We start from the raw sequence: 144,179 nt of genomic DNA on the forward strand, positions 1-144,179 counted from the left end.
AAAATGAAATAAAATACAGAGCAAAAGGAGGCTACAGACTTTTGGTTGTTGAGTAGAGCTGCTGCTCATGGTAAAACGGCAGTTTTTATGTCTGGCTGTGGCAGCTTTGACAGTCTGGAATCGCCTTCCAGAGGCAAGTGCTTCAAAGAGTATGTGGCCAGGATGAGAGGTGTCAGAGATGATCTTACCCACTCGCTTCCTGGCCCTTGCAGTGTACAGTTTGTCGATGGAGGGGAAGGTTGCAGCCAACAACCTTCTCAGCTGATCGAACGATGCGCTGCAGCCTCCGGATGTCATGCTTTGTGGGTGAGCCAAACCAGACCATGATGGAGAAGGTGAGGACAGACTCTATGATGGTATATAAAACTGAACCATCATTGCCTGTGGCAGATTGTGTTTTCTCAGATGCCGCAGGAAGTACATCCTCTGTTGGGCCGTTTTGACTGTGGAGTTGATGGGGCCTCCCATTTAAGGTCCCTGGAGATGATGGTTCCAAGGAACTGAAATTACTCCACAGATGTGACTGTGGTGTTGTTGATGGTGAGTGGGAGGAGTGGAGGAGGAGCTCTCCTAAAGTCTACAATCAATTCCACTGCATCCCCTCCCTACACACTAAAGGTAATTTATAGAGGCCAATTAACCTACAAATCCACATATTTTTGGACGTGAAGGAAACCGGAGCACCCAGAGGAAACCTACAGTCACAGGGAGATCTTACAAACTCAACACCAACAGCACCCGAGGTCAGGATTGAACCTCTGGTGATGCACGACAGCAGCTCTACCAGCTGTGGAGTTGGTGTCCTGTGACTATGCAGATTGTTTTCTCTCACATGCTCATCAACTCCTGTTTGATTAATTTGCTCCATTATAAGTACCTTGCAGTAGCTAATTGACCTTCCATCATGTCTTCAGGATGTGGGGGGAAATTGGTGCATCGGTCAAAAACCTGATTCCATCACAGGGAGAATATGCAAACTCCACACAGGCAGCATTGTAAATTGTGCAAACTCTCATTTCAATCGAAGACTGTATGATCATTTCCAATTGAGATTCTTAACCATGCTCATTCTAAAACTCAGGACATAATCAAATAGCTCAATTATAGTCTAAAGTTTAAGATTGGCATTAGGAGATGTTGTTCCATAAATGAGGAAGTTCAGCTATGAGGTTAGACTGGAGAAAGTGAAGTTGTTCTTAAAAAAGTTGAAGGAGATTTGGGTTGGTTGTACATGATCACATCACATATAGAGAGAGTGAGTAAAGGGAAACATTTCCATTGGTAGATGTTTCATAGATTTATTGACATGGACTCAAAGTAGCAAGAGCAAAATACAGGGATGGGGGTTGGTGAGAAAAAGCGTTATTGCAGTACAGTGGTTATCATTTGGAAGTCTGTCTGGAAGGCGGTGGTGTAAATCAGGGCTTTCAAATTGGATATGCATTGAAGAAAAATAATTTATGGGGTTATAGAGATTGACTTGCTCTGTAAAGAGTCAGTGGTCCGTGGTAAAATTATGTGCTGTAATAGGTCTGATTCTATGACCTTGTGATTCCTATTCTGGATCTACAGTATCTGGGCTCTAAGCAGATTTTTCAATGCAACAATGTAACTTCCAAGCTGGTGTTGGGATGTGTCACGTCAACAATTTTTAGAAAAGGAGCTTCACAACACAATGTGACAGTAGCCAGTTAGCAAAGCACATTCAGAACGCAGTCTGCAGCCAAGTCACAAAGGGCAGGACACCACTAAAAGCACGAGAGAATGCAAGGATTTTACCAATGAACACATTATTTCATACATTATATTTCCTTATGATATAGGAGGCCATTCAGCCTGTCAACTGCTCTGGCTTTCAAAGCAATCCTATCAGTCCTCATATATACGTTGGTTAGCTTACAACCCAGCAGCATGAACCTTGACCACTCTAATTTACTCAACCGCCAACTATGATATGGACAACTATAGATATAGACATTCTAGATCACACAGTAGAATAAAAAATATATATTTATAAAGCAATTTCACCTCAGGATGTTCCAAAGTGCTCAAGGCATTTTTGAAATATAATCACTGTTGCGGTGTATATGGAGAGACCAGTTTGAACAGCGACCAGGACAATATCCTTCCCTAAAATTGTGCCTTAAAAACTGATACGTTTACTCCTTTACATCATTGCCATTTGCCGGGTTTGCCAAATGCAAACAGACTGCTCTGTTTTCTTACATAACAATATCAAGGAAAAACATCAGCATGGAAAGATGCACTAAATAAGAAGGTACAAAACAAACAGGGGAAAGGGAGACAGGAAAATAAATGGATAAATCGTAAAAAATACACCAGGGCAGAGGGGACCATCAGGAGGAAAGAACAGAGAAAGAGATGTCCAGAAAGAACTCCCATCCCTGCAGTGACCACCTGTGCTGATAGGTCTCATCCACCAAACAGGCACTCACTCACGCGGAATGGAAGGACACCAACTTGAATTAAATTATCACTACCAGAGTTGGTCTTTAACCTACAGTGTGAACAGTAGGAGCACATAGATGTAATCACGAAGACAGCGCACCAGCGTCTCACCTTCCCAGAAGTTTACAGAGGTTTAGCATGTTATCAAATACCCTAACAAACTTCTACTGATTGTGCGCATAGAGGGCATTGCTGGGTTCAGCAGTGATCACATCGACTATCACAGAAGGTTAAACTCACATTTAATTCTATTTACAGTGGTAAGAAAGTCCAGGACTGACTGGCCCTCATCGTCGGAGCAATGTGCAATGATGCTGGTGATCTCAGGTTTGTCCCAGCAGCTTAGTCGTGGTCTTCGAAGGAGGAGGCATGGCAATCTCCGGCTTCTTCCTGCAGTTCACCCTTGCCTCAAGAGGAGGAGCTGATGGTACAGGTTTCTTCCTGGCAGCTCAGCTTTGGCTTGAAGAGGAGATGCTGGCAGTCTCTGGATTATCCTGGTACCAGTGTTTACCTTGGTGTGTGGGCTAAGTCCATCATCGTCTGTGGGCAGGAAGAGATTCTGGCAACGCAGGCTTGCCCCAGCCACAGTCTTAGCCTCAGATTGAGGCATTGGCTGTGTAGGGGTTCTTTCCCAGCAGTTCCATCTTTACCACAAGATGGGTGCTGGTGGTCTCAGGTCTGACCAAGTGGCTCAGTCGTCCTCGAAACTGCAACAGGGAAATACAACTAGGAGGGAGGCATCCCACTTTGTCTTCCAGTCTGTCCCTCTGGTTCAAATGCTTGGGTTTTATTGGGAAAAGGCTGATATGGCTCAAGTGGCGAACCAACAGTGGCTAATTGGACCCAACTATGACCAATAATGCTGGGGATTGGCCTCCTCTTGCTCAGTGAGCCAGTTAAAGGAATCTGAGCGACATCCAAGGGAGAGGGCCCTGTCACAAGATGTACAGTTGTAAGTATTCTATTTTGTTGCATCATGGCCTGATACAGCAATTCCAAAACACAGGAATACAAGAGGCTGCAGAGATGGGTGATCTCAGCCTGATCCATTCTGACCCTCCCCACCACTGAAAGCAGCTACCTGAGATGCTTTCTCAAGAAGACAGCATCTATCATCATGGATCCCCACCATCTGAGCTATGCCCTCTTCTTGCTGCCACCATCGGGCAGGAGGAACAGAAGCCTGAAGTCACACACCACCTGGTTCAGGACCAGCTACTTTCCGACAACTATTACAGTAGGTTCTTCAAACAACCCGCACAACCCTAATCCTACCTCAACAAAACACGACAGACCTTAAAAACCAATTTGTTTTTTTTCTTTCCAATTGTGTTTTGTACCAATGTCTTGTTTTATTCAGTTTTATTTTCTTTTTACTGTTTTGCAGAATATATGTATAATTTATGTTTTTGATTGTTGTCTGTGTCGATGTACCAGTGATGCCACAGCAAGTAAGGTTTTCATTGTACCTGTACATCATTGTGCATATGACAACAAACTCAACTTGACAAGACTTGAGCACCACTGTTCACAAGTAGTCAATGTTGCAGCCCTCTCATGTCTGGAAGGCCCCATGGGCTCCCCGAGATCAAGTTCGAGTCGGATCAATGTATCAGTGAGTCTGATGATGGTGCATGTTTTTTTTCTTCAAAGTTATAGCTCATTCGAGGTTCTCTGCATTTATGTTGCAAAGTGTAGGAGAGTGAGGAGATCATATTGACAGTGATTGATAGCATCAAGCTTGGATTTTTAAAGCCTTCAACAACAATATCCTAGTGCTGACAATAGTTAGGCATAATTTCCAAATAGCAGAACAGTATACAGTATGTATTATTGAATATGAGTGGTGCTCAAAGGAATGAAAATTAATTTGGATTTGGGATTAAATTTATTGTCATTGTCTTCAATTAAGAGAGAACAAAATGCTATTTTCCTTACAGTCATACAAATAAAAAAAACACAAAAACATAGAACAGAGTAGTCCACAACACAAACATCCCCACAGCGGCACCAAAGTTCCCCACTGTGAGGGAAGGAACCAAAGTCCAGTCAACCTCCTCGCTGATGTTCCCCAATGTTCACCCGTGGTCGGGGCCTCCCGAGCCCTCCGCAGTCGCCGCTATGGGCGGCCCGATGTTCAGGCCCTCTCGCCGGGAACGATGGAACCCCGACGTCGAATGGTAGAACATCCTCAGCTGCCTGGACCTCTGAATCGGCCACCTCCCACCGGAGTCCACGGCTCCCGAAGTCCACAGGCTGAGCTGGGCGGAGATTCACCGGTAGCGACCCCCGGCAAAAGGTCCCAGGACTCCGCGATGTTAGTCAGCGCTACCCGCGTTGGGAGCTCCACACCCACAGCTCCGCGATGTTGGAGCAGCGGCCCAACACTCCGGAGCTCCAAGTGTCCATCCCAGGTAAGGCCTCGCCTGCTCCGCGATGTATCGAGTGCAGCGCTGCTGAAGCTCTGGTCCGGTCCCGGCAGGAAAGGCCGCGCCAATCCATTTGGTAGGCCGCGAGGAGGGGGGCGAGAACGCGACTCGGATAATAGTCGAATCCTCGCCAGGAAGTGACTGAAGGACGGTTTCCCCCTTACCATACCCCCTTCTGCCCACGTAAAACACCAAAAAAAACCCTAAAGAACATACTTTAAACATCAGTTTAAGGCGGAGGCGAAGGCAGCCAGGAACAGTGCCACCGGATGTCATATCAGACCAAGAGAAGAAAATGTCCATTAGCTTCCTCCCTGTAAGGCAGCTTCAATGATGGGATAGAGAGTTTAGAGAGAATATTCTAGCCAAGGCTGTGCAGTTTCTTAATTTTATTTTGATCCATTGGTGTTGTATCCAGTGGCAGCATTCAAAATCTCATCCTGCTGAGTCACCACAATGCTGAATCAATGTGCTGAATCATGTGGCCTAATGTGACACTGCATGCCAATTGATACAGCGAGTGTGGCCTCCATGTGGGCTGACAGCAGCAGAGCTGGTTCCTGCACTCCTTGCTTTACCAGAGTAGAGGAGTCTTTTGAGTCAGAAAGGAACAATTATTCCTGTATATCTTTATTATTGACCGGTGAACAAGCTTGATGCTTGGTTCACCCAAAGACTTTCACGTTCGACCCACTGCATCCTTCTAGAGTCATTAAATCTCAGCTTTTTAACACAGTGGGAAGGTCCGTAGTGGCAGCAGAATAGTGTCCCTGATTAAAATGGGGAAATTTCTTTTGGATGTTACCATGAAGACACCACTGTTCCTCACTTTATGAAAGGGATATAATCCTGGGAAACATTTGGTTAAACAAAAACGCCAGACAAAATATATGAACATTTTGAAACGGTGCATTCCTATGAGCAGAGTGAATGCTATTTTTAGAGCACAACGTTGATTTGTATATCAAAGACTCAATGATCTTATTGCAAAAATGTACAAACAGAATGTCAACAATTAAGGAATTAGTGCATGAACTTGACTAAAGGCCAGAATCAGACACAAAATGAATGCCTTCAGGGCCAAAAACATTGGAAGCAAATGCATACAGTTAGGCTTATTAAAAAAAGGAGACACCATAAGCTTGGGCACATAATTTTCCAGTCTTGCTGTATGATGATTGCCATTTAGGGCAATGAAAAGTTAATGAGGTAAATACTCAGGAGAGAGAAATCAGACGGTAAATTGCATGGTCTAGGATGCAGCAGCTGATTGGGTTGTGTTACATTCTAGCAGCAGCTAATTGGGGTCAGGGGCACCAGAATCTCTGGGCTGTGGACATCTGATTTCCTCTCATAACACACACACAGCCGCAGGTGGCTCCTCACCGTGGGCTCTCCTCCATTCTGAAAGCGAATAAGCACCATCGAATAAGCACCAGCGAATAAGCACCATCCCCCTCAGGCTTAAATCACTGATCGGATTAATTAAATGTAATATAATTACAGCAGGACATAAGAATAGAGCAGAAGATATGGTGTTCATTACACACTGTTCCAAATCAATCTTCTTCTTTTCGTGTCTTTGAAGCTGGTTGACTATATGACAGTTTCCCATTCCTTTACACAGTCCTTTGCGTTTTTGTTGAACACTGCAAGATCCTTTGAGCTGCACTGGTTGGGTAGTAGGGGGCAGACAAGGCAGTGCTGCATTGTATGGTCCTCTTCTCCACATTCACAGGTGGTTTGGCCAGTTTCATAGCCCCATCTGGCCATGGCAGCTTTTGATCGCCCTGTTCCTGTTCTCAGGCGGTTGAGCGTCTTCCACTGGACCCATGGTGCTTCTGAGCCCGGAGGGAGGGCTTCAGAAGGAGGGATACCCATGTCAGTAGGAGGGGGGTCGTCCTCAAGCCTTTTTGTCCATAGTTGGAGTTTGGTTTCTTCCCGTGATGTTATTAGGGGCTGGACATGGCTGAGAAAGCTTCTCCTGGACTTCGGCCGTTGGGCCGGGGGTACATATCCATATCCATATCCATATCCAAATCAATGAAGCAGCAAGATACCTTCAGTTATTTTTGCTGCCTTTATTTTGAGTCTCTGCTGAGATACTGAATGGGCAATGACTTTTTGCCGCATCCCTATGAACACAGAGAACTGTAAGGAAAACCCACAGCTAGCCGACTCTTTCTTCAGTCTCCACAGACAGGTTTCATCACAATCAGGTAATATTTCCTCTTGGATGCCTGCTTGTTACACTTATGAATATTTCCTCATGTAAGCAATGGGTAACAAAACCATTCATTAAATACAGTGAACATTCTGAAGTGCTGCCCAGCACTGTTTGAGATTGAGACACACAAGGAGGTGATGGGAAACCAAACCAAGGCATAGACCCAGGCAGCATGAAAACAGGCCCTTCAGCCAGCTCTGTCCATGCTGATCATCAAGTACCCATTTATGCTAATTCTATTTACCAAGATTTGGTCCACAGCCTTCTATGTTTTGCCAATTTAAGTGCTGCTAAAATGTTGTGCAAATACCTGCATCCACTGTACAATCAGGCATTGGATTCGGTTATAACCACCTCTTGGGTGAAAAAAATGTCCCAAAATTCCCTCTAGGCCTCTCGCTCCAAATATGTCCAATGGTTTTAGATGTCTTGATGTTACAGGATACAGGCGTTCCCCAAGGCTCCGTACTCAGCCCCCTCCTCTTCATCATCTACATCCTCCCCCTTGGTCAGATACTCCGCCACTTCAACCTGGACTTCCACTGTTACGCCGATGACACCCAGATCTACCTCGGCACCAAATCCCCCCCACAACCCCCCCCCTCTCCCATATCAACTCCTGTTTGTCAGCTATAAAAACCTGGATGCAACATAACTTCCTCAAACTCAACAGCGATAAGACAGAATTCCTCCTCATAGGCTCCAAAGCCACACTCAGCAAAATCAATAACCCCACTCTCACCATCGACGGCACCACTGTCTCCCCATCTCCCAAGGCCCGCAACCTTGGCGTGATCTTTGATTCCACCCTCTCCCTTGAGCCTCACATCCGCCATGTCATTAAAACCTCCTTCTTTCATCTCCGCAACATCGCCAAACTCAGACCCTCTCTCACACCTCCCGCTGCTAAAAGACTCATCCATGCCTTCATCTCCTCCCGACTGGACTATTGCAACTCACTTCTCCTTGGCATCAGCTCCACCTACATTAACCGACCAACTGGTCCAGAACGCAGCCGCCCGACTCATCACCCACACCAAATCCTGGCATCACATCACTCCAGTCCTCAAACAACTTCACTGGCTTCCCATCTCCCACCGGATCACCTACAAAATCCTGATCCTCACCTACAAAGCCCTCCACCATCTGGCCCCCCCATATCTCACTGACCTCCTCTCCCCCTACCAACCCTCAGTCCCTCAGATCCACATCAGCCGGTCTCCTCTCCATCCACAAGTCCAACCTCCACAGTTTTGGGGACAGAGCCTTCTCCAGGGCAGCTCCCAGGCTCTGGAACTCCCTCCCCCAACTGATCCGCAATTCCGTGTCCCTCACCATCTTCCAGTCCCGCCTCAAGACCCATCTCTTCACCTCTGCCTATCCGTAGCCCCACGTCCCCCTCCCTTTTCATCTGTGCATTAATTGCCTCATATTGTGTTTTGAATTGTATTCTGTCTTTACTTTGTGTACTAGTCATGTCTCTACTATTTATTTCATTCCCCTTACATGTTTTTCCTCTACCTGCTAAATTTTTGTAAGGTGTCCTTGAGACTCTTGAAAGGCGCCCATAAATAAAATGTATTATTATTATTATTATTAAAGAAGAAAATGGAGATTGGCAGAGAGATCTAAAGGATTTAGCACAATGGTACACATATGTGGTGAGATGAAGAAAATAAGGAACAAGTAAAAGTTTAAAATCTCCAGATACAGCAGGGAAACAGGCCCTTTGGCCCACCTAGTCCATGCTGGTCTGCATACACTAACAACACTAGGGGCAATTTTACCAATGCCAATTAACCTACAAACCTGTACATCTTTGGAGTGTGGGTGGAAACCATTGCACCCGGAGAAAACATACGTGTTCACAGGGAGAACTACAAACTCTGTACAGACAGCACCCGTAGTCAGGATCGATCTCTGGAGTTGTAAGGTTTGCACGCCACTGTCAACTCCAATTAGAAGAGATTACAGAGATTCGGAGGAGCATAGCAAGGGCAGATTTGAATCTGAAGGCATTGGCATCAGAATGGCCTGTGCTGCTCAACTGACAACCTCCCCATCCTGTATCCAGAATGCACTGCACTGCATCCCACTTCACAGCAAATACATTAATATTCCAGATTCGCCTTAGGGCAAATCCATTAAGATTCCACAGAGTCTGACTTAGTCAACTTGAGTACACTTAATATCTGAAGATGTGCAATTATTGTGTAATGTGAAGATGTGCAATTATTTTAATTGAAATGTAACTAATTGTATTGCACCATATCCTCCTTGCCCCACCACCAATCCTCCAACTAGCTCATGGGATAATGATGTAACCTGCACGGAGCCCAAAATTGCTCAGGTCAGGACTCTAAGGGCATTGCATTGTTGAGCAGGGAGAATCAGGCAAATAAGGCAGCCTGCACACCAGTTGTTCATTCCTACTTGGAGGATTTGCATTTAAAATAAAGTTAGACTTTGGATAAGAACAAACTGCAGGAGGTACTCAACGGTTCATACATTTGTAGAAGGAAATGGACAGACAACATTTCACCTTTCTTTAGTCTGGTTATCGACATGAAACATCGTCTGTCCATTTCCCTCCATGAATGTTGCCTGACCCACTGAGTCCCTTGAGTAGTTTGTATTTTACTCAAGATTCCTGATCTGCAGTTTCTTGTGTATCAATTGTTAGGTTTAGGATTAGACCACAGTGGGATCTTGCAATACTCCTGCAACATGCAATCCTGCTCCTCCAACACTAACTCTGCATATTCTCAGAAATGGTGACATCCAATTGCCTCATCAACCTTAGGAGAGATTTGATACATTTATGAATTGATGATCAATCAGGACAGCAGGAGCACGTTTCATTTGGTGGAGGCACTAAGGGCTAAAGGTGACAGTTATAAAATAAAAGGAAAGAGAATTAAGAATGTGAGGAAAAATGCAGCATGTGGTTAAAATATGGAATGTTCTGCCTGCAGATGTGGCAGGGGGCAGGTTCCACTATGGCCTGAAAGAGTGAATTGGATAATTATATCATGATCATATCATAGGACATAAGGGCCCCATTCAATCATGGCCCTTATGTCCTATGATATGATCATTATATAATCGCGGGGCTAGAAACTGGAAGTATCCTGAGATAATTCTGCTACCACAACCATCTATTGCGAGGTGATGGCTTTCACTGATTGTCGCCGGAAGCTTGCATCCTTTTCAGGACGGCCAATGACAGCAAGGTCAACATTTGTAACAAGATGGACACGAAAAGAAGATGATAGGACATAGGAGCGGAATTAGGCCATTGAATCTGCTCCGCCATTCAATCAAGGCTGATCTATTTTTCCCTCTCAATTCCATTCTACTGCCTTCTCTCTATAATCTGTGACCCCCCTTACTAATCAAGAACCTATCAATGTCTGCATTAAAAATACCCAATGCGTAATAAAATACACCAAGGATAAATATCAAGGACAACCCCACAATATAATACAACACTATAAAAGCCAAAGCAAAGGTGTTTGACCTTTGTGATATGATGTGAGTGATATGATGGAAATAAAATTGCAAGGTTATGAACAAATGGCCAGGAGAGGAACAACTGAGTTGTTCTGGTAGAGAGCTGACATAGACATGATAGGTTTAGATTCTGGTCACTGTAAAAATAGGAGGCTGGCCATTTGAAATAGAGATGAGGCTATTTTATTTTCTCAGAGGACCGTGAGTCTTTGGAACTCTTTTCCTTAACAGTAATGAATGGAGAGTCTGAATACTTTTAAAACAAAGGTAGATAGATTCCTGAGGTAATCAGGGTGCATGAGTTTGTGTTGAGAAACAATCTGATCATCCATGGTCTTATTAAATGGCAGAGCAGTTTCCAAAGAGTGAGTGGCTGACTCCTGCTAATTTGCATTTGTGGAATTGTATCAAAGGGTTGCTCTTCAGCAAACTCTCACCTTGAGTGGTGGGGTGGGATGGTTCTGGTCACTGGGACAACCTGCTCAGATCAGGTCATCATATTCGACCTTTTCAAAATTGGGGATGGGACAAGATCAGCACTTTGTAATATATGGTGTTTGTTCTGCATACTTCCTGATGCAATCACACACAAACGCAATTGGGGCCCATGTACATGATGTCCCTGCAGACATGTTCTACCTTGGACCTGCAGACAAAGTGAAAGGTAGCTAAGATAAACTAGGGCTTCTTAAAGCAACATCAAGTATTTCACAATTTATCACTAATTTCCTTCCAATGCCCTGCACCGTTTAGTTGGGTGTGCTACTTCTAGATCAACAATATTCCTCTCAATGTCATCATTCCTTTCTTGTCATCATTCACATACAAATTTCATTAATTCACAGACAAATATGAGATCTCATGGGTAAAGGGAAGACACACAATGACAACAGTGTTGCTGCAGTGAGCATCAGCAGACAACATACAGCCTGTATTTAATTAAATAAACCAGCACAAACTAGGAACAAACTTGGTTAATTAGATTAGAACAGTCACATGGAGAATTACACGGCTGCAGGGACCATGTATGGCTGATAACTTTGTTCTCTACTCCAGTTTGACTTAGAGAATGCAAAGGTGAATTTCTATAAAGATACCAAGATGAAGGAAATGAAGACAAAAGAGCCTGCTGATGTTTAAGTCCAGAACAAAAACAGAACTCAACGAATCAAGCAGAATCTGTGCAGGCAATGTTTTGGGATACCAGTCATTATCCCATTCTCCTATGTATTGTTACACAAGGAACGTTTCCTGTTCCCTCTCATTCCCGATGCAGGGTCTTGAACAAGCCCTCGACTTACACATTTTTCCTCCACATATAGAATAGAATTAGAATAGAATTTATTTGCCACACAACCAGGGTCGGTGGAATTTGGGTTGTCAGCAGCGATACAATAATAAAGAACACACAACCATAATAAAAATGTAACACAAACATCCACCACAGCATTCATCACTGTGGTGGAAGGCACAAAATTTGGCCAGTCCTCCTCCATTTCCCCCCCGTGGACAGGACCAAAGTCCAGAGTCAGTCCAGGATCGGCTCTTCCTCACCGGAGACCGCGGCTTTAAGTTGGTGTAGGCCGCAGGCCGGCGGTCGAGATTTAAAGTCTCCGAACATACAACTTCACATACACTACCCTCAAATTTGCTTTTAAGGAGATCAAAAAGTGACTAACCGGAGGAACTCAATAGATCGGGCAGCTTTTGCAGATAAAAATTGAATGGATGTTTCAATTTAAAACCTTTCATCTAGATTTTTTTTTGCTACAGATTCCAGCATCTGCAGTATTTTGTGTTTCTCTGCTTTTAAGTATGTTCACTGTTGCAACAGTCTCTTTAAAGAACAACAATGGCTCACAAACAATACATTGATTACCTGTTTATTCTGTTAAAAGAAAGCTGTTGCCAATGAAAGAAGAACCTCAAACTGAGCCATGACAATGAAGCATTCACTTGTATTTTAAATTATGTTTACCTCAAGGCCGAGTTGCACTTGTTATGCTGGCTTCAGTTAAGTAGTTTTTTTGCCATTAATAGATCAGCTCTCAATTAGAACTAATGGAAAGACCATCCCAGCATCCTTAACACCAATGTTAAGAGTCTTCACTTGAAACTTTGGGAAGAAGAACTTGCATCTATAGAATCACAAAATAGTGCGGTAGGGAATGAGGTGATTCTGCCCCTCACTGTTGCCAGAAAAGATCTGGAATCATGCATTAAAACTCTATGAGAAGAATTTACGTATTTCCTCTCAAGAAGTGATGCAACAACATATCATCCACAGCAAGTTGCTTCAGAAAAAGGTGTGACTATTTAGTTTTAAGTAGTCACACATTATAAAATTGCTACAAAGTTCTACTGCAGCAAGTGTAAATCTTTACACTCTGCATCTTCACCAGCACCATCAATATCAATAGTTGGTGTAGATTGCCCTCATGAGGCAGAAGACCATTAGTGCAGTGTACAAACATTAAATTACAGTATACAGTACTATAGTGATGGTGAAAATGAAAACAATACCGTAGTGATAAGTTATTGAGAATCAAAATTTTTAATTTAAATGTACAGTGTGATTTTAAATATACAATACATAGTATTAGCATCATGCTGTACTGTACGCTCAATGCTGAACTAATAAATAGATTATAGTTCATTGGTGAATATTCCAGAATGCTATATAACATTTCCTTTGTTCCATAAGTCTGATGGTATGAAAGCATATGTAAAACTTGAATAACCAGCATTTTTTACTAACCAGCCATTCCCATTCCCCATGGATGCCGGTTCGTAAAATCTTGACCATATCTAAAATCAGTGCCTTCTGATCAGGAATTCCTTATTTACTTTAGCTGCATTTCTCATTATTTTGCTCCATTAAATCTCTCCTCGTCTGCCCTAACAAGAACAACCCTAGCTTCACCAATATCTCACAAACATATCAACAATATGTTCCTCAGCCCTAGGTTTCCTTCCTGTTACAATCTAATTAACCCACTCCTGGGTTATATTATTTTATTCAATTAAGGTTGGACAGTATATTCTCTGCTGGCACTCACTGAAGCATCAGCACTGTAAATGTCTTATTTTCTTTGCTGCTTGGCTATAAAATATGGTAACCAGAAATTAACATAATAATGCCTTTACCAGCAATTCATAAACGTTAGGCTTTCCTTCTTTTGCACTCTCTCAAATATGATTTTTGCAATAAAAAACAGGAACAGAATAAAGTCAGTGAAATTAAAACAGAATCTTAAATAAAAACACAAATGCTGAAAACTCTCAGCTGGTCAGTCAGCATCTGTGGAGAGAGAAACAGTTCTGATGAACTTCAAACTTTAACAGAATCTCTTTCCACAGATGTTGCGTGACCTGCTGAAGGCATCCAGCATTTGCTCATTTTATTTCAGATTTCCAACATTGGCAGTTTTTAAAATAAATTTACTTTAATGAGAAATTTTGTAGTGCTTTGTTAAAATGGATTTGTGTCACATTGCATAACTGCTGCAAATTTCTTGCCATAAATTAGTCCAATATATATATATATAGATCCACATGCAAAAACAGGAAAGTTATCAATTATGTCTCCTTTCACATTTTTATTCATGTTACCATGATAAAATCATGTGCAGATAATGTCACCTCCACCACTAATATTGCATGAAGGACTAGTGCAATCCCATTGTCAATGGCTATGAGAAATAACACAATAAATGTTATTAATAACAAGTAAATGTTGAGAGAGTGCAAAAGAAGGAAAGCCTAACGTTTATTAATTGCTGGTAAAGGCTTTTGATCTTGATTTTACTCAAGGTTCATGCTCAAAAATGACTACCAGCAGAAATTGCCCCAGAGTAGTAAAGGCTGACTCCTCTACAGTTTCAGTTCAAACAGATATAATTTGCTCACATACATGCAGATCACAGGATCATAGTTCATAGAAATTAACAGCATAAAAAAACCACAATCAAGTCATTGGAATCCATGACCTTGTAGGTTACAGTTCATCAATTGCTCATTTAGATAGTTTAGTTTACTTGATTATTGCCATGGATAGCAAGATACAGTGAAATACTTTTGTTATGATTGCAATATTTAATGTGACAACAATTTCTGCCACCACCATGCCCGTAGGTACGAGAGTTCCAAAATGCAATTACTCCTTGGGTGAAAATACTTTTCTTCAACACCCCTCCATTCCTTCTACCAATGCCTCCCACCTCTCCCTCCCCTCCTACTGATCTCTCTGTCAAGAAAGATTGGTCCTACTTAACAGAACTGGAGAAACTAGATGCAAGAAAGATATTGCAAATGGCAATAAAGTCCAGAACCAGTGATCACAGTTTAAGGAGGCAGAAATCTCATATAAGTGTTGCATGAGGTGAAATATCTTCACCAAATGAAGTGCAAACCCACGATATTCTGTACAAAGGACAATATGAGGCCAAATTATTCAAAATATTTAAGATGTTAGGCATAGTACTAAAATCTAAAGTCATTGTCTTATGCAAATGAAGTGGGACAGGTACTGAATTTGGATGATCAAGGCTGGACATATGGAGAGCACAGCAGTTTAAAAATGACTACTCCTGCTCCTAACTTCTATGTCTCTATGTTTTCGCAATGTGAACTGCTGAGCGAGTATTTGTATCATTTGAACATTTCTTAATACCACCTCATAAATCTGTCTGAATCATTGATAAATACTAAAAAAAAGCATATGATGTACGAGCGCTGTAAACATCCTTCAGTTGAAACACTTACCAGCTATTAACCTTTCTGAAAACACTTACCAGCTATTCACCTTTCTTTCTGGCTAATGAGCCATTTCTGGATCCTGACTTCAGTAATTGGTAAGATTTTAGTCCATTATAAAGAATGAGGTTTCTTAGAAGCACACGATAAAATAGGCCGAAGTCAGCATGTTTTAGTGAAAGGCAGATCATGCCTGACGAACCTGTTGGAATTCTTTGAGGCAGCAAATAGCAGGATAGACAAAGGAGAGTCAGTGGATGTGGTTAACCTGGATTTTCAGAAGGCCTTTGATAAGGTGCCGCATGTGAGGCTGCGAAAGAAGATGAGAAGCCATCATATCAGAGGGAAGATATTAGCATGGATAGCAAGAGTGACAATAAAGGTTTTTTTTTCCTTGTTGGCTGCCAGTGACCAGCTGTGTTCCGCAGGGGTCAGTGCTGGGGCCACTACTCCTCACGATGGATATTGATAATTTGGATGCAGGAATTGAAGGGTTTGTGGCCAAGTTTTGCAATACCAACTGGGGCTCCCTGGGTTTATAAGGTGTAGGGCTGATGATGTGCAGCTGAGTTGATCCAATTCCAGCTAATTGGACACAGCTGTTTCTCCTTGAATGTGGCCTCAGTTCAGTCGAGCTCTGTCCAGGGTGCCAGTGTTTTCCAGCAGCCGGGTCCTGATCGTTGGCTTCTTCTGACCTGTCTGCTGATGACAGAGATTGGTGTGGCTCTTAGGGATGACGTGTCATCGCAGATCACAGCCTCCAAAATGATCTCTGTTCATCCTTCCAAGTTCCCACCTTCATTCCCTAAAACAATCCATGTTTGACCACCCTCTTCTTATACGTAACTAATGCCCACTAATCCATGCAGCATTATGATAAACCTTTTTTGCACCCTCTCTGAAGCCTCCACTTGCTTTCTGTTATGGGGCAACCAAAACTGTATGCAATACTCTAAATGTGACCTAACCAAAGTCCTATTATTATTGCATCATTATTTCTTGACTCTTATACTAAATGTGCTGATCCATGAAGGCAAGAATACCATATGTCTTCCTACCACTTGATCTACTAGTGTTGACACTTTCAACATTCCTTGGTACATTATTGCTGTTAAATGTCTTTCCATTAACTGTATTCTTTCCCAATGCATTTCTCAAACTTGTCTATATAAACCATTCGATTAGATTCCAGCCAACACAGGGCTGGGAATTTTCTCAGAACTGCCACAGCTCCTTTCCATATCATTCCCTGAAATTAAGGTCATGAGATTCCAGCAAAGTTTAAGGAGAATAATTTTCCAGGAAATTTCCATCCCATTCCTCACTTCTAGGCACGCATTATCTAAACTATACATCCTCTTCATAATTCTCAATTAGATTCTGGTCCAAAGGAAAGCACTAGATATTCAGTCATCTCTGAATAAACCACTGTAGCCCCTTTATTAGATTCCACCTTGAAACTCACTCCACAATTTTTAACTAGCTAAGCCCCTTCCATTAACTTCTAGCTATGACCAATGTTTGTTATTCGGTGGAATAAATGACCAAGAGTGCTTTATTACATTATTGTTATACCAGGAGTGCAATAAAGATCTGGATAATGGACAGAATATGTTGAATGGCAGTGGTAAATCTATTTTATTGAGGAAATGAGTCACCCCATCTGCGAACACCAAAAGAAAATGTAATGTCTACTGTAAGAGATTGAAATGGCAAAATCCAGTGCCATCTGCCAACCTTCCTTGACATTTTCATTCAGAGTTAAATCCTTTAACTCTTACCTGAGGGTAAACAATTTCTGATGTAATTCTCCTCCACCATTGAGATGAGATGTCATACTGGATGCTATAACAGTCATAGGGCAAGGCAGCATTGAAACTGTCTCTTCAGCCCATGGAGACCATGCCAACCATCAACCACCCATTTTATGTTAATTCAACATATATCCCATTTTAATTTCCCCCATATTCTCTTCAACACACCAGATCGTATCATTCACCTATATACAGGGTCAATTTAAAACATCCAATTAACCTCATAACCCACCCATCTTTGGGATGTGAGAAAAAGATTCATTACTAATGCTCCAATTTACCGAGTGCAGAGAAGGAGGCAATAACATCCCGCAGAATTCTGACTCCTCACTTATCTTTACCACGTTGATGTGCAAATCAGAAAAAAACAGAGTTTCATTTATAGAAAGTATTTCTTGTCTCCAAAGTCCTCTGAAGCATTTATAGTCAAAAATGTATTCTTGCAGGGCACACAGCAGATACATTGAAAACAGCCTAATTCCTCAAGCTGAGTCGGTGGCATGGTGGCGCAGCATTGGTGTTGCTGCCTTACAGCGCCAGAGGTCCGGGTTCGACCCTGACTACGGGTGCTGTCTGGACAGAGTTTGCACGATTTCCACGCGACCAGCGTGTGCTTTCTCCGAGATCTTCAGTTTACTCTCACACTCAAAAGACATTTTGGTTTGTAGGTTAATTGGGTTGGTATAAATGTTAATTGTCCCTAGTGTGTGTAGAATAGTGTTAATGTGTGGGATCGCTGGTTGGTGTGGACTAGGTTACCCAAAGGGCCTGTTTCCTCAATGTATCTCCAAATTAAAACTAAACTAATTGGAGCTAGGAAATTGAGAAACCTCCTTTGACGAGAACAGTGAAGAAGGGACTCACACCATATCTGAACAGCAGGAAGAAAACATCAATCTCGCTGCAAAAATCCCACGCAGGAATAGGTTCTTGGAATGTATTCTGTCAAAGGCGAACCTGTGCCTTGAGCTGTGTGAACAAATGAGCAGGCATGGTGGCTGAGATGCACCGTGGATCGCAATATTAGATGCTTTCATTACAACATTTAATTCCAGAGAAATGCCTGTTTTGTGTAAGCTTCCAAGTTTTTAAAGACGCATGTGTCCAGAAATTTATCCCCCATTAGCCTCAAAGCTTTGGACTCTGGCTCAGAAATTCCACTGACTTCAGAGTTCAATACTGTATGGTGTAATTAATGCTGTTTGCCAAGGATGAATTATCAGTCAATATTTGTTGTGAACGTTTGCCTCCATGTCCTTGACACTGTTCCAGTGGATGTCACCACTGTTCTGGCTTAAGCAATTTATCAATCTATTTTGTATTCTCTTTGTCCCTGCTGCTTAATCCACTGCAGTAACAGGGCTGGGGTGCATACAATAAAATTATTTGCTTGCACACCCAAACAGTCACCCATAAAGGGCACTTACAAAATTACAAATTCCCCCCCCGGCGCACCAGTTCCTCCTTTGTTCTTCCCCCCCTCCCTCACGGCGGACCCCACACGCAAGGTCCTCCTTTGTTCCTTCCCTCAGAAGCGACATTTTCACTCCCATCATCGCCCGCCGCTACGACCGCTCCACTACCGGGTACTGACCAAAGAGCGGAGCTCCGCTCTATGATCTTTGGTGCCGACCGAGGCCCCAGTCGTGGGTTCCGTCGGCCGGCGAAGCTCCACCTCCGGAAGACGTATGCACATACACATGTATAGTCACAGGTAGACAAAAAGCTGGAGAAACTCAGCGGGTGACGTTTCGGGTCGAGACCCTTCTTCCGATGTATTCACATGTTACTTGTCCCATGCTTTGATTTCTTCTTGTGAAAATAACTTTATTCCTACTGCTTGATGTATTGGATTCTGATCCAGGGCTCATCAAAGAAGATTTCACCACCTTTGATCACCTGCTCTCACGGGACATTCAGCCATATTTAGTTTAATAATTCTCCTGGGCTGTTTTGACATGTTGTAGAAACGTGTGGCTGATAATCATTGATTTTACATTGGACTGCCTCTGTTCTGTTAATGATTGATATAATTCGCTTGGACACATGAGCAATGAATCCATGAGAGCCTGGAAGCATTTTTTTCCAAAATGGAAGTGGGCTCGCAGCTGTCAGTGGTGAGAAGCACGAAATCAGCACAATAGGCCGAAGTCAGCATGTTTTAGTGAAAGGCAGATCATGCCTGACGAACCTGTTGGAATTCTTTGAGGCAGCAAATAGCAGGATAGACAAAGGAGAGTCAGTGGATGTGGTTAACCTGGATTTTCAGAAGGCCTTTGATAAGGTGCCGCATGTGAGGCTGCGAAAGAAGATGAGAAGCCATCATATCAGAGGGAAGATATTAGCATGGATAGCAAGAGTGACAATAAAGGTTTTTTTTTCCTTGTTGGCTGCCAGTGACCAGCTGTGTTCCGCAGGGGTCAGTGCTGGGGCCACTACTCCTCACGATGGATATTGATAATTTGGATGCAGGAATTGAAGGGTTTGTGGCCAAGTTTTGCAATACCAACTGGGGCTCCCTGGGTTTATAAGGTGTAGGGCTGATGATGTGCAGCTGAGTTGATCCAATTCCAGCTAATTGGACACAGCTGTTTCTCCTTGAATGTGGCCTCAGTTCAGTCGAGCTCTGTCCAGGGTGCCAGTGTTTTCCAGCAGCCGGGTCCTGATCGTTGGCTTCTTCTGACCTGTCTGCTGATGACAGAGATTGGTGTGGCTCTTAGGGATGACGTGTCATCGCAGATCACAGCCTCCAAAATGATCTCTGTTCATCCTTCCAAGTTCCCACCTTCATTCCCTAAAACAATCCATGTTTGACCACCCTCTTCTTATACGTAACTAATGCCCACTAATCCATGCAGCATTATGATAAACCTTTTTTGCACCCTCTCTGAAGCCTCCACTTGCTTTCTGTTATGGGGCAACCAAAACTGTATGCAATACTCTAAATGTGACCTAACCAAAGTCCTATTATTATTGCATCATTATTTCTTGACTCTTATACTAAATGTGCTGATCCATGAAGGCAAGAATACCATATGTCTTCCTACCACTTGATCTACTAGTGTTGACACTTTCAACATTCCTTGGTACATTATTGCTGTTAAATGTCTTTCCATTAACTGTATTCTTTCCCAATGCATTTCTCAAACTTGTCTATATAAACCATTCGATTAGATTCCAGCCAACACAGGGCTGGGAATTTTCTCAGAACTGCCACAGCTCCTTTCCATATCATTCCCTGAAATTAAGGTCATGAGATTCCAGCAAAGTTTAAGGAGAATAATTTTCCAGGAAATTTCCATCCCATTCCTCACTTCTAGGCACGCATTATCTAAACTATACATCCTCTTCATAATTCTCAATTAGATTCTGGTCCAAAGGAAAGCACTAGATATTCAGTCATCTCTGAATAAACCACTGTAGCCCCTTTATTAGATTCCACCTTGAAACTCACTCCACAATTTTTAACTAGCTAAGCCCCTTCCATTAACTTCTAGCTATGACCAATGTTTGTTATTCGGTGGAATAAATGACCAAGAGTGCTTTATTACATTATTGTTATACCAGGAGTGCAATAAAGATCTGGATAATGGACAGAATATGTTGAATGGCAGTGGTAAATCTATTTTATTGAGGAAATGAGTCACCCCATCTGCGAACACCAAAAGAAAATGTAATGTCTACTGTAAGAGATTGAAATGGCAAAATCCAGTGCCATCTGCCAACCTTCCTTGACATTTTCATTCAGAGTTAAATCCTTTAACTCTTACCTGAGGGTAAACAATTTCTGATGTAATTCTCCTCCACCATTGAGATGAGATGTCATACTGGATGCTATAACAGTCATAGGGCAAGGCAGCATTGAAACTGTCTCTTCAGCCCATGGAGACCATGCCAACCATCAACCACCCATTTTATGTTAATTCAACATATATCCCATTTTAATTTCCCCCATATTCTCTTCAACACACCAGATCGTATCATTCACCTATATACAGGGTCAATTTAAAACATCCAATTAACCTCATAACCCACCCATCTTTGGGATGTGAGAAAAAGATTCATTACTAATGCTCCAATTTACCGAGTGCAGAGAAGGAGGCAATAACATCCCGCAGAATTCTGACTCCTCACTTATCTTTACCACGTTGATGTGCAAATCAGAAAAAAACAGAGTTTCATTTATAGAAAGTATTTCTTGTCTCCAAAGTCCTCTGAAGCATTTATAGTCAAAAATGTATTCTTGCAGGGCACACAGCAGATACATTGAAAACAGCCTAATTCCTCAAGCTGAGTCGGTGGCATGGTGGCGCAGCATTGGTGTTGCTGCCTTACAGCGCCAGAGGTCCGGGTTCGACCCTGACTACGGGTGCTGTCTGGACAGAGTTTGCACGATTTCCACGCGACCAGCGTGTGCTTTCTCCGAGATCTTCAGTTTACTCTCACACTCAAAAGACATTTTGGTTTGTAGGTTAATTGGGTTGGTATAAATGTTAATTGTCCCTAGTGTGTGTAGAATAGTGTTAATGTGTGGGATCGCTGGTTGGTGTGGACTAGGTTACCCAAAGGGCCTGTTTCCTCAATGTATCTCCAAATTAAAACTAAACTAATTGGAGCTAGGAAATTGAGAAACCTCCTTTGACGAGAACAGTGAAGAAGGGACTCACACCATATCTGAACAGCAGGAAGAAAACATCAATCTCGCTGCAAAAATCCCACGCAGGAATAGGTTCTTGGAATGTATTCTGTCAAAGGCGAACCTGTGCCTTGAGCTGTGTGAACAAATGAGCAGGCATGGTGGCTGAGATGCACCGTGGATCGCAATATTAGATGCTTTCATTACAACATTTAATTCCAGAGAAATGCCTGTTTTGTGTAAGCTTCCAAGTTTTTAAAGACGCATGTGTCCAGAAATTTATCCCCCATTAGCCTCAAAGCTTTGGACTCTGGCTCAGAAATTCCACTGACTTCAGAGTTCAATACTGTATGGTGTAATTAATGCTGTTTGCCAAGGATGAATTATCAGTCAATATTTGTTGTGAACGTTTGCCTCCATGTCCTTGACACTGTTCCAGTGGATGTCACCACTGTTCTGGCTTAAGCAATTTATCAATCTATTTTGTATTCTCTTTGTCCCTGCTGCTTAATCCACTGCAGTAACAGGGCTGGGGTGCATACAATAAAATTATTTGCTTGCACACCCAAACAGTCACCCATAAAGGGCACTTACAAAATTACAAATTCCCCCCCCGGCGCACCAGTTCCTCCTTTGTTCTTCCCCCCCTCCCTCACGGCGGACCCCACACGCAAGGTCCTCCTTTGTTCCTTCCCTCAGAAGCGACATTTTCACTCCCATCATCGCCCGCCGCTACGACCGCTCCACTACCGGGTACTGACCAAAGAGCGGAGCTCCGCTCTATGATCTTTGGTGCCGACCGAGGCCCCAGTCGTGGGTTCCGTCGGCCGGCGAAGCTCCACCTCCGGAAGACGTATGCACATACACATGTATAGTCACAGGTAGACAAAAAGCTGGAGAAACTCAGCGGGTGACGTTTCGGGTCGAGACCCTTCTTCCGATGTATTCACATGTTACTTGTCCCATGCTTTGATTTCTTCTTGTGAAAATAACTTTATTCCTACTGCTTGATGTATTGGATTCTGATCCAGGGCTCATCAAAGAAGATTTCACCACCTTTGATCACCTGCTCTCACGGGACATTCAGCCATATTTAGTTTAATAATTCTCCTGGGCTGTTTTGACATGTTGTAGAAACGTGTGGCTGATAATCATTGATTTTACATTGGACTGCCTCTGTTCTGTTAATGATTGATATAATTCGCTTGGACACATGAGCAATGAATCCATGAGAGCCTGGAAGCATTTTTTTCCAAAATGGAAGTGGGCTCGCAGCTGTCAGTGGTGAGAAGCACGAAAGTTGTACTGGATTCAGGCATCTGCCCAGCTGATATCATTATAAAAGGGGACAAGATTGTGGGTATTCACACTGAGTTAACCACAGCTCCTCATCTGTTCAATCAACAGGTGAGCATGACACACATTTTCTAGTTTGACACTAACTATGTGAAAATAATACCTTTTCATGAAAAACCTGAATGGTTCACTAATATCCTTCTGGTGGCTTCAAGGCTTAATGCTGTGGGTCACAATGATCTCTATTCCCACACCACTGCAGTAATTTAGCTGGGCTTCTGGGTGAAAAACCCCATTGGTCAGTTCATTATGAGGCTTGGGCGCTATGTCTTGTGCCATATTTACACAGCTCTGCACCACTTCCAGTAGGTCGGAGTGGCATGAAAGTTGGTGGGAGGGAGCAGGAAATTGATCTGTTAATTCATTCCACTAAGAAGTAAAGGTCTTTGGCGGAGTAATCAGAGCCAATGTCTTGGAAGGAACTGCAGATTCTGGTTGAAACTGAAGATAGACACAAAATGCCGGAGTAACTCAGCAGGACTGGCATCATCTCTGGAGAGAAGGAATGGGTGACATTTTGGGTTGAGACCTTTCTTCAGACTTATGTCGGGAGAGGAAGATACATAGATAAGGAAGTGTAAGGTGTGAAGGCAAGACCAAGGGAATGGAGATCAACGGAAATGTAGAATGGATCATTGTTAGCTGGGTGAGGTAACAACAAAAGTAGTCGGAGACAGTAAGACTGGTCAGAGAACTGGGAAGGGGGAGGGATGGCGAGAGAGGGTAAGCGAGGGTTACTTGAAGTTAGATAAGTCAATTTTCATACCGTTGGGATGTAAGCCGCCCAAGAGAAATATGAGGTGCTGTTCCTCCAATTTGCGCTGGATCACACTCTGACAATGGAGGAGGCCCAGGACAGAAAGGTCAGTGTGGGAATGGGAGAGGGAATTAAAGTGTCCGGGAGATCAGGTAAGTCAATTGCAGCCAACAACAGAAAGACAAAGCCCACAGGCCAAATTGGGCTGGGCTTGGAATGTTAGGGAAAATAATCACTTGCATGACCCGTCTGCCCTGATCGCACTTACCACCAGCTTCTCCTAGCACAATCCGAGTTGTCCTCTCCTATAATCCTGGGAGATAAGTTTATCTCATGCTGCCCATGATATTGTTGGGCTGGAAATTCTACATCTGTGCCAGGCTATCTTACAGGCAATATTTTAGCCATCAAGTAGCAATAATGATCATGTTTAATAAAACATATCCTGTTATAGACACAAAAAGCTGGAGCAACTCAGTGGGTCAGACAGCATCTCTGGTAAAAAGGAATAGTGATGTTTCTGGTCGAGACACTTCTTCAGACCTGTTATTTTGATTACCTGTTTGCACTGGTTAGGCTTGTTTCTACTCTTATTTCCCCCCATCTGGCCCATATCACTCTAAACCTTTCCTATCAATGTACCTCTCCAATCGTCATTTAAATGTATTTATTATAACTGCCTCAACTATCTTATCCGGCTTCAAACACCCACCATCATTAGGGTGAAAAAAAATGTCCCTCAGGTTCTATTAAATCCTTCACATCTCACCTTAAATCTATACCTTCTAGTTCCCTTATCTTGGGAGACTGCATTCACCCTATCTACTCTCCTTACGATCTTATACACCTCTAGAAAATCACTCCTCGACCTCCAAGAAATAAAGTCCTAGCCTGCCCAACCTCTTTCAATAGCTCTGGCCCTCAACCTGACAACATGCACGTAAATCTTCTCTGAACTCTTTCCAGTTTAATGGCATCTTTCCTATAACAGGATAACTAAAACTGATCATAATACTCAAGGAACTTAAGGAACACAAGGAACTTCGGACACTGGTTTACAAAAAAAAAGACACAAAGTTCTGGAATATCTCAGTAGGCCAGGCAGCATCTCTGGACAACGTGGATAGGTGATGTTTTGGGTCAAACCCTTCTCCAATACTCCAAATCTTGTATAGCTCTATTATAACGTCCCTATTTCCATACTTAATACCCTGACTGATGGAAGCCATAATGCCAAAAGCTTTCTTCATCTCCCTATATTCCTGTGACACCACTTTCAGGAAACAATGTACGTACTCTTGGGGCCCTCTGCTCTATTGTGAGGAGTTTTGGACCCCCATATGTGACAAAGGATGTGCTGTCATTGGAGAGGGTCCAGAGGAGGTTTATGAGAATGATCCATTGGGTTAACATATGACGAGTGTTTGAAGGCACTGGGCCTGTGCTCGCTGCAGGTTAGAAGGAATAGGGGAGACCTCATCGGAACATTCCAAATAGTGAGAGGCCTAGATAGAGTGAATGTGGAGAGGATGTTTCCACTAGTGGGATAATCTAGGACCAGAGGCCATTGCAGACACCACTGCAGGGCATCTGTTCCATTAGCCATTGATCAACTGGCATTGGGCCACTGAGACACCATGATGTTTCTTCAAATGAGGAGTTTGGAGTATGGTAGTTGGTTAGGCTTCCTTTATAATAATAATAATAATAAATTTTATATTTAATGGGCGCCTTTCATAGAAAATCTCAAGGACACCTTACATAGTAATCGGAATAAAAACATATAATCGGAGTAAAACAAGTAATTAAAGACATCACAATGACACAAATTAAAAACAGAATTCAATCCAAAAACAGAAAATCAAAAACACAGTGTGAAGAGAGAGCAGCGGCAACCAATTCGTGCCAGCGTCCACTCTCTCTTCACGGCAACCATCTTGGACACAGACCTACAAGACTACAGTTAGACAAAAAAAAATCATCCCCCCACAGTGGATAGCACTGTGGAGGAAGGCACAATATCCAGTCCCCACCCCATGTTCACCCCAAAGTCAGGCCTATTGAGGCCACCGCAATTGCCTCTACGGAGGCCCGATGTCCCTGGCCGTTCTCACCGGGTGGTCTTGCCCCGGCGTCGGGATAGTACTTTCTCATTCTGCAGCAGTACCTAGGTTTCTGGCTCCAATGGAAGTTCTGGTCTCCGTTAATAGGCTTCACGGATGGAGAGAATGCAAGCACTAAGACAAGCATAGATCCAGTTAGAAGCTGACTCCAACTCCTCCTCAACCCATATACTTTCAGCAGATTCTGTAGTGCACCAAGCACCTGGTTACTCTGATAATTTGAACAGAAAGGTCATCAACCTGAAATATTAATTCCATTGCTCTTTCCACAGATGCTGCCTGGTCTACTGAGTATTTCCACCATTTTATTTTTATTTCAGATTTATAGTCACAAGCGTAGCACCACTATGTGATCTCATCTTCCAGCAGAAAGCAGCAGAGGTCTATTTATTCCAGCTGTCATGAACGGTGCCCACAAACCTCATGCATGCTAACTTGCTACTTCCTCACTCTCTTTATCTGCTGCCACATCTTATACCCCTTTTGTCATCTCCAGCACATCCAGGTACGAAATGTAGGGCTAACAAGGATCTTGTTAGGGCAAACATTTATTTTACATGTAAAACATTTCAGTGAGTTCACCAGCTTTCCAAGTGTAATTTTCAATTCTTTTCTCACCTCTCAATCCACTTGTTTTAATATCTTTTCAATAACATTTATTTTAAATGGTAATTTTATAATAATAAGCATCCAAAACCATTCCACTGTAACTTAAATTTGAGCTAAATAAGAGACAGTTGTCATGGTAGATACAACACAGAAACAGACCCTTTGTCCCACTAATCTGTGCTGAGCATCATCTACCCTTTTAGTACAGTGGTTTAAGTGATATGAAAGTTGATAAAAGGGGTTTGAGAAATAAAAACGTAGGTCGGCCATTGGATCTTTTGAGCCTGGTCCATAATTTGTCAAAATCATTGCTGACCTACCAGCACCATTTTCCTGCACAGATCCTGCAGCCTTTTCTTCCCACAGCACACATAAGCAGGTGCTTTGCTCCACCATGTGGTGAAAGAGCTGGAACAGCAGGGGTTAAGGGAGAGAATCCCAAAGCCTAAAATACAAACAGGTGAAGTAACCAACAGGCATTTCCTGACAGAACAAAGTCTATGTATGTTGAGAGTTAGTTCATTTGCCCCCCTCGAGCCTCCAGTTTATGGGCCTGTTTGAACAAGCCTTGCAACATTTGTACCAGAGAAAAAACTGGTGTTTGAATGAGGTCATTAACAATATTGCCTATTGGAGTTTTTGGAAAAAAGGGAAAATTAGAAAAACAGTATTTTATATATCGCTTGTCCATTGTTGAAAGCCCTCTAGAAATTCCAGCAACTTGTGTTTCATAGGTAATCCCTTGACCAAGGGTATCAGCAGTATAAATCAGTGTAGGTGGCATTGCAGCCAAACATAGTGCTAACTTCATCTGACACAACCTAATATTCATTCCAGGAGTATCAATGAACAGTGACCAAGAGCCTAAATCTATTAAAAAGATCTGATATTACTAAATACTGAATTTATTGTCATGATTCACTTGTTTAAATCTTATTTAATAAGTGTGTCTGGTATCTTCCTCTTGCTCAACTGTATTGCCTCTGGCAGATATTGCTTCTGGAGGATATTGCTAATCTCATCTAAATTCACACTGCTCAGCACTATTACTTATAGCATAATCAACGGTTTGCTCAGCTTGTAGCAATAATAACTGTTTGAATGTTTGGATTAAATTCCTTCCCGTATAACAGCACATAAAGCAAAGTCAGTTGTGAGAAAAAGGTGTATTGCCATAAAGGTGTAGGGACCTGCGCTTGCTACCTCCAACGGGTTATAAAGGATCCAATTTAAAGAGGACCACGCTGTTTGTGCATATGCAATAGTGTGACTGTAGTTCTTAATAATTCAACAGCCATAATGAGCTTGAATATATTGAAGATGTATTATCAACAAAAAGATATCTCTTTTTTTTTACAATAGACAACTAAATGTAGAATACATGAGAAATAGAAAGGGATAGTGCTTTCATGAGGTTCTAGAAGGCCCTTACAGACACTGGAAGTATGACGTAACCAAGGTATCTCTGCTTGAAGTTGAAAGGCACTACTTACTGCAAATAGTAGTTTCGGTGCTTTGGCTTGATGTTGAAAGGCACTACTTACTGCAAATGGTGGTTTGTGTGCTTGGGCTTGAAGTTGAAAGGCACTACTTACTGCAAATGGTGGTTTGGGTGCTTTGGCTTGAAGTTGAAAGGCACTACTTACTGCAATTGGTGGTTTGGGTGCTTTGGCTTGAAGTTGAAAGGCACTACTTACTGCAATTGGTGGTTTGGGTGCTTTGGCTTGAAGTTGAAAGGCACTACTTACTGCAAATGGTAGTTTGGGTGCTTTGGCTTGAAGTTAAAAGGCACTACTGCAAATGCACTTACTTCCTGTTTGCACTGTATATTGATTTTAGATAAAACGCTACCACTTATGGCTGTGACTTTTTGGCCATCTTACTCAGTCCCCTTCCGCTCAGCAGGTGCAGAGAATTCTTCCCATCAATTAAAAATAATAGTGTTATTAGTGTTTAAAAAATGTTGAGAATCTCTCTCCTGTCAATCACGCCATGAAGGCCACACCTTTTCCGGTGGGAGGGGTTATAAAACCCGGAAGTGTGGGTGTGGCTCAGTCGCTGCATGATGGGGGAGGGAGAGGTCACGACTCTTTCTGAGCTGTGAATCAACTGAACACACTGAATGTCTACTGAACTGTGAGTTTGGTGTTTTGTGTGGTTTTATGGTGGTTTCACCCTGCATGAAATGGTATGAAGCTGCATTTGAATTTGGTGGCCTTGCACCCTGCTTGAAGTGGTTGGAAACTGCACTTGAATTCGGTGGCCTTGCACCCTGCTTGAAGTGGTAGGAAACTGCACTTGAATTTGGTGGCCTTGCATCCTGCTTGAAGTGGAAGGAAACTGCACTTGAATTTGGTGGCCTTGCACCCTGCTCAAAGTGGTAAGAAACTGCACTTGAATTTGGTGGCCTTGCACCCTGTTTGAAATGGTAGGAGAATGGAATTGAATTTGGTGGCCTTGCACCCTGCTTGAAATGGAATTTCAAGGATTAGCCATGAGTCAACTGCCAGCCCACCAGCCGTGAGTGGGCTGCCAGCAGATCAGGCTTGAGGGACTGAGCTGCCACCCTAAGAACCCATACCAGCGCTCCAGAAAGCCCCCCCCCACTGGCCACCAATATTGGAATTGGTGGAGAGGTGGAATATTGCATCCGGGGACCAGCCCTCCCGTGTGAACATGGGACCCAACGGGTCCCACTTAGTCTAGTATTTAAATAAAAACATAGGCCAAAGAGCCATTCAGATATTGCCACAAACCAAGTTCTCACACAGCCTTCAGACGTGTAAATGTGGGCAAATCCATCCCGCTGTCACAGTCTGCCCTCTCCTCATTCTCATCCACTTCACCTCCCAGTACTTTTCCACCGGTCCCTCCTTCTCCTCACCTACCTGCCTACCACTCCCCTCTCATCAGCCCAACTCTCCTCACCTGTTGCACTCAGTTGCCTCTGATCACCAATTAACCCGGTATATAGACTCTCCTCACCGTTCACACAGTGCCAGATTGTTCTCAGCATTCATGCAAGACTCTCCAGCGATTTCCCGACTTCCTGCCTGGCTTCGACTCTCCTTTCGTCTGTCCCTCGCTGGTTTGTTTGCATCGTGTGTTGGATCTCCTGGTTACCGGACCTTCCGCTACCCCGATTACGTCTCCTGCCTGCCCCTCTTCGGAACCCTCGCTCAATCCTGAGCCTCTGTGTGAGTACGGTGTACCCATTCCTGTGTTACTACTCTGTGTTACAGTATCGTAATAAAGTTCGTTACCAACTATACCTGCCTGATTCTGTGCTGCTATTGGGTCCAAGCTATACCCGTTACAGTACAATCTGGCCCACTATGGACTCAGCGCACACAACGTCTCCTTCAAACCGCTTCGAGGGGATTGAACACACGCTCCTGCAGCACGAAGCTATACTCACTGCCTCCAACTCCGAGGTTCGACAGGCTGTGTCAAACCAGGAGCAAGCATTGGTTGCACTAGCCACCCAGGTCCAACAGCTGACGACCACCCTCACCCAGGCTACACCCCATGCTTCGCCTCCGGCTCCGACAGCACCAGCTCCCGGTCCGCCCGGACCATCACCTGAGCCCCGGGTGGGAACCCCGGAGCACTATGCTGGAGACCCGGAGGGCTGCAACCCATTCATCACGAACTGTTCCATTCTCTTCACCCTACAGCCCTACACCTTCGCCCAGGAAGCGGCGAGAGTGGCGTTTACCATTAATCACCTGACTGGCAGAGCTCGGCTGTGGGGAACGGCTGAATGGGAGCGACGCACGCCAGCTTGCTCCTCTTTCCTGGCCTTCGCCGTGGAGCTTCGCAAGGTGTTTGGTGAGGTTTCGATGGGGCCGGACGCTGCGGGAGGTCTGCTGGGGTTGAGCCAGGGGAACCAGAGCGTCGCTGACTTCGCCATCGACTTTCACACCAGGGCCCGGCAGAGTGATTGGAACGCCCCGGCCCAGTGTAACGCTTTCTTGCTGGGCTTGAATGACTATATCAAGGATGAGTTGGTGTCCCACGACCTTCCTTCTTCTCTGGATGGGCTTATCGAGCTAACGACCCGTCTGGACCGACGCATCCTGGCGAGACGTCGGGAGAGGCGACAGGGACAGGCGGACCGCCAGCTATCCACCCAAGCTCGTTTTCCTCCGGAGACTGGACTACCCTCGTCGGGGCAACCGTCGAGGCAACCCGAACCCATGCAGGTGGGTCGCACCAGTCTCACCCCCGAGGAACGGGAACGTCGGCGTCGGGGGAACCTCTGTCTCTACTGTGGCCTGGCGGGTCATTACATCTCCAAGTGTCCAGTAAAGGGCCAGACTCACCAGTAGCGGGGGAATTACTGGTGAGTCGAACCTCTGAACTTTCCTCTGCCTGACGCCCTCTTTGTCATGCCCGTCTGCTGTTGTCTGATGGTTTTCACACCCTCGCCACCTTCATAGACTCTGGTTGTGACATTAATCTTATGGACAAGGAATTAGCCCGCCAGCTTGGCATCAGTTGTGTTCCCCTGCCTGAACCTGTTCCCGCCAACGCCCTCGACGGCCATCTCCTGGGGACTGTTTCTCACCAGACGGTCCCAGTGCGCATGCTCCTGTCTGGTAATCACCATGAGACCATCCAGTTCCACATCCTGCAGTCTCCCCGTCTTCCCCTCATCCTGGGTTACCCCTGGCTTCGGTGACACAACCCCAACATCGACTGGAGGACGGGGGTCATCTTGGGTTGGAGCCCTTCCTGCCACCAAGTGTGCCTGAAGCAAGCCTCAGCTCCTCAACCGGCCACCTGCTCCAGTTCTGCTCCAGATCTGACGGGGGTCCCAGCCGAGTACCATGACTTTGGGGAGGTTTTTAGCAAGTCTAGGGCCACCTCCCTTCCTCCTCATCGGCCCTATGACTGCGCCGTAGACCTCCTGCCTGGTTCCGCTCCTCCTAGGGGTCGCCTTTACTCCCTGTCCGCCCCTGAGAGAGGCGCCATGGAGAAATACATAAACGACTCCTTGGCTGCTGGTCTCATCCGTCCCTCCTCGTCTCCTGCTGGGGCTGGGTTCTTCTTCGTGGAGAAGGACAAATCTCTGCGTCCCTGCATAGATTACCGGGGGCTCAACGGCATCACGGTGAAGAATCGCTACCCTCTCCCACTCATCTCCTCTGCTTTCGAGCTCCTGGAGGGGGCCACCATCTTTTCAAAGTTGGATCTACGCAACGCCTACCACTTGGTCCGCATCAAAGAGGGAGATGAGTAGAAGACCGCCTTCGACACTCCCACGGGACATTATGAATACCTGGTGATGCCCTTTGGCCTCACCAACGCCCCGGCCGTCTTCCAGGCTTTGGTCAATGACGTCCTCAGAGACATGTTGAACAAGTAGGTGTTCGTCTATATTGATGACATCCTCATCTTTTCACGGACCAAGGAGGAACACGTACACCACGTCCAGGCAGTTCTACATCGGCTCCTGGAGAACTCGCTCTTCGTTAAAGCTGAGAAGTGCGAGTTTCACTCCCCGTCAGTCTCCTTCCTAGGATACATCGTTGGCCAAGGGAACATCAAGATGGACCCCGCCAAGGTCTCTGCTGTCACCACCTGGCCTGTTCCTGACTCCCACAAGCAGCTCCAAAGGTTCCTGGGGTTCGCCAATTTTTACCGACGGTTCATCCGTGACTACAGTACTATGGCCGCACCCCTCACGGCACTCGCCTCCTCCAAGGTTCCGTTCCGGTGGTCTGCCGCGGCCGACGAAGCTTTTCAGACACTCAAGACACGGTTTACATCGGCCCCCATCCTCCAAGTTCCGGACTCAGAGAGACAGTTCGTGGTGGAGGTGGACGCCTCCGACGTGGGGGTGGGAGCTGTTCTGTCCCAGCGGGCTGCCGGGGACCAGAAGCTCCATCCATGCGCCTTCTTCTCCCGACGCCTGACCCCTGCTGAGAGGAATTATGACATTGGCAACCGAGAACTGTTGGCGGTTAAGTTGGCGTTGGAGGAGTGGCGTCACTGGCTGGAGGGAACCGAGCAGCCTTTCTTGGTTTGGACTGACCACAAGAACCTTGAATACCTCCAGTCAGCCAAGAGGCTCAACTCTCGTCAGACCCGCTGGTCTCTCTTCTTCACCCGCTTCAACTTCTCCCTCTCCTACCGACCTGGGTCCCGCAACGTGAAGCCCGATGCCCTCTCTCGACAGTTCTTGGCGAAGGAGGAGCCTGCCTCTGGCCCCAACACCATCCTCCCGTCCCCGCACAGGGTTGCCTCCCTCACCTGGGAAGTGGAGGAGAGGGTCAAGGCGGCCTTGGAGAACCAGCCGGGACCCAGCGCATGCCCTCCTGATCGCCTGTTTGTGGTTTCTGCCCTGCGGTCCGACGTCCTTCAGTGGGCCCACAGCTCTCGACTCACCTGTCATCCCGGCATTCAGCGGACCAAGGAGATGGTGCTACGGAGGTTCTGGTGGGCATCGGTGGAGGCGGACACTCGAGAGTTTGTCAACGCCTGTCCCGTTTGCAACCAGCACAAGGTCTCACACCAAGCTCCTGCGGGTCATCTGCTTCCACTGCCTGTACCCCATCGACCATGGTCCCACATCTCCCTGGACTTTGTTACCGGCCTGCCCCCATCCAGTGGTCACACCACCATCCTGACCGTGGTCGATAGATTTAGCAAGATGGCTCACTTCCCGCCCCTGCCCGCGCTTCCGTCAGCCAAGGAGACTGCCGAGCTCATGTTACTCCACGTCTTCAGGCTCCATGGTCTCCCCGTCGATGTGGTCTCCGACCGGGGACCCCAGTTTGCCTCTGTGTTCTGGAGGGAGTTTTGCACGCTTGTGGGGGCCACCGTGCGTCTGACGTCCGGATTTCATCCCCAGTCCAACGGCCAAACTGAAAGGAAGAATCCGGAGATGGAGACGGCGCTGCGGTGTATGGTGTCCAAGCATCCCTCCTCCTGGTCCCAGCAGTTGTTGTGGGTGGAGTACGCCCACAACACCCTGACAAGCTCGGCCACTGGGCTCTCGCCTTTCCAGTGTGCCTACGGGTTCCAGCCTCCACTGTTCCCGGCGCTGGAGAAAGAGGTTTCCTGCCCGTCCGTCCAGGCCTTCATTCGTCGCTGCCGCAGGACGTGGACCCAAGCCAGGGCGGATCTTCTCCGCTCCGTGGACCGTTACGCCACGGCTGCCAACCGTCACCGCACCCAGGCCCCCACCTACCTCGCGGGCCAGAAGGTGTGGCTGTCGACCCGGGACCTTCCCTTGAGGGTGGAGTCCAAGAAGTTGGCACCCAAGTTCATCGGTCCCTGTGAGATCCAGAAGGTCATCAACCCAGCGGCTGTGAGGCTCAAGTTGCCTCGTTCCATGCAGGTCCATCCTACGTTCCACGTGTCCAGAGTTAAGCCAGTCTGGGAGAGCTCCCTGGTCCCCGCAGTCCCTCCTCCTCCACCTCCTCGTCTCATCGATGGAGGCCCCGCCTTTACGGTGCACCGCCTCCTGCGCTCCCGCCGTCGCGGGAGGGGTCTCCAATACCTGATCGATTGGGAGGGTTACAGTCCAGAGGAGAGGTCCTGGGTTCCTGCTCGACACATCCTGGACGCCTCCCTCATCAGGGAGTTTCACCGGCGTCATCCCGACCAGCCGTCCAAGTTCGCCACTCCTAGAGGGGTCGCCGCCCCTGAGACTCTGTCCCCTCTTCCGTCTGAGGCGCCCAGTGACGACGAGACGGAGCTTTCCTCTGATGCTATGGAGGAGGATGCGGACATGGATGTCTCGGACGAATATTAGCCCGCCTCCGGTCCCCCTCCTCCCACCCAACTCTGCGTGGGATTGGGTTTATTTTCTTTATTGTTTTTTTGTTTTGTTTTGGGACGTCAGGAGCCGTCCCTTGAGGAAGGGGTTCTGTCACAGTCTGCCCTCTCCTCATTCTCATCCACTTCACCTCCCAGTACTTTTCCACCGGTCCCTCCTTCTCCTCACCTGCCTGCCACTCCCCTCTCATCAGCCCAACTCTCCTCACCTGTTGCACTCAGTTGCCTCTGATCACCAATTAACCCGGTATATAGACTCTCCTCACCGTTCACACAGTGCCAGATTGTTCTCAGCATTCATGCAAGACGCTCCAGCGATTTCCCGACTTCCTGCCTGGCTTCGACTCTCCTTTCGTCTGTCCCTCGCTGGTTTGTTTGCATCGTGTGTTGGATCTCCTGGTTACCGGACCTTCCGCTACCCCGACTACGTCTCCTGCCTGCCCCTCTTCGGAACCCTCGCTCAATCCTGAGCCTCTGTGTGAGTACGGTGTACCCATTCCTGTGTTACTACTCTGTGTTACAGTATCGTAATAAAGTTCGTTACCAACTATACCTGCCTGATTCTGTGCTGCTATTGGGTCCAAGCTATACCCGTTACACCCGCCTGTCGTCCTTCTGATTGTTTGTATGTATGTACGGGCTGTACATAAGTTTGTAACCTGGAGAGGACCTGTACACCAATATCCCACTGAGTGCCAATATCCTGGAATTTTCACGAGCAACTCAAGGCTGTCATGATGAACTGCAACAGTTCACTACCACCAGCTTAAGAAGGAACCTCAATATTGCCATATCAATAAAGTAGTTCATTGCCAACATCTCAAAGAGGATAACCACTGCCATTGCAAGATGACACTTGAGCATCAACAAGAAGAAAGGTCACCGTCACCATCTCACGAATGTGGCTCTTCAGCACTGAAGAAGGCTCATCGCCATCTTCTCAAAGGAAATAGAATATGTATAATAAATCCCTGCCATATTCTCAGAATGAATAAAATAAATTAACATAGCCTTTTGGAACGTGATTAATGTTGCATGATATGTGGTCTATCCAGCTGCCCAGATTCCAGTAACAGTTTACAGTGCAGATTATATTTCAAAGAATTAGCTCCATTGAAATGCTTTGCTAAATTTTATTTTGCTAGGAAAGCAAAGAAATATTTCTGGCACAATTGCTTCACTTGAAGCGTGTGTGGGTATAGATCATATCATTGGATATATCGTATTCAATATAATCTATTCCCATAATGTAGTCTTTCTCTTGTTTCGGTTAGCAGCACCTTGAATGATGACGGTCCCATTACGACACTTCCAGATCTCTTACTACAGAATTCACAAGACTCATTGCTAACCGCCGCAACATCTGCAATTGCCCATAAAGTAACTGAAGATATGTGGAAAACAAATATATTTCTCTGTGGCATGTTTGTTTTAGTTGAGTAACAAAATAAAGGAAGACTTTAAGATTAAAACTCTACAGGTAATTATGGCAGGATCACACAACGAGTTTCACTGAATTTATTTAGCCTGGATTATAAATGAGCAGCATGCACATTTAACAGATAAATGCTTAACATTTTGATATGCCACTACCCTTAATTTTAAAGTGAAAGTTGTCTTTAAAATGTTATTGTCCCTTTACCTATTAATACCAGAAAGTGAAATACTAATGTTTCTGATATTTATTGTGTTTCATTGACTCTTATTGTACAGTGAAATAAGAGCGTTCCATCGCACTAAACACTTCCATGCAAATACAGCATTGGTTAGTCTTAGAATAAAGTTTATCTGCACAATGCCAAGTTTTAACATGTTTAAAACTTTCTTATCATTAATCTTGAAAATTCTGAGGGTTGCAACTTGAATATACTGGACCTTATGCCAAATGTTCAATCTGATGAACTGGCTTTGACCTCGTATAATGAATAACACTGACCCAATTCTATAACCTAATCTAGCATTTACGAATCATGGTCTCTATTCACTATGTCCCTTCTCGGAATGGAAGTTGCATATATTGCTGAATAGCACAATGTTTATTGCCGTAAAGGTGCAGACATAAATTCACAAAGCAGAGTTTTTTTCCATTATTGTCTTATGAAGCCCAAACTAATCTCAAACATTTCCAAAGCGGTCCACCATACTTTCAAAGAGTATTTTTGGATTTAAGAGACCAAACGGTTAATGACTAATTATACTGTTCCTGCGTGTTGTTTACCGGGTCTAATCTCTGTCAATTATTATCTTTCTGTAGATGCTAGATGTTGGTGACCTTATGGTGATGCCTGGTGTGGTGGACAGTCACGTACATGTCAACGAACCTGGACGCACTGACTGGGAAGGTTATTGGACAGCGACGAGGGCAGCAGCAGCCGGAGGAATAACAACACTTATTGACATGCCACTGTAAGGAACCAAACCTGAATACTGAATAACAATCTCCTCAGTGTATCAGTATATCAGGCTCATCCAACAGCCTCAATTTGTTACTGTTGAACTTGTGCTTAAACCTGCAAAGTGTATTTGCCTTCAGCTGAACTCACATCCAGTTACTGTGTTAAGACTGGAGACTTCAAATTTATAGAATGTTAGCCTACCCGACCCCACATTGTATTGAAGATAGACACAAAAAGCTGGAGTAACTCAGCGGGACAGAAAACATCTCGAGAAAGAAGGAATGGGTGACGTTTCGGGTCGAGAGCCTGTATTACTTGATTGCTTGAGTTCTCATAGTTATTATTAAACTGGATCCTACACATCCAAAACGGCATAATCCCAAATAAATAACCCGCGAATGGGCATCTTGGCCAGGCTCAGGAGCAAACCGTCAGGGGGATCCCCCTCCCCGATCGGCCCTCCTCACTAATCAAGATCCCTTTAAAACAGACAATGGCACTCGTTGTCCCCCTTGACAAGGCCTGCTTTTGGCAACCTCTCCTTCTGCTGCAGTTACTGTTGGCAACGTCCCATTGTGATGTCATTGTGGCACTCGGCAGCTTGAGAGCCAATTGTGATTGGTGCGCTGTGAGTGGCATTGTGACATCATCATTGTGACATCAAGCTGCTGGAAAAAGGCCCTCTGTGAGAAGCGGTTTTTGTTTTTTTTTAAACTTTAATCGCGAATAACTTTTGAAATAGAGCAAGAAATCTGAAGTGAACCTGATGAATTCGTGGAGGGGAAAAATGGGAGCAAGAGTGTGTAAAAATTTAAAGTGTTAGCACGTAGCGTTTTGAGGAAGAAACAATGAAGACAGACAGACGGGCACACACACAAGATCGGACTTTTATAGGTATAGAGATAATAACAAAAATGCGTTTAACTGGTCTGAAGCCAAACCTTTAAAATTAAATCACCATTTTTTTCAGAAAGCTCTTTTGGGGAGGAGCTCTATTCTCCCCAACTCATCTTCATTCCTGTGATTTCAAGGGCAGTTGAGTCTATGCTGACAGACATGTCTGTGCCCAGTACAGTCCACCCTCAGTGGTAATCAGTAAGTTGCCACAGTGCCAGCTCTGTGGCAATGGCGCCATCTATTGGACCCATAGAGATACAGTACAGAAAGGCCTTTCAGCCCACCAAATTCCAAAAGCCACCCATTTGCATTAACCTCACATGAATCATATTTTAGATTCCCACCTGGAGCATCTCACTGAACAACACGGTGGTAGCATCTTCATCAGCGCATTTACTTTGTTAGGCATTGAAAAGATTTGGCATGTCCACGAGGATTCTCTCAATGTTCTACAGATGTGTTATAGAAAATATTCAGACAGGATGCATCTTGGCCTGGTATGGCAACACACTGCCTGTATCTGCAGAGTGGTGAACACTGTCCAGTCCATCGCAGTCTCGCCACTTCCTTCTATCCAGTCCATCTTCACAGTGCATTTCATCAGAAAATTCCGGAAGTATCACTAGAGATACCTGTCACCCCGAACATTCTGTTTTCTCTCTTCTACCTTCTGTGGGGATGGAGTCATTGATTCTATTCGAGGGAGAGAATGACAGACATATAAACAAAGAAGTCAAGTCGCATGGTGTGAAAGCAGAAAAGTGATGTTGAGGCTAAGACTGGTTCAGCCATGCCCTTGCTCAATGGTGAAGTAGGCTCCTGGGCAACCTCTGGTCCCATTTCTTATGTTTTCGTCAGTTGGGCAATTCTCCAAAATTTGGCATAAGTTCTTGGAGTTAGTGAACATGATGTTTCAAGGTCATCAAGCCTCTTTGAATGTTTCTTTATATCTGAATCCAAAGTTTGGATCAAAGTAATCTTTTCATAATGTATTGCCTTATATATGTACATACAACTAATTGCCTTTTTGGACTTCTCAGGAAGCAGTGCTATATTCTGAATTCACAATAACCATGCTGGATAGGAATGGCAGTTCTCACTCCACAATGTATACTTGTGAACCAATTGGATTGTATGATAATCCAACAATTTTATGCTTACCACAACCGTTGATAGTTTTTTTATTCCAGAATATATCTTTTAAATTGAATTTAAATGCAAATGCTGGGCCTTGATATCTCACCTTGGATTCCTGGTGAAAGTCACTGATGTACTAGCCCAGTAATATAAAAACAGAATGTGTACACTGATTTGTAATTTCTAATGCAGTGGAATATGTTAATCTGTCCCAAATGAGCATCATGTCCTATCTTAGTGTTTTCATATTGTGGTAGGAACAGCAATCCGCCAACTACAACACTAGAAAACTTCCACACTAAACTCAACGCTGCCAGAGACAAGTGTTTTGTTGATACTGGATTCTGGGGAGGTGTCATCCCAGGCAATCAGGTAGACAGTTTAAAAATAATTCAACTTTTACTGTTTACTGGTCTGTCTACCTTGTCCCTCTAATTGTCTATGGGTCACTTAAATCAGGACATGGAAGGCAGGGTTGAATTTAGCAGCACCTCTGGACAGATTCTGTTTTGAGTTGTAATGTTTTAAATTGGACCATGAGGTGCATTGAAAAGTGCGGTAACAAAGTGCTTCTCAAGATGATGAACCTAATGGGGCCAAATCATCTATGGAGCACAAAAATTGTGTGAAGTTTCTGCCCACGTTGAAGATATTACGTGAGCTGTGGATCAAAACTGATAGTCTGACAAACTGTATTGCAGACCACTTTACCTTTAGAAACTCAAATGAGTTATTCTAGGATGAGAAGTCAGTAGCACAATGTAAAAAAATGAAGGGACGGGGATACTCAAAAGAATGCTGCACCTGATTAATTGCTTCAGAAAGCAGTACAGCTCATTATTAAACTGTCTTTTCTATTCCCAGTCTGCACTGCGCCCCATGATTGAGGCCGGAGTTCCAGGATTCAAGTGTTTCCTCATTCACAGTGGAGTGGATGAATTTCCTCATGTTACTGAAGCAGATCTGAGAATGTCACTTGCTGAACTACACGGTACAGGCCGAGTATTACTGGTAAATACACAATCTCTCAACCACTGTACCTCCATTTCTATTCATATCCAATAGTAGAGTAAATGCACCAGACAAACTCGCACTCCCTTTTCTGCTTGGGCCAAAAAAAAGGTCAATGTTCAAGGCTTCTGAATGTCACAAAAATATACGGTAGACAAAAGTGCTGGAGAAACTCAGCAGGTGCAGCAGCATCTATGGAGCGAAGGAAATGGGCAACGTTTCGGGCCGAAACCCTTCTTCAGACTGGGTCTATAGCACCTATACCAGAGTGAGAAACTTTTGGACTGAAGTTGCAAGTTTGTAACTCAGCTGACATTCGAGTGCAGTGAATATTCAGACGCTGCCTTAGTCACAAAAATATAGTTTGGACGAAGGCATAAATATAAAAAAGTTATCAGAAATACATAATTCTGATCTCAAGTACAGGGTTCTAAGATGAGGGCCTTTCAGACAGACAGACTGAAAGTGAACTATATACAGGGACCATATGTAAATAAAATCCAGTGTGAAGTACAGTGGACTATTGGATAGAGACCCTGTGAGAAATACATTTGTATGTACTTCTGACCAAGGAATACGCAGACCAGTCTCATAAAGGTCCTCCCCAGGTTACCAATGCCCGATTTAAGGATGCACATTCGAGATTGACGGGTGGATTTGCTGGCTGTTGTGGCACTACGGGCATTTACTTTCATGTGGAAACTAGGTTTGAAGCAATGTCATTGCATTTTGCAGAGAAATCTGAATGACTGGATTTGACTTCATGTTGCCCTTGGTTAACATCCATGTGTGAAGTTCCATAGATAAGAGTTGCCCAATGACGCAGACCCAATAGCGTGGCACAGAGCCAGTCCTGTGAATTCAATGCCCATGGAGTTCGGTTTACTCTCGGTGCTGCTGGCAAACACGGCAGCTGTGATTACCTGCTGGTGCTGTCACAGACTGTGCATTGAGTAATAATCTAAGCCTGGGTCTATAGCACCTATAGCAGAGTGAGAAGCTTGTGGGCTGAAGTTGCAAGTATGTAACTCAGTTGACGTTCGAGTGCAGTGAATATTCAGATGCTGCCTTTTGGATAAGATTAGAAAAGGTGGGTTTTGCCTGCGCAGCCAACATCCTTCCCTCAATTCAGATCATTGCTATTTCAGGCATCCTACTATGCATAAAATAAATTCCAGATTTCCCTCCATAATAAGATGTTGTAATTCCAGTAAATTAGTAGAAGGTACTTCAAATCGATGATCATGGCTTCACACTCATAATGGACACACCTTTTAACCACGTAATAACAATCGATTTATTATTGCAAACTAAGGTATAACTCCTAAATCAAATTGGCAGCAGACTTTCGCTAGTAAAGCTGCTGCTTCACAGCTCTTGCAACCCAGGTTTGTTCCTAATCTCTAGTGCTGGTTGCGTACAATTTACATGTCCGACCGGTAGCCAAGTGGGTACTCCCATATCCCAGTTTCCTCCCATATACAAAGATGTGCAGGTTGGTAAGTTAATTGTCCATTGTAAATTGTGCTCATTGTGCAGGTGAGTGGTAGAATTTGGGAGGAATAGTTTGGAATGTGCAGAGAATAACATGGGGTTAATGTAACTGAGTGTTTGATGGTTGATACAGACTCAATGATCCAATGAACCTGCTTCCATACTATATGACTCTATGCCTTCAGGAAGAGTATGCGAAAAGTCACATTCTTGTTAACCAATTCACCCAAGCTATAATAAAGATTTCACCAGTATTATGGCTGACTTAAGACTGTTTCATGTGACGATGTATCAGTAGCTTTCTGTTTCTAATCATACTGGAACAAATTTGACTCAACAATGGAGAAAATATACAAGGAAGCATTTCAAAGCATGAAATGGCTAATATGATTTTTTTCCCCATCAGTTCCACGCAGAAATTGAGCTGACACATGTGAACCCTCCATTAAACAGCAAGTATAAAAGACATCAACAAGATGATGCTGACAAAAATGAAATGATTAAGTGGAATGGTTGACTTGTTATTATCTTGCAATATTTCAGAAGGGATAACTCCAGTCAGTTACCTGTATGAACATTATCCTCAAGTACTAGCTCAACTCAGTGGAGAAGCCATTTTCACTCTGGAGTATATAATATAGGCTGATATTCCACTATGGTTCTGAGAGACACGTGTACACTCAGAAGTATGATCATTTTGATAACATGCTGAATGAGTTCCTTTCTATCTTCCCACTGTTTATAAAAAGGGAACAAAAGTTCTCTTCAGTGCAATGGTTAAACTGTCACTTCTGGTTCTGCTGGGACATTTTTAGAAGCCATCAAAGGATGACAAACTATTATAAAGGAAAATAAAGTGTCTGAGAGTAAACTTGCAAATAATAAAAGTACAAAGAACTTCCACAGCAATATAAAAAGGAAGAGAGAAGGTAAGCAAAATATTAGTTCCTTACATGGTGAATCTGGGGATTTAATAACAGGAAAGAGGAAATAGTGAAGATTCTAAATAATTATTTCAAAGTTTTCAATGAAGGCATCAGAAATTTCCCAAATGTAATAATCAAGGAGTTACAGGGAAAAATATGTAACAATCTCAACGCTACATAAAAAATACTAGTCAGATAGTAGGGCTTAAGAGTGATGTTTCCCTGGACTCATCGTAGAATCTGAAAGGAAGTGGCTACAGAATTAAATGTGTTGATCGAACTCTACAAAACTTCCTGGATTGTAATCTATAGAGTCTTTGAAGGCACCAAAATCCCCCCCACCCGTCACAAATTTGGAAGTCTAATGAAATATGAATTTTTATTGCTAGGAGTATAAAAGTAAAGACTTAACACCTGGAGTTTCACACACAATTTTGTTTTAAGAAAGGACATCCCTGTATTGGAGCAAGTGCAGGGAATGTTCACAAGGTTGATTCCTGGGATCAAGAGGTTCATATATGAAGTGAGGTTAAGGATGATGGGCCTTTAATATTTACTGTAGAACAAGAGATTATATTTAAATGGGTAAGACTCTGAATAGGATTAAAGGATGACTCCTCTTGTGCAGGTATCTCAAACAAGAAGACATTGTTTAAGATTAAGTGAGCCTTTTAAGAGGTAACGAGGATTTTACTTTATTTCCGAGAGTTGTGACTCTTAAGTTCTCTACCCCAGAGAGCTGTGGAAGTGGCATCACCAACTACATCCAAAACATTGACTGACAGACAGCAATGGAATCGGGGGGCAGGGTGCAGGGAGAGCTGAGAAAGTAGTACTGAGACCAAAATTGGATCAGTGCAGAAAAAGAACAAAGGTTAATTGGCCTACACCTGCTCCTGTTTATTATAACTGCTCTGCTCCAACGTCACTGCTTCTCTTCCTGCTCTCTTTTTTGTCTCTCCCTGCCATGTCACTCCCCTTGTCATCACCACATTCTTTATCAGCTGTCCTCTGGGATCTCGACCCAAAACATCATCCATTCCTTCTCTCCAGAGATGCTGCCTGTCCCGCTGAGTTTCACCAGCATTTTGTGTCTATCCTCTATACCAGCCTCTCTTTCTAAATATCTCTGATTTGCCATATCCCTAAATCTAAATTATATTTTTTGTGCCATATGTGACTCCATCCTGGTTCTCAGACCCCTGTGCATATGCAACCTTCCTCGCAACAAGACCTGATGAGATGGAAGTGGAAGCCATTCGATTGGTCATTAAACTTTGTCTGCAGTACAGGTAAGAAATTGATGTGTGGAAAGCCTAATCAACACTACAGCAAAAGACATCTTACTAAAGTATCCAGCAATACATGTAAAATATTAAACTCTGGGTTTGAAATGTTCCACAAAAACTCAGCATTTTCTGACTTATTTGTGGTGTTGATGTGAAATAATTTTCTCAACAGCAAATGAGGGATGGGACAGAAGCTATAAAGGTAACTAGAATTAAACCTGATGGAACAAGGGTGGTCGACAAATTAAAGTAGAATGGGGTAATTTACAGAAATGGAATTGGACATGGGTAGAGGTCACAAAGAGAATAATAGAGCTGGTGAGCTAAACCAACAATATTCTGAACAAAATATAAAAATTTCACCAGGAGGACCTGGAAATAACATTTCTTTTTCCCTCCCACATTGTGCATCTTGCCAGAGACTTATGTATTTTCCAGCTCTGGCGGTGAAATTTCCAACAATCAGATTGTCACCCGTCAGAACTCGCGTCAGTGATTGATCAAGCTTATAGCAGAATTACTCTTTGGCCCTTCCTGTTCCTACCAGGTTTAGGAATGTATACACAGGTGACTGTATTATGCTGATTCAATGATAGGATAAGCTAAAAGGTCATTAGGTTTTTGGTTATCGCACAACATGAAGACTATGTACCTGTTCCAATTTTCCCTTCCACAGGGCATCCCAGTCACCTCATTCCCTGAGCTGGCTGTCTGCTGACTGCTGTATGTCACTCCAGATGTCAACAGTGATTTGGATCCTGGATGATAAATGTGGTGCAGACCCGCACAATCACGTTTGGGATTGTCCATGAGAGCTCTAAAATTTCAGGTCCCAAACTTCAATGAGCAAAAGATGCCCTCAGCTAGAAATATGGTGATAGACTTGTAATCTCTTCCCTTATACTACTCTCAGCCAACGCCCCTCTTCCCGAGCACTCATTCTGTTCCTTCTCAGCTCACTCAGCACTTCACAACTCTTCTCCTCTTAGGCATTCCTGTCTCCAACCACCCTCGCATTCCCTCCCATGTCTTATCCCTCCCAAATTATCCCTTTTCCTCTAACAGATGCCCCACTTCCTGTTGTTTGCCCTCTCAAGGACTGCTCCCTGATCAATTGTCCTCGCATCACTTCCAGAAGTTGCAATGCCAAGCCCTAAGGCATTCACACAAGAGTCGGAACACCTTCATGACAATATACAAGAGGACAGACCGCACACTAAATATCTGGAGTACAAGGTCCTTCACAAACCAGGATAAATGTTGCATACCTTTCAGAGCTGATTTGGTTCATTAGTCTGTTGTTATTCAAAGGTCACACTTGCTTTGTGCTTTTTTCTGTCTCAGGGTTCGCTGCCATATTGTTCATCTTTCCACTGCAGAAGCTTTACCCCTGATAGACGAAGCTCGCAAAGCAGGAGCTTTGCTGACTGTCGAGACTACACCACATTATCTCTCACTGGCTGCTGAAGACATACCAAACGGTGCCACGCAGTACAAGTGCTGTCCTCCAATTCGGACAAAAAGCAATCAAGTACAAATTGAAATTTTTATTAAATCAGTCCAATTACAGGTCTCATTGCAGAATAATGACAGGGTGCATTTAAAATCACATTATCTAATGGGGGTTCTAATTGCTAAGCTCTCTCCCTTTAAAGTGGATACTGATAGCAGATTCTTCATTCAACTTGATCATTCCATTAAGGTTGAAATGCTATTAAAGCATCCTCACATATCTTCACTCACCTTTAATTAAGTAAAACTGCACATTTCCATTGGAGAGCTGGTCTTGTAAGGATAACCCCGAACTTACAGTTGTATGTCACCCTAATTCAATATTATACTACTGCTCTGACCTTTGCATCTCTGCCTGCTGGTATTGTTCCAACTCAGCATTTTATCTTCCAACTAGCCACACATTAGCCCTCAGTAAACACTGAATTCAGAGTTCTGCAAATAAAATCTTTCCGGTTTGATGTAGAGATCAAACTGAAATATTTAAATAGACACCATTTCTGGAAACATGCATCAGGTTTGGCAGCATCCATGGAAAGAGAGTGAGCCAATGCTTCAGATACAAATTCTAACAAAGGGTCTTAGACTTGGACTCTTTCCATGGATGCTCCCTGACCTGCTGTGTTTCTTATCTATTTTTTTAAATTTCAGATTTCTAGAACATTTTCAATTTGTAACCTGAAATATTTAGTCTTTCTGTCTGCCTGCTACCCACTGCTCAGTAACTTGTTAAATTTCTAACTTTCTCAGTCCTTAAATTGTAACTCCAGTATTTCTGCCCTCCACACATATTACCTGATCAGCTGCTTTCTCAGCATTATTTTATAAAGAAGATAAGTGAATGTATTGCTCCCTTTGTCTGCAATGCTAAAGTCTATACTGGTGCCAAGTAATGGTGGCATTGGTTAATCACCTCCTGTGCCCACAGGAAAAACTATGGTCTGCATTGAAAGCTGGAAAGATCGATATGGTGGTGTCTGATCATTCTCCATGCACTGCAGAGCTCAAACTGCTAAAATCTGGAAACTTCCTCATGGCATGGGGAGGGATTTCTTCTCTGCAATTTGGTGAGTCCAATTTGCAGCCACAAAATTTAATGGTGGCACAAAGCACTGTCGACAGATTGACATTTTAAATGTGTTAAGTTGTGACAGTTGAGATCAAAGATACTAGAGGAGCTCTGCTCTATAATCTTTGGTTGAGATCATACATCAATACATGGTGTTCCAAGATTGCCACATTTGCATGTATAGTGCGTAGGAAAGAACTGCAGATGCTGGTTTAAATCGAAGGTAGACACAAAATGCTGGAGTAAGTCAGCGGGTCAGATTCAGATTCAGATTAAACTTTAATTGTCATTGTCAGTGTACAGTACAGAGACAACGAAATGCAGTTAGCATCTCCCTGGAAGAGCGACATAGAATATGATTTCAATAAATAAATCTATTTACATGCATACAGTCAGTGTTTTTCCTGTGGGAGGAGTGTCCGGGGGGGGGGGGGGGGGGGGGGGGTGATTGGCAGTCACCGAGGTACATTGTTGAGTAGTGTGACAGCCGCAGGGAAGAAGCTGTTCCTGGACCTTCTGGTCCGGCAACGGAGAGACCTGTAGCGCCTCCCGGATGGTAGGAGGGTAAACAGTCCATGGTTGGGGTGAGAGCAGTCCTTGGCGATGCTGAGCGCCCTTCGCAGACAACACTTGCTTTGCACAGACTCAATGGAGGGGAGCGAGGAACCGGTGATGCTTTGGGCAATTTTCACCACCCTCTGCAGTGCTTTCCGGTCGGAGACAGAGCAGTTGCCATACCATACTGTGATACAGTTGGTAAGGATGCTCTCGATGGTGCAGCGGTAGAAGTTCACCAGAATCTGAGGAGACAGATGGACCTTCTTCAGTCTCCTCAGGAAGAAGAGACGCTGGTGAGCCTTCTTGACCAGAGTTGAGGTATTGTGGGTCCAGGCAGCATATCTGGAGAGAAGGAATGGGTGACGTTTCGGGTCGAGACCCTTCTTTAGACTGATGTGAGGGGAGGGGGCGGGGGTGGGACAAAGATAGAATGTAGCGGAGACAGTAAGACTAGTGGGAAAACTGGGAAGGGGATGGAGTGAGAAAGCAAGGGCTATCTGACATTAGATAAGTTAAATGTTCATACTGCTGGGGTGTAAACTACCCATGTATAATGTGATTTGGACTAAGATGTTATAACAAGTCTCTGTCTGTCAATGCAAGCAGATGCAGAGGATTCTGGGGTACAGGTAGTTTTTTCACTGCTTATCCTCAATCCAAAATAACAAAACAGGTTAACTGGAATTTTATTTTTTAGGTGCTTTCAAGTATCTCACCACCAGCAACAAATAATTTTCAAAAATAGTTAAATTGCTCTGAAGATGGCTCGGTAACAGGTCTAACAGAGATAACGCTACTTGCACGTATATCATTTACTAACTACAAAGAGACTATAATTGATAATACAATTTAATGTCAACAAATATACCTTGTCCAATCTATTACCCAGGTCATTGCTAAAACGTTTGTAGGACTGACCTGGAATCCGGCAAGGATGTGAAGTGCAATAGAACTTTCATTCTTTATATTTATTCAGGAGTTACTCGTTACTGCCCAAACCGCAAAAGTGGCCATCCATTAGGAAAACTACATCGGAGAATGTGCTGGGCTTTAAAAATCTTGCATTTCTTACTATCTAAGTATTTTAAAGCTGTGCAAGATTCCTCGCATTCACTCTTTAAACATAATTCCCTGTTAAAAGGACTTCCACTGTTCTGGACCTCTGCACGGCAGCACGGATTCACCGTACTGGACATAGTAAACCTGATGTGTAGAAACACAGCCAGATTATGTGGCATGGAGAACAGGAAGGGTTCACTTGTCGTTGGTAAGGATGCTGACATTGTAATATGGGATCCTGACAGGGAGTTTGAGGTAAGTTACAAACATTATCAGCTACATTAAGAGAATGGTACTATGTTTAAATGTAACCTCAGTAAATGGCTGTTATTGCTTGCAGGTGACAGAGACTTTAATTCACCACAAAAACAAAGTAAGTATTCTTAACAAATCTGCTTTGCTTCTGGGATCAGCTGGAGTACATAATGGCCTTAATTCATACTGTATACTGCACCCAGTTATATTTTATTACTTGATGCAATGAGAAAGAACAGAACTGATCATAAAACACATAGATCAACAACAATGACTGAGGGAGCTCATATGGCAGCGTAAAAAGATCAAGATGCTCCAGTAAAGATCAAGATGCTCCAGTAAAGATCACGATGCTCCAAAACTCCAGTCATCTAACACTCCCAGGGTTTTGATGGTACAGGTACCAGATTGGAAGATATTCCAGACTACTGAATATTACCCTTATTAATACACAAGCCTTTAGTTCAATCTTTAAAAAATGTTTTACATAGGCTTACAATAAAGGTTCCACTCTATCAACTGGGTTTAAAAGGAGTGCAGAAAGCTGGACCCAGTGAGTTAAAAGTAGCAAGGGAACAGAGTGACATGAGTTTAAAAGCAGTGTGGGAATTAGCCCTCACTGAAATTAAAATGTGTGGAAACTGGGCCCTGCTGTGTTCAATGCAGGTGTGGGAATGGGGCTCCAGTGAGCCAGAACTAAACAGATTTGCAAACCGCACAGTAGTGAGTTAATGATGGGCCTGTCCCACTTAGGCGACTTTTTAGGTGACTGCAGGAGACTAAGCAGTCGTCACATGTTCGCGGGTAGTTGCCGGGGAGTCGCCTTCATGGTCGTGAGGAGTTCCCACATTCTGGGAACCAGTCGCGGCCTCATTATGGTCGCCAAAAATTGCCATGAGGTCGAAGGTTCTCTTAGATTCTCGTAGGCAGTAGCAGGTGCTGACTGGTGAATTTCATTGGCTCTTTGGGGGAAAAAAAAAATGCAAGGAGTAGTTTTCAGAACCAAGGATAACCGAATGGTAAATGTCCGCTGAGCTTCTCAGCCATGTATCTCTGGCTTCTTAAAAGTTGTCTGGCTTCTTAAAAGTTGTCTCCACTCTTTCTCTCTTCCCCCCCCCTTTTAAAGGATTTTGATGTACACTGCGCTAGCTGTCTTAATTACAGCGCCAACCTTCCTGTTCATCGCGGTATGTGTCTATCACCTTTGCTTTGCACCGTGTGAATTTCAGACAGCGCTCCCCCCGCTTGCCCTGTGTGAGTGTGTGTATGTGCGTGTCTCTCTGTGTGTCTGTGTTCTCCACTCTGACAGTCGCCGTTCCAGTTGCCGGTTTTTCAGTCGACTGTCGACAACTTGTCGCCGGCAGACACCTGAAAAATCGCCTGTGGGACAGGCCCATGACTATCATAAAATCCATTACACAGTGGCCATAATCCAAATGTACAGCAGAATAGGCATGAAAGGCCAAATGTGCTGCTCTTGGTTACATTTCTTATGTTATTTCTACAATATCAGCAAGGATACATATCTGAGAAGTGAACAGAATGCTGCTCCATGCAAAGCACAAAACAGAGAGAATGAAATATACTCAAGCTGTACTTTGCCTTCAGAAGCTGTTCCCATTGGAGTAGTTTTTCCAGCTTGGGCACTCTCGGCCAATATAAATAAATAAACGCACGACTCTCATCCCTTGTATCCTGCTCCACAAAAGCACACAACTATAGGTACAAAGTAAAAACTTCTCCTTTCACCCCTGGCTTCTGCATTACGGAGAGTTTTAGATAAAATGGATAATGACAGAAGCAGGTTTATATGCTGCTCAGGTATTTAATAAATCACAGTCAATCCATCACAAATACATTTTCATTCTTTCAAGACTCCAAAAACCTATCAATCTTTCTCTTGAATATCCTTAGGACATAGGCTTGAATAATTCCAAAATATTCAAAACGTTTAAATGATGAATCTCCTAACTGGGCACCTCCTTTTCCCGAGGTTATAAATCCCAGTTCCAGATTCTCCAGGTTTAAAATAAACAGCCTCTTAATATCCATCCATTCAGGTCACTTGATTCTATGCATTTCAATTATCTCAGTCTTGTCTACATGTGTGGAATTGAAAGGAATGCTAAGTGATAGCACAATAATTCCTCCCCTTCTTAAAAACTTTTTTTTCCCAATAAATGGTAATGTGGATTCTATTTCCCTCAGATGACCCCCTATCTTGGACGCAAACTGCATGGAGACGTTTTTGCTACAATTGTCCGTGGGAAGATAGTCTACATGCAAGGAAAGTTTCCCAGCAAAGCTTTTGGAGAATTCATCCTGACCAATACTACTCAATGAAATGGATGAAAATTCAATGAAATTCCATTTGTTAGGTCACTTGCTCCAAAGACGCATCTAAAAATGTTTGTTGCTGATATTAATGGGCATGTTGACAGGATCCCCAAAAGATTTTACACCTTTACATTCAATGCAAATTACATGGAAAATAGTAAAAGTGTGGCATGTGAAGTCCTACTGGCCCTCTGCACCAGTCTTTAGTGACTTTACTTTAGTTATAGTGCAGAAACAGTTCCTTCAGCCCAGAGTCCACGCTGACCAAGGATTAGCCCAATACATTAGGATTATCCTACACACCAGGGGCAGTTTACATTTTTTTTTTAACTGAATCCTATTAATTATCAAACCTGTATGTCTTTGGAATGTGGGAGAAAACTGGAGTACCCGGAGAAAACCCACATGGTCACAGGGAGAACATACAAACGCCGTACAGACAGCACCTGTAGTCATGATCGAATTTGGGTCTCTGGCTCTGTAAGGCACAAACTCTATTACTGCACCACTGTCCGCCCTAGTCATAAAACTATCACATCCAATGCACCAAAATATGTTCACTGTTACCCCACATCACTTCACAAAAGAGAATACAGATGAAAAAAGACAGGACAGTGATTTTAAGATGAGGGCAGCCATCACCTTGAAAATTGATCTAGACAATTGAAATTAACCCAGCAGAACACTCTGGTCTTGATTACTGTACAGAATAAATTTCTTTCCAGCCAATAATCAGTCTGATTTTTGTGAATTAACACTCACCCGACAATCCACACATACACTATTTTCAAGCATCAAATATTAATTACAAATTGCAGTCAGAGTGTAATACAAAACCATAACTTGATTATTATTTTTGCTTTCTACGAACTGTCCCAGACTGAACAGTCATATGAACAATGAAATAGTCATACCAGTGTAGCAAATTGGCAACAAATTTTACAACATGCTAATCAAGTTTAACTGAAAAGGATGTCAAGCATGGTCTTCAACTAGGCGGCTGATTTATTAGAAGCATTGGCCATCGCGCTGGTGAAAATTTACCTCCCTTATGTAACCACATTTCCCCCCCCAGTGAAATTAATTAAATCAATTCTTATTACAATCATCTAGTGACGAGTGTACAAATGCTAGTGCTGCCATCCACAGAATGATGATGTCCAGATGCTGGAAATTTAATTTTTATTTGAGGGGATAGAAATTCTACCAATTTTCGATTTTATTCTTCCTCTGACATGTAGTTAGGAAGTAGTTTAGCTTTACAATTTATTTCATAAATAAGTTGATTTTAGAAGGTGATACTTCTCTGGCTATGATAGATTAATGGAGCAAATTCCAGCTCTTGCAATAGGAAAGTGTGCTCATAAGAGGACAGATCTAGAAATAAGCACACTACTGAAACACCATCAGAAACCCTCAAAGTGCTGCTCTTTCCTATGATACAGTTATTGGCCTTATATCACAACTTCTGTCTTAGAGGCTTTAGCCATGATCAAACTTTACTCAAAGTCAGTTCCAGATCCAATCAACAAGCAAGTGAGCCCCAACTTTCAAATATTACTTCCCTGAATTACTAAAAAGTAAAAGCATTTTATGTTTCAGACAATAACACCTGTCAATTGCTATCTTCAGCATTGTTAAAACAACATGCTTTCAACAGACCTGTTAATGGCTGGATTTCGAACCTGAAATGCAGCTGAAAGATGACAGATCACTTCACTATACATTAACTACTCTAAACACAGGTTTAACTGTAAACTTCCATTGCACATTGAAACATTTTAAAATCCGCAGTCTAAACTCAGAGAATACATATAACACGGAGGAAATTGTAAGGATACTGAACAGAACTAATGAAATATTTTGAGCATCATGCATTATGAATTCAGAAGATCATGTTGATTTTATAATAAGCTGGTGTTGGTTTTTGAAGCTGCTTCCACCCCACTTTTAAACCCCATTATCAAAGTGATGTCTCTTACAAGTAAAGAAACTATTAAATAGATCAGTGGCACAATCTGCAGTCATGTTTAGTTTAGTCCTGCATCTGGAAAAATTGGACCCCCGAATAATTAAAAAATCTTCCACTCAATAGATTGTTACCATTGTATGTGCTCCCTCATGTCCCTGTGTTTGGGCATATTCCCACGTTGTCTATAGGTAGGAAGAGGAAATTGTGGTGCTTGCCTCAGCTACTTAGTCAACCTCAGTAGAGGTGCTAGCAGTCTAAAGCCCCTGTCCCACTTAGGAGACCTAAACAGCAACCTGATGACCTTGCCCGCCACCCAAGGTTTCCATGAGGTCACCGGAGGTTTTGGTCACTCTCCTTAATGGTCGAAAGTGGTTTCCGCGTAGTCGAGGCTTCATCTAGGTTGCCGCTATTTTTTCATCGTGTTTAAAACCGGCCTTGACTAAAAATAGGTTGCCGTTTTAAAAATCAATAATTTTTTTGTCGCAGGTCTAGTCGAAGCCAGTTTTCTTCATAGTCGAGGAAGGTTTTCAACATATGCGTGGGAGGTGGTAGGAGGTTGCAGGTCACCGCGACCATGATTTTTTTTTTGGGTGGCAAGCAAGGTCACCAGAGGTTGCTGTTTAGGTCTCGTAAGTGGGACAGGGGCTTTAGGCTTCTTCCCAGCAGCTCAGTACTGACCACCACACGCTGGTGGTGTCAGGTTTGTCACTGCAGCTCGGTCGTCCTCAAACTGATAACAGGGTAACGCAGAGAGGTGCCCCGCTTCCTCTCTTCTTTCTTTCTCTCTTCTTTCTCTGTCTCTTTTTTCTCTCTTCTTTCTCCCTTTTTTCTTCTTTCTCTATTTTTTCTTCTTTCTCGCTTTTTTCTTCTTTCACCTTTCTCTCCCCTTTCTCTTCTTTCCCTCTCCTTTTGTTCTCTCTTGATTCTTTCCTCGCTCTCCCTTCTCCCCTCTGGATGGAATGCCTGGGTTTTATAAGGAGTAGGCTGAAGAGATTCAGATGGCCAATCCAATATCAGCTAATTGGATTGCAGTTCACTCTTGCCTCAAGTGGAGACGTTGGCGGTCTCAGACTTATCCTGGCGGCTCAGTCTTTGCGTCTGTCTAAGGCAGTCCCTTGTTTGTGAGCAGGTAAGAGGCACTGGCATCGCACCAAGTAGAGGCACTGGCTGTCTAGGGCTTTCTACTAGCAGCTCAGTCTTGGCCACACAGTGGCACTGGTGGTCTCGGGTTTGTCCCAATGGCTTAGTCTTTCTCGAACCTGCGACCGGGGTACATGGCCAGCAGGAAAACACCCCACTTTCTCTCCCTTCCTCCGTCTCTTCTTTCTTCCTTCTTCCTCTTTCTCTCCTGCTACTCCCTTCTCCCTTCTGGGTGGACTAGCCTGAGTAGGCTGTTGAGATTCGGGTGGCCAATCCATTTTCAGCTAATTGTACCAAGCTAATCCCAATGATGCTTAAGTTTGGCCTCACCTGGCCTGTCTGCTAGTGATAGGGATCAGAACGAGGGGGACACTGTCACAAATTGCACACCAGGTGGTGTTCAAGGCTGCTCCTATGATTTCAGAGAGAGATCCAATTAACTCCACAAATTCAAAACATTGTTGACATTTATTTGAAGTGATGGTAAAAGTCTAGTGCTGCTCAGAAAATAATCCTTCTGATTTAATGTCAAGGTGATTGCAATTCTGACTGCGTGAAAACTTAAATCAACCAATGAAACAAACTTGAGGGGAAGTTATCAGGACACATTTCAAGAGAAGGAAATGGAAACGGTGTATAAAAATATAAGAACAGTAAATTATGGCTCATCATCACAAGCAATCCAGACACTGAGATACCCTGTCTAATCAGCCACATGGAAGATGGATGCATGCAATAACTGACATGCAGACTTCACAGACAAATAGGGAAATAAAACCCAATAACATCCCCAAGTAATCATCAATACATATTTATGACGCAAAATAATTGTGTACAGTGATGTGCAATCATTTTGTCCTTTGGTTTCTGTTCACCTTCTTTGACAAGCAATGGATGTGGAAGAAAAATAAAAACCAAGCATCTTTAATAATCTCAGTCCCTCAGGGACTAGCAGAGCACATGGTCTCTCTCATACATGCACAACTCCTGAGTGCAGAGCATGTCTAACACACTTTACCCTACAAATGTCAGTAAAAGATGGTGCATCCTATTCAGTTACAAATTGCATTCGACATATACCTTCACTTGATCATTTCCGAGAGAAATATTTTGCAAGAAATGCTGCTGATAAGTCTCTGAAGGGAGTGTCTGAATCGGACTTCATCTTGGGAATCCGGCACAATGTGCGAAGGTTGGGAGCACGCAGCAGCAAATTCTGTCCAAGACCCACACAGCTGGATGTCAGCCAATAGAGAGCCATTGACTGTAACAGAGATAGGTAATGAGCACACATGTCCAAGTCAACACCCCACCTCCTTCCTTGTTTGCCACTCCCCCACCCGTACATGCATGCACATGGAGTAAGTAGTGTGTTAACCTCAAATCCTATCAATTCCCTTTGTTTTAAATAATTCAAGGAAGCAGAATTATTCCATTACACAAAATTCCCAATGAAAATAAAAAGCAAATGGTATTTAAGTGCTGCATTTACAGAACTACACCAGAAGAAGAGCTAACAGGCCAAAGCAGCCAATACTGATCTCACTGTAGGCCACAATAATTACTCTTTGGTCAAATAGGATGCAGCTTGGCTTCCCATCAGTGCCCACAATTGTTTCTGATGACCGATCATTTGGCATGATCATCTCCTTGTTCTAATATTTAGCTATCATTGTCCAAAGTTGTGCATTAAAAATTTAATACTTTATGGGTTAAATATAACTAGTGCCTGACGTAAACCACAAGGGAATGACAACTCTAAAACATGTACAAGGGAGAATTTTAATAGCATGGGAGGTGGAAATCTTCTACAGATTTTTGAGCACAACTCATCAGATTTTAAACCCAAATATTATTTCTCACAAAATATTTAGATGTTTCTTCTATCATTCATGACTGGAGAACTTGGAGAATGTATGTTCTGCAGCTGCAATATTACCAGTGATTTAAATTAGCTGGCCACAGAAGAAACCTGATGCTGCAGTAAAGCGTGTAGGGAAGGGATGCGGGATAGTTCTGGCTGTATTATAGGAAATGAAGAGTTGATAAAGCTCCTTTTGATTAAAGATACAAAGATGTGGTGTGAATGTTACTTATCACATCAAAGACGTCACCTATGCTGAGATCAGTTTAAACAGATTCAGCAGCAACTAGAGATAAGATGAGAAAAACTAGCTGACTTCCTTTATAATTAGAACCAAACAGCAGCATGCACTTACCGAGGGCACGGTTGCAGCAATTGGGACCATGAGCACCGAAAATCCACGGATCATGTATGTAACGCATTTCTGAAATTTTGACAATTCAGTTCTCCTGAGGGCAACGATCTGTATAAAAACATTATAGGATTTCGAATCAGAGTAGTCAGGTGTGCTATGGTCTTTGAACAATTGGACAAAAACAATTTTTCATCATAGTAAAATATCAGCATCATGCTCTTCAGTTTACAGAGGGCTGAATGCAATGCAACCATTTACTGAAGACTATTTTACGGCAGTAAATGACACAAATTGAAATAGTCATCTGCCAGAGTAAATGTTGATGTCATGCATTACTTATGGTGTAGGATATGTTACTTAAAGAACAGAGAACTATTACGTTCTTAAGTTCTGAGAAATTGGTTTGTCATGACCTGTTACTTAAGTGATTTATTCACACATAACTTACAAAATGATCAAATTCCTCAGAATATATCAAATAAACCAAACATTTTAAAGTAAAACAATTCAAGTATCTGAGCTGTAGATCATTCTTATATAATGGATATCTTTGAACAGCAGCTACTTTTCATGTTTTCATTTTTTAATTTGTTCAGAATTTCCTTCACTGCTAAATCAATGTTAATGGCATATTCTCCTGGATCTCAGATGGAAAGATGAGAAAAGGCACCAGATGCCAGAGAAGGAATTTTACAAAATCACATTTTCTTCTAGTTCAAGCAATTGACCTGATTAATGGCAATTGCCTCACAGATCATACATATTTGGTAATCAATCAACATGGAGTGGTTACTACTTTGAAAGCAGTTTGGCAGTGACAATCTCAAACATCTAGTTTGAAGACGGTAGACAAGGTCAGGTCAAGGCTTGAAGTTAAACACTTTGTGAGGAAGGGTGGGGAAGATGTCTGGTCAAAAAGATATCTTAGAAAATCTGAAAGATATGATTAGGTGTGGCACTGTGGTGCTGTAGACAGTGCAGCTGCCACACAGCCCCTGTAACCCAGATCCAAGTGTAACCTCAGATGCTACCTGTGTGTAGTTCGTATGTTCTCCCTGTCACAATGTGGATTTCCATTGGGTGCTCCGGTTTCTTCCCACATCCCAACAACATGCAGGTTGTTAAAGATTATTGTAAAATACCCCCAGTATAGATGGCTGGTAGAAGAATGGTGAAGGGGTGTTATGGGGACACAATGAACATGCGTGAGAGAATGTTAATAAGCAGGGAATTTTTCAAGTTTCGGTACTTTTCATGTTTTTCGGATACTTTTCAAGCTTCATTTGATATTTTTCTAACTCTCCTGATTTTTTGAAGCTTTTCTGATATTTTTCAAACTTTTCTGACATAATCTATTAGGTTTCTTTTCAGCAGCTATTGTGACTGTTGAGAGACTCAAGAAACTGCAGATGCTGGAGCTTTGAGCAAAGCAAACGTGCTGGAGGAACACAGCAGGACAGGCAGCAACTATAGAGAGAATGGACATATGATATTCCTAGTAGACCCTTTTTAAGACCGAGACTCTCAAGGTTATGAATTGCACTACATCAGCAAAGGAATTGCAGGCAGGGTAGAATTTATAGTAGGATTTGCAACAAATAGTCCATTTTAGAAACATAGAAAATCGGTGCAGGAGGAGGCCATTCGGCCTTTCGAGCCAGCACCGCCATTCATTGTGATCATGGCTGATCGTCCCCTATCAATAACCCTTGCCTGCCTTCTCCCCATATCCCTTGACACCACTAGCCCTTAGAGCTCTATCTAACTCTCTCTTAACTCCATCCAGTGACTTGGCCTCCACTGCCCTTTGTGGCATAGAATTCCATAAATTCACAACTCTCTGGGTGAAAAAGCTTTTTCTCACCTCAGTCTTAAATGACCTCCCCTTTATTCGATGACTGTGGCCCCAACATTGGGAACATTTTTCCTGCATCTAGCTTGTCCAGTCCTTTTATAATTTTATATGTTTCTATAAGATCCCCCTCATCCTTCTAAACTCCAGTGAATACAAGCCTAGTCTTTTCAATCTTTCCTCATATAACAGTCCCGCCATCCCAGGGATCAATCTCGTGAACCTACGCTGCACTGCCTCAACCACAAGGATATCCTTCCTCAAATTAGGAGACCAAAACTGTACACAATACTCCAGATGTGGTCTCACCAGAGCCCTATACAACTGCAGAAGAACCTCTTTACTCCTATACTGAAATCCTCTTGTTATGAAGGCCAACATTGCATTAGCAATGTACCTGTAAGCCAACTTTCAGTGACCGGTGTACAAGGACGCCCAGGTCTCGCTGCACCTCCCCCTTACCTAACATAACCCCATTGAGATAATAATCTGCCCCCTTGTTTTTGCCGCCAAAGTGGATAACCTCACATTTATCTATATTATACTGCATCTGCCCACTCACTCAACCTGACCAGGTCACCCTGCAACCTCCTAACATCCTCTTCACAGTTCACACTGCCACCCAGCTTTGTGTCATCCGCAAACTTGCTAGTGTTGCTCCTAATTCCCTCTTCCAAATCATTAATATATATGGTAAACAGTTGCAGCCCCAACACCGAGCCTTGCGGCATTCCACTTGCCACTGCCTGCCATTCTGAAAAGGACCCGTTCACTCCTACTCTTTGCTTCCGGTCTGCCAACCAATTTTCTATCCATGTCAACACCCTACCCCCAATACCATGTGCTCTAATTTTAGTCACCAGTCTCCCGTGCGGGACCTTATCAAAGGCTTTCTGAAAGTCTAGATACACTACATCCACTGGCACCCCTTCATCCATTTTACTTGTCACATCCTCATTTTAAAACAAAGTGGAATTGATCTGGGCACTTTGGAAAACAATCTATTCAGAGCCACTACATATGCCTTCAGGCACAGCTCCAATAGAACTACACAATCTTCTTATCGAGTCCACATGCAAGATTATAGGTTGTTCAGTCAGAACTGAACACACTTCTCGGCATCTGCACAATGGTGTCTGTCTTGCGCTTCTTGTGCGTGATGGTGGAAAGATTGGTGGAAACATGGCCGCGACGTGAACGCTCTTTCCTTGACCCCAACTACACAATATATCCCAATGAATCAATAATTAAAAGACAGTGACTTAGCACCAACTGAAGGTGCAAAGCACTCGCAGTATTTAAGGCTTCAAATGATATATGAGAGAACATCTCCATTCCAGCCAGGATAGGAGTAGAACAACAGGCATCCACTCTACACCCTTGGTAAATTCTAATACACTGATTTCTGGTTACTGTTCAGTCTATCAATAGCACTTTTTTATTTACTTTGCAAAGTCCTTCATAATTTTTATATTTGGATCACTTGTGCAGAACTCATGAGCTAAATGGTGTCAGGTATTTTACCTATTCAACAACATCTAATGATTTCCTTGTTGACAGTCAGGTGTGCAGGTATTTTAAATTATGAATTAAGCAACTGCTTACTGAAGAAGCTACAATTTTTGAAACACCATTTTTTTAACTAATTCCTAGAGATCTTGTTCACACACAATTTACAGTGTTTCATGTTTAAAATTACTGCATATCTCAGAGACAATGAAAGCATGCAGGAAATTACACATCAGATGTCATTAATAACACTTTTAAAATCTGGACCAAATGCAGAAACAAAATGAGATTAAATAAATCTGTATTGCTTACAGGAGGAATCATAAGCATATATTCATTCCTATTTATTCCATCAAGCAATATTCATGCCAAAGGTAACACAGGTTAGAATTCTATCCATGGGAATTATAAAGAAAGACAATGAGAATAATTTATTTGTTTGGAGCGCAAAACATGCTTAATGACTAAGTCACAGCTCCAGTGTTAAGAATAAGAAAAAAATTAAAAGGGAAGCCAAATATCTGTAATTATTTTATTTCCTGGTGAACACATTTTCCAAACAATAATCTTACCTCAACGATTAAAAGGTTAATGAGCCCCAATGAAATAGGCATTATCCAGGTAGAATCAGGCAAAGTCATGTCAGGAAACCAAAGTACACCACCCACCGATAGATTCTGAGCCACAGATACTAGAGCATAAAATAGAATAATATTAGCTATCTCATGTTCTCCATGCCTTATCAATCAATCGCAATTATAATGTTTCAATTGCAAGATGTCCATAAACTACTCCCAGAAATCATTGCTTGATATCATAAACATTGCTGATCAAACCAGGCAGTCTTTCACCCTTGAGACCCTCCCTGAGCTGCTCTATTTTTTCTTTCAGCAACCCATCATTAAATTACCAAACTACTGTATTATACATCAGCAATTTTACTTAATATAGCCACATGGCATCTTATTGAGCCCCTTCTGAAAGTACAAATGCACCTTCTGATCTTCCCTTATACATTCTATTATTTACAACCTCAAAAAAATGTCAGATGTTTCACTTAATTGAATTTATGTAGACTCTTCCACATTATTATGTCCCATAATATTAGATACTGTTATTTTTCCTTTATTGATGTAAGGCTAACTAGTCTGATTTCTCTCCCTTAAATAACAACATATTTGCTATCTTCTAACCTGGATCCTTCTTCGGTCTAATAGAGAAGGGGGAGAAACTTGAATAACAGAGGTTGGGGTGAGACATGGAATGTGATGCCGGTGGAAGAGATATGGGTGGAAGGGGACGGGGTGGAAGGGGAGTAAATTAAATGGAAATATGGGATTCGGGGACTGTACATGAGCAAACAGAGGTAGGGAAAGGAGCAAGGTGATTGGTGTAATTAAAACCAATCGGAGAAATATAAGCAAAAAAGAATGGGGAGTGGAAGGAGAAAGAGAATAGTACATAGAACATATAGCACAAAAACAGGCCCTCCAGCCCACAAAGCCTGTGTCAAACATGTTGCCAAGACCAACTCTTCTCTAACTGCACATAAACCATTCCCTGCCTATCCAAAGGTCCCTTACATGGTACTATCGTATCTACCTCAACAACCACCCCACAGCAGCGTATTCCAAGCATTCATCTCCTTGTGTAAAATACTTGCCCCGAACATCTCCTTTAAATTTTAGCCCTCTCACCATAAAGCTATGTCCTCTAGTATTTGATTTTTCTATTTTGTAAAAAAGGTTCTGACTGTGGTATGTGGGTATTATTTGAAATTGAAGAATTTAATGTTTACTAGACCAAGTGGGACCCGTTGGGTCTCATCCCCTCAACGGACACGGGGGGGCTGCGGCGTCACACACACACACTAACCACCCCCCCCCCCCCCCACACACAAACACTAACCACCCCCCTTGATATTATATTAATATTAATTCGCTCCTTTTACCCCATCCCCCGCACTATCCACTCACGCATAGCCCCCAACACGCGAGCCCGGCTAGAGAGGGAGAGAGGGCAGGGGCAGGGGCAGAGCAGGGGCAGAGAGAGAGGGCAGGGGCAGAGACATAGGGCAGAGACAGAGGGCAGAGAACGAGAAAAAAGCATGACATTTTCAGATAAGGCGATTCTGGATTCCATGGGAAAAAGGTCTACCGGAATATGTAAAAATGTTACCGTTACCGCGTCGTTTTTTCGCGAAGATGTGATTACACACAAATAAATACACATCCAAGACCAGAATTTTATAAGTATAGAGAAACCATTGGGTTGTAAACTTCCCAAGCGGAATTCATGGTGTTAGTGTTCCAGTTTGCATATCGCCGCACTTTGGTAATGGAGGCGACAAGGGAAAGAAAGGGTGGCATGGGAATGGGAAGAGTTAAAATGGTTTGTAACTGAGAGCTCTAGGAGGCCTTGGAGGACATAGCGTGTGTAGTACATCTAATGTGCTGAAGAAGCCAAGTACCTGCTGAAGAATCAGATGCTGCTAGACTCAGGTTCCGCAAAGCGATGGAGATGAAAACCCAGAGTGGCAGCTGGACCCAGATGAGAAGACTTGCTTTGAAAGGATGACAGTTGTCACGCACGTAGAGCTCCGAGATGATCCTTTTCATATTTTTCCTGAAATGGAAACTGAGTCCCGAGAGACAAAATGCCAAAATGTTACAAATAAACAACATCTGGTTAGAAACCACATTATTCCATACGGTTTTGAGCTTTCTGAAGCTACAATGGAGACAATTGTATCACATTCCCGACTGTGGTGAATGACAAATCATGTTGGCCATATGATTTCCTGGCATTCATTTCAACGATTTATAGTAAAGGTATGGCCCTCCCACCTTACCTTTAACAGTGGAGAAGGTCCTGAAATTATAAAAATTGTGCTGACATAAAATTCTGGTACGGCTGATGCTCAAACACCCCCATGGGTAATGAGTTTGTGTGTCGACATATCTGTTCTGAATCTACATCATTTAATGCAAGAGCAGTGTTGCACAACACTATGTACGGTACCTTCTGAATGAAAACTGGATCGGTTCCACAATAACCGCACAAGAATCATTCATGCAATAATTCATGGAAATGTTTCTCTCATAGCTAAATTACAGCAGGTCGTATTCTTTTGGTTTTATCCCTCGTATTGTTGGGAATTGACCTTAAATATAGCAATCCTGAAAACCTACACCCATTATCTTGAAAGGAATCAGCCAATGAGCCCCGGGTGACAAGGGAAAAAGCATTTCCACGCAATCAGTCATCATGACCAGGAAATCATTGCCTGAAAGGCTGTGAAAGCAGAGTTGGCTGTAACATTCAAAAGATAACTAAAAGCTATATGACAAAGGGAAACAATTTAGGATATGAGGGAAGAGCACAGCATGGGGCCAAATTGATTGTTCTTGTAGAAAGCCATCGTTGACCTGTGGACAAACAGTCTCCTTGCGTGCTAAAATGATAAAACATCAGTTGTACGGCAGGTAGGTAATAATCAGTCTTCTGATGTTATGATGTGATTTGTCTGCTGTCAATGAAAGGATTGAAGAGGCCAGTCCTTTCCAACCAAACACTACTGTGATAGCACCTTTGGCATATCCATCCTCCTATTCCCATGGACTACATTTTTAAAGTTAGGGGCATTTGACAAAATGCTGTCAGGCTGTTATACGACTAATCTGTGAAACAGCTCACACATTCATCACCAGAGTGTTATCAGCTGCAGATTGAGTGTAGACTGGGATGGACATGTCTGTGTCATGTCCGAATCTCTTCAAGAGACTGATGTCGGATGAACCATCTTGTTTTATTACCATATTGTTTTGTAGCAGTTGAGCACAACCAAGCGGGTGTAAGGAGTAAACTACATGATTATAGAAGATAGACACAAAAAGCTGGAGTAACTCAGCAGATCAGACAGCATCTTTAGGAAAAAAGAATAGTTGATGTTTCGGGTCGAGAACCTTCTTCAGACTCATAATGATATACACCAAAAGCTGGAGTAACTTAGCTGAACAGGCAGCATCTCTGGAGAGAAGGAATGGGTGACATTTCGGATGGACACATCATCATAGATCTGGAATCAAATATATGCCACTCACGATTTGCAGATTACCCTTTCTAAGTGGAATTAGTAAACTGTTGGTTCATTGCATTCATTGCCAACACTTGTTGAATAAAAAAGATTATTAGCTGAATTTAAATGCACAAACTGCAGAGCTGCGATCTGAAAATTTCCAGACCGGTAGCACTTGACTTTTTTTTCGGGATCTCAGCATAACTGGCATGACCAGCAGTTATCACCCATCTCAAGTTGAAACGGTGACAGCGAGCTGTCTTCCTGTTATGATATTCCCAAGGTGTTGTTGAGGAGGAAGCTCCTGGATTTGAGGTAAGATGCTGCAATGATAAAGGACCAGCGATTTTGTTCCAGTTCAAGATGGTGTGCAACGTGTGGGAGAACCTGCAGTTGATGATGTTGTCATGCACCTGCTGCCCTTTTTTTTCTTGATGGTAAAGGTTCACAGGTTTGAAAAGTGCTGAAGGAATAGCCTAGATGAGTAACAGCAGTGCCATTTGTAGATAGAGTCATAGTCACAAAGCACAGAAACAGGTCTTTTGGCCCAACTCATCCTTGCCAACCAAGATGCTCCTTCTGTGAAAGAAAGTTGACAGACAACATTGAGTCAGCACCATTCTCCAGACTGAATTGTTCACTGGAAAATATATTATGCTACAGTATGTTAGAAAAAAAGTGAAATAGAAGTGTGTTTGGATATGAATAGAAATAATATCCAATGCTCTAGAAAATCTAGTAGTCCAGCATTATTGTACCAGGGTACCAAGAATTCCAGATTATGTTTTACTGTACTTTCAATGCTTCTTCCAAGTAGAGTACTGATTCATCAACAGGAGGACATTCCATATCTTTATTTTTCCCTTTATACTGAATCCCTGCATTCCACCTGTGCCCTCCATCCCTGCATTCCCTACAGTGCCCTCCATAATGTTTGGGACAAAGACCCATCGTTTATTTATTTGCCTTATTACTCCCCAATTTGAGATTTGTAATAGAAAAAAAATCACATATAGTCAAAGTGCACATTGTCAGATTTTAATAAAGGCCATTTTTATACATTTTGGTTTCACCATGTAGAAATTACAGCAGTGTTTATACAGTCCCCCATTTCAGGGTACCGTAATGCTTGGGAACAGCTATGTCGTGTAAATGAAAGTAGTCATGTTTAGTATTTTGTTGCGTATCCTTTGCATGAAATGACTGCTTTGAAAAACTCATTTGTTGCTTTAGCAGTACGTTTGGGATCATTGTCTTGCTGTAGGATGAACCGCCGGCCAATGAGTTTTGAGGCATTTGTTTGTACTTGAGTAGATAGGATGTGTCTATACACTTCAGAATTCATTATGCTACTAATATCAGCATCAGATGCTACTAATATCATCAATAAAGATAAGTGAGCCAGCACCTTCAGCAGTCATACATGCCCAGGCCATAACACCCCCACCACCGTATTTCACAGATGAGGTGGTATGCTTTGGATCTTGGGCAGTTCCGTCTCTCCTCCATACTTTGCTCTTGCCATCACTCTGATATACGTTAATCTTCATCTCATCTGTCCACAAGGCCTTTTTCCAGAACCGTGGTTGCTCTTTTAAGTACTTAGCAAACTGTAACCTGACCATCCTATTTTTGCGGTTAACCAGTGGTTTGCATCTTGCAGTGTAGACTCTGCAGACAGTGGTCATTGACAATTCCACACCTGAAGAGTGTTTCTGATCTGTCGGACAGGTGAATTTTCTTTATTATAGAGAGAATTCTTCTGTCATCAGCTGCGGAGGTCTCCCTTGGCCTGCCAGTCCCTTTGCGATTGGTAAGCTTACCAGTGCGCTCTTTCTTCTTAATGGTGTTCCAAACAGTTGATTTTGGTAGGTTTCTTTGACTTTCATTCCCACAACTTTGGTCCTCATGTTGGTAAACAGCAATAAAAGTTTCCAAAGGTGATGGAAAGACTGGAGGAAAGACTAGATGCTGAGAGTTCTCTTATATCTGCATTAAGGAGGCAATTAAACACACCTGAGCAATTACAAACGTTTGTGAAGTCATGTGTCCCAAACATTATGGTGCCCTGCAATAGGGGGGACTATGTAGAAACACAACTGTAATTTCTACATGGTGAAACCAAAATGTGTAAAAATGGCCTTTAATAAAATCTTACAATGTGCACTTTAACCACGTGATTTTTCCATTACAAATCTCAAATTGTAGAGTACAGAGAGAGGCAGATAAATAAATTTTGGGTCTTTGTCCCAAACATTATGGAGGGCACTGTATGCACCCGTTTTTAAAACAACCCCAATCTGCTGTAGCAACATCAATTCTTACTTTCTTGGAGAAGAAAAGATACATACCGAGCCACATTTTCTGACCACCCAACTTGCTTTGCACGTATGGATACTTCATAACGTAATCGCTTGGCTAGCTCTGCAATTTCAGGCTGTAGATTTTCAATCTAATGAATATGAATAGATTGACATGGAAAAACAATGTTTAATTCCCTTTCAAAAACAGAAAATGCTGGAAATAATTCAGCAAATCAGGCAACATCTGTAGAAACAGAAAGTGAATCTTTGTGATTATTTCTCTTTCCATAGATGCTGCCTGAAGCTGAGTGTTTTTGCAACATTTTCTAGCATCTGTTTTTGTTTTAATTTTCAATTCCTGTTAATGATGTAATCCATTCTGTATCATTTCCTCCATGTCCACAGATATATTATTTCCCAATAAAGCTGTGGAACAACTTTAGTTCGTTTGTAATAATCATTTCTTTGTATTATATCAATAGGGATATGACAACCACTCTCCTTGCATTGAAGCTATTGGAATCTGGGATAGATTTCTGCTTTTAATCTCCATCATATAACATATTTTAGAAAGTGTGCCAAGACTGTGGGCAGCACAGTGGCACTGAGGTAGAGTTTTTGCCTTATAGCGCAAAAGATCCTGACTGTGGGTGCTTGTCTGTACATTCTCCCTGTGACCGCTTGGGTTCTCCCTAGGTGCTCTTGTTTCCTCCAAAATTCCAAAGAAGTGCAAGTTTGTAGGTTAATTGACTTCTGTAAATTGCCCCTTATGAGTGGGACAGAACTAGCGAATGGGTGATTGTTGGTCGGCACGGAGTCCGTGGACGAAGGCCTGTTTCCACACTGCATCGCTAAATTAAACTAAAAAAAATCATGACAGCCACACCTTCACCAACAGTTTCTCATCCATTTATGCCACATCAGTTCTGATTTCCTTAACAAACAAGGTTGGTTATCTCCATTTTATCTTCTTCTTTCTAATGCTATATATAAATCCAACATAGTTGAGTCAGCTACCACATAGATATCACTATCCCCTAGATATTTATACCCTGTGAACAGCCTGTACACCAATATTTAATACTGATTGTAGGTTAGAAGTGAAATGGAAAGAACTTTGTAAAAGATTTCCTGATTGTGGGACCAAGGTAGCTGGAGACCCAGCTCCTGGCAGTAGGAGGAAGGGAGCACAGTGGCACACAAGGGCAAAGTCAGAGGAACCGAGTCTGTAGGATTTCGGCCAGAACAGATTACCACGTTGGAAGGTGGACTGTAGGTGCCCCAGTACTCTGAGTTGATACAACCCAGGATAAAGGTTATTGACAAAAATATTTAACTGCCAGTTTAAAATAAGAGAGTGAAATCATTTAATTGAAAGTCTTCGGACTTTTAAAAAGGGAACCAGAGAACTGGGGCAAATATCGACTGACGGCTATTACAAACCCACTGACTCACACAACTATCTCGACTATACTGGTTCCTGCAAAGACTATCCCCTAATCCCAATTCCTCCGTCTACGCCACATCTGCGCCCAAGATGAGGTATTCTATACCAGGGCATCCAAGATGTTCTCATTCTTTAGGAAACGGGTTCCCCTCTCCTATCATAGATGAGGTGCTCACTCGCATCTCCTTGGTACCCCGCAGCTCCGCCCTTGCCCCCTCCTAGTCGCAACAGAGACAGAGTCCCCCTCGTCCTTAGCTTTCACCCCATACAATGCATAATCCTCCGAAATTTTCGCCACCTCCATCGGGATCCCAACATTAGTCGCATCTTCCCATCTCCGCTCCTTTCACCCTTCCGCAGAGACCGACCCCTCCGCAACTCCAGAGTTAACATCCCTTCCCACCCAAATCACCCCCTCCACAGGTACCTTTCCTTGCAACTGCAGAAGATCCAACACCTGTCCCTATACCTCCTCCCTTGACTCTGTCCAGGGACCCCAACAGTCTTTTCAGTTAGGCAGAGATTCACTTGTACCTCTTCCAACCTCATCTACTGTATCCGTTGTTCAAGATGTGGACTCTTATACATCGGCAAGACCAAACATAGACTGGACAATCGTTTCGCTGAACACCTTTGTGCAGTCCACCTGAATCTACCTGATCTCCCGGTTGCTAAACACTTTAATTCTCCTTCCCATTCCCACACAGACCTTTCTGTCCTAGGTCTTCTCCATTGTCAGAGTGAGGCTAAACGCAAATTGGAGGAACAGCATCTCATATTTTGCTTGGGCAGCTTACAGCCCAGTGGTATGAATATTGAATTCTCTAACTTCAGGTAGCCCCGACATTACCCCTCTCTCTATCCCTCCCCCACCAAAGTCACACTAGCTTCGCATTTCAAGATCAAGATCAAGAGAGTTTATTGTCATGTGTCCTTGATAGGACAATGAAATTCTTGCTTTGCTTCAGCACAACAGAACATAATAGGCATTGAATACAAAACACATGAATAAATAAACTGATAAAGTGCAAATAACAGATAATGGGTTATTAATGTTTCATCCAACAAACAGCTAACAATGGCCTGTTTCCTTTATCATTGTTGCTTTTTTGCATATCTTTCATTCATTGTTCTTTATCTATATCATTGTCTATATCTCTCGTTTCCCTTATCCCCAACCAGTCTGAAGAAGGCTCTCAATCTGAAACGTCACCCATTCCTTCTCTCCAGAGATGCTGCCTGTCTCGCTAAGTTACTCCAGCTTTTTGTGTCTATCTGTTGTTGGTGAGACTGCTCTTACAGAGTATTACATTGCGAAATTCTGATCGCCATATGAGAGGAACTATATAATTAAGCTGAAAAGGGTGCAGAAAAGGTTCACAAGGGAGTGGTAGGGATTGGTGGAAGCTTGTGATAAAGTTAAGATGTGTAGCATAAGTGTTTTCTCTGGAGCAAAGGAGGCTTATAGGTGACTTTACAGAAGTTTATAAAATCATGTGGAGTATAGATAAGGAATGTTCACAGTCGTTATCCCCTCTGAGTTGGGGAGTCAAAAATTAGACGGCATAGGTTTAAGGTGAGAATGAAAAGATTAAGGGAACCTGAGAGGCATGTTTTTTTTACACAGAGGGTAGTTGGTAAACAGAATGATGCCAATGAAAGCAGCAGAAGTGGATAAAATTAAAGCATTTTGGAAGTAATTTTGATAGGTACTGTACGTGGATAGGAAAGGTTTAGAGGGAAGTGGGCCAAAAGCAGGTAACTGGGACAAATTCAGTTGGGCACTTTGGTGGGTATTAATGAGTTGTGCCAAAGGGCCTGTTCAGGTGGTGTATAACTGTGTTAATATGTACGCTATAATATGTGGACAGTGGAAGTTTGGATGAGCCAACCTATATAAACAACCAAGCCCTGTATTCCACATGATATTTCAATGTTTGTTTATCAGAATGGATAATAATGTGCATGCAAACATCTGGCGACCATAATCATGATACAGGAACTTATGAAGAATGGTTAAGGGCCTGTCCCACTTTTACGACCTAATTCACGACCTCTGCCGAGTTTCAACTTGACTCATACTCGCAGTATGGTCGCCACGAGGTCGTAGGAGGTCATAGGTAGGTCGTGATGCTAGTCGTAGGTACTCGTGGCATCAAGTAGGTCGCAGAGTTTTTTCTAGCCTGATAAAAAATGTCCACGAGTAAAAAAAAAGGTCGGCATGGAAAAAAGTCGTAGGTAGCCGTAGGTGGTCGGAGGCAGTCGAAGGTAATAGCTCCGGGGTGAAAAAAAGATCAGTGGAAAAAAAAGGTCATTTAAACAGCAGAACGTCACCTCTGTAACTCCAAGGCATGTTCATTCATAGCTGGAGAGTTATTTGGAGACGAGACTTGTGTTTTAGAAATGGCACCAAAAAGGCAGCAGCGCTGGGGGAGGGCACAATCCTCAAAAAAGCCTGCCATGCAGATGTTGCCCACCCAAGAGGAGGAGTGGCAGGAGGTGATGCCACAGGAGGTGATAGTGCAGGAGGAGGTAGACCTGCATGAGAGACCCCTGGAGGAGGAGACCAGGGTGGTAGTATATGTCCCCACCACCACCCCATCCTTCACTGCCTCATTTGAAGGCAGCAAAGCAGCCCTTTCTCCTGTGTCTGACACAGCATCAGAGGCAGATGCCCCATTGGTGGTGAGGGAGGACTGGAGGAAGGTTATGCCCTATTCCTTCACCAGGCAGCAGGAGGGGGACCTGGAGGAATGGTTCCAGCAGAATGCCATCCTGTACGAAAAGGACAATGAGGGGTACAGGGACAGGGACAAGAATGGCATGCTTGCCATCCACTGCCCGACGTGTGTTCTTAAAGTTCCATCTCTTCTAGTCATCTGGTGTACTGGGACAGTCCATCACATCATCTCCATACACCATTGAGCTTCTTGTGCTTCCTCTTTACCCTTGCTCTTCCCCTTCTGCCTTTCTTAAAAGGCTGCTGAAGCAAAAGGGCTATTGCAAACAGCAGTAAAACGTACATGGTCGAAGCCAGTCTTCAACATAGTTGAAGGAGGTCGAAGGAGGTCTTCTTCATAGTCGTCGGAGGTCTTCTTCATAGTCGTAGAAGGTCGTAGACATAGTCATGGAAGGTCGTAGGAGGTCGTAGGTGACCGTGACCATGATTTTTTTTTTAGGTCGTTTAAGGTTATCAGAGGTCGTGAATTAGGTCGTGAAAGTGGGACAGGCCCTTTACTCTGGTGAATTACATCCTGATACCAATTGGTATCAAAAGGAAATAAAACTAGCTTTTTTTTTATTGGATGCTTGCCGATCTATACCAATGCCTACACTTATCTTAACCCGCTGGTTACTGATACGTTTCATAATGTGCATTCGTTGGTCCACATTTCCAGGTGGCCCACTTGTAAGTGCAATAACCACAAGTCAAATGTGACCAATATTCATTAAAAATATGAAAAACTAAAGGGCCTGTCCCACTTGGGAGACATTTGGGCGACTGCGGGGCGTCAGTGACTGAAGCCCGTAAAACCGTCAAGTTGCACGACATACACGCTGACGTATGCTGTCATGCGGGTTATGCCCGGTTAGGGTTGAGGCTGTAAAATATTCTTCCTTCAATGCATCGATTTTAAACATTAATATATTACATTTAATACCATAAAATCAATTGTGCAAATGAAAAGATGTCTGAGTCGTTCCGTTTTATTTATAGATGTATTGGTCCGCTTCCCGATCCGATCACCAGGGATGGATTCAGTGAGTGTAGACTGAGCTCCCCTCTTCCCTCCTTCTCCACTCCCCCCTACCCTTCTCACCCCCCCTTCTTCCCTTCCCCCCTCTTCCTCCCTTCTCCCTTCTCCCCGCTCCACTCTTCTCCCCCTTATCCACTACCCCCTCCCCTCACATCCCCTTCTCCCATTCTCCACCCCCCCCCCCCACTTTCCCTGACGCCCCCCCATTTGTGGACCCAGCCTGCGACCAGCGACTCACCACAAACTATCCCACACACGCTAGGGACAATTTATACAAACCTGTGCGCCTTTGGAATGCGGGGGAAACCCAAACCCTAACCCCAACCCTAGCCCTAACCGTAACCCTAGCCCTAACTGTAACCCTAACTCCAGGTTGATAGGCTTGGTATAAGTATAAATTGTCCCTGGCGTGTGTGAGATAGTGTGCAGGGGATCGCTGGTCGGTGCGGACTCGGTGGGCCGAAGGGCACTGTATCTCTGAACTAAATGTGACACAGGGGCCCCAGGGGTTGGACTCGAACCCCCAATATTCTGCCTGCTCCTCATGGGAACTAAACTGTTGGCCTCGAGTTGTCCCAGAGGCAGATCTCTCTTCCAATGGTCTTTCCAAACCTCCAGAGGCAGCGGGCTTTTCAACTGGGTACAGGCAACATTGTCAATGTACCAGTGCCACCCACCTGCTCCGGCCACTGAGTCTAAATACCCACCATCCATTTTGAAGCAAGGTGAGGGGGCGGAGGGGTGGTGGAGGGAGTTGTTCCCAAAGTCTACATTTATCACATAGTCAATGTTACTAAAACAGATGATGTGGCCTTTGTGCAGTACTATTAGTGGGATCTAGCTGTCACACTCTGGGTCCACAAATGGGGGGCGTCGGGGAAATTGGAGGGGGGGGAGAAAGGGAGAAGGGAGGGCGAGGGGGAGAAGGGGATGTGAGCGGAGGGAGAGATTTTATTGATACCCCAACCCTAACCCCTCTCCTTCCCTGTCCCACTTGGGCGCCATTTGCGCGTCATTTACGCGACAGCCTAAAAATAGGTTGGCGCGTTGGACGCGTGGTGACACATGCAGTGACGCACGGTAACGCTCAGTGCTTTCCTGTCGCCCCAGGATTTTGGAATGTTCAAAATCCTGGGGCGACATTTGGGTGTCTCATCGTGTCGTGGTGTCCTGTCACACGCTGACGTATGCTGTCCTGTGGGTGACTCCCGGTTGGGGTTGGGGACCACAGATGGGCTGTAAAATATTCTTCCTTCAATGCATGTATTTTAAACATTAATATATTAAAATTAATATGATAAAATCAATTGTGCAAATGAAAAGATGTCTGAGTCGTTCCGTTTTATTTATAGATGTAATGGTCCGCTTCCAGATCCGATTACCGTCTCTTTTCACAGGGATGGATTCAGTGAGGAAGAGGGGGGAAGGGGGGTGGGGTGGGGGAGGGGAGGGTAGAAGGGTAGGGGGAGTGGAGAAGGAGGGATGGGGGCGGGTGGGGGGGGGGGAAAAGAGGAAAGGGGAGTTCAGTCTACACTCACTGAATCAATCCCTGGTGATCAGATCTGGAAGCGGACCAATACATCTAGAAATAAAATGGAACGACTCAGACATCTTTTCATTTGCCCAATTGATTTTATTGTATTTAATATATTAATGTTTGAATCCATGCATTGAAGGAAGAATATTTTACAACCTCAACCCTAACCGGGCATCACCCGCATGACAACATACGTCAGCGTGTACGTCGTGCAACTTGACGGATTTGCGGGCATCAGTCACTGACACTCCAATCGCCCAATGTCGCCCAAGTGGGACAGGCCCTTAACCCTAACCGGGCGTCACCCACAGGACAGCATATGTCAGCGTGTGACAGGGCGCACGACACGATGAGACACCCAGGGAAGTACCGCGCGTTACCGTGTGTCACTGCATGCGTCATGACGCGCCAACCTATTTTTAAGCTGTCGCCTAAATGACGTCCAAGTGGGACAGGCCCTTAATTGATTATTATATCCAACTAATGCAGAATTAAGTTTTCACATACCTTGGCAATAATGTACGTTTGATAAACAGCAAGTGGGAGAGTCACAGTTGCTCGTAATGCCACGGTTGTGCAAATGATGCTTGCCCACCATGGCAGTCCTGTGGTTTGCTGCACATTAGTCAATAAGTTCTCCATCAAGTGAACAGGCATCGAGTCAGAAACATTCTCATACCAGCCAAAGCGAGGAGCTGAAACTGCTGCAGCAGACAAGCACGAAGCCAATGACAGCATCCTTGTGTGACAAATTGAGGGATGTCCATACATTCCAATTCCCTCACTCAGAGGAAAAGCGAGCTTGTGTCTATTGCTGTTTGACCATCTGTTTTTTTGATGTGCAACCAAACAGGATAGCTCTTGCACTCGTTGCCATGAGCATCGTTTCACCATACATATTCTACTGGACGACAATGCGAGCATCTTCACCAATTTTGATGCCTGACAGCACAGCATTTTGGGTAATCTAAGAAAACAAGAGGCAAGAGTGTTTTGTTATCATATGTCCCAGATAGGACAATGAAATACTTACTTGCTGCAACATGAGAATATGTAAACATAGTACACTGTAAACACAATAATGTATGAGAGAAAAAAAAGTTCAATGTGTATCTACAGTATACACATGCTCACAAGTACACACATATATATAGGATGTGTAGGAAAGAACTGCAGATGCTGGTTAAAATCAAAGATAGACACAAAATGGTGGAGTAACTCATCGGGACAGGCAGCATCTCTGGAGAGAAGGGATGAGTGGCGTTGCGGGTAGAAGGGTCTCGTGACACACACACACACACACACACACACACACACACACACACACACACACTAATAGTGCAATAATAACAATAATAGTCTATTGTAGTTCAGAGCTTATTTGAGGTTATAGTGTTTAATAGCCTGATGGCTGTAGGGAAGAAGCTGTTCCTGAACCTGGACGTTACAGTTTTCAGGCTCCTGTACCTTCTTCCCGATGACAGGAGTGAAATGAGTGTGGCCATGGTGGTGTGGGTCACTGATGATCCCTTCGATGGTGGGGAGATTAGAGCCAGTGATGGACTGGGCGGTTTTCACAACTTTTTGCAGTCTTTTTCGCCCCTGGGTGTTCAAGTTGCTGAACCAGCCCATAATGCAACCAGTCAATATGCTCTCTACTGTACACTTGTAGAAGTTCAAGAGATCCCTCTTTGACATACTGAATCTCCGTAATCTTATCAGGAAGTAGAGGTGTTGATGTGCTTTCTTTATAATTGCATCAGTGTGCTGGGTACAATAAAGATCTTCGGAAATATGCACGCCAGAAATTAGAAGTTTTTGACTCTCTTCACCATTGATATATAACAAGATTGTGGGTCCTCATCCTCCCTCTTCCAAAATCCGCAATCAGTTCATTGGTTTTAGAGCCAGGTTGTTTGCTGGCACCATTTGGTCAAACGGTCAATCTCACTTCTATACTCTGCAGGGCTCGAAATTAACGGTTGCTTGGTTGCCAATGGCCACCTAAAGTCCCGCCGGGCAACCTAAAAGCTGTGTCATTTTGCCCGGCTTGGCAAGCACCTAGGACACCCATCGTTCAACTCTGAGCAGGCCCCCTCTCTATCTCTCTCTCTGTCACTCTCCGTCTCCGCCCGCCATCCATGTCTGGGCTGCCGGGTCTCCGCTCTCCGGCCACTCTTCATCCGCCGGCACGGGCGGCCGCCTTGCACATGCGCACTGCCACCACATCCTCGGCTGCCCTGCACATGCGCACTGCCACGGCCAGCACATCCTCGGCTGCCCTGCACATGCGCACTGCCACGGCCTGCACATCCTCCCCCTGCACATGCGCACAACCACGGCCAGCATATCATCAGCGGCCCTGCGCATGCGCACTACCTCGGTAACTCGGTAACCCGTAGTTGGTCCTCTGCCTCCCCTGACCAACTCTGTGCAGTCCTCCCCTCTGGGGGTGCACTCTTCAGTTAGCTGCCTGTATGCAGGAAGAAGCAGCACCGCTAAATGGTCAGATTTCCCGAAGTGAGGGCGAGAGATTGAGCGATAGGCATCTCTGACGGTGGTATAGCAGTTGACTTTGGTTGACTTTGTTGAAGTCCCCGGCTATGGTGGTAACAGCTTTGGGGTACACTGGCAGGTGCTTATGGACCACGGCGTGTAGCCATGACCTTAAGTCCTTCACTTTATTTTCCAGTGATTGTACATTGACTAGTAGGGTGGTCGGGAGAGGGGGTCGTAGTCTCCTGCGCTTCAGTCTGATTTGTAGTCCTGCCCGCCAGCCACGTTTCCGGACACAATGGAGGCCTCTCCGCTGTTTCCAGGTATAGTACTTACTGTTCCTGCAATCCTCCGCCAGGTCGGGGATACCCTTGTGATCGGAAATTCCCTTACAATTGGCAGCTCTGGTGCTGTCGGTAGATGGCAATAGCGCTAAAAAAAATTAATGCATTAATAGCTTGTCAGTTACAGCGCTGGTTTCTGCTGTTTCTTTTATACAGATAAGCTGAGAACTAGAATATTTGATGATTTTCTGTGTGCTGCTGGCAACATGTCACCACAGACAGGCACCATCTTGGAAATTTATTTTAGAAATACCAAAACATAAGAGAATTATTAACTTTTGTTTCCTCCTCCACAGTGATGTACCCGAGATATTTCAATATATAAAATGTGTTACCTAAATGTGAGTCATTCAAATTTCCTGTCAAACTCTGCAAAAGAGCCAAGAAGAATTCTTCCCAATGTCCAAATTTGTATAGTAACTATGTAGTAAAAATTTGTAATTTAAAACTAATAATTGATTGTTACTCTAATAGAGGAACTATATTCCACAATTAAATCTTTTGAAAGAATGACATTAAACTCTTTCCTCTATAAATTATGGGAAAGATGTCAAATCCATAACGCAATATTAATCACACTGGAGTTGCTAACAACTCACATTAATGTAATACATTTAATAGAGTGAAACATCCCGAGTGCATCTGAGTAATGCTATATCAAGCACTCCGAAATCCAGCACCACAGAGCATAAACAAATACAAGTTATTATAAATAAAGAAGTTAATTGTCACTTACGTCTCGTATAGATTATACTGACAGCTGCTGAGGGTCCCCAGATGGATCTGATGGAAGAGACAAAGCATAAAGCTTCCTTTACATATTACAAGCAAACAAACAATAAACAATAGATTGGGATAACTTCTTCCTCAACTCCAAAATATTAATGACGGTGAAGTTCTAGGGAGGGTAGGAAAGTTGTATACAGGTTGGTCTAAATGGAGGAATTTAAGGATGAAATATTTTTGTTGCCCAATATCAAGCACGCAAAGTCTAGCATGCTTTATTTATTTATATATGTTTCCATTAAATACTGCATTTAGTCATCTCTGACAAAAGCCAGTGTTAGTCAAAGGTGGTGGTAATGGACCTTCAATGCTCCCACTGACAAATGGCTTGCAAACGAGAAACATGTATAAAATCCCAGTCATGACTTAGAAGTTTTTTGTTGAAGAAGTTGTTCCAACAAAACCAAAACTGAAATTCAGTGCTGAGAAGACACTGCTGACGCTCGAGGACAATGGAGAGGACACTGTCCTGTTTATAATTTATAGAAGTAATGCCGAAGGAGATGAAGCAAGTCATTTTTCTGCAATGGCTTGGAAAAGTTAATTAAGAAACTGAGAGAAATACAGTACCGATTAGAAAAATGTTTACCACTTTCAACTTTCTTTGATTCAGAAGGATTTATGGAACCTTTTGCACAAAAAGTCGATTTAGGTGGCTGCACCCTCTTGGATAGGAATAATTATTTAGGAACCTATTCGCTTTAGTTACATGACTGCAACACAGGACACAAGGCATATGTTTCACAAAAACACATGCATCAAGCTGATGCAAATTTTAAACTAATCTGCAGTGTTTCAAAGAGTGGTTAATCTCAGAGATTCCACTCCGAGTCATAAATACTGAGTTCAGATTAATTCAAATCCAAATTAGATTTACTTCAGATAACATTCTTTAGAAATTCTCGAGAATCTTGTATTATTTACAACACAGAAACAGGCCCGTGCAGATCAACAGAATCTAGACTGGTGCTGATGCTTCACAACAACCTAATTCCTCTATTTCCTCCACCTTTGAACATATCATTCTATTCCTTTTATCATCATGCCAAATCTCGCTGATTTCCCTCAACCATAGCAAATTCCACAGGAATGCTGCACATTAATTCCTATCAAATGAACAGGCATTTTGTAAAGTAAAAAACACGTACCAGCCAAGAATACAGTGTAAAATGTCACTATTCAGAAGTGTGGCTTTTTTGGGAACAGTAGGTGACTTGCACCTGTGAATTTAAGCCTTCTTCAGTATCTTCTCTGCTTATTGGTGAATAGATCAAGATCATTTGTTATGATTTGCATCCAGTCACAAAAGACATATCTGCTGGATCTTAGACAAAAATGCTGGAGAAACTCAGCGGGTGAGGCAGCATCTATGGAGCGAAGGAAATAAGCAACGTTTCGGGTCGAGACTCTTCTTCAGATCACTTTTCATCCGAGTGTCTATTTGCAGCTTCCACTGGAAGCTTGTGTTAATGCAGACCATTCAACAGCGGCAACAGTTGTAAATGCTTCTTCTAATACTTCTTCCTCAATAACAATCAGTACGGGAACACCTCACTTGTGTGCTCAGCCCCCTGCTCCATTCACTCTATAGTCATGACTGTATATTTATTATTTATTTATTATTTTATTAAAGCTTTATTTCAGACACAGGTCCATATAACACATCAAACAGTACAAAGAATTACAAAGATACATTAAAAAAATTGCATATTAGCCTAAAATATATATAAGCTATTGCACCAATGCCGTCTTAGCCTAGAAGTGAATCTATAGCAGCTTTTCAGAGGGCTGACTAGGGCTTCAATTATGTGGTTCTCTGATTTGTCCAGGCGACACATAAAACTAAACATCAGTTGTCTTAAGAGTGCCTCACAGGTTGGCACTCTAGTGGACACAAACAATTGACTGGCACTATGCCACCTAGGGACACGAAGTAGCAACCTCATTGCATCATTGTATGCAACCTTAAGCCTCTGCATACTCTTGTTCTTATAATTAGACCACAATTGAGCAGTATATAACGGTGTGATGTAGGTTCTGAACAGGGAACACTTCACAGAATCAGAGCACATATAAAACTTCCTTATAAGCATGTTGGCTTGAAGATAAATTTTACAGCGCTGTCGGTAGAGGTCTTTGTCATCCTTCCAGTCATCGGATATGACATGACCTAAGTATTTAATTTCCTCACACACAGCAAGAGGACTGTCTGACAAATAAAAGGTCGGAAAAGTTGATTCCCTGTCCTCAGCGCTTCTAATTACCATTATGCGGCTTTTCTTAGCGTTATACTTAATGTCATAATCAAGGCCATACTGAGAGCACACCTTCAGCATCTGCTGCAGCCCAGCACTATATGGACAGAGCAGGACCAGGTCATCTGCATACATCAGATGATTAACAATAGTGTTGCCCACAAGACAGCCAGTTTTAGCCTATTTAACTGATTTGACAATTCGTCCATATAAACATTAAATAAAATAGGAGACAAATTCCTCCTTGCCGCACTCCGTACTAACACAGAATGGAGCAGATACAACATTGTCCCATTTAACGTAAAACGTTTGAGCCAGACATAGTGCGAATTAGTTCATCCTCAAGTTCGCAGATGACACCACCGTCGTTGGACGAATTACAGATGATGATGAGACAGAGAAGAGAAGTGAGATCGATCGACTGACCAAATTATCCCAACACAATAACTTGGCTCTCAATGTTTGTAAGACCAGAGAACTGATTGTGGACTTTGGAAGAGTCCAAATATCGACGGGACGATGGTGGAGAGTCAAAAGCTTCAAATTCCCGGGTGGGCATATTTCCAGCGCTTCCCCCCCGCGCCAGCTGCATGCCCGTGGCCCCCACCACTTCAGGCCTGCGCCCCGCCTGCCGGCCATTCCGGCTGGACAGGCAGAGTCGAGCTGGAGCCAGCGCCTCCCCCACGCGCCGGCTGTAAGCCCAGGGCCACCCCCGGACAGGGACAGGACACCCGGGGGGGGGGGGGGGGGGGGGGGTAGATTGGGGGGGGGGGGGACGGGAATGGCCCAGCAGCAACTCAACAGCGCCCGCAGCAGCAGAAACCCCGGCCCGACCCCGACCACAGACAAAACACAGGCCTGCACACAATGCAGCACCACAGCTGTCGAGAATGTTTATAGCGAGTGACCTATGACCTGGGCATGCGCTGTCTGAATACCGAACTCGCTTATAAAAATTACAGATCCTGGAGATAAGACATAAAATCATTGCAAACATTAAGTGGCTCTGGCAGCATTTATGGAAACAGAAATAGAGTAAAGGTTACCAGGGTGGTACAAGGCTAAGTGAATTAGGAATTCTGGCAAGGGGAGAAAAGATCTGCAAGAATCTCAAACCTGAAACATTGACTACTTCCCTTTCAACAGATGCTTCCTGACCCGCTGAGTGTTCAGTTTTAAAGACTTTATATAAAAGGCTGTGGACAAGATATTCAGACAGATTTTCCCAAGCTTCCATCACTACACAGATAGTAAAATGGAGAAGTTGAGCATAAAGTACCTCCCTGATTAAAATTAATTGAGAAAAAGTTCCAGTGAGCTTTTGTTATGTATTCAGGAAACTAAGCACCCGGTTGCCCTGCAAGGTCACTCGGGCATTGGAGGCAACTCCTCGGGTATATGACCTGGAATAGTCCATACAGTGCTGGCCAGCGGGCTCATCCCATTCATTTTACACAGGAGTTGGGGGTGAGGGAGAGGAAGCATCGCCAGGCCCAGGAGCCTGACCCCTGAGGAACCACTGACGCCTGGCCTGACGCGGCCCCTCGCAGCCACGGTGACGACCTCTATTGATGGGGGGTAGTGGCCCTGTAATGTTTGGAGACCGTTACCGTTCATGCTCCTGCTCCCGCCCCCTGCCGTCTCGCTGTCTCCCGGCTCTCGCACACGGCCAGCCAGCCGCCCCGACGTGAGTGCGTTACCGCCCCGACCGCCCGACGTGTTTGCATCACCGCCCGACGTGGGTGCATCACCTCCCCCGACGTGGGTGCATCACCGCCCGACGTGTTTGCATCACCGCCCGACGTGGGTGCATCACCTCCCCGACGTGGGTGCATCACCTCCCCTGACGTGGGTGCATCACCTCCCCCGACGTGGGTGCATCACCTCCCCGACGTGTTTGTATCATCGCCCGACGTGTTTGTATCACCGCCCGACGTGGGTGCATCACCTCCCCGACGTGTTTGTATCCGCCCGACGTGGGTGCATCACCTCCCCGCCTCCTGTCAGGAGGAGGTGGGGAGAAAGAAAGAAGGATGGGCGGTGAGGAGAGAGTGGGACAGGTGGAGGAGGAGGCAGTGGGAGGTTGGAGAAGGAGGTGGTGCGGAGAGAGCATGGAGGAGGTGGTGGGCAGGGCGGGGAGGATGAAGGAGGAGGTAGTGGGGGGGAGAGAAAGGATGTGGGGCTAAAGGAGCTGAGGCGGGACAGAGGGTGTTCAGGTGGAGTTGAGGGTGAGAGGAAGTTGGAAGCAAAGACACTGGAGTATCTTTGGTTGGAAGTGAAAGAAGGGAGCGAGGGAGGATGAGGGTCAGGAGGGGAGTTTTTCGGGGTGAGGAGGAGAAACCCGTAAGGGGAGAAGGAGCAGGGAGGGAGAAAGATGTGGGAGCGAGGTGCAGATGAGGGAGTTATGGAGGAGGAGGACGGGACAGTGGGGATCAGGGGGTAGGGTAAAGTTTGAGGATGGTGAAGGATATAGATGTGGTGAGGAGGTGGAGGGAAGAAGGTGAAAGGAGTAGAGGGGTAGTGGGCAGAGAAGGGGTGGTTGGGATCAAAGATTATAGAGGAGCAAGATGGACCACTCCTCCGAAATCCAATGGGCTGACGTGTAGTACGTGACGGAACGTCACGGCCAAAGATACATAGATATACACACATATATATACACATATACACACACACATATATATACACATATACACACACACATATATATACACATATACACACACACATATATATACACATATACACACACACATATATATACACACATATACACACACACATATATATACACATATACACACACACTCACATATATATATATACACATACACACACACATATATATATACACATACACATATATACACACACATATATATATACACATACACACATATATATAATCACAATATGTGTATATACATATACATACTTATTTGTATGCACACATATATACACACACACACATATATATATATATATATATATATATATATTTATATATATATAAAATATATATGAAATCCTAATATTGTGAATAAAACATCCATGAACACAATGTCGAAATATTTTTCCATTCTATATTAGCGTAACACAATGTAGTGCATACATACCTACATATTTAAATTCAGTCGATAAGTTGGTCAAATAATATGGGGATCTTCTTGCTTTTTTTTGAGACATGGATATTTTAAATGTGAATGTCTCATAATGACACATTTGTGGGTCATCCGTATATTGCACCAACCCCCACAATTTCAAATAACTCTAAATTGAACTTTATAAACAAGGAAAACACTTTTTATTTCCATCATTTATGGTAATATTTACATAATTCACATCATTTTGTGCACGACATATACAGGGGGTTGCAGTGTTTTGAAAGTGATGTAAAATTCAACATATTTCAGACAATGATAGCCCCACCCCTTGCTTACCCCAAAGAACAAATTTTCTAATTTATATACAATAATAAATAAATCGTCATTTGCACAATTTTGTGTGGCTAACGGGAGGTTCTCATACTTCCTCTTGAGTAAACGGCGTTGGGAAAACAGACGTTTCGGCGTGTTCAGGATGTCAAATAGCGTTGGGAATTGCATTGCAATTTAGCCTCTCATTGGTCTGCCTGTTGGAAAACTAGTCAAGTTCAGTGTTCAGAACAAAGACGGCAGGTGGTTGACAAGTACATCAGACTTTAGTGGATGAGATCTTGTCGACGAGTATTCTGGTCCCGCTGAAATTACAGAAAATCTCATATTGGATTAACTAAGAAGGAAAAAATGTAGTTATAACTACATATCTGCAGATTGAATGGTATATCATTTAAGTGCAATTGTTCAGTTGTGGGGAGATACCTGTATATTGAAGATGCATTTTGCCACTAATATGTCAATTTACCTTCAATGTAGAAGAGCTTATTTAAAACTTCTAATGTAGGCCATTTAAAGAATTTTCTTTCTATCCTCTTTTGGACCTAAGACACTAGCAGGGCTGCCAACTCTCAGGCAGAGACAGACAGAGAGAGGGTAGGAAGAGAGAGAAAGGCAGATGGGGCAGAGACCGAGATAGAGAGAGACAGGGAGAGAGGAGAGAGAGAGAAGGGGCAGAGAGAGACAGGGAGAGAGAGACAGGGAGAGAGAGATAGAAGGGGCAGAGAGAGATGGGGAGAGAGAAGGGGGGAGAGAGAGGAGCGATGGCACGTTATAACGCACAGCCGCCCCATTCTGATCGCCGCCGAACCCCGCACCGCACCATTGCACCCTTCTTCACGGCGGCCCAGTGATGTCTCGGCTCTGACAATTCGAGGGATCTAATCGGTAACTACACTAAGAGCAGCCCCCAGGTCGCTGCGCTCCCCGACTCGAATCTGAGGTTAAAATCTCGTGATGGGTCTGATGTGTCTCTCTCCCCATCTCTCTCTCTGCCCTTTCTCTCTCTCTCTCTCTCCCTCTGGACCTTATTTTGGAGTCCCCTGCCGTACAGAAACAAAAACTAAATGTACAGAAGAACAAAAATTGCTGATTTATTATTATAGTAATTTTAGATCTATTAAAAACAATTTATAACTTTCTAATGTACCAACAACCCTAGTATCCGAATGAGTGTTGATAGGGGAACAAAAAATAACATTTTCAGGACAAAATAATGTAGACAGAAAACAATACTATTTCCTCACCTTTCTTTGATGTTGGGGAACCTGAAGAAAGACAGGTTGAGTTGTCAACATCGGCGATTAGAGCAATTTAGACTGAACTGTAGATGTGGACGCCATGACAGTATGCGGGCAGCCCTATAAAATGCCCTATAAAATGGCGTCGGCCATCACACACGTCATACTACGCGTTTTTCGCTGAGTGGCGCATCTTGCTCCTCTATAATCTTTGGTTGGGATGTGGTTAGGGCAGTGGAATTGTGGGTAGGAAAGGGGAGTTTGTGGAGGAAGGGTAGGTTTAGCTTTATTGTCACATTGTTCAGCTCATCTACAGTGCCCTCCATAATGTTTGGGCCAAAGACCCTCATTTATTTATTTGCCTCTGTACTCCACAATTTGAGATTTGTCAAAACTCATATGTCAGGCTGTTATTCATTGACTGCAGCTCGGCATTTAATACCATCATCCCCTCCAAGCTGGTTACCAAGCTCTCAGATCTGGGTCTTTGCGCATCCCTCTGTAATTGGATCCTCGACTTCCTTATCCACAGACCACAGTCTGTCCGTATTGGTGGAAATGTGTCATCCTCGATAACAATCAGCATGGGAGCACCTCAAGGCTGCGTGCTCAGCCTCCTGCTTTACTCACTCTATACTCAAGCCTCTGTAGCCGGACATAGTGTGAACTCCATCATCAAGTTCGCCGACGACACCACTGTTGTGGGACGAATCACTGATGGTGACGAGTCAGAGTATAGAAGTGAGATCAACGGATTGACCAAATGATGCCAGCACAATAACCTGGCTCTCAACACCAGCAAAACCAAGGAACTGATTGTGGACTTTGGAAGAGGTCGGATAGGGACCCACAATCCCATTTATATATTGGTGGAAAGGGTCAAGAACTTCAAATTCCTGGGCGTGCATATTTCCGAAGATCTCTCCTGGTCCCAGCACACTTATGCAATTATAAAGAAAGTTCATCAGCGCCTCTACTTCCTGAGAAGATTACGGAGAGTTGGCATGTCAAGGAGGACTCTACAGGTGCACAGTAGAGAGCATGCTGACTGGTTGCATTGTTGCTTGGTTCGACAACTTGAGCGCCAGGAGCGGAAAAGGCTGCAAAAAGTTATAAACACTGCCCAGGCCATCACCAGCTCTGACCTCCCCACCATCGAGGGGATCTATCGCAGTCACTGCCTCAAAAAGGCTGCCAACATCATCAAGGACCCACACCATCCTGGCCACACACTCATCTCTCCGTTGCCATCAGGTAGAAAGTACAGGAGCCTGAAATCTGGAACATCCAGGTTCAGGAACAGTTACTTCCCCACAGCCATCAGGCTATTAAACACATCAAACAAACTCTGAACTATAACAGCCTATTGCACTTTATCTGTTTATTTATGCGTATATATGTATGGTCTATCAATCAATCAATCAATCAGATTTATTCATCACATACACAATAAAGTGCAGTGAAATGAACTTGCCAGCAGCGGTACAATAAAAAAGAACACACAATAGACAATAAAAAGTTAACACAAACATCCACCACAACATTCTTCACAAAGTACATTAGTCCTCCATTGTTCCCCCGTGGTCAGGGCCATAAATCTCTGCAGTTGCCGCTGCGGGCGGCCAGATGCACAGGCCCTCTCGTCTGGAAGGTAAGTCCCGAATCAGTGCTTCCCTACCGGAGACCGCGGCTTCAGGATGTTGTAGGCCCAGGTTAGAGCTCTTCTCCAGGGATCCCGCTCCGGGTGGTAAATCCACGCCGCACCCGAGGCTAGAAGCTCCGCAGTCCATGGCTTCAAGATGTAGGCCGGCGGTCGGAGCACTTCTCCGGGGATTCCCAACGAGGGATCCCAGGCTCCAGACGCAGCGCCCGCGGCTAGAAGCTCCGCAGACCGCGGCTTCAAGATGTTGAAGGCCGGCGGTTGGAGCTCTTCTCTGGGGATGTTGAAGGGTCGGTGGATGGAGATGTTGAAGGGCTGACGCCGCGTCCGTGGCTAGATGCTCCGCAGACCGCAGCTTCAGGCTGAACAGTCCACTGGCCAGCGATCGGAGCACTGGCGACCCCGGCATGGGCCAAGTCAATCACCTGATCTGAACCCAATTGAGCATGCCTTTCATATGCTGAGGAGAAAACTGAAGGGGACTAGCCCCCAAAACAAGCATAAGCTAAAGATGGCTGCAATACAGGCCTGGCAGAGCATCACCAGAGAAGAGACCCAGCAACTGGTGATGTCCATGAATCGCAGACTTCAAGCAGTCATTGCATGCAAAGGATATGCAACAAAATATTAAATATGACTACTTTCGTTTAGATGATATTGTTGTGTCCCAAACATTATGGCGCCCGAAGTCGACGATCCAGTTGCAGCGATGAATGGTAACTCCAAGTCCCAGCGAGCTTGGTGATGAGCTTGGATGGTATAATGGTGTTAAAGGCAGAGCTGTAGTCAATGAATAGGCGTCTGACGCAGGTATCTCTCTTATCCCGGTGTTCCAGGGATGAGTAGACCCAGGACGATGGTATCATCCATGGACTTGTTGTGGTAGGCGAACTGCAGTGGATCAAGGCCTCTTGTTAGACTGGATTTAATGCGTTCCATAACTAGCCTATCAAAACATTTCTTGATGTTGAAATCTTCCAGTGATGGATACCAAGCAGGCTATGTAGTAAATCAGATACAGTGGATCAGTGAGGGAGCTGGGTGTCAACAGTGTACATGTAGAACCTGTTACACGCTATATGCATGGATGAGAAAAAAAGATGTCAAGAAAATACCATTCTTTGCTTGTGGATATATTGCAGATGAAAGAAAAGCAGCCACTGGTTGATTCTATCCATAGAACAGGATAGATGTAAATGGAATCTTTAAACAATTTTAATGAATTATATTTTAGTTAAGCTCTGTAATCGGCTCTCCAACATGTTTAGTACAATGAAGAATAAGTGATGGGTTACTTTGAAAGTATGTGGTAACTGCCTCATAGATTAGTGATCAAATAGCTACTGCAAACCTCATGTTATTTGTTGCAACCCTGTCCGTAACCTTGAACTGAAATGTGTTTACCAGTACATTCTGTGATAACAATCATTTCTAGGTCCAGAATTTACCAGTTATTTTTTCTCTTTTTCTTTCAGGCCATAAATCAAACATTACTAATATGAAATTATTGGGACACTTGCACAGAGACGAGTATTTCTAATCACAGAGTTAATATTTTAAAAAATGCAGATGCTGGGAATTGTCTGTGGGAAAAGAAACAGAGTTGATGTTTCAGATGGAAGATTTCATTCATTGCGTATTTTCAGTATTTTTTTGTTATTATTTCCAGTTACATTATGTGAACTGAGAAACATCTCAGTGGAGCTTTGGTTATGAAAGATTTTGCTACAACTCCATCATCATCAAGATGCCCTCCACTGTCTTCAACCGCTGCCCATCTCTCACCTCTCTAACGCTTTTGAGACAACAACCAGCCCAGCCCTTATTTCCCAACATTTGGTTCTCAAATCTCTTCAAACTAATTGCACCATGTCTACAGTACTAAGGCTTAAACCCACATGTAGGAAGGAACTGCAGATGCGGGTTTACAGCAAGATAGACGCAAAATGCTGGAGTAACTCAGCGAAAGAGGCTGTATAGGAATGGACGACATCTCAGGTCGAGACCCTTCTTCAGTCTGAAGACGGGACCTCGACCCGAAAATTGACCCTTTCCTACTATCCAGAGATGCTGCCTGTTCAGCTGAGTTACTCCAGCATTTTGTGTCCCTTTTAGAATTACACACAGACTACAGATGCTGTTCCTCCTTTCATACCTCAGTATGTGTTTTCTTTTGTCATTGTTATTGTGAGCATCAGATTTTAATTATTTGTTCACTAATCCTACCAGGCATATCAGGTGGCTGAATTCAGGGCGCAGGGGAGTATTAGCATCCATGTGGAAGTTGACCACATATGTACAGATTTTTTTTAAATGGGGTATTTTCATAAGGTTCAAATCTTTGGAGATAATAACTTTGATCAGAGAAGTGAAATCCCCACAAAGAACAATGGAGATCAAATAACCGTGTCTGAAATCAATGATAACGCTTGTAGAATTTCTGGGATTTTTTATCCCCAAAACACTTCAAAGTGCAGGCAAACAAATATTTTAGATGGATTGACATCCAAGGTAGCATTCCATTTGCCCTACTCGTCTCCTGTGCACCACAACCAATCAGCTCCAGCCTCCAGGCCACCGCCTCCATTTACTTGTTGATGATCATCATGAGACAAACAAACAGCTGGCCATTTCACTAGCGAAAGGCCCATGAATTATCTTCAAACCTATAAAAAGGACAAATGTATTTGTCAAATCAACCCATTTCTGACTTTCCAACAGTAAACTTCAGAATGGGATTATAGATAGCATTTTTATTTTAGAAACTGGTCACATTTATTAATTAACAACAAATTGTTTGAACAATTACCCATTGATTACCCATTACCCAAAGCTTTCTTTTCATTCTAGTTATTTATTGACAATGCTTATTGACAATGCTTCTAGTTGATAATTTTTTTTTGTTAATCTGTCCAGTTCCATTTCCACTTTAGATTTATTTTCAAGCTGGTGCGACCTGGGAGATTTGGAGATATATTGAAAGCTTCTGCATATGTTAGAGGGTTAAAGTGTATTTGTCACTGTTTGTGAGGTCATATATCTTTCGATTCGTTTGTGGAAAAAAAACTAACAGAAAAATAATCAAAGGCAGGGTTGCACTGTGATTGCTGCTGTGGAATGTTTTTAGCAAAGCCAGGGGTTGTGCTCCAGAGTGGTCTTCTGACTCGGTTGACAAACTGTGGTCTACTTGCTCAAGTTGAGCGGAGCTCTGGTTCCCTAGCACAACTGGGTTCCCAGTGCAGGTTGTTCAGCCACAGCATGTTGGCTTATGCTGAACTCACAGTGCCTCCTCCACAAGCTCTCTTCCAACCTTTTGTTGTACCCAAAAAACTCCTGCTGGGACCTGGACCTTCTAACATCTCTGCCCGGGTCCAGGAGGCAGGGGGCAAGCAAATAATAGGACACATGCACATTGAAATGTTTCAGGTAAGCTTCTATTTCTGTTTATTTTATACTTCTTTCTGAAAATTATTCATTATTTGAAATTGTGGGAAATTATTTTGTAGACACATTTTTTAATAAATAGATTAAATGTAGTTATTTGTGGGAAGCAATAGTTTGTAATACCACCACTAAGAGCAATATAAACTTGCACAGTGAATAACAAAATCTTTTTGAGATCAGGTTATATGAAAGATGTTGAAAGGAGGAAGATGAAATCTGATGTGTTGGTATTACAGTTGAGGAAAGGGGATTCCAGTGGCATGAGGGAGGAGCTGGCCAAAGTTGACTGGAAAGGAACCCAAGCGGGAATGAAGCTCTTTGCAGCAATGGCAATAATTTCTGGGAATAATTCTGAAGATGCAGGATCTTTTCATACCAAACATTCAACCTTCATAGTTTGCACTGAAGTAGCTAGTTAGTGCAATAGTTTGTTCTGAGGTATAGCTCAGGGCCAGTATTAATACAATAGTTTGTACTAAGGTGGCCCATGCCTTCAGTTTGTTGCAATGTATTTTACTGAGGTGATCCAAGGCCAATAATCTGTTACCGGATTTGTACTGAGGTGGTCCAGTGCTCGTAGTGTGGTATTAGTTTGGTCAGACGTGGTGCTGGGCTACTATTGGCACAATTGTTTGTGTTCAATGATCCAGTCTTGTAATAATTTGATGCTGTTGTTTGCACTGAAATAATCTGTTGCTTCTTTGTTGTTTCATACAGTATGGTTACTTGGTCTTGTAACCACCAGTTACTGTAAATAATGTTCAATAAATTGTGAAATAGACAATGCACCATAGACAAAGAGCTTTTAAGCTGGAGTATATTTGTGCGTGTTGCTAGCATAATCTTTCCACCATTTCTGCGGCAGTTAGAAAATTCAATGCTCAGTTAGTAGTCTGCGGACAACATTTACATATGTCTACAATCAGAAGTCTCCAAGTCACAGTCGAGGGGTTTACTGAAATAGATAAGAGGATCTACAGGACAAAGGACAATGTACAACTACCCTGTGTGAAGGTTTACAGGAAGATCTGGAAAATGTAACAATTTCCCAGCTCCTGGGCGCCATTGCATCGATAAAGTAATTTTCTGTTGCCTTTGACACACAAGCACAGCTTTGGCTGACTGAGAAAAAGAGTATTTAAGATTAAGCTCTCAAATCCAGCAATGGCTGTCTCGCCAAAAGTCTATCTCGTCCATTCCTTCTTGGATGTTTTATAGTTTGTGTTAAATGTATGTTTTAATGTTCTTTCGCTTGTTTTATATGGTGGGGGGGGGGGGGGTCGGGGGAAACTTTAAATCTCTTAGCTTGATGGAGATGCGATTTTTTTTTCCGTATCGTATCACCGTCTGCACTGCGGCCTAACATGGAGGAATTGGCGGCCTCTGCTGGAGACAGACTTCGGGAGCCCCAACCGCAGGACCACCCCGATCATGGGAACTTCGACGGTCCCGATCGCGGGAGCTTCGAACGCCCCGAAACTGTGTGTAGAAGCACTATCTGACAAACTAATCACCACCTAACAGACGAGAAAGGGTTTTTTAACTACCATGAATGGAACTTTCTGTTTCAATTGAGTTTTTAAAGGTCAGTGCACCAACATGGGATTGACTTTTTAGTTGTAGGTATGGATTAGTGACAGAATTTTGTTAATAAGTGAAAATTTTCAGAATTGGCATGTATTTGCCAAATGTTCCAAATTGGTTAGAAGAATATGGGGATTACCTATTACTTTGTGGGGGGAGGGGGGGAGGGGGAAGAAACAGCAGACTAATTGCGATAGAAGAGCAAAAGATGCAGCAATAAAAATCAGTAAGTGAGAGAGTGCTAGTTCTACAAAATTTAGAAGAATTGCAAAATGTATCAGATCTTTGCTTAGTGTTGAAGCACTGTGCACTGTTTGATCTTCATATTTTAAAAAGGATTTATAGGTACTACAGTGACTGAAAACAAGATTTATAAAGTTGGTAACAGAAATGCAAGGTAACACTTATTATGAACAGGAGAACATTTCAGGTCTCTTTTACCATGGAGAAAGGAGACTGAAAGAAGACCTGATAAAGAAATAAAATTACGCACAAAGTAACCAGGTTGGTCTAGAAATTCTGGAACACCAACATTTGTGCACGAGGTGGAATTACAATTAGAACACAAAGTATGTGCTATAACTACAGGATAAGCACTCAACTTAGCAAGACAAGCCCAAAGCATTGACACGCTAATCCTACTCGTAGTCTTTTCCGTTCCATGGTTTTTAGCCGGGTAATCTACCCGTGAGTCATCTTCCGCCCCTGCTCCAGCAGTATCTTTCTTTTATATGTCGTAGCTATTTAAGGGTGCAGTGAGACTGTGTACAAGTGTGTCGGAAAGAACTGCAGATGCTGGTTTAAATCGAAGGTTGACACAAAATGCTGGAGTAACTCAGCGGGATAAGCAGCATCTCTGGAGAGAAGGAATGGGTGATGTTTCAGGTCGAGAACCTTCTTCCAGGGTCTCAACCAGAAACGTCACCCATTCCTTCTTTCCAGAGATGCTGCCTGTCCCGTTGAGTTACTCCAGCATTTTGTGTCTATTTCAGTTTTAACCAGCATCTGCAGTTCCTTCCTACACTTTAAATTATGTGGTCTGTATTGGTGCTAAATGGTGTGTAATTCTATGTAAAAGAGGAACAGTAGGACATTGATTACAACATGAGCATAATCCATTTGGGACACCAGCTATTACTAAAACTCTCATCTCGACCACTTCTGGTTTGCTTTTTTTTTAAATTGGCGCAAAAACGTACCATATATTGCTAGGATTTTTACGCCACCTTACTCACCGTTCGCCTCTCCTCCAAGTGCACCAAGTTTTGTTCCGATTGGTGGAAGACTACAAACGTTATGAAGGTTTAAAAAGCGTGAGATCAGCAGATTGGTCTTCTCGCCTGTTAGTCACCATGAAGGTAATGCCCCTTCCTGCACCCACTGGAGAATAAAGCACCGGAAGCGGGGCTGACTCCACAAGCGTGATGATTGAGTTCACAAGAGTGGATTCGGGAATGCCGCTGTGCGGAGTCAGGAAAGCCGCTGTGCGGAGTCGGGAAAGCCGCTGTGCAGAGTCGGGAAAGCCTCTGTGCGGAGTCTGGTAAGCCTCTGTATGGAGTCGGGAGGTGCTGTGTAGTCGGGTAAGCCGCTGTGTGGTGTCGGGTAAGCCACTGTGTCGTTGGGAAAACCGCTGTGTGCAGTCGGAAGGTGCTGTGTGGTGCCGCGGCAGGTGGCCCTCCCACACCGCCCAGCCAACCCCCACCCCCACACCACCACACTCCCCACACACCCCCCCCCCCCACCACCACCCCCCCACCAACACCTCCCACACAACACCCCCCCACAACCACCCCTACCCCCATACAACACACCCTCCATACACCCTCCACCGCACCCACCACCCCGCAAACAAATACCAACACATACTCCCCCAACCACCCCTTCCCCTACTCCCCCCACAACCCCTACCAACCCCCCAACACCCCCAACCCCCTCCCCCCCACACTACCACCCCCCCACCCCTTCCCTCCCCCCCACACCACCCCTCCCCCTCCCCCCCACACCACCCCTGGGGGACCAGGCCTCCCATGTGACTGGGACCCAACGGGTCCCACTTAGTCTAGTAACCCTCTAAACTCCTGTGCTGCATTTACCTATCCAATCTAAACTTGAATATAGACACTTTTTTTGCCAACCACAAACCTTGCAACTGAGTTCTGGATAAATTAATTTTACATGGTCTAATTCCTGTAAATATAATTGTTTTTAAGTCCTCATTCCAGGAATGGCAGAACTTCCTTTTAAGGATATTTTCATATTTTACCTTGTCTGATTTTAAACATTTCAATTGTATTTAAAAAAAATATGCCAGCTACGTTTGTTTTCCAAAGTTGCACTGTCTCTGTGGTGTGAATCACCCTTTCCTTCTCTTGATGCAGATCATGGATGAGATCAAGGCTGGAATTCAATACGCCTTTCAAACAAAGAACAACCTGACTCTGGCAATCAGTGGCTCTGGACACGCAGCCATGGAAGCAGCCTTGGTTAATGTGGTGGAGCCGGGAGATGTGGTGCTAATCGCAATTCATGGCGTGTGGGGTGAAAGGGCAGCAGATATTGCTGAGAGAATTGGTACGATTTCTTTACTTTGTGATAACCACAACATAATGTTTGCATCCAACTTTAATAATTTCTATTTAAACCAAAAACATTCCAGCAACTTCAGGGTATTCTTACTTTTGAAGAACTAATATACATATATTTTTTCCTCCTTTCTGGGACTTCTTAAGATGGGTAATGTCTGATTCCAAAGGCTAATGACAGATGTCTTCCAGTTACAAAGCTGGTATATTATCAGGGTTTTGAATTTTGAAGGAAAAAACACAGTGGGTAAAATAAATAATAGGTTATGTTATGTAGATAAATTATGTGACAATGTTTCATTTGGAATCTACTTTCTATTGTGGGGGTAGGATGAGAGCTGCTATTTTATGTAAGTAAATGACAGTTTTAGCACTCATCTCAGAAGAATCCTCTGTGTGCAGTGAACGGAATTGAACACAAGAATCAGTATTAGGCCACCTGGTCCCTCAAGCCTACCACACCATTCAATATGATTTTGGCTGATCTACTCAGGTCCCAGCTTCTCTTCTGTGCCAGATGGATCAATGGAGGTGAAAACAGTAGAAATATTTTTGGAAATATATGAATAGAGAAATGGATGGCTTCCCTTGATGGTTAAATTAAGATGGATTGAAATGCTTTCCATTTCAAAGAAATATCTTGCAGTTAGAAATTTGGGTTAAGAGATTCCGGTTGGAGTTTAATCCAGACGTAAGGTGATGCATCTTGGGAGGTTAAATGTAGGAGGAAAGTATAACATGCCTGCACTGACCATGAAGACAATCTAATCCCATCTGCCTGTATTCTGTCTGTATCCCTTCATTTCTTGCCTGCATTAACATGGAAATGGGTCAGGAGGTGCAAGTCCATAGTTCCCTGAAAGTTGCAACCTGTGGATGTTCATATCATAGGAACAGAATTAAGCCATTAGGCCCATTGAGTCTACTCTGCCATTCAATCATGGTAATCTATTTTCCCCTCTCAAACCCATTCTCCTGCCTTCTCGCAGCAACCTTTTGCCTTCCTTACCATCGATTCAACTTGCAAATGACATTATTAGTAAACTTGCACCAACACTCCCAAGTCGCTTCGCACTTCTGATTTCAGAATCCTCTCCCTATTTAGAAATTAGTCTATGCCTTTATTCCTACTATTAAAGTGCAAGACTTTGCTATGCTGTAAAGAAGGTGAATGCCATGTTTGCCTTTATTGGTCGGGGCATTGAGTATAAAGTTTGCAAATCATGTTGCAGCTATACAAAACTTTGATTGTGCCACATTCGAGTGTAGTGCACTTTAGGAAGAATGTGAAGGCTTTAGAGGGTGCATAAGAGGTTTGGTGGATGTTGCTTATTATAAATAGAAATTGGGCAAACTTGGATTATTATCTCTGAAGCTCGCAGGCAGGGAGGCCCCATGTTTAAAGTAATACAATTATGAAAGCCATTGATAGGATTGATAGTAAGATACCTTTTTTCCCAGAGGAAAAAATAACTGAGGACAACGGTTTAAGGTGAGAGGGGAAAGTTTAAAGATTTGTGAGGAAAATGCACTTTTACACAGAGAGTGATAGGTGTCTGGAGGTCCCAGAGAAGGTGGTGTAAGCAGATTGAATAGCAATGTCTGAGGCATTTACATAGATACGTGCAGGTAGGGAGTAGAGGGATACAGACTATGTGCAGGCAGATGGGATTAGTTTAGATGGGCCTCGTGGTTAGTTCAGAAAGATTGAGCCAATGGACCTGTACCATTAAACTATAAAGACATCGGATCAGAGTTAGGCCGTTGGCACATCGAGTCTATTCAGCCATCCGATCATGGCTGATCTATTTTCCCTCCAGCCCATTCTTCTACCTTTTCTCCATAACCTTCGAATCAGATCTACTGGAGCTGTGAGACAGCGGCACAAGCATGCCTGCTATTGCGTAACATCTTATTCCATTCCCGTAGTATCTCGGCCCTCAGTTTGAAGTGATGAACAAACTTGCCAAGATTTATGAGTTCAACAACCAATACTGTTTCTTTTAAGGGCTCTTGTAGAAGTCATGTGGAACAGTTACTGACATTTAACAGTTAGCTGCACTTAGACTTACCAATTGAACTTCAGTATTAAAACAATACACGTTTGCTCATGCTTGAAAGCCCAGCTCCAAGCTAGTGTTGATTCTGTCATATAAGCTTGAGGGAAGGGAACGTAGTCAATATCTACAAGATTAAGGTCTTCTGCTAAACCACCCCACTCTACCATACTGCTCAAAGCGAGACCCAGGAAAATGTGGCCTATTTCCCATTTTTTAGGAGCCATCTCTCAGCTTTGGCAATTTCTTGCAATGTCTCAATGCAGCCTTTGGTTGACTTAGCAAAAAATATATTTGAAGTTACGAACCTCAAACCTAGCACACAGCTCCTCATCGTCCAGTTGGAAATGTAGCCCTTATCTTACATTTACCTCTCAGACTGGCAGTTTCTCCCATTCTGTGTACATCACAGTTTGACAGTGAGGAGTTCGATTTTATGTCAGTGGGTAATTGTCCTGGCCTGACTTATATATTTGTACAAAGATGTAACCTGACTTGGCTTAGCAGTTGGCTGCCTTTGAACCCAAGTCATCGTTTGTGAGGTCTTAAACTGCAAAAGCAACTGTCTCTTCAGCCTTATGCCCCTGTCCCACTTAGGAAACCTGAACAGAAACCTCTGGTGAACTTGCGCCCCACCCAACGTTTCCGTGAGATTCCCGGAGGTTTTGGTCACTCTCCCTAATGGTCGAAAGTGGTTTCCGCGTAGTCGAGGCTTCTTCTATGTTCCGGCGATTATTTCAACAAAATCAAAACCGGCCTCGACCTAGAAGATCTGCTGGAAAATAAAATGCCCGCTATTTTTATTAAACTTCTTAAAACTGTCTCCATTCCTTCTCCCCCTCCCCCCCCCCCCCCCCCCCCCCCTTCTCTCTGTAAAGGACTGACCGTGCTCTGTGGCAGCCGTTTCCCTCCTCTTCATCGCGCAGACAGCGCTCCTCCACTGTCCTTGGTCCCCACCTTCGCGATGTGTTTGTGTGTGTGTGTGTGTGCGGTCGGTAGCAAAGGTCCTGTAGGATCTTTGGTCAGTAGATGCAGCTTACGCTTCGGTCGAGGCTTTCCAGGTGAGTGACCTAAACCTCTGGCGACTCATGGAAACCTTGGGTGGGGCGCAAGGTCACCAGAGGTTTCCGTTCAGGTTTCCTAAGTGGGACAGGGGCTTAACCAAAATCTTCCTCTAAATTGCTTGTTTCTTATTTTCTTTCTCTCTTCTCCTTTAAGACAAGTTGAAAAACATGTTTCTTGGTCAATCTGCCTAATATCACTTTGTCCAAATTGGATTCACTGTGCTTTGTGAGGCACATCAGGACATTTTGCCAATATCAAAAGCCAATCGAGATGTATGTTATTGCACCCTTGATCTTGAGACCGTGCCAATAGCTGCACAAGGCGAAAGAGTTAATATTTAATATTAGGTAGAATTACCCTTTGGAATCTTAACATTTTTATACCTTTATAGATGTCAGAGTGTTATCTTGTGACTTTTATTTTGTATTAAAGGTGGAGATGTCAGGAGATTTATAAAACCTCCTGGTGAAGATTTCAACCTGCAGGAAATTGAGCAGGTTTGTGATTTTTTCTCCCATTAAATGTGCAGAAGTGCCAATGGGTATGGGTATGTTCACTTGTAGTGAATGATCAGTTTGCTTCGGATCCTGTACAAAGCAAGTTTGTACAGGATGTGGGAATTTGTCAACAATCATGCAGACACAATCATTCAGACTGTTGGTAAATTCTACTGCCTACTCATCGAGAGTGCAGCTTATGTTTTATTTTCTTATCGAAAATCCCAACCAGAGTGAGTTACTGACTGAAAAGCTAAAGCATTTGTGTAAACGTGCTATTGTGCCACCTACTGAAATATTTGGTACTTCACCCAGATTAAAAGATACTCCTCACATCATCATATTAGGTTTTGATATCTGGTCATCAACATATTTATTTCCTGTTTAGGTGCAGGCTAATGTAATTCAACACAAATTTCATCCAGAATAATTCTCAGATTTTATATATCAGGAGCCTCCTGCAGAATATTAATAGAAGTTGTGGCAAAGGGTATAGTTGTTAAGGGGAGAAACTGAGTTATTCTACTTCTCATTACTCCAGGCTTCATAAATGATAGTGAGTGATACTATCCCCATTTGTTGGGAAATTATAAAATTAAATTCTTGTGCCCGGTGGGAAAAGACTTGATGAGGAAGGTAATCGATCATTGGAAGTTATACTGAGAAGGAGTCTGTTGGCCGAGCAGCAAAGACTTTGCGTTCCAAATTGTAAGCAACCAGCATTACAAAAATGACATTGACCATCACCACGGTTCTAAAGGGGGTAATCACAATGGCAGTGTTTCTGACGTTATACTAATCTGTGTTGATTTGGGCCATATGTACACAGCTTACAAAAATTCTGTTTTACCTTGCAGGCTCTGGTACAGCACAAGCCCATTCTGTTTTTCATCACACATGGGGAGTCTTCCTCAGGCGTGGTTCAGCAATTGGATGGGATGGGACCACTCTGTCGCAAGTCAGTGCACACCAGCCATACAATGACTTTGATTTCACCATCAATTTTTTTCTCCTTGGTTTTTTTTTTTCAAATTAATCAAAACTAAAGGGCAACTGATACTGTTAAAGGCCGTTTAATTTATCCTCAAATCAAACCTTAGTTCACAATTAGACACAAAATTCTGGAGCAAGTCAGCGGGTCTGGCAGCCTCTCTGGAGAAAATAGATGATGTTCTGGGTTGGGAACTTTTTTAGATTGATTTTAGTAGGGAGGGTGGGGGAAAAAACTTGAAGCGAAAAGAGGCAGGACAAATCAGTTCCAGCAAAAGATGACCTCAGGCAAGGAGGTTCCTTCATAGGCAGCTACTTGGATAGAGACAGCTGTGAGCCCAAAAGGGGTACATAGTTGAGAATTATTAAGTTACATTAGCCAAGGTTCAGGAAAAAAGTAAGGGGAGGTGGGAGGGAAGGGGGGTGTTCATAAAAGTTACTTAAAATTGGAGAATTCAAAGTTCATACCAATTGCTGTAAGGTACCCAAGCGGAATATGGGGTCCTGTTCCTTCAGTTTGCGTGTGACCACACTCTGACCATGGTGGAAGGCCAGGCCAGAAAAGGTCAGTATGCGAAGGGGAGTTTTAATGATTAGCAACTGGGAGATCCAGTAGGCCTTGGTGGACCTAGCGCAAGTGTTCAACAAAGCGTTCACAAATTTACACTTGGTTAGGTGCCAACATCAGGAACACCGGATGCAGTTGATGAGGTTAGAGGAGGTGCACGTGAATCCATGTCTCACCTGAAAGGGCTGCTGGGAGACATGGTGGAGTAACTTACCGGGTCAGGTGATGTCTCTGGAGCAAATAGATAGTGACATAGAGAGATATAGAACACATTAATGTAAGATATGCAAATGGTAATGATGATCAAGGAAAGGTGGAGCCCACAATGGCAATGGCATTGTTGGCTGTGGGCTAGTTGATAATGAGTTATACAGTCAGTGAAATTCAACAGGACAACAGTTTAACTAGTACGACAACTAGGATGGGGATGGGGTTGGGGGCGCGGAGAGAGAAGGGATGCAAGGGTTACTTGAAGTTAGAGAAATCAATACTCACTGGATTGCAAGCTGCCCAAGCGAAATAGTCATCATGAACCCAGATACTAGGCTTGCAGAAAAAGCCGATCATAGAATGTGTATCTAGAATTACATGTAGATCATCCCAACAAATTACTTAAATGGCTATGGTGATAATTAAACTCATAAATATTGGAATGTTAGTCCTGCACCAAAACCCTGCTGAATTTTAAAGGGAAGTAACTCAACTCTTGCTACAGCGAGCAATTCACCATTCTCAGTATAAAATCAAAGTGCTACAATAGAAAAATATTGCTCTCACCCACTTCCCCAGACGTTCTGAGGTGGTGTCTGAATCACACTTTTTCCGTAACACACAACTTTATGATAAATGGCACAAATGAAAAACATTCACAACTTAATTGGATAGAGTTAGAACAGTAAAACCCCTGTCTCACGGTGCGAGTCCACCCACGCGTGACCCCGAGTTTAAAACAAATCAAACTCATGGTAATCACGTAGAATTAACGTAGCAGGAACGTCGGAGCTCGTAACTCTAACAGCAGGTACTCGGGAAACTTGTTAACTCGTGAAAATCGTTCAACATGATGAAAGATTTCCATGAGACAAATTTACTCTTGAAGTAAATATTTTAAACTTTTAAACTCGTTGTAAGAACGTAGATGCCCCATAGATGCCCCGTGAGTTTACCGTAGTGACTCGTGAGTCTACCGCGGGAACTCAGCAGGACAGGCAGCATCTCTGGAGAGAACGAATGGGTGACGGGATGAAATTTCCAAACTTCTGCTGCGTCTTTGTGTTACTCCAGCACTGTGTGTTCACTTTTTGTCAACCAGCATCTACCCTTTCTTGTGTATGACGTTATTTGTATCCGTGGCAGTTGATTGTCGCTCCCTTCAGTTTCCCAGGGGGTCGGGACCAGACTGGAGTTTAAAATGTTTATTTCAAGAGTAAATTTGACTCGTGGAAATCTTTCATCATGTTGAAAGATTTTCACGAGTTAACAAGTTTCCCGAGTACCTGCCGTTAGCGTTACGAGCTCCGACGTTCCGGCTACGTTAATTTTACGTGATTACCATGAGTTTCATTTGTTTTAAACTCGGGATCACTCATGGGTGGACTCGCACCGTGAGACAGGGGTTTAAGTGAATCAATAAGCAAATATTATGAAAATTGGTGGTGTACAGATGGCAAGGGTTCCCAAAGCTGCAGCATAATATGCATCAGCTTGAATGTGGAGTGGAGCAATAGCAAATGGAATGTAATTCAGATGAGTGTGAAGAGATGTATTTTCAGATGGCATCCAGGGTAGGGTGAGCTTAGCTAATGGTAGGCCCTTTGTGATTGATGACGAACAGAGGGATTTTAGAGTGCAAATGCATTGATCCTTGAAGGTCTAGCCCTGGTGAATGGGGTGGTGAAGTCGGTTTACGACATGCTTGCCCTCAATGGGTGTGGAATAGAATACAAGTGCTGCAACAGTTTTATAAAACATCGGTCAGGCAACACCAGGAGTCCTGTGTGCAGTTTGGTCACCACATTATAGCAGGGATGGAAACAGTGCAAGGAAATTCACCAGGATGATCTCTGGGTTGAACAATTACGATTATAGAGAAACTGGATAGATTGAGGTTGTTTTCCCTGAAGTGAAGGAGTTGAACGGTGACTGTATAGAGCTATCTAAACTATATAGGGGAGGAAAGCGGGGGGTGTGGCAAGGGGGGTGTGGGGTGGGGGGGAGGGGTGTGTGTGGGGGAGGGAGGGGTGTGTGGGGGAGAGGAGGGGGGCAGCAAGCCTTGTGGAGCTGGAGGTGGGGGGTAGGGGGGGAGGGGAAGGGAGGGGGGCAGTGAGCGTGGTGGAGCCGGTGGAGGGGGGAGGGCAGCGAGCGTTGTAGAGCCAGGTGGTGGGGAGGGAGGGAGGGTTGTGTGGGTGGGGGGGGAGGGGGGGGGGTTGTGGGGGCGGGGAGCTCGGAGAAAAGACGGGGTGGAGGGTGTATTACTGGGGAGGGGGGGCAGGAGCCAGCGAGGGGGACCAGAGGGGAAGGTGCTATAGCAGAGGAGTCACAGCAGGCGCTGGACGATGGACGTTCTCCTCCGCCGGGATCAGAGTCTCCGTTTTCCGTCTGGTAACATCCGTGACATCTCGGCTAGGTTGGGTTGGGTTGGGCCGGGCCGCTTCCTGTCCCTCCGAAGATTGTGTCTGGTTGGTGACCAGGCCATCCAGAGCCGGCCATCCAGTGCCTCCCTCAGCTCCAGTAGCGTCTCCATTTTCCTTTTGGCGACATCGATGACATTTCCGACTCCGCACCGGGCTGGGCTGGGGTGGGTTGGGCGGGACGGGTCGGGTCAGGGCCGCTTCCAGCCTCTCCGAAAATTGTGTCTGGTTGGAGACCTCCGCCGGCCATCCAGAGCCTCCCTCAGTTCCAGTAAAGACGCGATGGCGCAGGAAGGGGCGGACCGTCCCACGAAGTGACAGGAGAAAAGACCAATCCACTCGGAGCCGATTGGCAGGGGAGGAGATTGATCTGCGCATATGCAATTTTTAAACCTCGCTAACTTTTACATTAGACACCCGATCGATACAAAACATGGTGCACTCGCAATAGAGGAGAACGGTGAGAACGTAAACTTGTTATCTTCTGCGCACAAACCGGAAGATAACAAGATCAGAGCTTTAGTTATGTTTAGAAAGATAGATAGATAGATAGATAGATAGATGAGGAGGGTAGATAGAAAATATCTCTTTCCTGTTGGAGGTGTCTAAGGCAAGATAGCATTGGTAGAAGGTTATGAGAGGATCTGAGGGAAATTATTTTCACGTATAGCGTGGTTGGCATCTGGAATGTGCTGTCTGAGGTGGTGGTGGAAGCAGTTTATCTCACGGCATTTAAGTAATATCTAGACAAGAACATTAATCGTACATAAGGCTTACGGACCTAATACAGTCATATGGGATTAGTCGCGGCAGTGTAACAGGTAGCATGGACATGCTGGGTGGACGGATCTGTTTCTCGCTGTACATCTCTAGTTAGTGCTGCGATGTTTAAATACCTACTCTTTTTGCAATCTCTAGTGTTGTTTTATTTTGTTTCCAGGCATAAATGTTTGCTGCTGGTTGACTCTGTTGCCTCTCTAGGTGGAGCTCCTCTCTACATGGATAAACAGGGTATGTATGAGCATCAACATTGTTCACAAAAGTGAGTGATCCAATGTTTTTACCTTCCTTTATCATTTTATTTATAACATAAGGTAACAACAGTCAGGGCCGGCGTTAAGCCGATTTGACCGATTGCTCCCAATTGGGCCCCGCGCCTAATGGGGGCCCCGCACTAATGTTCAGTATTTCGTACGGAAATACGAATTCTCTTTGTTAAATAAAGATTTTTTTAAATTCGCCATCCGGCTTTTTTTTAAACGAACATGCATAACAACCGCTGCACGGCCATCATACACAAACGATTTGTTAACTAGTGCTGTTAGCACTTCTTAACGGTAAGTAGTTAACACCTTGTTATGCGATGTCATGAATCTGCATCTATCCACATTCCTCAGTAAATGTTATAGTGTTTTGAACAAGTATTAATGACGTCGTGTTCCTTTGAATAAAATTCACGCGGCGTCATTAATACTTGTTTAAAACACAATTACATTTACTGAGGAATGTAGATCGATGACACGTTGATAATTTCATTTAACTCACCATCATGAATGAGGGCCCCGGACCGCGAGAAGGGGCTTCTTCCTGGTGTGCAGGTTAGTCATTCACCTACCGACCCACGTTGTGTCTCTCTGTCTTTTGCTCACTCCCTCCCTCCCTCTTTCTCTCGCGCTCTCTCTCCCGCTCCCCGTCTCGTCTCTCTCTAGCTCTCCTACTCCCTCTCTATCACCCTGTCCCCTCAGCATTCCCGGAATCATTGATGTTTAGCGGTAGACAAAAATGCTGGAGAAACTCAGCTGGTGAGGCATTCGCCTGGCCCGCTGAGTTCCTCCAGCACTCTGTGTTTTTTGTTTGGCTCTGAAGTTGAAGGTGGCTCAGCGGGACGGGCAGCGGCTCTGGGGAGAGGGTTGTGTTTCTGGTCGAGACCCTTCTTCAGACAATCACAAGTACTCTCACCGACGCGAGTTCAGTTCGGTCTGAAGAAGGGTCTTCTCTCCAGAGTCGCTGCGCTGCCTGTCTGCTGAGTTATTCCAGCTTTATGTCTATCTTCAATTTCAGATAATTACAATTTCTCACGGGGGGCTTATAACGTCTCTAAACCCCTCTGGGACCCTCTGAACACCTCTAAACCCCCTCTAGCCCCCCTATTTCCCTCTATTCCCCTCTAAACAATTGTAAACACACCTGAACCCATCTGAAGCCCTCTAAACATCTCTAAATCGTTTAAACCCCCTAAGGCCGGCCATGCACGCACACACACAGACGCATACACACAAACACACACACTCAGTCACACAGACACAGAGACACAATCGCATACACTCATAAACACACACACACATTCAATCTTTCAAAGTGCCGCTCATTTTATTAGATGTGTGACACTTTCATATAGTTTTTCAAAATTTTAGTGTATCAAGCATTTAATGTTTTTTTTGGTTAAAGACGAGCATACTACACGAAATATAAACATACATAAATTTTTACTTTTCTAGAGTAGGGGCCCCGCCATCAATTTTCTAATTGGGCCCCGCAATTCCTAGCACCGGCCCTGACAACAGTGATGGCTGGAAATGATCAGCAGCTCAACCAGCATCTGTGGGGAGGGTGGCACAGTGGCACATCTAGTGGATCTATTGTCTCCCAACTCGTGTGCTCTGGATTCAATCCTGACCTTTGGTGCTGACCGTGGGGCGTTTTCATGTTCTCCCTGTCACTGTGAGGTTTCTTCCAGTGCTCCCGTTTCCTCCCATTTCGTAAAGAAATATAGGTCTGTAGGCAATAGACAATAGGTGCAAAAGTAGGCCATTCGGCCCTTCGAGCCAGCACTGCCATTCAATGTGATCATGGCTGATCATCCACAATCAGTACCCTGTTCCTGCCTTCTCACCATATCCCTTGACCTCCACTATCTTTAAGAGCTTTATCTAACTCTCTCTTGAAAGCATCTAGAGAATTGGCCTTCTGAGGCAGAGAATTCCACAGATTCACAATTCTCTGGGTGAAAAAGTTTTTCCTCATCTCCTATCTAAATGGCCTACTCTTGACTCTTAAACTGTGGTCCCTAGTTCGGGACTCCCCCAACATCGGGAACGTTTCCTGTCTCTAGCGTGTCCAATCTCTTAATCATATGTTTCAATAAGATACCCTCTCATCCTTCTAAATTCCAGGGTATACCTGCCCAGCCACTTCATTCTATCAACACATAACTCCTGGGAATTAACCTCATGAACCTACTCTGCACTCCCTCAATAGCAAGAATGGCCTTCCTCAAATTTGGAGACCAAAACTGCACACAATACTCCAGGTGTAGTCTCACTAGGGCGCTGTAGAACTGCAGAAGGACCTCTTCTCTCCTATACTCGTGTGGGGGTGCCGTTGAGTATGGCTGCCCTGCCTGCAGCTGTTTGTCCTTTCACTTTTTAAATTTTTTTAGTGTGTTTTGTTTTGGAGGTCTTCTAGTCTTTTTATGTGGGGGGGGGGGATTTTTTTTTCTCAGTCCCTACCTGGTCGGAGATGCGGCTTTCCTCCGAGCCGCATCTTCGGCCCTTCCTCGCGGCCTACCAACGGGACTGGAGCGGTGTTGCCTGCCGGGACCGGCCAGAACTTCAGCTCCGGCGGCGGCCCAGCGCTGAAGCACCATCGCAGAGCGGGCGATGCCTTACCGTTCTTCTGTGGTAAGCTCCGGAGTGCTGTGCCGCCGACTCCTACATCACGGAGCTGTGGTCACGGAGTGTCCAGCTGCGGGTGGCGCTGACTCTGAACACCGCAGAGCTTGGGATCTTTCGCCGAGATTGCCAGTGTTGGAGCTCCGACCAGCGCGGCCTGTGGACTTCGGGAGCCGCGGTCTCGGGTAGGAAACGGCCGTTCCAGACACTCCAAGCCGCTGAGAGTGTTCTTCCGATGCCGGAGCTCCATCATCCGGCGAGAGGGCCTGAAACATTGGGCCGCCGTTGCGGAGGCCTCAATAGGCCCGACCATAGGTGAACAAGAGAAAGAGGACTGGACTTTGTTGCCTTCCCTCACAATGGGAACCATTGTAGGGGGATGTTTTTATGTTCAACTAGACCAAGTGCAGACCCGTTGGGTCTGCTCCCCCAATGCAGCCGTTCCCTACCTGTAGCCCCCACGGGAGACGTGGTCCTCCAACTCAAGCCGTTCCCGAAGATAAGATTCCAGCACTCAGCAGTGCGGCTGTTTTTAAATGGCGTCTTTGAGGCGAGAGGTGGGCGCCAGCAGCCGTTATGGTCGCTGGCCAGCAGGAGGCGACAAAATGAGTGAGTGGGGGGGGGGGGGGGAGAATGTGTACATAAACACAACGAAATTTAATGAGGAGTGGATACTTGGAATGAAAAGTGAAATATCTGCCGAAATGGAAAAAATCTGGGCGTTTGTAGGTCTGGTGTTGGCGTAGCAATGAATCAAAAGCTGACACCCACAGGCTGGCAACCGCAAGACAAGCAGAAACACACACACACACACACAGTTTTAATATTATATAGATAGATGGTAAATTCTTTAATGTTGTGTTTTACTTTTATTGGTGTGCTGCAAATGGCAACTCAAATTTCACTACACCAAGCGACAATAAATGTCCTTTGCCCTTTGTACTCATCTCCTCTTGTTTTGATGGCCAACATGCCATTAGCTTTCTTCACTGCCTGCTGTACTTGCATGCCTACTTTTAGTGATTGATGAACAAGGACCCCTAGATCTTCTTGTACTTCCTGATTTTGCCACCAAAGTGGTTAACCTCACATTTATCCACATTAATCTGCATCTGCCATGCATCTGCCCACTCACCCAACCTGTTCAAGTCACTCTGCACCCTCATAGCATCTTCGTTACACTGCCACCCAGCTTTGTGTCGTCTGCAAATTTGCTAATGTTACTTTTAATCCCTTCATCTAAATCATTAATATATATTGTAAATAGAAACATAGAAAATAGGTGCAGGAGTAGGCCATTTGGCCCTTCGAGCCTGCACCGCCATTCAATATGATCATGGCTGATCATCCAACTCAGTATCCTGTACCTGCTTTCTCCCCATACCCCCTGATCCCTTTAGCCACAAGGGCCACATCTAAATCCCTCTTAAATATAGCCAATGAACTGGCCTCAACTACATTCTGTGGCAGAGAATTCCAGAGATTCACCACTCTCTGTGTAAAAAATGTTTTTCTACAAATAGCTGTTGTCCCAGCACCGAGCCTTGCGATAGGTTAATTGAGCGCTGTAAATTAGCTCTATTATGCAGGTGCGTGGTAGGTGGGAATTTGCAGAGAATAAAATGTGATAAGTGTAGTACTGGTATACTTGATGGTCTTGATGAATCATTAAAAAAACCATTGTTGTTTAAGAACTTCAAAAGTATTTAATTGCATTTAATTGTACATTCCATCGGCATACATACCCACCATGTTATTAATGCCAGTTATGTTAAAGTTTGGCCGCACTCTGGAATAATAAACGCTGTCAGACACTGATGCTCATAGTAAAGACACAACTTTATTACGCGAGTGGGAGAGTCACAGTAAGTATGGTCACATACTTGCCAGCTCCTCGCGGCCCCACCCAATTATATTGTGCGCAGGCAGTTTATTTAATAATAATAATAATAATAAACTTTATTACGGACTCAAGGTCCAGACAAGGGGCAACATTACATTAAAAAAGCATTGCATATCAAATATCATAAATACATATAAAATCTTGGTATATCACTTATAAAAACATTATAATTTATATATTTTTTAAACACAATACTTAAGTTAAAAATCCAGATTAAAAGATGATCAATGTCCTACAACGAGACAACGAGACAACGATACCAGTGTCTCCACAGCTGGGATTCGTAGCTGGGACTCATTTATACATGAGTAGTTACGGATCCAACTAATCACACAGTCAAGACATTCCTGCACCAGTTCTTATTGTGACTAGAACAGACATGTTTTCCTCTGCAGTTCTACTTGGTATCACGCCTCTCCCCTTTTTAGTCACAACACCCTTTGGAATGCTACAAAACCTTTTATTAATTAGCTAGCAATTCCAAGTAAGTAAAGCAGGCGCACCTGCACAACATGCAATCTGTCGCAACACATTTCGCCATCCACCCCCAGCTATGTACACATTAACACTAAAACCCCCATCCTCCTCTACAGTTAGGAACATGCATCACAATTACTGAAGAGAATGGAAAACGCCTGTGACATTTTCCACATCGTCCAAATTGTGCGGTCTTCCACTGATTTGTGTAACAGCCCAACTCAGCATTTTGTTGCCATTTCTCACTATCTTGAGTAGCCAGCCTCATATTCCAAATGATGTGACCATCTTTTTTTATTCAGGTATTGACATCCTTTACTCTGGATCCCAGAAAGTCCTCAACTGTCCCCCTGGAACTGCGCCAATCTCCTTTAATGACAAAGCATGGTTTGTAACTTTGTTTTCTCATCTGCTCTGCTGCTTAAGTAATCCCAGGTAACCACAAAAGGCCACTTCCTCCCACACATCTGCTGCTACCTGTGACAATTACTGAAAATCAAATTGCAGACAGGCCACTGATTTTACATCCCATCCCAATTATTGTTGGACACAAACTGCCACAAAGTGATACTGTTTGAAGAGCAGAGTAGTTGGTTATACTGATCTATGTGGAACCTTAGTGTTTACAAATTGGTTTCAGTTATTTTTACTTTACTTTAGGAAACCATTTCAAAAAGACTGGAGACATTTAGGGTTGTGACCATTTTAGAGTTGCTTTGCTTTCATTTCTCAAATACATGACCTCACAGAGTGTCATAGTTAATTACCCATCTCTGGGTGAAAATTCCTTGAGTCACTGTTTGAATCTATTTCAGTTATTTTTCACATCTTTCTAGCCGTAATTTTCCTCAGCCATTCAATGCTTCCCTTGAATCAGTAAAATTAAATGAAAACATCCAAATTGCTTTCTCCTTGTATCTATAATTCTTAATTAATTGCTAATCAGCCTCTCTCCTGCAGAAACACGTGTGTAAGACCATTCATGGCATCTCTTACATATGTGAGAATAACCAGTCATAGAGTATCAAACTATATTTCTTTACAGATATTTTGCATCATTTTCATAATGTGTCTTTGTGTTCTGTTTACAGCCAGAAAATATTTAATCGGAAGAAGAAACCTACTTCATTTTATTTCGACATGAGTTGGCTTTCAAACTTCTGGGGCTGTGATGGGAGTCCAAGAAAGTGAGACAAAGTTTCTGTTCTTACATTGCAGGAAATATTCGAGATTTGGGAATTAATTGAATGGGGTGGGGTGGAATCCCAGGCGTGAATACAAAGAATGAAATGGGATGGAGTGAGAAAGAGTGAGGTGGAGTGCATTGGCGGGTAAAAGGACGGAGGGATGGGGCATCTGGGAGACAGAGCATCTAAGAGGCAAATGGACGGAGCGTCCGAGATTGGAAGAGAGGGAAATGGTGTTTAAGAAGGAGAGAGATGCAGGTGGGAAACAGAATGAGTAATTGGGTGGAGAGAGAAAATTGACAAAAATGATAAAATTTGGAGAAAAGGCTTTGGTGAACCTTGGTGGTTAGGGAAAGTGATGATTGGAAATTTATTGGGTCCAGAGACAGTAACTTACATTGTGTTTAAGAAGGAACTGCAGATGCTGGAAAATCGAAGGTACACAAAAATGCTGGAGAAACTCAGCGGGTGCAGCAGCATCTACGGAGCCGCATCTATGCAGCTCCATAGTTGCTGCTGCACCCGCTGAGTTTCTCCAGCATTTTTGTGTACAGTAACTTACATGACATGCTGAACCTCATTAACTGGAAATGTGGTAATGTTGCATCTTATTTTTACAGATATCATCATACAAGCCCCATCACCGGTCTTTTTGCTTTGAGAGAGGCACTTGCAATTCTTGCAGAAACAGTGAGTTTTGGTGTTTTTACCAAATTTGGATTTTATTTTCCCCATCGTTTTCACCAGTGCCAGCAATCGCTAGGTAACTTCCTGCAGTGTAGCAAAGTAAGCTGATTAGGATCCTTAACCTGCCACCCATGCTCACCCATCCCACTCCAACATTGTGTAGAAGGTATTCATAATGTGAACCTATGGGCATGAGCATGCACAGGTGGAATCCTATCAAAAATCTCACATGTAAAGCACTGCTCATTCACTCCTTTCGCAGGACTATATCAGTTTGCACTAGATCTATATTCACCAAACTTCACTCCTTCCTTGGGTCGGATATGAAAAGAATATACCCATTGCACATTTCTCAATGGAGCAACCATTGCATTGAACCCTAAGCCTGCCTCTTTTCTCTGGCTCTTCCAATTATTCTCTTTCCAATCTGCTCCCTTGCATTGTACCTGTCTACAGTTTGATCTGAAAAGTACTGGGGATGGGAGATCACTGTTTTTCAGTCTTGACCTTCTGTGAAGCATTGTTGCCATTTCTCTGCAGGGCCTTGAGAAACACTGGAAACTTCACCAGGAGAATGCTGAGTACTTGCACAAAGGCCTGCAGGACCTTGGTTTGAAACTCTTCGTCAAAGACAAGGTGATCACTTTCTTTGGAGCCAAGTGAACAGTGAAAAACTTTGCATTTATCATCGTTGGAGAGGCTGTGTCCATAAGCATTAGTCTACTCAAGTTTACGATAGGATCAGCCAGTATTGTACAGATTAAACATGTATGATAACATTCATAGATGCTTCATTGTGAGTAGGTTATGATTCAAAGGAGATGGCCAGAGAAGCAACTGGTTTAGGCAAATAATGCAGTTGGGCCTGTGGAGATCAATCAGCACTCTTCAAAATGTTTAAACTTGAATTGGAGCTGCTGCATGGGATTAATTTTAAGAATCAAAATCTGAATTCATACCTACATATTCTTCACATGGAAGGGAAACAAGGTTCAGTTAGATTGATAAACTAATTGATAAATACTTCAACTATTGAAGTGTTATTTTGAAGACCTCTGTCCCCATTTTGCCCTGTGGGTAGACGATGAAGAGGAGCTTTGGAATTTCAACCTAAGTAATAGGGTGGTGAATTAAATTTGCTAAAAAAGCTGGCCAGGGTAAATAGCAGGATCAAAATAATGGTTGCTACCTTGATAAGTCCAGTGCCTTCCTGTTGACATCTCCATTGAACCCGAACATGTCAGATTCTGTGTTTAATATCATGCTCTGAGAGGAAAGATTGGCATCTCCCCCCCCCCCCCCCCCACCACCATTGAAAATGTTGAAATTGTGCATAAATGTTTACAATACCTTGGTTTAAAACTGTCAAATACTATTTCACTTTGAAATCAACCAGATTTACATTTAGATTTAGATTAATTAGAAATGCTTTGTTTTGCATGCTATCTAATCAAATCAGATAATACACAATAGACAATAGACAATAGGTGCAGGAATAGGCCATTCAGCCCTTTGAGCCAGCACTGCCATTCAATGTGATCATGGCTGATCATCCCCAATCAGTACCCCGTTCCTGCCTTCTCCCCATATCCCCTGACTCCGCTATTTTTAAGAGCCCTATCTAGCTCTCTCTATAATAGTATACTATAATAGTATACATAAATACAATGAAGCCAAATCAAGTACAATAAATAGAGCTCTGTCCCCATTTTGAAGATAGAATGCAGAATATAATTATCAGCATTGTAACATAACATTTCCAGAAACAAAGTCCAATATCACCAATGAGATAAAAGTGAGTCAAACGGTACCCTGGCTTATGGAAGGACTGTTCAGAAGCTTGATAACAGAAGGGAAGAAGCTGTTCCTTCGTTTCATCATGCGTGCTTTAAAGTTTCTGTACCTTCTGTCAGACAGGAAGACAAAAAAGGGCCAGGGTATTTGATTATGTTGGTTGCTTTCCTGAGGAACGTGGTGTAGATGGTGCGCCTTCTTGGCTGTTGCTTCAATGAGGTTGGTCCACGACAGATCATTGGTAATAGTTATGCCAAGGAATTTGAAGAGGGACACGATGAGAAAGGTCTTTGATGATGTTGGCTGCTTTCCCGAGGCAGCGTGAAGTGTAGATGATGTGCCTTCCTGGCTGTTGCTGCTTAGCTTTTTGCATTTGTCTATAACTGAAGACACTGGAGAACAGTGTCTATAAGCATTACTCTCTGCTCAAGTTTATGGTAGGATCAAGCAGACTTTCAGTGCAGGACACAAACATTTCACAAACTTCCCCCTGAAATCATGGAGTACGTACAGAAACATTGCCAAGCCTTGGTAATAATTATATGAGCCACACATTTACTTTTGCTATTTGACTCTGTAATCAAAGATCTTACAACTAAATTGGGAGTGAAAGAAATTTTAGAGAAGGCTTTGGAAAAAAAGATTAAAATATTTGTCATTTACTCTTCAGGCACTAAGGCTCACCACAGTCACAACAATTGCGGTGCCTGAAGGTTATGAATGGAAAGACATCACTGACTTTATAATGAAGAACTACCAGATCGAGATCACTGGTGGACTGGGACCCACGATTGGCATGGTACGTGAAAGCAGGTGTGGCTCAGAGGCACGTGCAGGGAAGGTGACCGGTTTCGTAGAATTAAGACGTGGACATTTTTGCTGTAATTTATTACTTTACCCTTATATTTTAGGAAAAAAACACTTCCAATCTAATAAGGTACTGCTTGTCTACATATGCAGCTGGCCGGTATCACTAGGCATAACATAGTTGCAGGGCATTAAGAGAGCAATCTGGTCTTCAATACGTGGCCCATGATGCACTGTCAAAGTTTATTCTATCTTAAAGTGGATGGATTTCATGAAAGATATGTGGTGGACCATTTATATTTGTTTACATTTACATGCATCCTGGCTAAATAAATGGCAATATTTGCAAATATGTTATCAATATAGAGATAATTTATGTAAGATTCCCCACATGGCATTTCCCTGTTCTTAGCTGAGTAATTGCAGTAATCGGCTATACACACAGCTGACAAGATCACTTCAGCAGCTCCATAAAGCCAGTTAGAAGTGCTAAGATAGGTTGCTTCTTTAGCTCAGATACTGCAGGAATAAGCAATTCCGTTAATCCTTGTGGAATCTGCATGTGATTCATTCTTGGATAAATGATTTCCTCCAAGCCGCATCACAGCAATGCAGCTGCTAATCATTAAATGTTTGTGGACTTTCTCCATCTGGTTCATGCAAATATTAGAACAGCCTTTATTGACGTAAAGATGAGGCGACTGGCACAATGATGTAGAATGGGTTTTAGTTTGTAGTTCTTTTTAGAGTCTTTCGAGACCATACACCATTACGTTATGGTCCACGTCAGAGATAGACAAAAAGATGAAACCTCTTGTTAAGGGTTTCCATAAGTTTCTTGACAGCAGATTATTCCAGCGCTACTTCCCTGTAACTGTAAATGCAGACTTAATACAGATGCATACGATTAATTATGGACCACTCTACTCCTGCTTATGAGAACAGCCAAAAAAGTTGCTCTTTATTCACTAGAGTGGCAAGGTGGCACTGCGGCAGAGTTGCTGCCTTACAGCACGAGACCCGAGTTTGATCCTGACTGTATGGAGTTAGTACGTTTTCCCGTGCATTGGTTTTCTGTGGGAACTCCTGTTTCCTTCCACACCTCAAAGACATACTCCAAATTGTAGGCCAATTGGCTTGGTAAAATTGTCTCTAGTGCATGTAGGACAGTGTCAGTGTATGGGGATCACTGGTCATCACGGACTCGATGGCTGAAGGGCCTGTTTCCGTGCTGTATCGCCAGTTTCCGCGTCATATCTCTAAACTAAACACTCAGAGTTCATTTATCAAGGTTCTTAAAGCAAATATTAAACTAGGATTTTTTAATGATATTTTAAAGTTACTCAAGGTTTGTCACTCAAATTCTCTCCAGAAGCAGGTTGAAGGGCCAGGATCTCTTTCATAATGGTGTGCTTTTTCCTAGTGCAGCCTCTGCATCATTGTTTGGAATAAATGAGTTTCTAAGCTATGCGCTAAAGAAATCTCTGTTCTTGATCTTTAGGTTTTGCGTATTGGATTAATGGGCATCAATAGTACAAAAGAGAATGCAGATCTTGTTCTCCGAGCTCTGAAAGATGCCCTTAAGAACTGCAAGAAATCCAAGTAATGGTCAGAACCATTGAACAGTTCCAGTACTATAACCAGTCGACAGAAGAGAAAACTAATCACTAATGTATAAGCAATGATAAAAAAAAACTTGTTCTAATTGTATCAAAACATCAACAACCTTCGAGCTTCAAAAGGTAACTGTTTGGTTCATAGTGCTAGGTGTTCAATGATATTAACGAAAAGATTCAATAAATCAAATCTTTTGAATTCAGAAAATAATCTTTTGGATGGCTGATATGTTCACTGATGTCGTTAATCCGGATTCACTGTTTAGTTTTCCAAAGATAAAAAAGTGAAGGACGCAATCGCACTTTTTTTCTTGCCTCACAGTAGACCTCTGATGGTTCTGGTGTCAGAGAAAAAAAAGGTTGTGAGGATGGACCAACCATATCAAAGATTGTCCCAAAGGGGCACAGACCTCACCAGAGACAGGTCACAATTGAAGCAGGTGAGGGAACATGGTCATGTTGATGGCTAGAGATATTGTGAAGGTAACAGACCTCACCCTATTAATTACACTGTTGAGAACTGTACCAATCCAATATACTTGTACTCAAACCCTATTACCCTCCGGTACCAATTCAATAATCCTGACATCCAACAGCTGTTGACTTCCTGGGTGAGGACTCGAACCCGATAGGTACGAACCTTGTGAGCCTGACCCTCATCCCCTGGCCTCGAACCCACCTAAGTGCAGACTCTAACCCTCCAGGGACTCAAACCCTTGACCTCAGTGCTCGCCAGACTACTAACCTTCGATCGATCTCGCATAAGTAAGAGAATGACTGATTTGTCGTCAGATTAGCGGAGCCGGGAAAACCAATGCGAAAAGTCACACCGTGGCGCCGATTTCATCTCCCGCGATCCGACACGACTCGATTCCTTCGACCGCAAACTTATGTTGGCAATCCGTTGAGATCCCGGACAAGCCCCCAATGTTAATTCCGGATCTAAACTTACCCCCCTAGTCTAGTTCAGTCAAACACCGAATACGAACACTGGAATTCCAACTCTATTTTATTGTATACAATACTGCAGGATCGATCCTCGTTACCACTTACTCGAGCCCAATACAGCCTCGCACTTGAAGAGACTTTAAATTGCATATGTAGAATGATCAAATACATGGACCAGTTCCAACATCCCTCTCTCCAGTAATATCAGCATTCATCAATACCATTGCAGCAAATAGCAGCCACAGTTATCAATTACATGTTCAACAGTTGGAATGTTTCCAAGATGTGTTCTAACATAAATACAAATGTGACCTTTAAACTTAAACTTTGTTTTGGTAACTCATAAAATTAACAAATAAGTTGAACTTAACTTTATCTAGTTTTAATTAAACATTAAAGAAAAAGCTTGTACCTATTGGATATAAAGATCATGGTTTATCATGTGCCCATATTTTGGAATAGCTCCATTTGCACAGGACCTAGAAAACAACTGACTGTATGTATTCTCTCATAATCCATTAAAAAACTCTGAGCAAGGGTGATTGTCACCATTTACTAGTCTCAACTCCACTTCCGAAAAGAGGCTTGGGGAAGAAGAGTTTTGTCTTTGGGAATAACAATTGCTGAATGTTGTTGAAAATCTCCAAACCCAATGCCATTCATCAAACAACCACACCAATTCATTAGTTGCTGAATCAATTTTACAATCATGAACTTCAGATTTTTTGAAAAGTCAAAACAGGTCCAATCGGCAAAAACATCATGCACGTGAGAATGAATGGGACACGAGGCTGATCACCTCTTTACATAATGCTTGCCAAGAAGTTTTGACTTATGGTCTAAGTTGACACAGAACCAGGTCAACATTTCAATTAATACCAAAAGGAAAATACTGTGGGGATTCTAGACATTTACAACAAGATACAAAGAATTTATTAGCCAAGTATGTAAGAACATACAAGGAATTTGATTTGCCATACAGTTATACCAAAAAAGCAGGAAGACACACAACTACATAAAAATTAACATAAACATCCACCACAGCGCACTATGATGGAAGGCAATAAAGTCTTATCGTCTTCCCACCTTTTCTCCAGCGGACAGGGCAGTCAAACGATCCGCAGTCGGGGCGATCGAAGCTCCCGCAGTCAGGGCGGTCGAAACTCCTGCAGTCGGAGCGATCGAAGCTCCCGCAGTCAGGGCGGTCGAAACTCCTGCAGTCGGGGCGATCGAAACTCCCATGTCAGGGCGGTCGAAGCTCCTGCGGTTGGAGCTCCCAAAGTCAGTCCCCAACCAAGGGATCACGAGTTCCACGATGTTAAGTCCACAGGCTCCTGCGGTTGGAGCTCCCGAAGTTGATCCCCAGCAAGAGGCCACCAGCTCTTCGATGTTACGCTGCAGTGCGAACGGAGATATGATACGGAAAAAGTTGCATCACCGTTGAGGAAAGAGATTAACATTTTTTTTCACATTTTCCCCCACCCCCCACATAATACAAAACTAAAGATACACCAAAACATACCTTTAACCACAAACTTAAAACAACAAAAGAAGAAACGGACTAGACAGTTAGCGAGGCTGCTATTGTGCGGTGCCACCCGGTGGAATGCATCGGTGGAATAAAAACACAATGTTAATTGTTTTGTGGCCAAATTTAAGGATGATACGAAAATAGGTGGAGGGGGAGATAATGTAGAGGTAGCGTGGAGGAAGCAGGGAGTTTGTAGAAGGACTTGGACAGGTTGGGAGTGTGGGGAAAAAATTGGCAGATGCAATAGTGTAGCAATGTGCATTCACGCACATTGGTAGTAGGAATAAAGGCCTGGAGCGAAGACTGCGGGACCTGGAGCTGGAGCGGCGGCCCGGAGCGGAGACTGCGGGACCCGGAGCTGGGGCGGCGGCCTGGAGCTGGGGCGGCTGCCCGGAGCTGGTGCTGTGGCGGGCCGTCTCGGAGCGGAGACGGCGTTCCGGCTTTCGGCGGCGGCGACATCACCATGGAGGTCCGCTGGACTGGAGGGCGGCATCTCCAGCCTGGATCGATCGCCTCAGCGCAGAGGGAGAACAAGGAGGGAAGAGACGGAGACTAAGACTTTGCCTCCATCACAGTGAGGATGTGCTTGGTGAACTCACTGTGGTGGATGTTTAATTTGTGTTTATTGTATGTTTTGTTTTTATTGGTTCTGTGTATGACTGCAGGCAACATAATTTCGTTCAGACCGAAAGGTCTGAATGACAATAAAGGAATCTAATCTAATCTAATCTAATCTAATCTAATCTAATGACCTCATTGAAAGTTACCAAATAATGAAAGGCCTGGAAAGAGTGGAAGTAGAGAGGATGTTCCACTAGTGGGAGAGTCTAGGACCAGTGGGCACAGCCTCAAAATAAAAGGGCATAACTTTAGATAGGAGATGAGGAGGAATTTTGTTAGCCGGAGGGTGGTGAAACTGTGTTCATAGCTATCAACAGCTATTGAGCCCGTCTTTGGGTGTTTTTAAAACAGAGATTGGCAGTTTCTTGAATAATAAATGTGTCAAAGGTTCAGCCATGATTGAATGGTGGAGTAGACTTAATGGTCCAAATGGCCTAATTCTACTCCTATTCCTTATGACAAACTATTTCCTGGTGTGAAATAATAATAATAATAATAATAATAATAACTTTATTTGCATAGCACTTTTCAAACAATTGAATGCAACCAAAAGTGCTTTCCACAACAATCGAGGTCTAAACAAAAATCCAATATAAAACAGTTAGGACATATGCAGTTAATAGTATAAAAAGCACAGATTGACATAAAAATATAAAATATAAAATTGAGGGTGTAAGAGGACAAAAACCAAAAGCACTGATGTCCAATACAGAGTCCACTTTACTATATGAGCACACAGGCTGCTGAAGGATATGCTGAGATAAATACATGAGAATAAAGGTAATTTTTACAATGTCATCAGAAGAAGTAAAGTCAGTTAAAAGCTTGATTGAAAAGAAAAGTATTTTTGCTGCCGTTTAAATATGTCACCAGAGTGGGCATCTCTCATAGCTCTGGGTAGGGTATTCCACAGCTTGGGGGCGTAATTGAAAAAGGCTGCTTCACCAATTTTCTTATTGCTGCGGCAATAAGAGGCTAACAGGCCAGCATCAGAAGACCTGAGCGCTCGAGTAGGGGCAGAGGGAAGGAGTGACTGTAAAATATGCTGCTCCTAGGCCATTAAGGGCTTTATAGACAAGGAGGACTTTATAGTCTATCCTGGATCTCACAGGGAGCCAATGAAGGGAGTATAATACTCGGGTGATATGTTCCCTTTTCATGGTATTTGTTAAAAGCTGGGCTGCGTCATTTTGAATGAGCTGTAACTTGTTGGTGGATTTTGAAGGCAGACCGGTTAATAAGGCATTACAGTAATCAAGTCTGCTTGATATGAAAGCCTGTATGTTTTTTACAGCCATGTTGGGTTAAGAAAGGCCATACTTTAGCAATATTTCAGAGGTGATAGAAAGCGCACTTTGTTACCTTATTTATGTCAGATTTAAAATTAAGATCATTGTCAATTTTTACCCCCAGGCTTGTGACCTTGTTTGACATAGGCAGTCAAATTTCCCAGTTTACCGAGTAAAGAGCCTGTGCCACTTGGGAGACCTCCACGGAGACCTCTGGCGACCTTAAGCGACTAAAAAAAAGTCAAGGTCGCGATGACCTACGACCTTCCTCGACTACATGTACGACCTCCTACGACTATGTTGAACACCTCCCTTGACTATGAAGAAGACCTCCTTCGACCTCCTTCGATCTCCTTCGACTATGTTGAAGATTGGCTTCGACCATGTACGTTTTACTCGAGGATGGTCTCTGGCAAATGAGCACGACCCCCTTCGGTCTCAGAGGACCACACCGAAAACCAACAACGACCAGTGACGAGTGTCTACAGCTCAAATGATCACCTGATAAAATTATGTCATGTCTGCATTTTTTTCTCACTAAAAAATGCCTCCCAGCATTTAAAAAAAATAATTCTGAACCATGCAAGTAAGGAAGGGACTAGTTTGGAGGATGTTAGTAAAAATACAACAACTGCTATTTGTAGTAGCCCTTTTGCTTCAGCAGCCTTTCAAGAAAGGCAGAAGGGGAAGAGGAAGGGTGAAGAGGAAGCACAAGAAGAGGTCTCAATGGGTGAATGGAGATGATGTGATGGACTGTCCCAGTACACCAGATGACTGGGAGAGAGTGGCGCTGGGCTTTGACAAAAGATGGAACTTTAAGCACACATGTTGGGCAGTGGATGGCAAGCATGCCATTCTTGTCCCTGTCCCCCTCATTTTCCTTTTCGTACAGGATGGCATTCTGCTGGACCATTTGTCAAGATCCCCCTCCTGCTGCCTGGTGAAGGTGTAGGGCATAACCTTCCTCCAGCCCTCCCTCACCACCAATGGGACATCTGCCTCTGATGCTGTGTCAGACACAGGAGAAAGGGCTGCTTTGCTGCCTGCAAAGGAGGCAGTGAAGGATGGGGTGGTGGTGGGAACATATACTACCACCCTGGTCTCCTCCTCCAGGATTCTCTCATGCAGGGCTACCTCCTCCTCTACTATCACCTCCTGTGGCCACTCCTCCTCCTGGGTGGGAAACACCTACATGGCAGGTTTTTTTGAGGGTTGTGCTCTCCCCCTGAGCTGTTGCCTTTTTGGTGCCATCTCTAAAACATGCCTCCTCTCCAGTCAGGTTTTCGTCCACAGCACAGCACTGAGACTGCTCTTGTTAAGGTCTTCAATGACATTTTTTGATTTGATTTTGATTCAATTTATTGTCATTGCACTTTTCAGTGCAACAAAATGGTTTAGCCTGCAGTCATAACATAGAATAAATAACAAACACTCAACACAGTTTAAGTCCCAAAGTCATTGTCTCTTCCCTCCTTGCTCTCCCTCTGCGCTGAGGCAATCCAAGCCTCCGATGTTGCGGCCCCGCCGGGTGATGGTAGGTAAGTCCCGCGGTTGAATCCGTGCTCCGCAAACGGGCCGGTTCAAACTCCGCGGCCCGGGGCGGTCGAAGCTGCTGAAGCTGCCGTCCTCCAGTCCAGCGGACGCAGATGTCGTTGCGGGAGCTCCGGAAAACAGAACTCGAGCTCCCGATGATGTCGTCCACTGGCCCGCAGCCGAGCCTCCGAGGCTCCAAAGTCGGGTCGCAAGTTGGGTCGCCCCGCAACCACAGCCCCGAAGTCGGCCAGCCTCGCGTTGGTAAGTCCTGTCTCTGACTCCGCAGCCTCAAGGTCGGTCGCAGTTGGAGGCCGCCAGCTCCGCGATAGGCCTCAGCGCAGACGGACACGGAGACGGGGGATACGGCAGGAAAGGTCGCACCCCCCCCGAAGGAAGAGTAAAAAAACATGTTACAGCCACCCCCCCCACACATACACAACTAAATAAACCGAAATAAACTGTAAAAACGGGACAAGAGAAAACAAAAAACAGAAAAGACAAACGGATTGCAGGTGAGCCGCAGCTGCAAGGCAGCGCCGCCACTTCACATCTACTTAAATACAGACAATGGCAAAATTTCAGTCTTAGTATTATTGGATCTCAGTGCTACATTTGACACGGTCGACCACACCATATTACTAGACTGATTGGAAAGCTGGGTTGGATTTTCTGGCACAGTACGAAACTGGTTTGAATCCTACTTAAAGAACAGGGACTACTTTGTGTCTATCGGTAATTACACATCAGAGTGGACAAATATGACATGTGGAGTTCCCCAGGGCTCCATTCTGGGACCTCTTCTGTTTAACATCTACAAGCTCCCACTGGCTCAGATTATGGAAAACAACAAGCTAAGTTACCATAATTATGCAGACAACACACAAATTTACATAACCATATCACCAGGACTATGGTCCAATCCGAATACTGAGTAAGTGCATCAAACAAATCAACGACTGGATGTGCCAAAACTTTCTTCAATTAAACGAAGACGAAACTGAGGTAGTTGTTTTTGGAGCCAAAGAGGAACGATTGAAAGTTAGTGTTCAGCTTCAATCGGCAATGTTAAAAACCATGGACAAAGCCAGAACTCTTGGTGTAATCCTGGACTCAGACCTGAATTCCAACCGCCACTTTAAGACAATTATTAAGTCAGCCTACTATCACCTTGAGAAAATATCAAGGGTTAAAGGACTTATGGTTCAGCAGGATTTGGAAAAACTTGTTCTTGCATTTATCTTCGGTAGACTTGACTACTGTAACGCTGTCTTCACAGGTCTCCCTAAAAAATCGATTAGACAGCTGCAGCTGATTCAGAACGCTGCTGCTCGAGTCCTCTCTGGGACCACGAAAGTGGATCACCTCACTCCAGTTTTGAGGTTGTCAAAGATTTGATTTCAAAATATTACTGTTGGTTTATAAAGCACTGAATGGTCTAGGGCCAAAATACATTTCTGATCTTCTGCTACAAACACAATACACTATACAATGTATTTGTCACTTGAACCTCATAGAGGCTCAAATGAAATGTTGTTTCTGCAGTCATACACACATGAAAAAAAAGACCCAAGACACAACACAATTTACACAGACATCCATCACAGCGCATCTCCTCCTCGCTGTGATGGAAGGCAAAAAAACTTATCTCTCCCCTGCACTCCCCATTCCCCTCCCGATGTCAGAGTCAAAGCCCCCGGCGGGCGATGGCAATTGTCCCGCGGCCATTAAAGCCACGCCGGGCGATGCAAGGCCACGCTCCGGGTCTTGTTGTTGGAGCCCCCGGCGGGCTCTAGCAAAGTCCCGCAGCCGTTGAAGCCGCGCCGGGCGGTGATGTAAGGACCCGCTCCAGGCACTCCTCGACCCCGCGACTCGGGCGGGAGAAGTCGCCGTTGCGGAAGCCCCGAAAAGCGGTCTCCCACCAGGGACCCGCGGGCTCCCGATATTACTGTCTGCCAGACCTGCGGTAAGCCTCCGAATCTCCGGGGGTCGGGTCACAGCAGCGCGCCACCACCGCTCCTCCCGCTCCGGACTCGGCCAGCTCCATGATGGTGAGTAGCTCCGCAGCTCCGTGACTGGAGCCCCAGGACGTTCCTGCTGGAGGCCGCTCCACGTTGCAGCCCCAACGACAACGGAGACCCGACAGGGAAAAGGTCGGGCTCTCCGTGCAGGGGAAAGATTTTAAAAGTTTCCCCCCCCCACCCCCCGCCCCCCCCACACACACACATACCCCATCAAAAAAATAATAAAAACTACATTAAAACGGGACAAAAAATAACAAAAAGACAAACGGACTGCAGAGGCCGCTGCGACGTGAGTCGCGCCGCCCACTATGTCGCCCACATAATGAACCATCCAGACCTCGAAGGTCATCTGGGACAGGTCTGCTTTCTGTCCCAAAGTCAGAACTAAACATGGGGAAGCAGCGTTTAGTTTTTATGCACCATATGTATGGAACAAACTTCCTGAAAAATGCAGGTCCACTCCAACTCTCAGTTCTTTTAAATCGGGGCTGAAGACCTTTCTATTTGACGCTGCTATTAATTACTTTTAATTTTAATTAAATAAAATAATTATTCATTTCTAACACTGCACTGTAATTTTTATTCTTGTATTTTATACACCTTATTCTATTTTAGCGTTTTTATTTTCAATGCTTTTTAATGACTTTTTAATTGCTTTTGATTACTTTTTTACACAGAGAGTGGTGAATCTGTGGAATTCTCTGCCTCAGAAGGTAGTTGAGGCCAGTGCATTGGCTATATTTAAGAGGGAGTTAGATGTGGCCCTTGTGGCTAAAGGAGAACAGGGGGTATGGAGAGAAGGCAGGGATGGGATACTGAGTTGGATGATCAGCCATGATCATATCGAATGGCGGTGCAGGCTCGAAGGGCCGAATGGCCTACTCCTCCTGCTGCACCTATTTTCTATGTTTCTATGTTTTTAATGCTTTGTGTAAAGTACTTTGAATTGCTTTGTTGTTGAAATATGCTATATAAATAAACTTGCTTGCTTGCCTAATGCTGCCATTTTTATTGCCATCAGTGGTTTCAGAGGTTGTGGTCTAAAATGGGCTTTCTGGGGCCAGACCATCTGCAGATTGTCCCCCAATCCACCTCAATCTCCACTGAAGAATAAGGGATAAGCCATTTAGAACAGATGAGGAAAAACTTGTTCACACAGAGGGTTGTGAATCTGTGGAATTCTCCGCCTCAGCAATGGAGGCCAATTCTCTGGATGCTTTCAAGAGGGAGTTAGATAGAGCTCTTAAAGATAGCAGAGTCAGAGGATATGGGGAGAAGGGAGGAATGTAGTACTGATTGTGGATGATCAGCCATGATCACAGTGAATGGCGGTGTTGCCTCGAAGGGCCAAATGGCCTTTTCCTGCAACTATTGTCTATTGTCTATTGAAAATTCAGCAGTTTTCCAGGAGCCATGCTGCAACCATTGTGGTTGAAAATTAAACGCATTGTCAATTGTCATATTTACTGTTCATTACTGATATCTAGTAAGTCATACAGAATCTCTGTATGCCTGTAATGTTTGTGCACAGTCTAGACCACTGGAAACATTGTTGTCCTCTCATCTCCATGCTAGCTCTATCTGCTACTCTCCTTTCAAGGAGATGGATCTGGTTCTCCTCAACGACAAGGCCTGGCATGGTGCTAATTCAGCAGTGTATATGAAATTAAGACCATCATCTAACACCATCATCTCAAGACTAGAAGTATTGAAGGTATAGGTACAAAGACCAGCACAGGCAAGGTATTTCTGCCTCTGTTCAGCGTGGTTACAGCATGTGTTAAGAATAACTGAGTGCCATGTATGTTATTGCTTAAACCCCTGTCTCACGGTGCGAGTCCACCCACGAATGATCCCAAGTTAAAAACAAATCAAACTCGTGGTAATCACGTAGAATTAACGTAGCGGGAACGTCGGAACTCGTGGATGTAACATAGCGACTCATAATGCTAACGGCAGGTACTCGGGAAACCTGTTAACTCGTGAAAATTTTTCAACATGTTGAAAGATTTCCACGAGTCAATTTTACTCTTGAAGGAAAAATGTGAAACTTTTAAACTCGTTGTAATACCGTAGTAGCACGTGAGTTTACCGTAGTGACTCGTGAGTAACTCGTGGGTTTGGCGCGATAAGTGAAATGTTGAAGATTTGTCAGATCTTAATGGAAAGTTTTCAGTGAAGGAGCAAAAAACACTCACCGGGGATCTGAGAAACAGTGGCTAAAATAATGAACCATGCAGTGTGGGGAAAGCTGCACTGCGAGAGTTAATTTACATAAAAACATAGAAAATAGGTGCTGGAGGAGGGAGGCCATTTGGCCCTCTTCGAGCCAGCACCGCCATTCATTGTGATCATGGCTGATCATCCACAATCAGTAACCTGTGCCTGCCTTCTCCACATATCCCTTGATTCCGTGACAATAAACTAAACTAAACTATACATCTTGTATCTGTTCACTGTGGACGGCCTGATTCTAATCATGTATAGTCTTTCTGCTGACTGAAGCACGGAACAAACAAAAACTTCTCACTGTACCTCGGTTTACGTGACAATAAAATAAACAAAATATTCATCACAGTGCTGATCTCCGGCAGCTGATGATGTAAAATCCAAAATACTGGCACTGTGGCCAGCGGTGGAGTTGCTACATTACAGCGCCAGAGACCCGGGTTCGATCTTGACTACTGTCTGTACGGGGTTTGTACGTTCTCCCCGTGACTGTGGTTTGTACATTTTCCCCAGGAGCTCCAGTTTCCTCCCACACTCCAAAGACGTACAGGTTTGTAGGTTAATTGGCTTGGTGTAATTGTAAATTGTCTCTAGCGTGTGTAGACCTGCTTCCGCCCTGTATCTCGATACTAAACTAAACTAAGCTAAACCTCAAGAGAAAAATGTACTTTGCTTTTGTAATGGGCAGAGTCTGTGACAGTGTTCACACTCTCTTGTGTCTCTGTTTTGCTTTGTTTCCTTGCCTGTGAACTGGCTAGAATTTGCAAAGGTTAGCAGTCAGGAAATACTGACTAAAAAGGAGGGAGGGGGTGGGGTGGAGATTCAGCTACCAGTCTATGATGTATGAGGGCAAGTTTCTTTGCAGGTGCAACCTTCTGCCCCGAGCTAAATGCTTCAGATACTTTTTTCAAAAATTCAGGTTCATAGAAAAAAATGTGAGCAACTTTGTTTAGTTTAAGGAGTGTCAAAATAAACTGCAGATTCCTGTTTACACTAAAGATACACACAAAATGTTGGAGTAACTCAGCAGGTTAGGCAGCATCTCTGGGCAAAAGGAACAGGTGATGGTTTTGGGTCTGATGAAGGTGTCTCGATCCGAAACAACACCTATTGCTTTTCACCAGAGATGCTGCCTGACCTGCTGAATTATGTCCCTGTCGCACGTTGGGAGTCCACCCTGATCCCTTTAGCCACAAGGGCCACATCTAACTCCCTCTTAAATATAGCCAATGAACTGGCCTCAACTACCTCTGTGGCAGAGAATCCCACAGATTCACCACTCTCTGTGTAAAAAATGATTTTCTCATCTCGGTCCTAAAAGTCTTCCCTCTTATCCTTAAACTGTGACCCCTTGTTCTGGAGTTCCCCAACATCGGGAACAATCTTCCTGCATCTAGCCTGTCCAACCCCTTAAGAATTTTGTAAGTTTCTATAAGATCCCCCCTCAGTCTTCTAAATTCTAGCGAGTACAAGCCGAGTCTATCCAGTCTTTCTTCATATGAAAGTCCTGCCATCCCAGGAATCAGTCTGGTGAACCTTATCTGTACTCCCTCTATGGCAAGAATGTCTTTTCTCAGGTTAGGAGACCAAAACTGTACGCAATACTCCAGGTGTGGTCTCACCAAGACCCTGTACAACTGCAGTAGAACCTCCCTGCTCCTATACTCAAATCCTTTTGCTATGAATGCTAACATACCATTCGCTTTCTTCACTGCCTGCTGCACCTGCATGCCTACTTTCAATGACTGGTGTACCATGACACCCAGGTCTCGTTGCATCTCCCCTTTTCCTAATCGGCCACCATTCAGGTAATCTCTGCAATCGGCTGCAAACAAAGCAAACACAATCTAGATAACTCAGGTCATAAAACACAAAAGCCAGATTGTTAAATTACTTCCGCTAATAATAAATGCAGGAATATGTCACTGTACAGAGTAAATATCAGGGTTATCAAATGATAAAACATGAGATAATTGAAGTTTATACATGTCCTGTTAAACAACTAAAGAATAGTGAATCTTTTTCAATAATCCAAAGCAAACAGTTTTGTCTTTTATGGGGAAGGAGGAGGAGGCAGGTGAGGAGAATCGGGGAATGGGGATGCAGGATACGTGTCGGGAGCAAGGGAGATGGCCAGAAGGAGCAGGGATAATTCTTGAGGAACAGGACAGGGTGTGGGGAAACAGAAGCCTCAGATCAGAACAGACATTGGGTGGGAGTTTAAATTACAACATTGAAAACTGTCTGAAATCTTAAATAAAACAAGAAAATGCTGAAGATAACCAGCTGGTCAAGCAGCAACTGTAGCAAGTGAAAGAGAGAGAATGTTTCATGTTGATATAGACAAATTAACTCTGAAATCGCCTGAGAAGACAGATTTCTTTGATTTTGATGGAAATTGAAACGTTTTCTTCCTTCCTATCTGCTGCCCAACCTGCTGTGCATTTCCAGCATTCTCTGTTTTTACCTGAAATACAGACAAGGATCTTCATCCTTGAACAGAGCATTGGAGCAAGATAAGATAACGGCAACAGCAAAACCTCAGGTACAGGAATGCAGGACGTTTCAATAAAATAAATGATAAACCAATCAGGCTGTCACAATGTATAAAGGTGGAAAACAAAAAAATAGTGAAAAATACTAGAAATAATCAGTGAGTTAGAAAACATCTATGGTGAGAAAAATTAATCAATACGGCCAATGAGAAGGATTTGAGTATAGGAGCAGGGAGGTTCTACTGCAGTTGTACAGGGTCTTGGTGAGACCACACCTGGAGTATTGCGTACAGTTTTGGTCTCCTAATCTGAGGAAAGACATTCTTGCCATAGAGGGAGTACAGAGAAGGTTCACCAGACTGATTCCTGGGATGTCAGGACTTTCATATGAAGAAAGACTGGATAGACTCGGTTTGTACTCGCTAGAATTTAGAAGATTGAGGGGGGATCTTATAGAAACTTACAAAATTCTTAAGGGGTTGGACAGGCTAGATGCAGGAAGATTGTTCCCGATGTTGGGGAAGTCCAGAACAAGGGGTCACAGTTTAAGGATAAGGGGGAAATCTTTTAGGGCCGAGATGAGGAAAACTTTTTTCACACAGAGAGTGGTGAATCTGTGGAATTCTCTGCTGCAGAAGGTGGTTGAGGCCAGTTCATTGGCTATATTTAAGAGGGAGTTAGATGTGGCCCTTGTGGCTAAAGGGATCAGGGGGTATGGAGAGAAGGCAAGTACAGGATACTGAGTTGGATGATCAGCCATGATCATATTGAATGGCGGTGCAGGCTCGAAGGGCCGAATGGCCTACTCCTGCACCTATTTTCTATGTTTCTATGTTTCTATATTTCATTAGAGCCACAAAAGCCCACCTCCTCTTTTGGCAACATCAGATATAATTTGTTCTCTCTTGCTCACAGTTCACCTGGAGACAACTTTGTTATTCACTAACCTTAATCACAGTATCATCATTCAGCTTTCCTGGTCTCCACCTTATTTATCTTCGCTACCCTGTCTTCTCCACCTTGTTTATCTTTGTAATCTTCTCTACCCTTATTTCTTTTCTCACAATTAAGAACTAATTTTGTGAACTGGGAACACTTAGATCACTGAAAGGTCACTGACTGTTTCTCGACACAGTCCAATTATATACTATACTTTCTGTTTCTCATATCATAATTCTAAAATGTATTCACAAAGCTCTTTCAAGGAGGAAACCTATTCATGACCCCTGACATCAGCTATTTAGTTGCCCATAACATTGTGGATGTATTAGCCTCATGGTGGCAAACTAACAACCCTTCTTCCAACGGTTTAAGAATAAGGCCCATCACCATTCTCAGTACAGGTATGGATAATAGAAACCAGGTTTCCAAATGAGAACAACATCGCAAACCCAAATGAAGAAAGTAATTACCATGAGAATTCCTGTTTCATTGTTAGCGAGCATAATAGAAATTAGGCAGGTGCTTGGCCCAATAGCAGCTTTGTTACATCATCAACTTGAATGCATCCAGTTACTTTGGAAACAGGCTAAAATGGAGCTTCTGCAAAGGAGAAATATAATAATTGACCCTGCAAGTATCAAGCAAACTTAACGTTTCATAATATTTATTGTATTAAATGTTGTACTATTTGTCCTTTATCTGTACACTGTGGACAGCTTGATTGTACTCATGAATAGTCTTTTCTTTGACTGTATAGCAGACAAAAACACTCACACACGCGCCAGGCTTCGGAGGCTCAATCCAGCGCTAAATGCAGCTCAACTGCCTGTCTCACCGGGTTAACTAACAGCCCTGTCTGGACTGACGGGACACCAGCGCTGCTTCCCGCGCTGGCCATATTTCCCGCAAGCCCAGGCAGGTTAACCTGGCGGGGATGTCACCCACCTCTCAAAACATGGGGGGGATGTGTCCCCTCTGGCCCCCCTGGGTTTTCCGCCTCTGTTGCTTTGGGACATGCTACAAAGTCAGCTATAACATAGCAGAAAGATATATATATATATATATATATATACATATAATATGCATATTCTTTACATCAGAAGGAAATTACTGATTACAGCTCACACCCTCTAGTCCTGGCAACCTACCTATCCTGGTCATCTCACACACACCGCTTCTCACACCTTACCCCCCGAGCTACCTATTACCTTTTTTTTTAAACCCACTCTCTCTCACTGAATCCCATGCTCCCCCACTACTGCTCACCCTTCCCTCCTTCAATGTTCCCTGTGCAACCAACCTTTATTCAATTCACTTTTTTACCTTCTTTTCATATCATAATTCCAAAATCTGCACCCTTTTGTTCTCTACTTATAGCCTCAGCTGCTATCTCCACCCATTCCTCTGGCGATAAACCTCTCCTTGTCTGTATCCATCTAGCTTGCTAGCTCTCGCCCCCCTCTCCCCTCATCTCTTTATGCTGACTAACCTCCACTTTTTCAGTCGAGATGAAGAGTCTCAACTTACTTGCTCATTTCCATCCAGAGATGCTGCCTGACCCAACGAATTCCTCACCTGCTATTCTATATTTTGCTATTGTAGCGGACGCGGAGTTGTCCGTTAAAGAACGAGGCAGACACGAAGTTTGTCCGAAATACTGGTTCTTTATTCTACACCAATTCTCCTCACTCACCAACACTGTGCATGTGTGATTAACCCTTAAATACTCCCCAGGGGCACCCGTGACCAAACCGTGACCCGTACCTCTCGTCACTGGCAAACGTGACCCCCCAGAGCTGAAGGTTTTGTACAGTGCGTGGCCCATCACCCAGTGCTGCCACACTATACTTATATTATTAAATATATCTATTTGGAAGAGATCTTCCTCTGAGAAACCCTTGCTCTAAAGAACTGTCAACACAACTCCAACAAAACCAAGCATACTGGGCCCAGCTTATTACACATAAAAAATACAAGCAGTGATTATGGCAGTCGTGTGGTTTTCAAAGTAAAAAATAGGAAAGCATTAAACAATCTGTGAGAGGGAGGAAAGGAATTGTCCAGATTTTGGGCCAAAACCCTGCATCAACCTCCCAGTAGTCAGTCAATTTAATTCACTTTCCCATCCCAACACTGACCTACTTGTCATAGAGTAATACAGTTTAGCACAATTGTCAGTTACTCAGGAAAATCAACACTTCATCCATCCAGTTTGGATCGAAATCCAGCTTAAAGATTTGCAATGATGGCCCATTCTTGGACAACATCCTTGCAATTTATTCTCTGATTGATTTGGCAAGGTGGACAAGATGAAAGTGGAGATTGTGTGGGAACTGGGGCAAGGGATGGCAGAGTGAGTTGATCGATTTTTGAATGGGATTTGAGGGGGTGAGTCACCTTCTGTATCGACAATGAATTGGGTAAAATAAAATTTCTTACCTCAGTTCCACCAGAGGTAAAAATTATATCTTCTGGGTGACCTCCAATCATCTGAGCTATGGTCTCCCTTGCCCAACCTATCTACTCTTTGGCATTCCTACCTAATCACAATTAGATTCAAAAGACAAATATTTGTAAGTATTTGTCTTTATTTACGCTACAAGTAGTACATATACTGATTCACAAATTCACATGAGACAAAATATTAACCAGTAACTTCAAAAACATTCTATTCGATTAATTTGTTTTCCAGTTAGAATGTCAACGAAAGATTAAGAAAGTAAATTGACCAGCAAAGAAAAAACACATACTTGAAGTGAAGTAACTCAGAAAAAGATTTAAAATGTTTAGTTTACAGATACAGGGGGAAACATGCCCTTCAGCCCAAGTTCATGACAACCAGCGATCACACCTACACACTAGGGACAATTTATAGCAGCCAATTAACTACAAAGCTGTATGTCTTTGGAATATGGGAAAAAACCGGAGTACCTGAAGAACACCCACGCGGCCAAAGAGAGAATGTACAAACTTCACATAGACAACACTCATAGTCAATATTGAACCAGGGCCTCTGATGCTGTAAAGCAGCAACTCTACCGCTGCACCACTGTGTCACTCAGGAAAATCAACACTTCATCCATCTGATTTGGATCGAAATCTAATGTAAAGGCTTGCAATTAAGTATAAACCAATTTCGACGAATCCACAATATTTAGCATCATGCAGTTTCAAAACATAAACTGTTTCCCTTGCCACAGACAATGACTAACATTCACATTATTTTATGATCTGAGTGCCTGTTACCAGACCATCTTCTGTGTGAGACCATACAGCTGTATACATACCACTCATCACATACCTAATGCATATGAACTGCTTGGATTTCCCCAGGCCCCCTGCATGGCATCAGTAATAGTCTGCATTACCTCACTCTCCATAGTTGTGGTTGCATTATAATCCATGTAAATGCTGCTTTGAATACAAAAATATTTTAATTATTCCGCATCTTCAACCCACGAGCCCTAATCATTCACCTTGTGGCAAAAATAAAATACTGATCATACCTAAGACTTATTATGATGCAAGGAAAATTACATTTAAAATGGCTGGTTGGCACCATGACATGATTGCTGCCTTTTACCTCTGTAGACTGGGTCCAAATCTATCCCAGACTGAAGTGTTAAAGCTCTCTTTCTTATAATATGAAAATGAGGATCATTTTAATGGGCTAGCAATTCATACAGTGCATTCAGAAAGTATTCAGACCCCTTCACTTTTTCCACGTTTTCTTACATAGAAACATAGACATAGAAAATAGGTGTAGGAGGAGGCCATTCAGCCCTTCGAGCCAGCACCACCATTTATTGTGATCATGGTTGATCGTCCCAAATCAATAAACCGTGCCTGCCTTCTCCCCATATCCCTTGATTCTGCTAGCCCTTAGAGCTCTATCTATCTATCTATCTAATATATAAAAGTCTGTGCCTGTCGCCTGCCGTCCGTCCGGCTGCCTTTCTGCCTTTTGATTCGTTCCCATCGTGTGATGTCACAATGCCCAATGCTCGCAGATGTCCAATCGCAATGCCCAATGCTCGCAGATGTCCAATCGGAATGGATCCATTTACATGGACGGCTGCCGGCTGCATTTCTTCCTTTGATTCACTGCAACTCCGAAACCAGACGCAGAATCGCCGACATCTTTTCCATTTCGGTAGAGATTTCACTTTTCTTTCTAAGTATCCGCTCCTCATTACATTTCGTCGTGTTTAAGTACACGTTTTTAATCAAATCCTTCACCCCCCCCCACCCCCCCAATATTTCAAAAATAAACTGGCTTCTCACCCATAGAAGCAGCACCAGCCCCAGCCCCTGGTGAATGTTCCAACGTGTGATGTCACAATGCCGAATGCTCACATATGTCCAATCGGAATGGATCCATTTACATATGCCTTTGCAGGAGCCCGAGCCAATGGTGAACGTTCCATCGTGTGATGTCACAATGCCCAATGCTCAAATACATTGTTGCCATAGAGGGAGTACAGAGAAGGTTCACCAGACTGATTCCTGGGATGTCAGGACTTTCATATGAATAAAGACTGGATAGACTCGGCTTGTACTCGCTAGATTTTAGAAGATTGGGGGGGGATCTTATAGAAACTCCTGATTACATTTCGTCGTGTTTATGTACACATTTTTAATCAAATCCTCCCCGCCCTCCCCCCCCCCACCAAATTTTAAAAAAAAACTGGCATCTCATCCATAGAATCAGCCCCAGACTCGGTTTGTACTCGCAAGATTTTAGAAGATTGAGGGGGTATCTTATAGAAACTTACAAAATTCTTAAGGGGTTGGACAGGCTAGATGCAGGAAGATTGTTCCAGATGTTGGGGAAGTCCAGAACAAGGGGTCACAGTTTAAGGATAAGGGGTAAATCTTTTACGACCGAGATGAGAAAAACATTTTTCACACAGAGAGTGGTGAATCTCTGGAATTCACTGGCACAGAAGGTAGTTGAGGCCTGTTCATTGGCTGTATTTAAGAGGGAGTTAGATGTGGCCCCTGTGGCTAAAGGGATCAGGGGGTATGGAGAGAAGGCAGGTACATGATGCTGAGTTGGATGATCAGCCATGATCATATTGAATGGTGGTGCAGGCTCGAAGGGACAAATAGCCTACTCCTGCACTTAATTTCTATGTTTCCCTCTCCTCACCCCTCTCCCTCTCCCACCCATCACTCTCTCCCCCACCCCCCTTCCCGCTCTACCCCACCCCCTTCCCTCTCTCCCCCCGCCCCCACCCCCTTCCCCTCTGTCCCTCTTCCACCACTCCCCCTACCCCTCCCTCTCCCACTTCTCTCCCCTTACCCCACCCCTCTCCCTCCTCCACCCTGTCTCCCACTCCCTTCCCCTCTCTCCCGCAACCCTTCCCCTACCCCTCTGTCCCTCTTCCACCACTCCCCCTGTCCCTCTTCCACCACTCCTGCTACCCCTCTCCCCCTCCCTCCCTACTCTTCCACTTCTCTCCCCCCCTCCCCCCCCCACACCCTTTCCCCTCTCTCCCCCCACCCCTCTCCCCCTCCCATCCCACTCTCCCTCTCCCTCCACACTCTTCCCCCTCTCCCTCCTCATTCCCTTACTGTGCACAGCCTCTGTCTTTAAGAAGGAACTACAGATGTTGGAAAATCGAAAGTAGACATAAAAAAAGCTGGATAAACTCAGCGGGTGCGGCAGCATCTATGGAGCGAATTGAATGGTCAACGTTTTTTGCCGAAACCCGGAAGAAGGGTTTCGGCCAAAAACGTTGCCCTTTTCCTTCGGTCCATAGATGCTGCTGCACCCGCTGAGTTTATCCAGCTTTTTTGTTGTTGTACCAGCCTCTCTCTCTCTCTGCCCTTTTCTCTTCTCTCGACTCATGCACGCCCGCTCCAACCCCTCCCCCCCCTTCACCTCTCTCCCCCATCCTCTCCTCCCCCTCTTCTCCCCCCATCCCCCTCTCCCTCTCCACCCTTCTCCTCCCCTTCCTCACAAAATATTTTTTGTGGGGGCGGGTCCTCAGTGTGTGTGACTGTTTGTGGAGGCAGCCACGCGCTCTCCATTCAAGAAGACGCTCATCTGTTTGTGGAGGCGCGTGCTTAGTATGTGACCAAAGATCTTATAGCGGAGCTCTCCGCTACAAGATCTTTGTGTGTGACGACACACGCTCCCCCCCCCCCCTTTGGTGCAGGAGGCGCGCGCAGCATCTGAACGCTCAGCGATTATTCGAATTCTTCACTAACCGTCATTTTGACTTTGCTTGTGAAGAGAAAAGTCCTGAATTGCATTTGCCTGATGCAGGAAGATTGTTCCCGATGTTGGGGAAGTCCAGGACAAGCGGGTCACAGTTTAAGGATAAAGGGGAAATCCTTTAGTACTGAGATGAGGAAAACATTTTTCACACAGATAGTGGTGAGTCTCTGGAAGTCTCTGCCGCAAAAGGTAGTTGAGGCCAGTTCATTGTTTATATTTAAGAGGGAGTTAGATGTGGCCCTTGAGACTAAAGGGATCAGGGGGTATGGAGAGAAGGCAGGTATAGGATACTGAGTTGGATGATCAGCCATGATCATATTGAATGGTGGTGCAGGCTCGAAGGGCCGAATGGCCTACTCCTGCACTTAATTTCCATGCTTCTATGTTTCCCTCCTGTCACCCCTCTCCCTCTCCCACCCATCCCTCTCTCCCCCACCCCCCTTCCCTCTCTACCATCACCCCCTTCCCCCTACCCCTCTGTCCCTCTTTCACCACTCCCCCTACCCCTCCCTCCCCACTCTTCCACTTCAATCCCCTTACCCGACGCCTCTCCCACCCCCACCCCTCTCTCTTCCCCTCCCTTCCCCTCTCTCCCCCACCCCTTCCCCTACCCCTCTGTCCCTCTTCCACCACTCCCCCGTCTCTCATCCACCACTCCCGCTACCCCTCTACCCCTCCCTCCCCACTCTACCACTTCTCTCCCCCTTCCCCTCCACTCTCCCTCCCCACTCTTTCCCCTCTCTCCCCCACCCCTCTCCCCCTCCCTCCCTCCTCCCCATCTTCCCCATCCCCCCTCCACCACATCTCTCTCCCCATCTCTCACCCCCTACCCCGCTCTCCTTTCCCTCCCAAATCTATCCCGTTTCCTCCTCCTCCTCTCCCCTCCCTCCCCTCTTCCCATCCCCCCCCCCCCCCAGCAAACGCCGGTAGGGAAACAGACCCAACGGGTCTGCACTTGGTCTAGTTAATATATAAAACTGTGTGCCTGTCGCCTGCCGTCCGTCCGGCTGCCTTTCTTCCTTTTGATTCGTTTCCATCGTGTGATGTCACAATGCCCAATGCTCGCAGATGTCCAATCACAATGCCCAATGCTCGCAGATGTCCAATCGGAATGGATCCATTTACATGTACGGCTGCCGGCTGCATTTCTTCCTTTGATTCACTGCAACTCCGAAACCAGACGCAGAATCGCCGACATCTTTTCCATTTCGGTAGAGATTTCAGGTTTCTTTCTAAGTATCCGCTCCTCATTACATTTCGTCGTTTTTAAGTACATGTTTTTAATCAAATCCTACCACCCCCCCCACCCAATATTTCAAAAATAAACTGCCTTCTCACCCATAGAAGCAGCACCAGCCCCAGCCCCTGGTGAACGTTCCATCGTGTGATGTCACAATGCCCAATGTTCACAGATGTCCAATCGGAATGGATTCATTTACATATGCCTTTGCAGGAGCCCCAGTTCCTGGTGAACGTTCCATTGTGTGATGTCACAATGCCCAATGTTCACATATGTCCAATCGGAACTTAAGAGGGAGTTAGATGTGGCCCTTGTGGCTAAAGGGATCAGGGGATATGGAGAGAAGGCAGGTACAGGATACTGAGTTGGATGATCAGCCATGATCATATTGAATGGTGGTGCAGGCTCAAAGGGCCGAATGGCCTACTCCTGCACTTAATTCTATGTTCTATGTTTCCCTCTCCTCACCCCTCTCCCTCTCCCACCCATCCCTCTCTCCCCCACCCCCCTTCCCTCTCTACCCCACCCCTTCCCTCTCTCCCCCCGCCCCCTTCCCCTACCCCTATGTCCCTCTTCCACCACTCCCTCTACCCCTCCATCCCCACTCTTCCACTTCTCTCCCCTTACCCCACCCCTCTCCCTCCGCCACCCCTCTCTCTTCCCCTCCCTTTCCCTCTCTCCCCCACCCCTTCCTCTTACCCCTCTGTTCCTCTTCCACCACTCCCCCGTCCCTCTTCCAGCACTCCCGCTACCCCTCTACCCCTCTACCCCTCCCTCCCTCCCCACTCTTCCACTTCTCTCCCCCTTCTCTCCTCCCCCTCCCTCTCCTCACCCCTCTCCCTCTCCCATCCCTCTCTCCCCCACCCCCTTCCTCTCTCCCCCCGCCCCCTTCCCCTATCCCTCTGTCCGTCTTCCATCACTCCCCCTACCCTGGGACAGTGCATATTAATGAACATTTGCATGTAAATATGCGAGATTGTAGCCAATCAGTAGCTAATTTTCGTCTCTAGTCCCAGGCAAAGGTAGGTTAAGAAGTGTCTTGCCCAAGGACACAACGACAGTACACACTCCAAGCAGGATTCGAACCGGCCACCTTCAGGTTGCTAGCCGAACACTTAGCCCATTATGCCATCTGTCATCTCTCCTCCTCCCTCCCCACTCTTCCACTTCTCTCCCCCCACCCCCTCCACTCTCCCTCCCCACTCTTTCCCCTCTCTCCCCCCACCCCTCTCCCCCTCCCTCCCTCTTCCCCTCCCTCCCCATCCCCCCCCTCCCCCACATCTCTCTCCCCATCCCCCTCTCTCACCCACTACCCCGCTCTACTTTTTCTCCCAAATCTGTCCCGTTTCCTCCTCCTCCTCTCCCCTCCCTCCCCTCTTCTCACCCCCCTCCCCCCACCTGTGTGTTTGGGGGGTGGTTAATGTGAGTGTGATGCCGCAGCCCCCCCCCCCCCCCCCCCCCCAATATTTCAAAAAATACTGGCTTCTAACCCATAGAATCAGCCCCAGCCCCAGCCCCAGCCCCTGGTGAACGATCCATTGTGTGATGTCACAATGCCCAATGCTCAAAGACATTGTTGCCATAGAGGGGGTACAGAGAAGGTTCACCAGACTGATTCCTGGGATGTCAGGACTTTCATATGAAGAAAGACTGGATAGACTCGGCTTGTACTCGCTAGATTTTAGAAGATTGAGGGGGTATCTTATAGAAACTTACAAAATTCTTAAGGGGTTGGACAGGCTAGATGCAGGAAGATTGTTCCAGATGTTGGGGAAGTCCAGAACAAGGGGCCACAGTTTAAGGATAAGGGGTAAATCTTTTAGGACCGAGATGAGAAAAACATTTATCACACAGACCCTACCCCTCTCCTCCCCACTCTCCCACTTCTCTCCCCCCTTCCCCACTCTTTCCCCTCTCTCCCCTCACCCCTCTCCCCCTCCCTCCCTCCTCCCCTCCCTCCCCATCCCCCCCTCCCCCACATCTCTCTCCCCATCCCCCTCTCTCACCCCCTACCCCGCTCTCCTTTCTCTCCCAAATCTGTCCCGTTTCCTCCTCCTCCTCTCCCCTCCCTCCCCTCTTCTCACCCCCCCTCCCCCCACCTGTGTGTTTGGGGGGTGGTTAATGTGAGTGTGATGCCGCAGCCCCCCCCCCCCCCCCCCCCCCCCAATATTTCAAAAAATACTGGCTTCTCACCCATAGAAGCAGCCCCAGCCCCTGGTGAACGTTCCATCGTGTGATGTCACAATGCCCAATGCTCAAAGACATTCTTGCCATAGTGGGAGTACAGAGAAGGCTCACCAGACTGATTCCTGCGATGTCAGGACTTTCATATGAATAAAGACTGGATAGACTCAGCTTGTACTCGCTAGATTTTAGAAGATTAAAGGGGTATCTTATAGACTTACAAAATTCTTAAGGGGTTGGACAGGCTAGATGCAGGAAGATTGTTCCAGATGTTGGGGAAGTCCAGAACAAGGGGTCACAGTTTAAGGATAAGGGGTAAATCTTTTAGGACCGAGATGAGAACAACATTTTTCACACAGAGAGTGGTGAATCTCTGGAATTCACTGGCACAGAAGGTAGTTGAGGCCAGTTCATTGGCTATATTTAAGAGGGAGTTAGATCTGGCCCTTGTGGCTAAAGGGATCAGGGGGTATGGAGAGAAGGCAGGTACAGGATACTGAGTTGGATGATCAGCCATGATCATATTGAATGGTGGTGCAGGCTCGAAGGGCCGAATGGCCTACTCCTGCACTTAATTTCTATGTTTCCCTCTCCTCACCCCTCTCCCTCTCCCACCCATCACTCTCTCCCCCACCCCCCTTCCCTCTCTACCCCACCCCCTTCCCTCTATACCCCACCCCCTTCCCTCTCTCCCCCCGCCCCCTTCTCCTACCCCTCTGTCCCTCTTCCACCACTCCCTCTACCCCTCCCTCCCCACTCTTCCACTTCTCTCCCCTTACTCCACCCCTCTCCCTCCCTCACCCCTCTCTCTTCCCCTCCCTGTCCCACCTCTTCCCCTACCCCTCTGTCCCTCTTCCACCACTCCCCCCTCCCTCTTCCACCACTCCCGCTACCCCCTCCCTCCCCACTCTTCCACTTCTCTCCCCCTTCTCTCCTCCCCCTCTCCCTCTCCTCACCCCTCTCCCATCCCTCTCTCCCCCACCCCTTCCTCTCTACCCACCCACCCCCTTCCCTCTCTCCCCCCGCCCCCTTCCCTCTGTCCCTCTTCCACCACTCCCCCCTACCCCTCCCTCTCCCACTTCTCTCCGCTTACCCCACCCCTCTCCCTCCTCCACCCTGTCTCCCCCTCCCTTCTGCCTCTCTCCCCCACCCCTTCCCCTACCCCTCTGTCCCTCTTCCACCACTCCCCCTGTCCCTCTTCCACCACTCCTGCTACCCCTCTCCCCCTCCCTCCCTCCCTCCCTCCCCTCTCTTCCACTTCTCGCTCCCCCACCCCTCTCCCCCTCCCATCCCACTCTCCCCCTCCCTCCACACTCTACCCCCTCTCCCTCCTCATTCCCTTACCATGCACCGTCTCTGTCTTTAAGAAGGAACCACAGATGCTGAAAAATCGAAGGTAGACATAAAAAAAGCTGGATAAACTCAGCGGGTGCGGCAGCATCTATGGAGCGAATTGAATGGTCAACGTTTTTGGCCGAAACCCGGAAGAAGGGTTTCGGCCAAAAACGTTGCCCTTTTCCTTCGGTCCATAGATGCTGCTGCACCCGCTGAGTTTATCCAGCTTTTTTGTTGTTATACCAGCCTCTCTCTCTCTGCCCTTCTCTCTTCTCTCGACTCATGCACTCCCGCTCCAACCCCCCCTTCACCTCTCTCCCCCATCCTCTCCTCCCCCTCTTCTTCTCCCCCCCCTCCTCCTCCCCCTCTCCCTCTCCACCCTCCTCCTCCCCTTCCTCACACAATATTTTTTGTGGGGGCGGGTCCACAGTGTGTGTGACTGTTTGTGGAGGCGGCCACGCGCTCTCCATTCAAGAAGACGCTCATCTGTTTGTGGAGGCGCGTGCTTAGTATGTGACCAAAGATCTTATGGCGGAGCTCTCCGCTACAAGATCTTTGTGTGTGACGACACACGCTCCCCCCCCCCCTCCCCCCCCCTTTGGTGCAGGAGGCGCGCGCAGCATCTGAACGCTCAGCGATTATTCGAATTCTTCACTAACCGTCATTCTGACTTTGCTTGTGAAGAGAAAAGTCCTGAATTGCATTTGTCTGATGCAGGAAGATTGTTCCCGATGTTGGGGAAGTCCAGGACAAGCGGGTCACAGTTTAAGGATAAAGGGGAAATCCTTTAGTACTGAGATGAGGAAAACATTTTTCACACAGATAGTGGTGAGTCTCTGGAATTCTCTGCCACAGAAGGTAGTTGAGGCCAGTTCATTAGCTATATTTAAGAGGGAGTTAGATGTGGCCCTTGTGACTAAAGGGATCAGGGGGTATGGAGAGAAGGCAGGTACAGGATACTGAGTTGGATGATCAGCCATGATCATATAGAATGGTGGTGCAGGCTCGAAGGGCCAAATGGCCTACTCCTGCACCTAATTTCTATGTTTCTATGTTTCCCTCTCCCCACCCCTCTCCCTCTCCCACCCATCCCTCTCTCCCCACCCCCCTTCTCTCTCTACCCCACCCCCTTCCCTCTATCCACCCCCCCCTTCCTCCTACCCCTCTGTCCCTCTTCCATCACTCCCCCTACCCCTCTCCTCCTCCCTCCCCACTCTTCCACCTCTCCCCTTCCCCCTCCACTCTCCCTCCCCACTCTTTCCCCTCTCTCCCCCCACCCCTCTCCCCTTCCCTCCCTCCTCCCCTCCCTCCCCCCCCCCCCACATCTCTCCCCCCATCCCCCTCTCTCACCCCCTTCCCCGCTCTCCTCTCTCCCAAATCTATCCCGTTTCCTCCTCCTCCTCTCCCCTCCCTCCCCTCTTCTCCTCTTCTCCCCCCCCCCCCCCCGCAAACGCCGTTGGGGAAACAGACCCAGCGGGTCTGCACTTGGTCTAGTCTCTTTTAAATCCATCCAGTGATTTGGCTTGCACTGCCCTCTGGGGCAGGGAGTTCCACAAATTCACAACTTCCTGGGTGAAAACGTTTATTCTCACCTCAGTCTTAAATGGTCTCCCCTTTATTCTAAGAATGTGGCCCCTGGTTCTGAACTCGCCCAACATTGGGAATATTTTCCCTGCATCTAGCTTGTCCAGTCCTTTTATAATTTTATATGTTTCTATAAGATTCCCCCTCATCCTTCCAAACTCCAGTGAATACAAGCCTAGTCTTTTCAATCTTTCCTCATATAAGAGTCCCGCCATCCCAGGGATCAATCTCGTGAACCTACGCTGCACTGCCTCAATCACAAGGATGCCCTTCCTCAAATTAGGAGACCAAAACTGTACACAATACTCCAGATGTGGTCTTACCGGAGCCCTATACAACTGCAGAAGACCTCCTTACTCCTATACTGAAATCCTCTTGTTATGAAGGCCAACATTCCACCATCTTTCTTCACTGCCTGTTGTACCTGCACGCCAACTTTCAGTGACTGGTGTAGAAGGACACCCAGGTCTAGCTGCACCTCCCCCTTACTTAACCTAACCCCATTGAGATAATAATCTGCCCCCTTGTTTTTCCCGCCAAAGTGGATAACCTCACATTTATCTATATTATACTGCTTCTGCCACGCATCTGCTCACTCACTCAACCTGTCCAGGTCACCCTGCAACCTTTCATAAATCCATGCTGACTTGGACTAACCCTTTTACTGCTCTCCAAATACCCCATTATGACCTCTTTAATAATTGACTCCTGAATCTTTCCCACCACCGAAGTCATGCTAATTGGTCTGTAATTCCCTGTTTTCTCTCTCGCTCCTTTCTGGAAAAGTGGGATAACATTAGCTATCCTCCAATCCACAAGACCTGATCCTGAATATTTTGAACATTGGAAAATGGTCACTAATGCGTCCACTATATCTAGAGCCACCTCCCTGAGGATCCTGGGATGCAGACATTCCGGCCCAGGGGATTTATCAACCTTCAGTCCCATTAGCTTACCCAATACTATTTCTCGCCTAATGAACATTTCTTTCAGTTCCTCTACCCCCTTAGATCCTCTGTCCTTCAGTACATCTGGGAGATTGTTTGTGTCTTCCTTAGTGAAGACACATACGAAGTACCTGTTCAACTCTTCTGCCATTTCCTTGTTACCCATAATATTTTCACCCGTGTCTGCCTTCAAGGGACCCACATTTGACTTTGCTACTCTTTTTCCCTTAACATATCTAAATAAGCTTTTACTGTCCTTTATATTCCTGGCCAGCTTCCCCTACTACTTCATCTTTTCAGCCCATATTGCCCGTTTTGTTTCGTTCTGTTGTCCTATGAAAGGTTCCCAATTCTCTGGCTTCCGGCTACTCTTTGCTGTGTTATACATCTTTTCTTTTAGTTTTATTCTATCCCTAACTTCTCCTGTCACCACGGTTGCCTCCTACTCCCCTTAGAATTTTTCTTCCTTTTTGGAATGAAATCTTCCGGATTATGCCCATAAATTCCTGCCATTGTTGTTCCACCGTCATTCCTGCTTGGATCCCTTTCCAGTCTACCTTGGCCAGCTCCTCTCTCATGCCTTCATAGTCCCCTAACCTTACAGCCTTATTTGAAAATGTTTTTATCATCAATCTACACACCATACCCCAGAATGAAGTAGCGAAAATAGCTGTTTAGAAATTTTTGCAAGGTAATTAAAAATAAATAACTGAAATATCACATTTACATATGTATTCAAACCCTTTGCTATGACACTCAAAATTGAGCTTAGGTTCATTCTGTTTCCATTGATTATCCTTGAGATGTTTCTACAGCTTGCAGGCCTGTACAAAGTTTTTCAAAAAGAAGTGTGGCATGACAGGATTACCCAAATTTTATGTGAAATAAGTACGCAGAGTGCATATAACAAGCGCGAAGCTCGAAGTTCCTTGCGGCCGGGGTCCAGGGCCCGCTTCAGGGCCCTGGAAGCTCAGGGGTTTTAGATGCTCTTTGGTGCATTCTGAGCCTTATTTTGGAGCATTTTTGCACCAAATTTATGACCAACAGTTCAGATATCATTTTGGTTGAGTCAAGAGAAATGAGTGGGTGGAATGGGATGATTGGGGTCATTGTTGTATACATTTTTTTTAATCAAGAATTGAAGTTGTCCTTGTTTTAATAATCAGGTTGTACTGTTGCAAAATGTTATGTAAAAAGTTATAAAGGAACATGCAAAAACTGCAGATAAAATACTGTAAGTTTTTGCAGTAAATAAAACCTTTTTTTAGAAAATGTTTGGTGTAATGATTTGATTGCCTGTTAATGTTTGACTGTGTTAGTGTGTGCAGTGCACCTTTCATGGTTCTCCTGACCTAACAACTTCACCACATCAATTTCAACATTGAATAGTGATGTGAATACAACATTTAGTTCGACTTCAAAATCCATCATGAAAATTGAAGTCAAACTAAATGGTGCATTTACATTACTAAGAATTACTAAGTCTGAAGAAGGGTCTCGACCCGAAACGTCGCCTATTTCCTTCGCTCAATAGATGCTGCCTCACCCACTGAGTTTCCCCAGCATTTCTGTCTACCTTTGATTTTCCAGCATCTGCAGTTCCTTCTTAAACATTTACATTACTATGATCGCTTTCAAACTACCCTATTTTAATGTCATACTACTATAACAACTTTTAGTTCCATGATGGCTCATAAACAAGATCACGTCACATTTTGAATTCTCAAACACAATGTGATTGTAAATAATTGCATAGCTGCCAAGTTTCACCGAGCATTTCCCTATTTTGATGGCTGAAAATCAGTATTTTGTTGGTGAAATCGGTATTTCTCACATAAATGCAACAGAACGTACTACACAGAAACTGAATTTTTAAAAATCAGTATTTTGCATGCGACCTCATGTATTCTCAAATATCAGTAAAAATCAGTACCACTGAATTGTGAAACCATTTTTGAAATGTGAATTTATAATTCTTGATTTTGATTCAATCGTATCCTTATAACTATAAAACTCTGATCTTGGATGTGTGTGTGTGTGTGTGTGTGTGTTTTATTTATTTGTTTGTGTGTGATCACATCTACTCGAAAAAACAACGCCTTAATGGGAAAATTTGTACATATTCCGGTAGCGATCTACCCCGAGTCAAAAATCGGCTTACCTGAAAAATTTGTGCTTTCTTTCTTGAGTTATTAATAGAAATCTTCACAAATCCGATCCAACTTTGAATTCAAAACACCTGTTTTTTCGCTGATGATGGATCACCTCCCACCCCTCCCTCCTTCCCTGTTGTTCAAAAGTCGCCCTGTTGACTGAAGACATTCGCCCGCTCGCGCCTCAGCTTGGCTCGGGCCCTGTACCCGAGAGTTTTGGTCGACGCACGCTCGCGCCTCGGCTTTTGTCTCTCCCCTCGCTCATGCTTTGGCTCGGGTTTCGTCTCTCCACCCTCTCTCTCTCTTTCTCTCTCTCCCCCTTTGTCTCTCTCCCCCCCTCTCTCTCTCTCTCTCTCTCTCTCTCCCCCCCTCTCTCTCTCCCCCCTCTCTCTCTCCCCCCCTCTCTCTCTCCCCCCCCTCTCTCTCTCTCCCCACCTCTCTCTCCCCCCCCTCTCTCTTCCCCCTCTCCCTCCCCCTTAGTGTGTGTGTGTGACGCTGCAGGCCTCCCCTCGACCCCCCGCAACTGCGTGTTGTGGGGACGGCACCCTACGGGTCACACTTGGTCTAGTAACCATTAAAAGTCTGATCTTAGATGTGTGTGTATGTGTTTGTTCGTGTGTGTGTTTGTTCGTGTGTGTGTGTTTGTTTGTGTATAATCACATCTTCTCGAAAAAACAATGTGCTAATGGTAACATTTTTACATATTCTGGTAGAGATTTTTCCCCTGGAGTCCAAAATCGCCTTATCTGAAATCGCCTTATGTCATGCTTTATTTCTCGAGTTATTAATGAAATTCTTCAAAAATCTGCCAAACTTTGATGTCTGCGCAGTCTGGCTCGCGCTGCGAGTGTTGTCGCCCCCCCACCCCTTCCTCCTCCTTTGGTTGATGCTGCTCCTCTCCCCCCCTCCTATCTCCCCTTCTTCTCTCCCCCCCACCTCTCTCCTCCCCTCCCCCAGCCTCTCTCCTCTCTCCCACCCCTCCTCTCCCCCCCCAGTCGCCATGCCAGCAGCACACCGAGAAGCAGCAGCAGACCGCCCCAAGGAGCTGCTCAAGCGGCAGATTTATGAAGGTGGATTGCGGCGTTCGCACTCGGACCTCAGCTGCCGCTTCTCCCGAGCCTGCTCGGGCTTGGACAGTTTCTTCGAGCACTGCGGACTTGAGCCCGAGGTGATCGAGAACCTGGCCAGGGAGAAGTTTGCCACTGATGCCGCCTTCGAAAGCCTTGCCTTCAAGTTTTGCAGCGTGTAGCTGCCCAGATTTGGAGCGCGCCGTCCCGGCACAACAGCAGCGGTAGCGGCAACGAGCCGCTCCGTGGGAAGAACAAGCCTCTGCTCTCTCAGTCATTGAGCGCAACGCCAGGGTCATCCAGTGGCTGTATGGCTGCAAGAGGGCCAAGGAGCCCAAAGGGAAGGCTCCCTCTGTCCTGGTGTAGAATTAAAAAGTATTGCACCCTAATTTTTTTAATTTATTCTGTTTTTTTTTTTTTTTTTTAAAGGGAGTGCGACCGCACCCTTTGCAAAAAGAAAAAAAATCAAATGTCGATCGTGAATTCTGGGCAAAATGACACGGCTTTTAGGTTGCCCTGGGCAACTGGGCAACCGTTAATTTCGAGCCCTGTACATTCTCCTACATAACCCATATCAAGACACCCTTAAGGTCACAAATGACGGATATCCATCTAGAAGATCAGCTGTAACTGCGTACCTCCACCTTGCAACCAAATATTAAAATGCTTTCCCACAAAAAGCAGTCACAACAAAGTCATTAAAAGGTTAGTTAACTTTAGAATTAACAATTTGTTTTCATTTTTCCAAAGTTAATGCATAGTAGTTCGATTTTTACAAAATAATGTACATTTTGAAGTATATCTAATTGAAGTTTCTTGGATGCGCCATTATTAGATTACAGCTAACTTAATGCAGTATTCCAACATGAAAAGGTTCCCCACCCCTGTTCTAACTCCATCTTCTGCCTAGCTTCCTCAGCAACATGATCAATGGACTGCTGCATTACTGCAGACAGATCCACGATGACCCTGTAAACATGCAGATTTTTATAATATTCAAAATATATTAAAAATATAATGCAAAAAGAAAGTCACAAACTATGGAATTCATATTTTTCATTATCGAGAAGGAGCTGCTAGCTGTGGTCTTCGCAGGCTCAAAATTTAAAGATTTCATCTTTGGGAACACTTTCACAGTTGAAACCGACCATCAACCACTTGTAACCATCCTGAACAAACCTATTCACGCAGCACCTGCACGCTTGCAGCGCATGATGATGCAGCTCCAGCGATTCGCCTTCAGAATTGTTTACAAAAAAGGAAAGGACATGTTCGTTGCCGACACTCTCTCTCGTGCGCCATGTGCTTCCAGTGAACGACACCCTTATGAATGTGATGAGCTTACTGTTCTAAAGGTCGACTTCGTTCCCACGGAACGCCTGCGTCGCCTGGCCAAACACAGAGCCGCCGACTGGACTCTACAGCTGCTCTCGTCCATTATCAAAAGAGGCTGGCCAGAAAAACAGTCCAGCACACCCTTGGAGGTACAGCCATTCTTCCTGGTCTGTGACGAGTTGGTAATACAAGACGGCGTCATTGTTAAGGGTCACAAAATTGTGATCCCATCATCCTTACAAGATGAATACTATAACTTGTATGATGAGTACACAACGGCCACCCAGGCACCGAGGCCATGCTGGCTCATGACCAGAGCATGTTCTACTGGCCTGGGATGTCCAAGCACATATGGGACAGAACAGCATCCTGCCCCATCTGCAACAGTTTGGCACCACACCAACAGAAACAGCCTCTGCTACAACAACGCCCACCATATAACCATATAACCATATATAACCATATAACAATTACAGCACGGAAACAGGCCATC

General features: G+C 44.4%; 3 protein-coding genes across 9 annotated transcripts; 2 read left to right on the plus strand and 1 right to left on the minus strand.

Moving 5' to 3' along the window:
- The first annotated feature begins 18,783 nt into the window (after positions 1–18,783).
- Positions 18,784–51,151, plus strand: LOC116979735 (allantoinase, mitochondrial-like). Of its 2 annotated transcripts, XM_033031484.1 has the most exons (12): positions 18,784–19,324; positions 23,128–23,250; positions 36,731–36,882; positions 39,164–39,278; positions 39,771–39,917; positions 41,818–41,863; positions 43,536–43,629; positions 44,971–45,157; positions 46,067–46,205; positions 47,907–48,079; positions 48,165–48,197; positions 50,288–50,595. In XM_033031484.1, exons 1-12 carry the CDS (start codon positions 19,298–19,300, stop codon positions 50,420–50,422), a joined length of 1,371 nt encoding a protein of 456 aa, XP_032887375.1. In that variant the 5' UTR covers positions 18,784–19,297; the 3' UTR covers positions 50,423–50,595. The 2 variants fall into 2 exon arrangements, with proteins under 2 accessions (XP_032887375.1, XP_032887376.1); XM_033031485.1 differs by lacking the exon at positions 18,784–19,324 and having other exon boundaries at positions 22,585–23,250; positions 50,288–51,151.
- Positions 51,152–53,732: 2,581 nt separating this feature from the next.
- Positions 53,733–79,836, minus strand: LOC116979736 (cytochrome c oxidase assembly protein COX18, mitochondrial). Of its 6 annotated transcripts, none has more exons than XM_033031487.1 (8): positions 79,723–79,822; positions 75,808–75,854; positions 72,739–73,198; positions 65,538–65,638; positions 61,579–61,745; positions 59,681–59,799; positions 55,748–55,855; positions 53,733–54,792 (listed from the first exon to the last, which is right to left on the minus strand). In XM_033031487.1, exons 3-8 carry the CDS (start codon positions 73,186–73,188, stop codon positions 54,619–54,621), a joined length of 1,119 nt encoding a protein of 372 aa, XP_032887378.1. In that variant the 5' UTR covers positions 73,189–73,198; positions 75,808–75,854; positions 79,723–79,822; the 3' UTR covers positions 53,733–54,618. The 6 variants fall into 6 exon arrangements, with proteins under 6 accessions (XP_032887378.1, XP_032887379.1, XP_032887377.1 ...); XM_033031488.1 differs by having other exon boundaries at positions 79,717–79,812; XM_033031486.1 differs by lacking the exon at positions 79,723–79,822 and adding an exon at positions 79,229–79,691.
- A 7,492-nt stretch (positions 79,837–87,328) lies between these two features.
- agxt (alanine--glyoxylate and serine--pyruvate aminotransferase) lies at positions 87,329–112,217 on the plus strand. Its single transcript, XM_033031493.1, has 11 exons — positions 87,329–87,873; positions 91,854–92,046; positions 95,612–95,676; positions 96,534–96,634; positions 100,805–100,875; positions 106,218–106,302; positions 107,007–107,102; positions 107,723–107,792; positions 108,330–108,425; positions 110,254–110,382; positions 111,892–112,217. Exons 1-11 carry the CDS (start codon positions 87,565–87,567, stop codon positions 111,994–111,996), a joined length of 1,320 nt encoding a protein of 439 aa, XP_032887384.1. The 5' UTR covers positions 87,329–87,564; the 3' UTR covers positions 111,997–112,217.
- The last annotated feature ends 31,962 nt before the right edge of the window (positions 112,218–144,179 follow it).

The sequence above is a fragment of the Amblyraja radiata genome, chromosome 13 (genome assembly GCF_010909765.2).
Source record: "Amblyraja radiata isolate CabotCenter1 chromosome 13, sAmbRad1.1.pri, whole genome shotgun sequence".
NCBI classification, from domain to species: domain Eukaryota; kingdom Metazoa; phylum Chordata; class Chondrichthyes; order Rajiformes; family Rajidae; genus Amblyraja; species Amblyraja radiata.

Excerpts from the sequence above, each read along its gene's own strand:
- LOC116979736 (XM_033031486.1), bottom strand. Across the intron at positions 59,800-61,578 it reads AGCATCTGATTCTTCAGCAG|TATCTGTGGCTCAGAATCTA; the intron begins GTACTTGGCTTC and ends TTTATGCTCTAG. Across the intron at positions 54,793-55,747 it reads TTGCTGCAACCGTGCCCTCG|TCAATGGCTCTCTATTGGCT; the intron begins GTAAGTGCATGC and ends TCTCTGTTACAG.
- LOC116979735 (XM_033031484.1), top strand. The coding sequence starts at position 19,298 with ATGGAAGTGGGCTCGCAGCTGTCAGTG. Across the intron at positions 19,325-23,127 it reads TGGGCTCGCAGCTGTCAGTG|GTGAGAAGCACGAAAGTTGT; the intron begins GTGAGAAGCACG and ends CAGCTGTCAGTG. Across the intron at positions 39,918-41,817 it reads GTACAGGCCGAGTATTACTG|TTCCACGCAGAAATTGAGCT; the intron begins GTAAATACACAA and ends TTTCCCCATCAG.
- agxt (XM_033031493.1), top strand. The coding sequence starts at position 87,565 with ATGTTTTTAGCAAAGCCAGGGGTTGTGCTCCAGAGTGGTCTTCTGACT. Across the intron at positions 92,047-95,611 it reads AGATATTGCTGAGAGAATTG|GTGGAGATGTCAGGAGATTT; the intron begins GTACGATTTCTT and ends TTTGTATTAAAG. Across the intron at positions 106,303-107,006 it reads TCCTTTAATGACAAAGCATG|CCAGAAAATATTTAATCGGA; the intron begins GTTTGTAACTTT and ends TTCTGTTTACAG.